Source organism: Cyprinodon tularosa, unplaced genomic scaffold (genome assembly GCF_016077235.1).
Source record: "Cyprinodon tularosa strain WSP-4 unplaced genomic scaffold, ASM1607723v1 ctg21, whole genome shotgun sequence".
NCBI lineage: Eukaryota > Metazoa > Chordata > Actinopteri > Cyprinodontiformes > Cyprinodontidae > Cyprinodon > Cyprinodon tularosa.
In genome coordinates this window covers 2,280,199-2,424,377 of record NW_024038778.1, presented here as the reverse complement: position 1 = coordinate 2,424,377, position 144,179 = coordinate 2,280,199, and the positions used below count along the sequence as shown (strand labels likewise).

The following is a 144,179-nucleotide window of genomic DNA, read 5'->3' as shown; positions in this document are numbered from 1 at the left end:
AAGGGGGGCGTCAGAGGCAAGCTGCAGGAAAAAACGAGCATGGAAAAGGTTGCCAGTGCCAGGGGAGAGGATTCTTAGAGCGATGAGGATTTCTGTTCTGGATCTGTTTTGGTTTTATGTTCTGCTGCAGTCGTGGAAGGCTGGACCAAATCAGATTTCTGGAAAGTGTGTTTGTTGCATTCTCCACTGTTGCTGAGATAATGATGGATAAATCACTTACATTCATTTACAATGTACATCAACACATGTACACCAATAAAGAACTCACCTGGTGCTCAGTCTCACTCACACGTAGAGCCACACATCTGGTTTCCAGACGGTGCCTCTTTTAATCCTGTGCCAGTTTGGTCAGTGGATCTCTGATGTCGACAGATTTTTACCAACACGAAGAGCCGAGTGAGGCTTAAGGCTGTAGTTGTTTGTTACCAAAGCCTTTAAATGGAACCTAATTAAGTTTAGGTGAAATGGTACAGATCAACATCTGTTACAAATCTGGATGGCAAACATTTCTGTCTGTAATAACTTTATTCTTTGAGTGCTTTTTTTGTTTGTTCAACTACTTTGGTGTCCATCATATTAACATATCGCTGACAAAATTCTTATTTAGGTGTTTTCAGTATTCCTTTGAGTATCTTTATTGTCAAGTATTTAATTCATTTCTTTGTGTTTATCATAGAGTGCATCCAGTAAGTATTGTAAATGGATTTCTTTTTAACTTCTACACACAATACCCCGTTTTTACATTATAAAAAAATGTCCTTTGGTTGTCACAAATTTATTACAAATAAAAAAACAGCCTTTGCCTTAAAGTGAAGAATTGAGCTGCAGGGTCATCCTGTTTTTCACTCATTACCTTGAGATGCTTCTGCAGGTTGAATTGAGTCCATTTGTGGGTTTGAATAAGAAAAGCAAACCCCTGTCATGAGGAATTCCCACAGTTCACAGTGTGTGAAACAGTGCAAACAACAAACATTATTTGTAAGGAATAGTCTGTAGACAGTTTAGATAGGATTGGGGGAGATTAAGAGGAGATTTCAACATTGCAGAAAGAAATTTGTACGTTTTCCACTTCACATTTCTAACTTTTCATCAGAGGTGTCAAAGTATTAATGTTTATAACTCAAGTAGAAGTATACATCCTACTGTTTAAAAACACTTTTGTAGAAGTTAAAGTATTACTCAAGTCAAAGTGTTAAAGTAAAATTTTTTAAACTACTTATATTATAAAAGTAAAAGTAATGCATCAGAAAATGTTACGGCCAGATGCTTTAAAACATACTGGTTACTGCACAATTGTATTATTGAAACAATTTTCTGCAATTCTGGATCAGGACCCACTTATTTTTTTTGTTTTATAACTAATGGTAACATTGTCAAATACAACATGGCATCATCTTGAACAACTACTCATTTTGGTGCAGTACCGAGTCCAACCACAAAGAAATTAATTGTCTGGATAAAACAAATAATTTTATTGATTTAATTTTTTTAAATACCAACAGCCCATAATGAAAATGAGCTTAAACCGTACTAAAAGGCGCAGTCTGAGTTATGTGTGCCATTTCTGTATTTAACACACACATAAGGCGCACCGGACTATAGGGCGCAGGTTTTATATACAGGTACATGTCCTCTAATACGTTTAAATACCTCTACTGCGTATTTAAAAATAGAGCGGGAGCAAAACTGAGTATGATTGTGCTTTATTCATGTATTTATTACAAAGTATTAATCAAACCCATCAAAGTCATCATCCTCTGTTTCTTAATTAAACAGCTGCGCTAAATCGGACATGCCAATTTCCCCTTCTTCGCTGTCAGAGTCACTTTCCGTGCCGTGCGGCTCCTCGGAAATGATGCCGGCTTTTGCGAAAGCTCGAACAACAGTGCCAGCAGACACGTTAGTCCAAGCATCTACAATCCAAAAAAATCAACCAGTGTATATTCTTATTAAATCTTATCTATTATCTTATTTTCCCGTAATAACAGAAACACACAACATGCTAATGTGCAAAATGAGTTTGGTCCTGTCAGTCACAATTATTTTTCTGTACAGTTATCTTAGACTTAGACATGTTTTATTATTTTATTGTTTTGTTTTGTACAGCTTTTAGACAGTGAATGAGCAGCAGTTTAGCAGTGAAATTGACATTTCCATTCCATAAAGTGCAGCACTTATACAATGTAAACAGTGTGAGAGAGAAAAAAAAAAAATATATATATATATCAGTACCAAGTTTTCTGCTCTAGTCCATCTATGTCTTGTTCCAGTAGCCAATTTGTCATCAAGTTGCCCTGGTTCCCTAGCAACTGACCAGACCTTGTTAACCCGGGCGACGTCCGAGCCGGTATGGCTCTTGTATTTGCGGTGTCACTCATGCCTGAGGTAGGCGACCTTGGCTAAGGGTCCACCTGGATGTCCATGCCGGGAATCAAACCCCGGTCACCTGTGCCGGAGTCAACGGTGTTACCTACCGAGCTATCCAGTTGCTGGAGCACAGGGGGCTGTGACCCCCAAACTGGGAGAGTGGCTACAGCAGATTCCAGGTAAAACATCAGAGGTCTCTGTCCAGAAGAGCGCAGTCCTAGGAACAGCTAAGATACTGCGCAGAACCCTCAAACTCCCAGGCCTCTGGTAGAGGACCCGAGCTTGAGGATGACACATACCACCCCACGAGGGGTGAGAAAACAGTTTTTTATATATATATATATATATATATATATATATATATATATATATATATATATATATATATATATATATATATATATATATATAATATGTATATATATGGTGCAAATATGCAGTATTTCGGTTTGGTGTTATCAGTGTGACGCAGAGTATGTGACATGATTTAGAGTTTTTTTCAACAGTTCAGAAGTCTGATGACAGTGTTGAAGAAGCTGTTGCAGAATCTGCTGGAGGATGATGACGCTAGGCTGGGGACACGCAGCGCTGGGATGAAATGTCTTTAATGGATAGAAGAGGAGCCCCGATGATCCTCTCTGTTGTTCCCACCACTCTTCTCACTTTCTTCCAGTCTGAGGCACTGCAGCCTCCACACCACACAGTGAGACAGCTGGTCAGAACGCTTTCTATGGTGATTCTGAAGATTGTGAGGATGGGTGGGGGCAGGTGGGGAGCCAGGGGGGACGGAGCAACCGAACCCGACCCGGTGACGTTAGCCTGGACACCGTCGGCCTTGTGCTTCCCCCCACCTGCCTTACTGGCTTCAAGCCCCCCCTTCTCTGGCTGGGGACGAGCGGCTCATGGCTCTCTGCTGAGGTCCGGTCCAGTCAGTGGCCCAGCAGTTGTAACGTCATACCACCACCTGCCCATCCCCAAAAAACAATAATACTTAGAGCTTGCATTTGTGATGGCCTGACGGTCAGAACAGCCCTTCATTTCAGTAAAAGAAGTTTAGCAGATCCTGCTTTAAACTTTGCAGGGATCTTCTGATACACAAACATAATGCATGCCTGTCGAGTCTTCGAATCCCTGGGAAGTGAAAATATTCCTCTTTCTCTGTACAGCCTGGAACACTGCATTTACGCCCGTGTTATTTTCAATAGAGAAAATGCCTTCTTTGTAATTCTTGTAGAAGTAAACCCAACTGTAGGCTAAACAGCTAAACTAGTGTCTTACATCTACCTCTATTCATGTTCTTGGGCCAGTGAACCAGTGGGCTGGTCTTTATGTAATTTTCAGGGCGTAACAAAAGTACATGTCAGAAACAAATAAGGCAACAACCCCAAGTTTACGTCAACTCTGGGCTTCGTTTGGATTTGCCTGTTTCATGGTGAAAGTTTAGAATTGTGAGATTTGCAGAGAAAGGAGGTGAGAATGCGGTTTGAACTTCTCTGTACATCCATTTCACCCACTGAACTATCGCTATTCATCTATGAAAATGTAAACTTGGTTATGCATTCTACAACCCCTTTAAGAGGCCAGAAACAACATTTTGTGACCGAAGCTCAAGCAGGCGCTGGTGGTCATAGATACAGGATCGATGCCCAATTCATAGCGTTTTAAATGGCGTATTTTTTATAGTTGTCGAGAGCTGTATAGTTGTCGAGCCGCTGCTTACAGGTGCAGCCATTGTGAAGGCCAATATTATTGTAATGGGTAGTGTCCTTACAGACTCAGATTTCGTTGATTTTTTGAAAGGAAAATCAGTGTGCCAACTTTTGTTTTAAAGATCAACAAGTGCAGCTCACTATGTTCCCTCCAGCACTGAAAAGATGCTCTGAAGGAGCACTTGTGGCAGGGATGCAGAGATACTTACAGGCGATATTGCACAGTCGTGGAAAGCTGATCTGTTGCACCAGGCCAAGGGGTCATTTTCTCCATCAATGGTAGGAGTCATAAGGTAACCGTTCAACTATGCTTCAGCGACATCTTCAAGTTGCATGGGTGAAGTAGAAGAGATTGCCATAGTTTTGAAGAAGCTGCTAAGAGACTTTTTCACCTTTTCACCAGAAGGCTTTGCACTTTGAGATCTCAGGGTGGTTTCAGTTAGAGATCTTTTCTCGTAGCAGATAAAAGCACCCAGATATTAGCATTGAAGCTAGATTACAAATAAATATAAAGTGTGTTTCTGATACCATAAATACATGATTATTACTAACCTAGTTATGTGCACACCTTGCTGATTTTAACATTTTGTTTTTGAGTTATACACTTGGTTTTAAACCTGGGGTCCAGGAAGGATGTTGCATCCTTCCTGGACCCCAGGTTTAAAACAAACGCAAGCATTGTTGCAAAAAAGCCTAACTCGCTCCAGTTCTTTTTCTAAATTTTTTGTATAGCTCAGGTATGGCATGTTGGCTAAAATAAGTTTGGGAGGGCATTCTTTAGCACTTACCTATTGTGCTTACCAAAGCTGTAAAACCAGGCTTGGTCACTATGCCACTGGGCATCATTTCACATGACTTTTACTTTCACTTACTTGAAGGTGAGGCACGAATGCATGTCATAAAAGTGTTGAAAAAGATTTGTAGTATTAGAAAGTAAATACAAAACTTTTTATATTTACTTTTGTAGTAAATCCATCCATTATACTTCACACCAACTGGGGACAAGGGGTGCTGGTGCCTATCTCCAGCTGTCAATGGGCGAGAGGGGGGGTATACCCTGGACAGGTCGCCAGTCCACCGCAGGGCAACACAGAGACAAACAGGACATACAACCATTCACACACACACTGGACTGCAGGAGGAAACCGGAGTACCTGGAGAGAACCAACGCATGCTCAGGGAGAACAAGCAAACTCCATGCAAGAATCAAACCCGCAACCTTCTTGCTGCAAGGCAGCAGTGCTAGCCACTGCACCACTGAGCAGCCTATATCCCATTTTTAGACCAGGAATATGTATATTTTAACAAATGAAGCACAGAAAATATATGCATTTTAGAACATGCATCTCAACCGTGTTAGTTCATGTTTCCTTTTTTTTCTTTTTATTACCGCAGGTATATATTTGCATTTATGTATAAACGTGTCATCCACTCCCAGCCAGAAAATCTGTACTTTTTTGTTCTAAAGACAAGACATTTCTTCAACATTTAGTTGAAGCCCACAACATACTCTGCATGTGTACGCATGTTGATCATAATCTCCTTACACAGCAGTTCATAGCCTCAGGACAAGAGCAGCATCTTTAAAAAAAACTTCTTATGCGAATGAACAAAACATACAGGTACATTTACATGTAAGTGTTATGTGGATATTGCTGTCTGAATATAAAGCAGCAAGATAAAATAAGGGGTCTAAAATTTTTATTGTTACAAGTGAAGAAAAAAGTGTAATGTCTCGTCTTATTGTTATAAGTGAAGAAAAAAGGTGTCATGTCTAGTCTTGTCTTCTGGTGTATTCAGATGTCGGTGCAGCAGTTCACATTGCGGTATGTATGAGTGAAGAACTGAGGAAATTTGATGCAGTGTTTCTGGCATGTGTGCATGACAGGATCTACTGTTAAGACAAGTTATAGCTTTTTCAAAAGTGTAAGGGCATCTAAGAAAAATTAAGGATTTTATGCAATAAAGGAGAGCAAAATCTGGATATGAGAAAAATGATTTAGGAATTGTTTGCAAACAGAAGTCTGAAATGTTTGATTCCTTATATAAAATTTAAATATTGATTTACCATGAATAAATAGGCTACTTTGTTGAATCACCTTTCATTTCAAGCACTGGTTCTAGTTCATATTAGTATGTTTATACAAGGTTTTTATGAACAGAGACAGATTTTTTTTAACTGCTCAAGCAGTAAGTTTTGATAGCGAGTATATTTGAAAAGCACTTTTACATCATTTTAATTTGATGAAATGGTGTAGGCTTTAAATAGAGTTGTTGTCCTGCTGCTCAAGTCTAGTTTATTTTGCAGGATCAAACCTTTTTTTTAGAACAATTTTATCCGTTCTCTCTTTTTTTTTGCAAAGGCTATATTCTTTCTTTGCATTTTATTTCCTGTAGTAGATATTTTCCAGAAATTAATATTAAATTAAAATGTAAGTTCATATTTTTTTAGCTCTAAATGAGTTGTATTTTATTTATGGCAAAATGTTCGTAAATGGTGCAAACCTCTGATTTAGGAGGATAGATTTAGGTGAATAGCTTGGAAGTTGCTTATTTGGACCATACTGTCATGATCTTCTGCCCCAGTTTTTTTTGGTTCTGTTCAAATTACTTCTTAGTTTAATTATTCTTTTTGGTGGTTATTCAGTTATTTCCAATTCAGCCTTTTTCTTTCCTCTAGTTTCATTTTGCCATTAATTGTTTACAGTTGTCTTTAGATTATCTTTCCCATGGCATCATCGTTATTTTAAGTTATCTGCAGTCCCTTCCCCTATCCTCTATTTTCCCCTTGCACTGCATGAAAAGTGAGATTTTCGTCCCCATAAACTCCCGTAAACTCCCGCAGATCTCCCTGATTTTCGTCAGTTTCCGACAATTTGCAACCCGTGCTTGTCCGCGTTTGTCGTGCCACAAATTGTCGGAAACGGACTCTGACGTATGTGGAGAGCGATCAGCTGTACTAATGGCCCTAATTAGCATATGAACGCAGCAAACCCGCGCGGCTGGCCAGGTCTGGCTTGAATAACCTACTCAGTATTGGCTGAAACCACTATTCTCAAACAAGTGAAATCGCTCGTGATTGGCAGCAAAACCACACGTGGCCACGCCACGCTTTAATTTTCTTACTGAGTATTGGACGGAACCACTTCTTTTAAACAAGTAAAGTCGCTCGTGATTGGTTGGCATATATATATATTTACATATAAATTTACATATATATATATAGCCTATATATATATATTTATTCATTCATATATATTTATTCATTCATATATTTATTCATTCATATGCTGTGTATTTATGTTATCCTACACTACTACACAATTATTAGGCTACCATCAAGGACATGAATGAATTTATACAGGAAATGAACATTTGCCAGGAAGCTGTTTATGCAAAGAAAGAGCTTTATTAAAACACACACAACTATATATAACGCGTATCCAAACACATGCGTATCTAAAAATTACAAGTCCGTGAACGGTCCGTTTGCCTCCTCGGGGTTGGAGGTAACTGGCAGCATTCCCTCCGAGGCAGGTCCGATGTGCAGACGCCTACTGTGCGTGGCCCTGTACTTCGGCATCGCTTCTAACCGGGACTGCAGCTTAACTGAGTTCAGTGAGATCCGGCCTACGAAATGGCGGCGACCGTACAATCCACCCAGAGACACCGCCAACGACGCCATCTTCTTCGTCAGACATGAGGCCGACGGTGGCGGACTTCCAGAGTTCCACTTCCTCATCTGCTAGCACACTCTGCCTCGCTTTCAGCAGCTGAAAAAAAAAACAATGAATCAGCGCACTGCGTATGGACACAACACATCTATCAATGCACCTGAAAAATAGTCACCAAATAAAGTCTTACCCTCTTTCTTCTGGCCCGACTCCGAGCAGATTGCTTGGCAGCCTCCGCACGCAACGTGTTGGCTTGCTGCGTATATCTGAAGCTCCTGCGTACCGTCTCAAAATACGTCTTACAGGCAGCTGGAAAACAATTAAATGAGAGTGGTATGAATAAAAAATCAAACGCAAGTCACAGTAACAAGGAAGGAGAAAACATTAAAACAAGTCACTTACACACAATGTCGTCTTTATCAACATCGTGCAAATCTGGACTTGCTGATATGGCTCCGAGCAAATAGGAGGTCTGTGAAAACAAAATGTACAGCTATGATCGGTATCCATCCGTATCCATTGCCTTTTACCGCAGAATGAAAGCATATTCTTTAAATCTTACCCTTGCTCCGGTTCATAGCGCCTGCAATTATTCTCCGAGTTGTGAAGACGGCGTACTGCTTCCTGTGAATCACAAAAAATACACTTTAATAAAGCTTGTTCTTGCAAGGCTACTATTAGCCGTAGCTTTAGGCTAGGCTGTTATTAGCCGTAGCTTTAGGCTAGGCTGCTATTAGCCGTAGCTTTAGGCTAGGCTGCTATTAGCCGTAGCTTTAGGCTAGGCTGCTATTAGCCGTAGCTTAGGCTAGGCTGCTTTTAGCTTAGCAGGCAGTAATCGAACATATATTTACCGCTAGCTTCTCTTCTTTGAGTTCGTCTTGTTCGATGCAGAGTCGCCATCGCGTCAAAGAGGAGTTTTACCCCGAAATCCCACATACTCTGCTCCAGACCGCCTGCACAAAGCAAAGCATACATCCTTCTTCTTCTTCCTTCTTCTTCTTCTTCTGTAGTTTTATGGCGGATTGGCAGGCCAAAGTAAAAGGTGCATTTCCGCCACCTACTGATCTGGAGTGTGGAGTGCACAATTTTGGAAGACTGCACTATACCCAAAAAAAAAAAAAAAAAAAAAGAATCCTATAAATAAATCCTATTAATTGTTCCTGTATCTTTTAGATATTTGAATAATATTTCATTAACTCTTGTTTGTCTTATCTCGTTTCCTAACAATGCTTTTATTGAATTCCCATTAATCCCTATTTTTCTCAACTCTTGCATGAACTTCATTCTCTCCCTTACATACGCAGTACACTCAAAAATAATATGTTGTACTGTTTCTGGATCTCCGCATTTGTCACAATTTCCTGTTTCATGTTTCCCTATTTTAAAAAGACTGTAGTTTAATGCTGTGTGACCTATTCTTAGCCTTGAAATAATTATATCTTTTTTCCTATTTCCATATCTTTTCCTCTCCTTTCCAATAAACTTTTGAATCTGATACAAATGTCTTCCTTTTGACTCATTATTCCATATTGTTTGCCATTTCTTTCGAGTTTCAATTGTAAACAATGTTTTCATTTCTGATTTACTTAAAAATACATTCATTTCTATTTGCTGATGATTTAATGCTTTCTTTGCTAGCTTGTCCGCTTTCTCATTTCCATCTACACCCACATGTGCTGGCACCCAGAGAAAGTATACTAGTATTTTTAACTGCCTTATTCTAAATAGACTTCGCAATACTTCAAATATTAAATCTTGCCTAGTTTCAGATTTTCCACTTAGAAGACTATTTAGCGTAGCCATTGAGTCGGTACATATTACAGTTCTTAGTGGTTGAACGTCTTCGATCCACTGTAGTGCTAATATGATAGCTAATACTTCAGTTGTAAATACTGACACATGATTAGATATTCTTTTTGCAATTTTTATTTTGAATGTCGGAATGTATACTGCTGCTGCTGTTCTTCCAGACTCTGGCTCCTTAGACCCATCTGTATATACCTGTAGAACTGAATAATATTCTTTACTTAAATGTTGTTGTACTATGATATCAGTTGGTGTATTTTTCCCCCGTTTATTCATTATTTTTTGTATTTGTAAATCGATCACTGGTGTAGAAAACATCCAAGGGGGAATTGCCAGTATTGGAACAGTTGGGGTTATTACATAATCTTTCAAATTATTATTTCGTTATATTCATATTCCCAACAATCTTTCAGAAGAAGTCTGCCTGGATGATTTTCTTTATGTCCTTTTACACTAGCCCAATATCTCATTCTCAGTTGAGTCCTTCGTTGTTCAAGTGGCATTTCTCCCAATTCAACTAGTAATGATACTACTGGAGATGATCTAAATGTTCTAAATGCTAAATACGTAAAGCCTGATTTTGTATAACTTCTATCTTATTAAGTAAGGTTTTATTCACAGAGCTATAAACTATACTACCATAATCTATGTTTGACCTAATCACTGCATAATAAATTATCTTCAAAGACTGACAGCTTGCTCCCCAATCAGCTCCTGACAAGCATCTTAACACATTTATTCCTTTTTTGCATTTTTCTATTAATTTCTGAATATGAACTCCAAAACTTAATTTATAGTCCATCCACACACCTAAATATCTCACTACTTTCACTTGTTCCAGCAGGTAACCGTACATTTTGATATTTAAAGTAGGATTTTGTTTTTTATTTGAAAAGCATATTGCATACATCCTCCGCTGTAGAGAGCATGCGCGAGATTAACCAGGGTTTCCGCGGATCAATAAAAATAATACAAAATTCATTCATTTTTTTTTTTAAATCAAGGCCTTAATTGGCACTAAAATTATTTAAATATGTTTATCGAAGTATTTATAATTCTTTAATAAAAAATGCTTATAAAAACAATTTCGTCAGATATATTATATCGCTCCAGGCGGAGAAAAAGCTAGAGGATATATATATATACGTATATATTTGTGTGTGTGTGTTTACATACATACAGGAGTCATGGAACTGTGCTTCCAGCTCCTTCATATTTCATGTACACTAATAACTTGTGTACATGGTTCTTGTTGATGGCATTAAAATCATTTCTAATAACATTAAAATAGCATTAAATTAGAGTCACTCATTCCTGTATGAACCCTGTGAGCGCTTAATTTAATATGACATATTAAAAAAATCCCACCATCATCCAGCATATGTTCAGTTTCTGCCCAAATATATATATATATATTTGTAGATTTTTGTAACGGGGATAAGGATAATTCAAAACTGCTTTTTTTGAATGAACTTGTTCGCTACTCCCAAACTCAGCATCTCTTTTCATTCCTGTAATAAGAAGTTTCTTTTGAATGGATTTGATTAAAGTTTAAGTCCCTCAGTATAAAATAAATATTTTGATGGAGATGAGAAATCTGCTTCCTGGTTGGTGAATAACCAATAGTTTGGATCCAATCATTTAAATAAACGGTGTTAGTTTTTTTTTTTTTTTATATAAAAATTGTGCTATAATTTCTCGTCACCGATCTGTTGCTGCTATATTTTAATTTGACGAACCGGAATTTGTCGATGTTCTTTTTCCTGTTTGGTGCGATTGCAATTGCGGATCTTGACCTAGCCGGACCTTATGACCACAGTGTACCAATCATCTGATGGCTACTTCCAACAGGATAATGCGCCATGTTATAAAGTGAATCATCTCAGACTCATTTCTTGAAACCTTTTCACTTAAGTAATTGTGAATTGAGCATATTGACAGACAACATTTTATTTTTTTATCTTAAATGCAATTTTTTTTTTAATAATTACTGCTCTAAATGTATTGCTCTGTCAGCTAAAGATCTGTTTTGGTCTTTATACTTTAAATAAATCAATTCAAGCTAAAATGTAAGAGGCTATACTGAGCCTGATCTCTTTGTATCAGAGATTTTCTTACCTTTTAGAAAAATGTCCCTTGGAGTAAAACCCCCCCTGCAACCCTGATTTGCATTTGTATAGCTCACAGCATGTTCATTTACATGTTAAAGCCTCCCCTAGAATTCCATGGGGGGGAGGCATGAGGGGAACACTGCCTAAGAAAGTCCACGTCAATTTCTGACAATTTACGGGAGTTTTCGGCAAAGCCTGCAAATTGCCGTAAACTGCCGCTAACCTGAAGTTCCAAGACAATCTACAGTGCCGCATATTGACGAAAATCCCACTTTTCATGCAGTGTTGGTTATTCTGTATTTTCTAGTCATTAGTTTAACTCCCCTTTAGCTTTATTTGAGTTCTTTCCGTTCCTTATATTTAAGCACTGTTGTATTCCCTGGTTACTCTCTGTTCCTCCTAGCCCCTCTCTCCTTTACACTTTGCTCCCTTCTAGCTTCTTCTGTCCACACCTGCTCCTAATTAGTAAATTACTCCATTCGTTGTTCTGTTTGGGATATATACTCCACCCCTGCAGTTAGTCTTTGCTGGATCATCTTCATTTCCTCCTTAAACTTTGTGTTACCTTTGTTCTGGTGCCTCTGTTACCTGGTTGGTTATTTCTATGCTTCTGTTGCCACCACCCTGATCAAATCTGCAAGACCCCACCTCTGCCTCCATATTTGATTGCGGGTCCTCTACAAACTTCAACATAACTTGACACATACTCTTTCAATTCTTTGGACCATGGACTTAACAGAACTCCAGAGTAATTTGAAATCCTGGGATATTGCTAAAAGTAGTACAATTTAAGTCAAACTTTCTGATTTCTTACATTGAACCTTTTTTCACTTCAGTTATGCAGTTCTTTTTGTTAGTCTCTCATCTCAGAGTCATGCAAATACATTGAATTGCGTAGGTGTATTATTACCAAATGTGTAAAAGATGAAGGATTTGTCAGGCACTTTATGTTCTGTTGATTCAAAACAAGGAAAAATTGAGGTGCAATTCACAAGGCAGTGCTTTTCCAGCTTTTCAACAAAGAGAATTAGGTCAGATATAATTAGATTTTCAGATCAATTTGGGTTATTTTTTTTCTATTACATGTCAAGCAACGCCTGCATATAAAAACACTTAAACAGGTATAAATACATTATTGATTACAATGTATGTTGTAGGAAATAATAACAATAAAAACTCTTAATGTGGCAGTTAAAGTAATCAAAGGAAGCAGAAACATGTAAAAACATATCTGGGCAAATAATTAAAAGAGTAACATATATTTGTCCATATCGGTGCATGAATCAGAGCCAAAATGTGATTGCGTTAATCATATGTGCTAATGACCTGATGCCAGGCCGATGATAGACACAGTTACAAGCTGACAGACAAGCAGACACATGGATGAACAGACCGATAAACTTAATTGGCAATGACTGCATCTGGCATGAAGATCTTGACAACTTTCCAGCTTGAGGTGTGCCTACACATGCACAGGAGTCTATGTGTTTCTAAAGGTGTGCAGCATATGGAAATGGAGGGATTACGTAAGTCTCTAAAGAAGAAGCCGCTCCAGTAGAGGCATGTCCTCTTAACTCATGGTATCTATTATTTCTTCTATCTCCCCTCTCCATTCCAATCTCTCTACACTTTGAATATATCGTAGAACCCCCCCCCCCCTCCTTTCAAAGCCTTTTTTCATGCCTCATCTTTACTTTGTTAAGCCTACCTAAGCAGAGTTCATATTTGAATATTTGCACATGTTGTGGATTTGTGGTCAAATTTAGACTAAAGAAGGCACACTGTTATACACATCTGTTTTTTATATATATATTTTATATGTCCTTGTTCATATTTTACTTAGTTTAACCACGAGTCTCTGTTAAAATGTATTTATTCTGGTGAATTAGTACAGTCACTTTTGGAAGTTTTCAACAGTAAGTGTTTGGGAATCAAGTGCTTTGGGAATCATTTAAACATTTTCAGCAAGGTGTTGTCAGTTCTGTTTTAAAGTGCCAATTCACAACATGTCATCTCAAGACACACGATTGAGAGAGTTTCATTAAGACATGCAGACAGATTGGATAAAAGTTTTCTATTTAAATAAAACCACTAATTACATTGAGCCACTGAGTATGCAGGATTCGCACCTCCTGGATGTGTATGTAGTGATAGTAGACATTTGTTTGCATTGTGTAGTTGATTGCAGGAATCCGTTACCAGTGTTGGGCACGTTACTTTGAAAAAGTAATTAGTTATAGTTACTAGTTACTTCTCCCAAAAAGTAACTGAGTTACTAACTGAGTTACTCCACAATAAAAGTAACTAGTTACTAGTAAAAGTAACTATTGCGTTACTTTTGCGTTTCTCGCCCCCGTAACCCTCACCACCCAGCCCCCACCTTCTCGCGGTGTGTTTCCAAAGCCAGCTGAATAGAGTGGATGACAAAGACAAGAACCTGCAGAGAGTTTAGCATTTAGACTTAGACTTAGACTTAGACTTCTTTATTTGTCATTTTGTATGCACAGGGTGCATACAGAACGAAATTGCGTTACATACAGCTTATGAACGTTGCATTGATATTTCACAATGGCACGAGTTATAGAAAAATACAAAAAGTGCAGCAGTGGTCAAAGTGTGAACAGTGCAGAGGATAAGAGACAGTGTGCAAGTTGCAGTGGTTCAGTGCAAAATGGCATTTGTGCAAAAAATGCGTTATTGAAAAATACAATGAGATGAACAATTTAAAGGGCTAAAAGTTAAAAGTTCAGCAGCATTTGATGCCCGATAATGTGCAATAGGTGCAGAGTTCGGATTGTGGATCAAAGGTTCAACAGTCTGATGGCAGTGGGGAAGAAGCTGTTGCACAACCTGGTGGATCTGCAGCGGATGCTGCGGAACCTCTTTCCAGAGGGCAGCAGGGAGAACAGTCCATGGTGGGGGTGTGAGGGGTCTTTGATGATATTACGGGCTCGGGACACACAGCGCTGTGATGAAATGTCCTTAATGGAGGGAAGAGGAGCCCCAATGATTCCTTCCGCTGTCCTCACCACCCTCCTCACATTCTTCCATTTATTGCAACTCAACGTAAATTACATCTTGTGAAATTAATAACTGGGGATGTCTAATTCTGAAATCCTGTGTGTTTGGGTTGTTATATATACTGCAACATCTATCTATCCATCTATCTATCTAGATGTATACTCTGCGTGTGACATAAAATATGGATCTCCATCCCTGCCACAAAGGCCATCAAATAATGTTTAAAATAAAAAATACAGTAGGTTGAAAAGGCAGAGTATCCATCCATCCATCCATCCATCCATCCATCCATCCATCCATCCATCCATCCATCCATCCATCCATCCATCCATCCATCCATCCATCCATCCATCCATCCATCCATCCATCCATCCATCCATCCATCCATCCATCCATCCATCCATATTTCTCCCTTTCATTTGATCGTTCACGCTCTCCATAGTTCTCCTGTGGCGCGAGCACAGGGCGACTGTTGCGCGCCTTTAGCAAGCATGCGCATTTCCTGTCGCTTGCGCGGTGAATCGTGCCGCCTGCACTGTGCGGAGATGCAGAGGAAACCGTATGTGATGGGGAAACGCAGCTCGACGTGACACCGGTATTTCCATGTGGAAAACGCTGTTTGCTGCTGGATCCTCCTCACTCTCCATCTCTCTGAGTGTGCTGTACGTTAACACCCGCCAGCAGAAACACCCACCTACCCAACTGACAGACGGAATCTCCCTATACATCAGCCATTCTCATCCTCCCCTCTCTCATGACAAGGCGCACACCTCTGGATGACCTAAAAAATAATCTTTAATATCTCTTAAACAAAAGTTGCACAAACAATAGTTTTTTTCTGCACAAATCTGCACTAACGTTGCACTAACCATTCAGTCTATTTGCACAGTTTTTTGACGTGGGTGGGGTGTCAGCTTCACGCAGCTGCGCACGAGTCCCATCATGAAAAAAGGTTCATTGTGCGACCTGAGTAACGCGCAGTAACGGGGTGTCTGCAATGGTAACTGCGTTATAGTTATAGTCAAAGTAATTAGTTAGATTACTCGTTAATAAAACAAGGTAACGGCGTTAGTAACGGCGTTACTTTCAACGCCGTTAGTCCCATCACTGTCCGTTACACTGAACATGTATTCAACAACTGTAGAGAAGAAAAACTCAGTTTCGATAGCAGAAACCTCTAGCAGAGCCAAGCTCAGTTGAAGCATCCTTTTGCTCACGGGGGCCTACAGGGGGGTAAACGCAACAAGTAGACAAAACGAACATAGAAAAGCTGAACCTACTTTTAAAAATTCTAAGAACCACTAGTAAAACTGATAATTGACATTGAGGTGCTGTGTTAGAAGCGAAAAATGAACTATCAAATCTTGTATGTAAGCTTGACGTGATTATTAAGGTGATTATAAAAATGAAAAAACCTGATAAAAGCAGGTAATAAAGCAAATAAAACAGTTGGATCACAACCTTAAATTAATTATACCTTAGTTCCCATTTTACCTTCAACACTCAAAGTTGGTTCTAAACAAATGGGTTTTTAACTTAAGGAACTCAGGCTTTCGGGACTTTTAAAGTCTTATTTGAATTTGTTCCACATAATTGGAGCATAGGAACTTAATGTTGCTTCTCCATGTTTGGTTTTAGTTCTAGGTGTACTAGTATGCTTGAACTAGAAGACCTAAGTGATCTGGGAAGTTGATAGACTGGTAACAAATCTGTTATGTACTGAGGTTCTGATCCATTCAGTGATTTATAGAATAACAGAAGGAATTTAAAGTCAATTATCTGAGCTACAGGTAGCCAGTGTAAGGACTTCAGAACTGGGCGGATGTTAGTTCTAGTGAGAACACCGGCAGCTTCCTTTTGGATCAGCTGCAGCTGCCTGTTGGACCTTTTTCGAGGATGCTGTTTCAGAAATGGATTCTACTAACGAACAATGATCAATCAAATACATTTTTCCATCATTGTGTATTCAGTTGGAGACAATTATGGCACATTCACATATTAATCTGTTCCAAGCATCTAACCAATGCTCCAATGGTTTTGCATTTAATGGTGATATTAAGATCAAAGCTGCTTGTCATTTGCATAGTTATGCTAACTGATCTTGTTGTTCGCTATAATCTCAACTAAGGTGAACATATAGATGTTGAATAGGAGGGGCCCCAGAATGGAGCCTTGAGGAACCCCGCATGTGTTTTTTCTGGTCTCTGATTTACAGTTCCCTACTGACACATAGAAATCTCTGTTCTTCAGGTAGTATTTAAACCAATCCAGCGTGGCACCACATAGGCCAAACCAGTTTTCCAGATGCTCTAATAGAATCAATTGATAAACAGTATCAAACGCTGCACTGAGGTCCAGTAATACCAGCACTGCTGTTCTTCCACAGTCTGCATTTATACGTATGTCATTGAACACCTTAACCAGGGCAGTCTCTGTACTGTGGTTGGCACGGAAACCTGATTGATAGACATCAAAGCAGCTGCTGATTTTTATGAAGGCATTTAACTGTTGAAACCAACTTTTTCAATAATCTTGGTTTGAGGTGGGCCTGTAGTTTTGCAGGACCAATTTGTCCAAGCCTCTCTTTTGGTTTGATTATTGCTGTTTTTAACAACTGGGGGAAAACTAGTGTTAGGCTATTTTTGTCTTCTTAATTCCCACATCACCTCTGAGCCTTTCTGTAAGAGTATTGTGATAAACTGCATCAAATGCAGCAGTGAGATCTAACAAGACAGGCACAGACAAAAGTGAGATTAAGTTGTCAAGAAGCTGAGGCCATGGCTAAGTTACAAGTTAAAATTTTTAGAGGAAGCTAATTATATTGATAACTGATTTTTTTATTTTAATAATATCTATTTTTTATAATATAATCAAATTTTTTTTTATTAAATTATTTTTCATTCATTTTTATGTAATCTATTGTTAAAAAATGACTAAAAAAACTAATTAAACCTAAATGCTTTCAGTGACTAAAGTTATTGTTTAACAAGAAAATTGATATACCACGTACATTTCTATATTACGTACCCTTCAGTATATTAAATGAAACCTGTGCTAAACTCGCTCTCTCCTGTGAATTTGAGTGCTTAAACATCCTAAGCAATAGCACAACTGACTGATGTTGATACATTACCATTAAAGTGTCTGTGGAAAACTTGAAGTTTTGTTAGTTTCCTCTGTCACAGTGGGTATTTTTTTTTATACCAATGTGTTCTTTAAACAATAGCAACACCATGAAACCCAGACAATAAGTTCCTTTTGGAACAACAGAAGTATTTTCATTTGAGTTACTTGTGTGTATTCTTGTTTTTGGTTGCTATCTTTGGACATTGCTTGGCATAAGAACCACTGACACTGTAGTGCTGATTATTTTCTATATAATCAAAAACTGAAGCAGTGTTTGTTATAGATACAAAACTGACTCCAGAATAAGCTCCCAAAGTCATGCACATGGCAGATTTAGATGTTTTGCTAAAAGCAGTTTTAATTTTATGCCTCCTCAGGTTTGATTAATCTTAAAATAAGGTTATAATAAAACCTGCAAATGCCATTGCATTACAGTAATGTTGTGTTACCTATCCTTGTAGCTAATCCTATTGACCTCATAAAGACTCTGGAGTTTTCGGAGAACATGGAGGGCGTGTCCTTGGAAGCAGGACTGTGCACCAGCAGGAAAGGACGAGAGGAGACCGACCTCTCGTTTAAGATCAATAAGAAGATCCAGCTGAGCGCTCCCACCAAGCAACTCTTTCCAGGTTTAGTTTTGATAAAACTCCATGTGGTTTATTTAGTGTTGAAAAAGTTAAACCAGTTTCATAATTGCTTTTTTTTCCTTTTCTCTCACCCACCCATCCTCCAGATTTAGCCTTTCCTGTAAATTTCTCACTCATGACGACAGTTAAAGCTGTAAAAGGATCACAAGTCTTTCTTCTCTCCTTGTATGACACCCAGGTATATACTGGAAAATACATATGCTCAATTCACACTGTAGTATAGTTAGTTTTAAAGATTTTAGTTTGAATTGGTGGAGTTTTTACAATAATGATTTAGTGTATTAGATATAAAGAACAACTTTTATAAACAATTCAATGTAAAAAGAAAAAGAGCAGCTTTTCCGTGCCCATGCAAAGTATTAATCTGGTATGACAAAAAAAAAAAAATGTATTTCCTTGAACCTTTCTGTTTCTGGTATTCCTCAGGGAACACAGCAGTTGGGTTTAGAGCTTGCTCGCTCTCCTGTTTTCCTGTATGAAGATCATGAGGGTCAGCCGACTCCAGAACTTTACCCCACCTTCAGAAAGATTAATGTGGCTGATGGCAAGTGGGTAACTACACGGGCATCTACAAGCACACTTTTTGTTGCATTTCTTTGTTCAACACAGAGCTTTTTAACTAATTAAAAAAAACAATACATACAATATTTTTTGCATGCAAAATGTAAGACAGATGGAGTTCCTTTTCTCCTTTGCTCCCAGGTGGCACAGAATCGCATACAGCGTGGAGGGCCAGTCAGTAACCCTCTACCTAGACTGTGAGAAAGTGGAGACTCTGGACCTGCTCAGAGGTCCTGATCCCCATGTCAGCACTGATGGAGTTACTGTGTTTGGAACCCGTCTGCTGGATGAGGAGGTTTTTGAGGTGAGCCTTACCATTAATTAATAAATCAAATAGTTTACAATTATAGATATATGTTAAAATATAAAAAGACAATGTTGCAAAACTACTTGTTCTTTTGAATCATCCCATGTATTTGTAATGTTTTACTTGATTGTATATAATATGTGGTGCATAATTGTGTAGTAAGAGGAAAATGATGCACAACTTTTAAAGTTCTGTTGCAAATAATAATCTTGACAGTAAAGATGGGCTAATTAGCCAGTCTTTCTATGTATCTTTTGGTACGTCACACTACGGGCTACATGGATATGGGTTACAAATATTTGGGGTAACAGTTTTGCACTTTCAGAAGATTGAGTTCTGAAGTGATCTTGTACAGTGCAACTATGAAGAATTCAGACTGGAGGGAGAGTATCTCTGAACAAGATATAGACCTTTGAAATGCGATTTAGGACTAGACTTTGACTAAGCCATTCTACCACATTTAAAACACGTATTTGTAGACGTTGCTGTACGTTTAGGGTTGCTATACTGCTAAAGGTGAACTCCCTCTATACCATAAGGATTTTGCATTGTCTAACCTTTTTCTTCCTGTATTGATCCATGTCCTTATCCATGTCCCTGTCAATAGTGAGCAGGTTAACTATCCCTGCAACATGATGTTAGCATCAGCATGTTTAATTGTAGTATTCAAGGTGACATGTATTTAGCCAAAAGCTACATTCTAGTTTCATATGACCAGAACACCTTGTGGTAAACTTCAACTGCTTGTGGTCAATAAATCATGATCTTAGTCCCACATAAAAGTTGACCATTACTTCGCCATTCTATCGTCTTTGGTTTGTAACAGGATCCAAATTCAGACGATAATAGGAAGAGGTGAGGTGAATACATAAAGAAGTTGATAATAAAAAAGGGTTTCAGTTAAATAGAAGGTACTGGGCATTGGGCATAGACAAAATAAATGGTAATGACAAAGATAGAGACAGACTAAACCATCAATGAAAAGAGAAAACCAGGCAGCTTATACACAGTGAAGAGTGAGGAGAGGAGGCATGGAGAGCAGGTGTGAATAATCATATACGTATGAGAAACAGATGAGCAGAAGGTTAAGGCAGGGAGCTGAGGATGAGAGAGCTTTATAAAAACAGGAGCTGTTCTGAGAAACACAGAAACACTGGAAAGCATCTTACAAAGACATAAAGGTTGAATACAAGGGTAAATTACTAAGTAAATCTTAGATTGAACTTTAATCAGAAAAAGTCAGAAAAAAAAGGATAACTGAAAATAAAAATGGTAACAGTGAAAGATCATGAACCATTCTAAGCATTTATCTAATTTAACTGAATTATGTATGTGTACTCAGCATGCTATCCTGCAGTTTGTTTGAATCCAGTTGATGCTGAGGTTAGCAGTTTTCTTCTACTTTTAGAGGACTAAATTAGACCTCACTTTTGACCAATCTGACTCACATATTGTGGAAATGTATCTTGATAATGGCACATTTCAGCTAATTCCAGGAAATCCCAAGGTATTCCCAGACCAGAAGAAATATATAGTTGATCCAGCTAGATCTAATCTAGGCTCTGGCTGCCTTCCAGGGAAATCTGCCAAAAAAACTCCCAAATATGGACCCTGGAGGCATTCTAGTAGGGTCCCTAAACCACATTAGACTTTGAGTTTGCTGTGTTCATTGAGGTGCATCATTGCAGATGTGGCTTCCTACGGCTAGGAACTGCTCCAAGTGATGGAACTCTTAACTATTTCTTCTGTTTTTAATGTAATCTTGATTTAATCTGCATGTCTGCATCACACTGACAGACCAAAACACTTCAAAATTGCACCATTTGTATTTAATGCTCTGAACTTCCATATCGATGTGTTTTTTGCACCATGTTTTTTCTCTAACACTGTTTACATTTGATCTATGCTGCACTTTATGGAATGGAAATGTTATGAAAAGCTTTACAAGACGAAATTTCGTTTTGTATATACTCTGTGTATACAAAATGACCATAAAAGTTGTCTAAGTCTCTAAGTAAGTCATAATATTTTGTACTTTATTAATAATAATAATAAAAAAACACTATTTCACACTATCCCATGAGACTAAGCCATGAGACTTATTAACACTGATATTGTTTGAAGTTATTTCAAATTGATTGTTTTTCCAAGGACCCAGACCTTCTTTTTATGTTTTCATAATTCTTTAGGTTTATTCTTTAGGTTTTTTGTTTGTTACATCACATAACACTAACTTCAATATTATTAAGGCATTAAAGGGCTGATACAGTCTGTGGATAAACTATTTTTCAATCTGTACATAACAGACAACTTTGCAAATGTTATTGGCCTGCTATCACAATGGAACTTTGTTCCTTTGATTTTAGTTGAATCTATGAAAATGACAAAATACCAAACAGTCAGATGTACATCTAACAGTGTTAAAGAACTCTTTACTGACGAAGTGGCAAATAATATAGTAGAAGATGATCGTCTAAATAAGTAGGTCTATGTATCTGCTTATCTTATTCTTTAAAACGTACTTTGTGATACAAATCATTTAGTAGAGAAAGTTATTCTTAGGGCTCCTTTTGGCCGTTTGAATATTTTATGTGAATATGAATATTTTATATTTTATCTTTGTCCTCTATGAAGATAAGCATTCAAAGGGTCCCTAGAAAGTATCTCTAGTTGCAACTGCATTATTAATTGATTTGTCATATAAAAAAGGATTATCCCTCTATAACACCCTCCAGTGGTTATAAGAATGAAATGCAACTTTCTTAGCTTCCACAACCTTTACATGCCAGAGTTCTGGAGTAACATCTCAATGTGAATATTTACTTTTTTAGCTCATCTCTAAGTACCTCATGAACACAGCCCAACCTGCAAGAACACTTTGCTGCTTACATCCCTCTGGATGTTTATGAGTTGGTTCTGGCTTGTTGATTGCACCCTGAGGTTATTTTGACAGACATCAGGTGCAGACTGTGACCTTGAATCGTGTGGAATGGGACATCTGGTCATCCATGCAGCTCCTTGCTGCATTTTGTTCGGACTGCTTATGTATATGCACATGTAAAACAGACAGAGGAATAGATTGTTTTGTGGAAGAAATGCACTGGGACCTCCAGAGACTGAAGCTCTGGAGACGATTAACTGCAGAGCAACAATAAAAGCAGCATGTTGAGCCACTTTGATCTGACTATTTGAACACATTTAAAGATAAAGACATGACAGACATCTGTGTGTGCTTGGTCATTTATTTTATTAATACCATGCTGTTAAATGAGGAATATTTGTGACACCTGCAGGCAATAGTTTGTCTGCATTCCTGATTGTTTAGGGTTTTCTTATGTGTCTTTTTGCTTTTGAATAGGGACAAATCCAGCAACTGCTTCTAGTCGATGATCCCCGAGCAGCAGAAACCTACTGCCAAGACTACATCCCAGACTGTGATTCAGCTTTACCCTATGAAAGCATTTCAATAGAGACTGAAGAGGTATGTTTCCTTCATTCAAATGGTAGAATTAAGATGCTACTGGTGTACTTTGCAAATAGCCGGGTGCATCTCAGAGATTACATTTTCTAAAATATCTTTTATTTTTTATACTACTGGCTTTGACTATAATCAAAGAAAGATGATGTGGCTTCAGTGTTTCGTTGCTGTGGATCAATGCTCCCGCTTCTATGAAAAGTTTGAGATCACTTCCTTCTGTTGCTGTTTTATTCCCCATCTGGCTTACAACTCCACACACACTTTTAATTTGGCTTAGCTTTTTCTCTGAGGCCTTGCCAGAACTGTATTTTACAAAAGGAATCAATGGTCAAATTTAAGAGAACAGTGATTTAACGGCATATTTAATTATTTTTACAACATTATTTTGTCTATACTTTTGACATATAGCTCAAAATGGTTAAATTCAAATTAACACTGTGTAACTCTTGACCTAAGTATATTAAATTATGATATTTCAGGGCAACATGAGCATGCTATGTGCAGGCTTGACTCCTTTAAGATGCGCCTATGTAACTTGAGAGGGTCGGATCCATCTGTGAATGATTCATGTGACCCAGAACACTGCTTTACGACTGTCTGGGCTCCCCTTAAATATAAGAGCTACCTATGCTTAAGATGCTGATAGTCAACAAAACAGATATGAAATGTACGTGATCAGGCATATTTATGGTTCTTAGATGTAGGATTTAACGTGGCCTCATTTTTAAAAATAACTCCATGACTACTCAATAGTGGTCTTCTATTGGATTATAAAACATGGAGGGAAAGTTTTGCAGCAATGCAGTTACTAGTTGCTTTTAGGGCAGCTAACCCTGAAGGTCAAAGGTCTAGCTCCCCTAGTGGCTGAAAGTTATACAGTGTTTTTTATGTTCTGTCCAAAAAAAAACAAAAAACAAAATGTCGGCTATCAAAAGTTGCAAGAGAGTGTCATGTATTGTCTGGAATGCTTAGCTTTGGTATCAGTGCATAACACCATGGTAATATGGTAATCTCAAAATCATTTACATAAAGTTCATATCATTAGATGAAGACATAAAAGGTGATTTAACCACTGTGAGGAGAGTGTGGAGAAATGTTTTTAAGAGCAGGGGAGAATGGAGACTGGGATAAAATAAGTATTCAAGATGCCTCGGCTCTTAAAAATAATTTTTTTAATCTATTGTTCTGTTTCAAAACTAGCTTTGGTATGTCAAGACTATCTTAATAAGTCATGCTGTCTTTGTTAATTTTGGGTGTTTGGAGTATTTGAGAGAAAATTTAAAAAAATGTTGCAAACCAGTTTTCCCTAATTACAGTATGAAATGGCCTGTACGGGCTTAACCTGACAGAGACCTGACAGACGTGCATCAAATGGTGAGATTTAAAAGCACTATGTGACAAACCTGGCGTGTGGGGCATTGACCTGCGTGGTAAATGGATGCATATGACTGAAAATTGTTCAACAACAAAACTCCCCAATTTTCTATAGGTATCCATTCAATGTGCAATTTCTGCTCTAGATCTAAACAACATTGTCCCCCTGATGCACATAGCGCTCTATTTTTCCCGCCAACCTTATCAATCCTTGCAGTAATCACGATGTTTTTACTTTCTTTCATAGCATTATTTGTACTTCACTTAGGAATTCAAAAGCTGCATTACTGTATAGCAGCAGCTAAAACCCTTTCTAAAGTAACATTTTGCATGACATTTCATTTGGCCCTTTAAGCTCTTTTCAAGCTAAAGCTTGTGAAGGATCATAATAAGATGGCAACTTTAGCTAAACCTATCTTGACTTAAATACTAAAATATGTCCCTACTGCAGCCATTTATCATGGGTAAAAGTGCAGAACAATTATTTGAAGACTTTTCTAATTTAATGACAAAGAACCATTTGTGAAACATCTACAGATGTTTTGTTTTTTGGAGCAATAATTCTTAACATGCATACACTGCAAAAAATGTATATCTAAGTAAGACATTTTTTCTTAAATTAAGTGCATTTTTACTTGAATTGAGCAGGTTAGTGAGAAACTTTTACATTTAAAATAAGAAAACACAACTGCGGTCTCTTATTTCAAGTGCATATCATCTAATGTTTTTATTTCAAGGGTAAAAATGCTCATTCCATTGGCAGATTACCTTATTTTCCTACTCAAATGAAGGTTAAATATACTTATTTGAAGAATATTTTTTTCTCATTTTCAGAATGTTTTTGCAGTGTATGCTTTGATGTCATGCTTATTAACATACTTGCCTTTCCTGTTAACAGTTTGACAGATTATTAATTCATTCAGGTTTTTTGTCCCCTGTTTTTATCCTTTTTTTCTGGTCTTTAGGAAGAAGGAACACCTAAGAAACGCATAGTGGAAGAGTTTGACTACAGCGTTTTCTATGATGACATATCAGTGTCCACTGTGACTTCAGGTCCTAATGTAACTGAGTATGAGGTGAGACTTAGTGGGAGGAAACAATGACCAATCAATTTAGTTTCTGTCCCTTTACATAATCCCTCTACTTTTCTTTGCCCTTCATGATTTAAAAGCCTGTAAATGTGTGTTATTCAGTTTATAGAGTACGAGGACTATGACAACACAACAAACTACTACCATGTAAATGAGTATGAGGAGTATGATGAAGAATACGACGATCGCTACGGACCTGCGGAGAGAGAACGGGAGTACTTGCTTAACACTCAGGTGGTGTGAAAGGTTTCATTTATTTAGATTTAAATGATGTCAAAAGCAATTCTAAACAATAATGATCTCTGGAATATATTTTACATCAGAACTTACCAGAGAAAGGACAGAAGGGAGAGCCGGGTTATTTGGGTCTGGTAAGGAGTCACACACACACATAATGGGATTTACAACAACACTAAACATAATGTCTATAAACTAAATTAGGCTTGTAAATGTCAGATACATTTTTAGACATTTTACATACATTTGCCACAAACCCATTAATTAAACCATCAGACTGTATTCTAATGATGTATACGTTTGTACCTTGCTATTACCCGACCTCAGTATTCCAGTAGTGTAACAATAATAATTTCTTTGAGCTGATAACAACCGAAAAGAAGCACTTTTTTATACTTTTAACAAGTCCTATGTTTTGTTCACATAGTTTACCAGTGGATATACACTATATTGCCAAAAGTATTTGCTCACCTGCCTTGACTCACATATGAGCTTAAGTGACATCCCGTTCCTAATCCATAGGGTTCAATATGACGTCGGTCCACCCTTTGCAGCTAGAACAGCTTCAACTCTTCTGGGAAGGCTGTCCACAAGGTTTAGGAGTGTGTTTATGGGAATTTTTGACCATTCTTCCAGAAGCGCATTTGTGAGGTCGCACACTGATGTTGGACGAGAAGGCCTGGCTCTCAGTCTCCGCTCTAATTCATCCCAAAGGTGTTCTATCGGGTTGAGGTCAGGACTCTGTGCAGGCCAGTCAAGTTCATCCACACCAGACTCTGTCATCCATGTCTTTATGGACCTTGCTTTGTGCACTGGTGCACAGTCATGTTGGAAGAGGAAGGGGCCAGCTCCAAACTGTTCCCACAAAGTTGGGAGCATGGAATTGTCCAAAATGTCTTGGTATGCTGAAGCATTCAGAGTTCCTTTCACTGGAACTAAGGGGCCAAGCCCAGCTCCTGAAAAACAACCCCACACCATAATCCCCCCTCCACCAAACTTTACACTTGGCACAATGCAGTCAGACAAGTACCGTTCTCCTGGCAACCGCCAAACCCAGACCCGTCCATCAGATTGCCAGATGGAGAAGCGCGATTCGTCACTCCAGAGAACGCGTCTCCACTGCTCTAGAGTCCAGTGGCGGCGTGCTTTACACCACCGCATCCGACGCTTTGCATTGCACTTGGTGATGTATGGCTTGGATGCAGCTGCTCGACCATGGAAACCCATTCCATGAAGCTCTCTGCGCACTGTTCTTGAGCTAATCTGAAGGCCACATGAAGTTTGGAGGTCTGTAGTGATTGACTCTGCAGAAAGTTGGCGACCTCTTCGCACTATGCGCGTCAGCATCCGCTGACCCCGCTCCGTCAGTTTACGTGGCCTACCACTTCGTGGCTGAGTTGCTGTCGTTCCCAAACACTTCCATTTTCTTATAATACAGCTGACAGTTGACTGTGGAATATTTAGGAGCGAGGAAATTTCACGACTGGATTTGTTGCACAGGTGGCATCCTATCACAGTTCCACGCTGGAATTCACTGAGCTCCTGAGAGCGACCCATTCTTTCACAAATGTTTGTAAAAACAGTCTGCATGCCTAGGTGCTTGAATTTATACACCTGTGGCCATGGAAGTGATTGGAACACCTGATTCCAATAATTTGGATGGGTGAGCAAATACTTTTGGCAATATAGTGTATATACGATTTCCTCCTCGGCTGTAGATAAAAGCAGGTTTAAATGAATAGCTATTTTGATTTTAGCTATTTGCCAACACAACTGCTTCAACTAGATGGAAGCTTGTCCTTTGCATTTTGAGGAGCATTAAAGGGGGGGGGGGGGGGGGGGGGGGGGGGAGAGCTCTCTAGGATGTTAAGGATAATTATTTTAAACAAAAATAATTTTTTTTCCTAAATGTTACTTTTTAAATAAATATTACATTGGTTTGCAAATATGGAGGAATGATACAGCTAAATTGTATCACTGATCAAAAGGAATGCTATTGGTATTTGCACATTTTGTTTTTTGCATAAGTGTAAAAAATAATTTTCTTTTGGGTGTTGATCATTTGCTCCGGAGCCTCTACTCTTTTCACTAAATTAAGCCAAGAAAACATGTATCAGCTATTTAAAATCTCTCAATCAACCATAAAATATTTCTCTCAATGCATTTTAACCATATTTGTTAAGTTCCCAAATAAAAGTGATCCTATTCTAAAATGTGCTTGTTTTATACTCTCATATTACTGTTTAAACCTAGAACAATAATTTTACCTATCCTATCCTAAAAAGGCTTCTTGTTAGATTTTATGGTACTTAAAAAATATATTTTCTCTTACAAATATAAGTTTGCACTTCAGCGCACATAAATATTTCAGAAAGAGAGCAAATTTTGATGGCAGACAGGAGTAAACAGCAAATCCAAAATATCATTTTAAAATAATTATTATAGTGGTGGACAAAGTACTCAACAGTAGTACTTGAGTGAAAGTATTGATATTCATAGTCAAATCTTACTCAAGCACAAGTAAATGTTACTCAGTCAAACATCTACTAAGGTTAAAGTATTGAAGTACTCATTTTTGAAAATATATATTCAAAAGTAAATGCTTCTAAAAGTCATTCAATTACATATCAAATGTTCTAATATCAGTACAAAGAAAATTTCTGTATAATTCTCAGAGTAATTTTACAGAACCTTGTAACTTTGAGAAACCAACTGATGTATTGATGTGTACAACCATTCTCCTACACCACCTGTGAAGAACTTCAGTCTAAAAATGGTACAAAAAATTAGGACAGCTATTTTGATTATTAGTTCTTATGTAAAAACAAACCAAAAAGAAAACAGAAGTTTCTTGATTCTCCTCACAATTTCACTATGAGATAGAAGTTTAAGATGGGATAGAAGTTTAACAATCTATTACCAAAAAGGAACCGAAACTCTGATTCTGAGAACTCATCCTACTAAACAACTTGGCCACATGGCAGCAACTAATGCCGTAATACAATTTATAAACTATAAAGAATATCTACCCTGAGTGTCTCACGTCTGTGGAATGTTATGCAAATCTCCGAGACTGTGGTCTCCAAGTTCAGTCCATCTCTTGCATGTTGAAATAGCATTTCAAGAAAGATAAACATCAACAGCTAATTACAAAGCTAAGCCGAGAAAAAAAGGAACAAGTAACCTGCAGCCTAATGGAAATGTAGTGGAGTAGAAAGTTATAAGTCCCTCCCCCAAAAATGATTTAAGTAAAGTAAATATACTCAAAAAAAGTATTTAAGTAGAGTAATCAAGTAAATGTACTTTGTTACTTTCCACCACTGGATCAGAGGCAAAGCTATTCAAATCAGCCTGACAGAAAAAAATGTCACTCCTAGCAGACAACACATTACGTAACATAACATATAAATTGATTAGATTATCAGTCAATAACAGATTAATTGATATCTTTCAGTCTGGGAGAGGTTACAAAGTCATTTTAAGGACATTAGTGAACCATACATAAAGATCCAGACTCCAAAAGAAAATTCCCCAAAAACACTGTTGGCCTATTTTTTTTAAAAGGATTCTGATGATCCACAACATATAGGAAATATATTGTCAGGACTGTCAAAAAAAATAGTAGATTTTTTAAATTAAGCCATGTTTTATACCAGGTGTAAAACGGATGAGGCATTTCAGGAAAGGAGTTATTGTGATCCAATTTACAAGGTCAAAATAGCATATATGTGGGAGGAAATCTTTTTTTTTTTTTTTTTTTTTTTTTTTTTTACAGCAAAGTATGTGTAAATGGAACTGTTAACTTTTAAAACAATTATAGTCCTTTGTTTTGGTGTTTGTTTTACAGGGAACTCAGATTACAGGACCATATGGACCTCCAGGACCAGAGGTTAGTGACGTTAACTGTGATACTTAAAGTAGAAACACATTTTTCTTCAGGTATAGCATGTGTTTTTTTTTCAGGTTCAGACTTTACAACAACATAGGAACATGTAGGATAGGTTTGCGAGGATAAACAACAATTTTTCTCTACACCGAATGTTTGATCCGCAGGGAGAACCAGGCCCTCCAGGAATCACAGGACCGGTGGGCCCTCGAGGAGACCCTGGAGAGCTGGTTGGTGCTGTAGCCTGTTTGCTCAATGAATGACTGAACATACCATTGTGTCTGTGTAATTGCCCTTATCTCTGTCTTTGCTTTAAGGGCCCTCCTGGGCGGCCGGGCCTTAATGGTGCTGATGGGATCCCAGGTCCTCCAGGAAACATAATGCTGATACCGGTAACAGACAGATATTACTGTGCTCCTATAGGCTCTGCAAGGTGCAGCTGAGCCGCTGTGGCTGCAGTGCTATTACATAATAAAGAAGTCCCTCAGGGTGAATGGAAAAGTTTCAGCATTTTTTCTGAAACATGAGACTGTTAGCGTAATGTAGATGTTCCTCTTAAAGGCAGTAACTATGATTCACTATTTAACCAGATTTAATGGTGTATAATATTTTATTATACTAATTAAATTAAACTACCCTTTACCAAGATTTCCAAGTTTAGTAGCTCTGGATGTACTTAAATCTAACTGTTGCAATCCTGTGTTGAGACAACTTCTTCTCTTTTTTTCCCATTTTATCTCATATTTCTTGTTTCATGTACTTCCACTGTGGGCAGTGTCTTCTTATGGAAATCTTAGCTGCCAGTAGAAAATAATGACCACTAGGAGGAGTGTTGAGTAATACTTTTCTCTGCTATTTAGTTCCAGTCTGGTGGGGACCCAAAGACAGGTGCTATTGTTTCTGCACAGGAGGCTCAGGCTCAGGCCATCCTGCAACAGACAAAGGTAGACAAGCATATTATTATGCTCTGATAATCTCAGATGATTTAAATCAGGCATTTATGAGGATTCATTAAAGGTTAACTTTTTTTCCCTAGCTGGCAATGAAGGGCCCTCCAGGGCCACTGGGTCTCAGAGGAAGACCTGGACCACTGGTGAGTCATCCTGAATGTATTTTAACTTTTATTGCAGTAGCTTACATCCATCATACAAATATATAAGACCACATGTGACTGTATGGATTTACATTGTTAGAAAAAAATAATTTCAAATCTAAAAATACTGTTTTAATGTCATTCTTAATTTTTTTTATATTTTCTCTCCCTTTTCTATTTAAGAAGCTGCATTTATGATTTTTACATGTAGTCTGATCCAATGATTCTTAAACTTGGGGGCCCCTTAGTTGGGGTAGCAAAGGAACATGCAAAATGATCACAGAAAAAGGTTATGTGTGGTATACATTTTAATCTGAAAAGCCCACATGAAGAGAAAAGACAATTAGAAGAAATTTATTGATACAATTACTTGGTCTTGGTGCTCAGACCTCAGCAGGAAACATAGCGCTGAATTTTGATAGATATGCATGAACAGGAGCAATAAACAGGACTGTTTCCCCCCTGGTCTGAAACTGGTGGTGGAGTGGAGATAGATGAAGTTGGTCAGTCTGTAGACTGCTGGTTAGCGAGATGGTATGCTGAGCTTTATGGGGAGATCCAGTGGACTGCGTGAGCTGATACTAGAGCTTCACTCAGGGACCTGTAAGATGAAGCCCAGTTGGATAACACAGTTTGAGAGAACCTGTCCATGATGAGCAAGCATGAAGTGACAGTGGAAGGAAAACTCCCTATGGGGAAGGAACATCTGGCAGACAAGGCTCAACATGGCGGTCTTCCACCAGACCGGTTGGAATGAGACGCGGAATGCAGTAAGGAGGAATGACACTCTGATGAAGTTTTAGCTACGATGGTGGAGGAGGGGCTGGAGGTGGGTTGAAATGGGGTCATCTGAATAAAGTCACAGCGCATCCGCCGCCTGCGCAAAGGAGCAGACAAGTGCTCATCAGAGGCCTTTTAAGATGAGCTTTGGATGCTGATTGGCTTTCGTGGAGGTGTGGTTTAAAGCTGATTGACTGTGTCGTAGGTGGATGTAGGAGAGTAATTAGGTTCTTCAGTTGAACTTCCGTCTAGGCTCCATGTTAAAAAAGACATATAAAATGACTCGCATATAGATAAAATCCATAGTTGAATTGCTGTTGCGATTTAGGATGAAGCCTTTACCAAATTTAAATGACGTATTGGAAATATTTGTATAATCTATTGATTATCAGGATCATAAATCTCTTCCACTGTTATTCTGTGGGTCAGAAGCTGAAAGTTTGGGAACAGCTTGTCTGGGCAAACAATTCCTCAGGCTGTTTAAAGTTTTACTGCTGCTTTCTTTTCCTCAGCTACAGCACATTATTCCTATGCAGTCAGATAACTGCTTTGTTTGTTTGCTTGTTTTAAAATCAACTTGGCTTTGACTTCTGTTATCTCTTTTATGCATAAAAGGCACCCAAACTCAAGGGATCACATACCAGTGAACTATGAATAAATAAATAAATAAATGCATATATACGATCTTTTGGGTCTATGATTGAGTCTTTAACAAGAATAAAAACACTCTCAAAATATGAAAATAATAGAAGACGTAAAGGTAACAAACAGTATCCTAAAAGTAACAAGGGGATTTTCAAAAACCTAATTGATAAAATGTTTTCATGAGACGATCAACCAAACGATGATTCACGGATGATTTTCAGCTCTTGGATTTTTATTTAGGTTTTCCGCATTGATTCAGTATACTCGGCATAATCTGTTGTAATGTAGCTACATTCCTATAAAAGCTTTGAAATACCTTCAGAAATCTTTAGGAACTGTAATAAATTAGAAGCTCAAATTCTAAAACAAATATAAAATCATATAAAACACAATACTGTATTATTTTTCCGTAAAATCATATGAATAAATGTAAAAATAAAATTTTAGGGTTTAACCTTAGAGAAAACAGTGTTGTCAACATGGATAGTTTTGATAATACTGAAATGTTTTGTGTTCTTTTAAAATGTATACATGCAAAGAAATATGTAAGTTTCTATATAGTTTGTAATTATTGTGAAAGTATACAATCATGGGAAGAAATCAGGAGACCATACAATAGCATGTGTACTTTTTTGTTTTTAAATATTTTGTTAAATTAAGCTTAAGCAAAAATTCAATCTGGAATACTCTTATCAGCTTCCCCTGAACCACCTGCAATTTCCCTTGTTCAGCTTCAGCCAATCAAGTCAGAGCTACACCTTCTCCAAGGCCAATCATCTTTCATGTTTCTCTTCATTTAGCTCCTGGCTTAGTTTTTCTCTCCTAGACGGAAGCAAACTTTCACCCATCTCCTCCCTTAGTCTCAGACTATCCAGTCCCAGTCATCCTCTGGGTTGTTCCACCGTCACTGTCCGGGCCTCAGGGGAAGACTACTCTAATCCTTTTCCTAGGTTACTCATCGAAGTAGAACCACAGCATCAAAGTATACTGCCAGGGCCTGAGTGTTAAAGAATTTATTTCATTAATGTCATTTTTTGCCTCTGTCCCCTTGAACCCCAGTCGGCCTTGGCAGATGGCCACTCACACTGAGCCTGGTGCTGCAGAAGGTTTCTGCCTGATAAAAGGAAGTTTTCCTCTCCACTGTCACCACATGCACGCTTGGTATGAGGGATTGGAAATAGTCAATGAGTCGATGCAGTCAGCTGGTTTCCCTTAGATAGAAATAATTTTTTTACCTGAATAAAGGTGAAATGATAATTTGCCAAGGCCTGGCCGATTTCACTCATTTTCTAATGGATGTCTAGTTCCAGTCTTTCCTGCGAAAGGAATAAATATATAAATAAATAAATAAAGAAAGAAAGAAAGAACAAAGAAAGAAAGAAAGAAAGAAAGAAAGAAAAAAGGAAAAAACAAAGAAAAAAAGAAAGAAAGAAAGAAAAAAGGAAAAAACAAAGAAAAAAGAAAGAAAAAAGGAAAAAACTAAGAAAAAAAGAAAGAAAAAAGGAAAAAACAAAGAAAGGAACAAAGAAAAAAAGATGAGTGTTGCCTGATTGTGTTGCCATTGGCTGTGAACATTGGTTTTATGGGAACAGTGGTGGTTCAGGACCAAGTGATGTTACCTCAATATGCCTGAAGCTAAAAATGCCACAGCCCATTCCTGAGTAGTGACACAGTGACTAGAGCAGAGCACTGGAGACCTGAGAGGGCTGCAAGTATGCAAGTTATACACCACAGTTGACTACTGTGGGTCCCTGAACAAGACCATTAGTCCCAGGTGCTTTAGGCTACCCACTGCTCCATAAAGGATCTACATATGGAGTGGCCAATATTCCTTATGCCATCATCATGAGTATTGATTTAGAATCATGTCTTATTAACACGAGCCATGACAAATTCTACAGGGGCACTGGCCCATGTTAGCCTTTGTCCAGAACCATCCATGTTTGGGATGCAGACAGTACCTAACTTTGGATTAAATGTAGAAGAGAATTGTCTCTTGGTAGCAAGTCAGGCATTCAGTAGTGTCCGCCTTGGGCAGACTGGTGTGGTCACGGGATGAACAGAGCTGGTGTTTCTAGAGGATTGCTTTGATATGTGGACAATCAGGGGGTAACAGAATGTTCCTTTATTGGGGAGTTCTAAACAGTGACTCTGACTATAGTCTGAAAACAGGGTTTTATCAGTCTAACATTACTCTATTGTTTATGTTTCATATTCTATTCCATGTTCATATGTATCTTATAGCTCTGAGACACAACATGTCTAGCATAGCTGTGATAGTTTAATCTAATTTATTTATTTGTGTTTTTATTTATTTCTCTCAGGGTGCATCAGGTCCCCCGGGGCTGAAAGGCAGCAGTGGTGAAATGGGAGCGATGGTGAGATGAGCTTTGAAGCCTTTAGTGTTTTATCTCATGTTATGCACTCACCTTTCTCTCTCTCAGGGTCCTCCAGGACTGCCGGGTATTCCAGGTCAGAATGGAAGACCGGGAAAACGGGTGAGGATATTTAACTTGTTGCCAATTTTGTTCTTATCATTGCAATCGTCTTCCACTGAGTTAGACACTAAAACATTTGACACTAATTCCACTGAATTAGTGTCAAATGTTTTATCATCTGCTGTCATATTTTTATTACTCGATTATGTGTTTATTATCAGGGTCGGGGAGGTTCAGATGGGGCTCGTGGTGCGATAGGAGAAACAGGAGCAAAGGTAAACTAATGCCGCAGACACACGTTTCTTTTCCTGCCTGTTCAGCTTTCACGAATTATGGTCTGACTCCTGTTGTTGTGCATTTTTTACTAGGGAGATCGGGGCTTTGATGGCTTACCTGGTCTCCCAGGAAATAAAGGACACAAGGTACAGAAATAACCAGGAATGAATGAGGGATGTCAAGCCTGCAATTCAATCATCTACCCGTAATATCTTTTTAGGGAGATAGGGGGAAGCCAGGACCTGTAGGCCCCCCAGGAGAGCTGGGAGAAAAGGTAAGGTATCATGGCATAGGTATTTATAACAATGGAAAGGATTTTATGTGAGGACTTATTTGATTTTGTTCATCTGTGTATTTATAGGGCTCCCAGGGGCCACCGGGGCCAAGAGGACAACCAGGTGATCCTGTGAGTGTTTAAAGAGAAACATATTTATGTTTATATCAACAACTTAAGAGTTTATACTTTCAGCTAGTACATTTTTTTCTCTTATTATTAAATGAATTAAACAATTAAATGAAAATTCCAGCTTAAGAAAACAACAGCAGTTCTGTTGCAGGTTCCTCATTGAAAGATTATAAAATATAGGAATCAGGATGGTTACGCCATTACTTTGTACATTTTAATGTAGTCAAAATCTTTGACCGTGATGCAGACGGATCATAAACTAAGCTGCATCAGGAATGGCATCTGGTGTGAAGACTTTGAAAAAGTTTTTGATCAAGTGATAGTGACTGGCTGTGGCGAATGTGCAAGCAACCAAAAGGATTCAAAAAGGATTGTTTTTTGGACACTTTTTCTTAGTACCAGGAACAACTGTTGGTCTATTCCTCAAGAAAATAAAAACAATGTAACTGAGTCCAGTTGGTAGACTAGCATGATTCTTTTTAGTTATGGCTTTAGATTTTGAATAGGATTCAGATCATAACATCCCCTCATATTAAAATGTATCTACACATCGTAATGCTGCCTCTCCCATACATCAGAGCCGGGATAGATTTATCAGGATTCCAAAGTTCTACTTCATCCAAAGTAATAATGGTCAATATAAACACTTAAGGTTCATCAAATAACAGGACAATCAACATCTTCTGGCTTTGCTAAGAAAAAGCTTCTTCATGGTTGAGTGGCCTTTCAGCCCATGTCATTACAGGGCTAATTTTACTCTGGATGATTAGACAGTCTCACCATCTACAGTCAGACTTTTCAAAAGTTCTGTTGCTATGGTTTTGGGATTGAATCTAACATTTCACCAAAAATGCATTTGGAACACATATGCTTTATTTACAGTTTAATAATGGAATATTTCGAAATATTCCTTGAAATTACCTATGACCCAGATGCACCACAGAGCGCCACAGGAAATCAGTCCTGCCTGTGTTTATCAATCTCTACAACGCCTCACTCAGTGAATCAGACACCCCCCTCTGTAATTGACATTTATTCATTCTGTGCACTGTTTTTTCCCAACGTCACTATCACTTTATTTGGATATATAGTTATACATATGTATATATATATATATACATATATGTATATATACAGTTATATATGTATTTATTTATTTATATTTATACTATTTTGTTTGGATTGTGTATATATGTAAAAAAAATTTTGTATATCTGGAGCGTGTAACAAATGTCATTTCCCTCTAGGATTATTAAAGTGTGTTTCATTCTGATTCTGATTCTTTCCTCAAGGATTAACAGGTCCACAATTCTCTCCCTAGGTTATCTTCTGTCAGGAAGCTTTGTGTTAGAGGCCAGGTGCCCAGTAACGTACACCAAAAACCATATGCTCAGGTTACTAAAGCAATATGCTCCAAGGGTTCATCCTCATACCATTTAATTAGTCTTTATTTGAGTCTCAAGTGAGTTTTTGAATAAAGCGTGATCAGCAGACATTACTATTGCTGTACACCATCACCATCTGCTGGTAGTACTTTAGCATGCATCCATTAACTTACCAGCTTCTGATGCTGAAGCACCTGGTTCAGTAAACACCAACATTCAGCTGTTGCAGCACAGAGCTTGTAATGTCACAAAAACACAGAGAAAGATTCAGCAGCAAGTAAAGTCTCATTTAGTTGGATATTTAATATATTATATTATTTTGTATATCATAAAATAAGGGAAATCAGAGTTTTTTTTTAATAAGCATAATAATAAACATCACATATTCAGTTTTACAAGCTGTGCAAAGGCTCAAATGTTAAATACACTAAATGTTGACCACAAGCGACAAAAAAATTATAAGATATATTTTTTAAAGACTTCAACTTCATGTTGAATACATTATATGTGTGATTTGGATTTAACCTTTGGTCCTTCCAGTACTTGGGATTGATCAAGAAATAATTTATAATACGCAAAATAAAATACCTCTGGGTGCTTTATAAATTAGGAAATATATATAGAAATATATATTGCACGTTTGACCCAATATGTGCACGCACACTGTTCACATCAACAGGGTTTAAAGATACATTTGGATTTTGTTTTATTCAGCTATGTAAAAGGCAAGTTTATTGCTTCCATTCCAAAAACCCCACCAACATTTATCTGTAACTGCTCTGAAAACAAAGACATAAATTGTCATAAATCATTAAGCCAAAGTCTTGACTATTTCAACTGCATTTTAAATAAACCTGGTGGAAAAAGATTAGGTTTAGATGAAGAATTTGATAGTTCTACATTCTGTATCTTACACATAAAAGTGACCCACAGAGACAAATGGAAAAAGCCCAAATAAGCAGATTATTTTCTCACTTATTAGGTTTCTCACTTAAATTATGTCTCCTTAATGGACTTCCCTTTAACTTATCCACATTTATGTCTATTTCAAGGGTTCCAGAGGTCTGAATGGCCCCAGAGGTCGCCCTGGAAACCAAGGGTTGCCGGTAAGTGTAAACTATTTCTATACCAACTGAGTTAGAGCTACACAAGCCATTCACACACTCTGAACTACATTGACTTTGTTGTTGGAATTGCATATGTAGCTACAATTCACGCATTTATTCATTTTAAAGTCTTACTCCTTTCTGTGTGTTTTTATGTACAGCACATTGAAAACATTTTCTTGTTAAATGTGCTACATAAATAAAGTAGATTGGATTGGATTAGATACAATGATTCTCTGCTGACAGGAGTATTCATTTCTGGTGTCAACCTTCTAATCACAGTTATTGAACAGTGAATTATGCATTTCTTATCTTATCTGAGAAAATGACTGACTCGCCTGAAGCGCTCTCCTTAGCAGTTTGTAACATGCTTGTACAGACATGAATAAACACTGCTCAGCATCAGAGACACGGGTTTCCTTTGTGTATTTTACACAGTCGTTCTGGATGCTGGTTGATTGAGCCATAAATGGCTTAAGATCTTCTTATTTTAATTCAGTTCCTAGCATAGCTTTAAAATGATTTAATAAAAAAATAATAGGCGATGCAACAAAACTGTTGCATTTAAGCCCAATTATCAGAAAATATGCCATATGCAATTTTGGATACAGAAAAAAATGTCAGTTTGTGTTTAAATGTCAACCTGTCTCTGCTCATAGGGCATTCGTGGAATTGACGGGATGCAAGGTTCAAAGGGCAACATAGTGAGTATGATAAAGATACCCTGAGGGTGCTTGATAAGTTCACTGCCTGACATATTTTTTTTTTCCTGTAACAGGGACCACCAGGTGAAATTGGAGCACCTGGACAGCAAGGCAACCCTGGAATCATTGTATGAGCCCAAAGGAAAACATGCTTAAAGTAGATTACAGAAAATCGATCTAAAATTTAATCAGATTGCATTTGCAGGGTTTTCCTGGCCCTCAGGGGTTAGTAGGACTGCCAGGAGAAAAGGTAAGTGAGTCTTAGCTGGTGATTTCTTTAGGATTGGATTTCTTGGTGGATTAATTCATCGCTTTCTCTTGCAGGGACCCCAAGGGAAGAAAGGGATGCAGGGCTTACCTGGAAACGACGGGCCTCCAGTATGTACATGTTTCAGGTTCTATACTTCATCAGATCATAGATGCATTCCTGAAGCTCTACTCCCACCATAATAAATATGCTTGTCTACAGGGTCATCCTGGCAGAGAGGGCTCCCCGGGTGAAAAGGGATTGCCAGTAAGGCTCTGTATACTTGTTTGTAGTTTTATGTTATAGCTGTTTGGAGTGTAGATTTTTTTAAAATTTGTGTGATTGATGCTAGGGTCCTCCAGGAGTGCAAGGACCTGTTGGATACCCTGGACAACGTGGAGTAAAGGTAGGAATTGTAAAATGGAAAATGTTCTACTTTTTTCTTTACAGACAGGTTTACAGGGATTTGCAGAAGCATTAAAATATCTTAAATTCTTTTTCATATTTCATCATTCTTACAAATAAAAATCAGAAAAGCAGACATGCATTTCTTTTTACATCCCAAATAAAATGCACTAACTGATAAATAGAGTCAGCCACTCTGGAATTAAAACTTTCTGTATAATATCCGCTGTTCTATCAAAGTCTCAAGAGTTTCTCAGAAAAGTACTGAACAAACAGCATCGCTATAGGATCAAGAATCACAAATAATAGTTGTGGAAAAAATCTTTAACAGGACTTCCAAACAGTGCCATAATCTTTAAACAACTCAGAGATCCATCACCCATAAACGAAAAAAGAATGACATGACTGTAAATCTACCTAGACATAATTGTACGCATAATATGACAGATCAGACAAAAAAATACAAGGAGGTATTTATTTCATGACTTTGAAATAAATACCTCCTCTAGAATAGAGTCACCGCCTTTTGGCAAAACTGTTATGAATGCAGGACTTCAAAATCCAGGCTCAACTTTATTGTAAAAGTCTTATTTTCCAACGCCAGTCTGCAGATACTCAAGCCAAAATGTACTTGAGGTCTGACCAAGTGTAAACTAGAGGGGATGATAGTTTTGCACACTGAACAGTGACTTCTTTGGTTTTTACATTGGCAGCTGAAGACATTCTTTTCCAACTGTGCTTTTTCTTAAGATCTTTGCAGATAATTTCTTTTAGTTGCTTTTATTTAGCTAGGTATATGTGTATTTGGTTATCTTCAGTTTTTGTTGTTTCTATTTCTAAACAACTTTATAGCTTCACTTTACAATCTATGGTGTTTAGATAACATTTCATTTAGTTCAACTTAATCAGTTTTGCAGTGAGACATAGAGACAAAATGCTAATCCTCAATGAGTCATGATGCAAAGAACAAAATATTTCCCATAAATACTAAAAGAAAGTAAATTTACTGAAATAACACAATGCAATGATGTAGATAAATACAGTGAATTAATTAACCATTTTAATGAGGCTCAGTGCTGTCCCAGTACCACACAGTGATGCTGCGTAACACAATGCTCTTGATGCCCCCGAAAGAGGAGATGCCCATGGTGTTAGGTGCCACTCTCCCTCTTTTTACTTTAATCACTTACCTGCCAAGACTTGCTAGAGGAAACCATTTTTAAAACACAACTCTTAAAGGTATTTATGGCAGTTTGTCACAGAAATGTCACAGCAAACATACATGTATGAATGATGTTCCTCTGATGAGATAAGAACAAAGATGATACCCTGAACTATAACTAAAAAAACACTGGAATTATGTGGTGGGACATGAATGACAGCAGCAATACCTTGTGAATATTCCTTTTTTGTTTTCAGCAGGGAATGGAACAATCCTTTAACTTTAAACTTTCAGCCATTTGTGTTGATTAATCATATTAAATCCTAATAAAACCCATCAAAGTCTTGGGTTATTATGTGAGAAACATTGAAAAACATTCAGGGTTTTGCAAATAAAGATCTAAGCCAAACGTGTGATAGTATTCAGCACATTTAAGTTTTGTATTTTTTCTCCCCAGATGATCCTGTGCAAACCAGCCACTGATGTTATTCTATGTTTTCTAAATCCTTTTCATTTTCCCCATTTAATAGGGAGCAGATGGAGTCAGGGGATTAAAGGGAAGCAAAGGAGAGAAGGTAAACATCTTTACACCTGCAGCACAGAACTTCAATTCAGTTCATTGATATAGCACTAATTCATAACAAATGTTTTCTTAAGGGAATTTGCAAAGATGATTTAATCAAATCATACATCCAAAGTTTTTGATCTAAGAAAACACAGCAGCTCGCATCAAGTCGTTGACTTTGCGGGATTCGCTCCTCATGGATGAGTATTATTTTGTTGACTCTGCAGCAATCCCTCATATTGGGTATGCATGCATCAACAGTGGAGAGGAAAAATCATGATTTACTCCTCCGGATTATATACTAATGTATTTGATTTTGGCCACAAGGCACCGTCTAAGTGGGGTGATGGGTGGGTAGCAGTACAAGTTGCATAGAGGTGTTTAATCTCTGCCTCCCCTGTCAGAGTTATGGAGGTCTGACAAATTTGTCCAGATTCCTGAAATAAGAAGAGCTGTGCTATCCAAAGTAGGATGGATGCACTTTTTCAAAATCCCCCAAAACCATCCAGCTAACATCATTTTGAGGACACCATTCAGACAACCAGCAGTCAAATGACAGCATGTAGCAAAACATGTCATTAATTATGAAATCAACATTTCAAACTATTGATGACCTCTTGTATGGATGCATTCTTTTCAGTTTTGCTGTTTTCCTCTGACTTTTCTCACAGGGAGAAGATGGTTTTCCAGGAGCAAAGGGGGAAATGGGGGCAAAGGGGGACATTGGAGACAATGGACCAACAGGGTCTCGGGGTGAAGATGGACCTGAAGGTCCTAAAGGTCAGGTGGGTCCTCAGGGAGAAGCTGGTCCGGCTGGTATTCCAGGAGAGAAGGTAAATAATGTATAAAGGATGATAGAAATAGGAAAACAGTAGATATTTGAAGTCATTTAACCAGTGTTGAATTTTAGGGGAAACTAGGGGTTCCTGGTTTACCTGGATATCCAGGACGACAGGGACCCAAGGTAAAATCAACTAAGAATAAGGCATAACTTGATGATAGAGATGTGTCAGATGGCATTTAGATGTTTTCTTTCTTTTCAGGGCTCTGAGGGGTTTCCTGGTGCTCAAGGAGCTCTTGGAGAGAAAGGGAAGAAAGTAAGTGGAGCATTTAGAACATATAATTATTTTAAATGCTGGGAATTCTTTACTTTATTTAACAATTCACTGCTTCTTACACATTTACCAGGGTCCCGCAGGTCAAGCAGGAGGTGCAGGTCAGAGAGGTCCAAATGTAAGTGTGAAAAGTGAAAACTGCAAATCTGATCATTATGATACAATGGGTAAAAAGATTTATTCTTAGAAGTCAGTTACAGCTGCTGATTTGTTTACATTAACTGAAAATACCAGAACTTCATAGAACATCCCAGTTAAACAGATTGGGATTATTCTTGAAGACTGTTGAGGCTTTTTTGTGTATCAGTACAGATTTAAAACTGCACTGCTCATTTTATGTCAAAGTGTTTTTTCTTGTGTGTTTTATCGCTCAAAGGGTGCCCGAGGAGCCAGAGGGGTGAAAGGTCCAACAGGGAAACCTGGAGAAAAGGTTCGCTGACTCTGGACTCAGCCAGCAATAACATGTTCCTGTGTGTCTGCACTGCTATCTGTCACCGCCTGCATGTTGTTCTTCCCTCTTGTATCTCAGGGTGCCTCAGGACATGACGGCCCACCGGGATCTCCTGGAGAGATGGTAAAATATAGGGCCTTAAAAATTTTTTTATTTTTTTTGTTTGTTTGTTTATTCACAAAAAACTAGCTTCACAGTGTTTTATTTGGATTTTAAGTGATATACCAATAGAGAAAATTATTTAGATGCAAAAGGAATATAGTAGGGCTGCAACTACCGATTATTTTGCGAACTGATTGATTACTTGATTAATAGTCTGATAGCAAAAGGATCTTTAAAGAAGATTTTTTTGCAGAAATAAACCAAGTGAAACTAAAACTTTTCCACTTCAGGAGTTCTGGGTAGAGCATGTTAACAAACAATTAAAACAAATTAAATACAAAATATTTATGTATTTTTTTGCAATTTTGATATAATTGCTGCTCTAAGTGGGTTTTTCTGTCAGCTAGAGGCATGTTTCAGATCCTCTTTACTCCAGCTTCAATAATTGATTAATCACCAATAATAGGATTAATTGTTTCAGCTCTAGAATATAGTAGCTAGTTGTGTAACTTCTTTTTGAATAAAACGCATAAAAGTATGTGATTTCAACGCTTAAACTCTGGCATTCCCTAAATTATAACCAGTGCAGCCAAAAATTCCTAGAAGTTATTTCATAATTGTAGTCAAAGGGTGTGTAATTTAATCTCAGTATAAAAACAGCTCTTCTGTTATAGTCTCAGGATCAGAAAACAAATAACTGGCTTACAATAGGTTATTCATGTTTGGAAAACAGCTTTCACAGAAAAGCTAACAATTGCCCTTTTTTTTTTTTTTTTTTTTATAAAAGTAGCAAGAATAAAGCAAATAGTTTATTTTGAAGTATATGTGGTGGAATAGTCCAGTCAAAGTCCAGACCTGAATCAGATTAGAATCCATTCCATAACCGATGATTATAGACAGTCTGTTGTTTTCAATCAGAGTAGGCTTAAGCTACTTTGCAGACAAAAATCTAACTGTACATTTGCAAATCCAAAGTACTGGTATTTGTAATTTGGTTAGATGTGTTACTACAAAGCACTGGCTTAGAAGAAAATAAAACAATTTACTGTCAAACTATTGATATTCTTATTAGTAAAGAGTTTCGAAAGACATATAGTATATAATCTTTATATTTCACAAACAGTGTCCATAAAAATCCCTTTTTAGTTGCATTGGGACTGAAACACTGCTCTGTTTTATAAAAAAAATGACTGGATTTATTAACCTTTTCTCTTTTTCTTATTTCTGTGTTTTTTTATAGGGACCTCAAGGGCCACAAGGAATGAACGGAGAGCCAGGACCCAAAGGGTCGACCGTAAGCGATTAAAACAGACTATTTCAGTTTTACAAAAGATAAAGAGATGCACAAATTTCAAGCTGATTTAAAGAATATAAAATTACAGGGGAGCGGGAGATCGACAGGCGGATTGGCGCAGCGTCTGCCGTGAAGCGGGCGCTGTACCGGTCCGTCGTGGTGAAGAGAGAGCTGAGTCAAAAAGCGAAGCTCTCGATTTACCGGTCGATCTACGTTCCTACCCTCATCTATGATCATGAACTCTAGGTCATGACCGAAAGAACGAGATCTCGGATACAAGCGGCCGAAATGGGTTTCCTCCGTAGGGTGGCTGGGCTCTCCCTTAGAGATAGGGTGAAAAGCTTGGTCATCCGGGAGGGACTCGGAGTAGAGCTGCTGCTCCTCCACGTCGAGGAGCCAGTTGAGGTGGCTTGGGCATCTGGTTAGGATGCCTCCTAGACGCCTCCCTGGTGAGGTGTTCCGGGCACGTCCCACCGGGAGGAGGCCCCGGGCAAGACCCAGGACACGCTGGAGAGACTATGTTTCTCGGCTGGCCTGGGAACGCCTTGGGGTTCCTCCTGAGGGGCTAGAAGGAGTGGCTGGGGAGAGGGAAGTCTGGGCCTCCCTTCTTAAGCTGCTGCCCCCACGACCTGACCCCGGATAAGCGGAGGAAGATGGATGGATGGATGGATGAAAATTACAAAGTTAAATCTTCAATTCTGATTTTATTTGACAGAATTTTGATTTTGTTGGCTTTTAGTAGATTAGTCAGTTTCAGATCTGACACAAAAACCAGTGTTAAAATTATGTTTATTTTCATCCATACCACACAATATTTTAACAATTTTTTACTTTGCTAACTGACCTTCAAGTTCTAACCAGATCTATAAACATGTTATTCTAATCAAACCTTCTTTTAACCTAGAACTAGGAATCATATCAGAAATAACAATTCAGATGAAGATTTGAATAAATCTACTAGATTTTTATGTGTTTTTTTGTAAAAGTTACTTCCTTTTTAACTCTATAAATGATTCACATAGTGGTTCCTGGTTAATATAATCCTCCCAGCATTATAATGCTCAACATAAAAGTCACCTACAGTATTCATTTAGTCAGCAGTTGTTTTTTTCACTTTTGTATTTTATTGGTGTGTCCAGCAGCTGTTTGGTTTTAATGCCATTTTGTCTCTTCCTATTTGGGTTTGTGTTCACAGGGTCCAGCTGGGAAGGATGGACTTCCAGGTCATCCGGGTCAAAGAGGAGAGCCAGTGAGTAACAATAGGAAAAATATGCATTTATAAAATGCTTCTTAACGTACACATTAACTCAACAACACTTAAGGAGTGTCCCTAATAAGGACAAATCCTTAACCAAATCACTTTTTCTATCTACATAGGTCACACTTTAAACAGTAACCCTGACAAGTGCTTTAATGAGCATTAATGAGCTAGTCTAAAAGGATGTCTGTCATCTTACCAGCATTAAATATCCACCTTTTTTTCCCAGGGCTTTCAAGGAAAAACAGGACCTCCAGGACCTTCTGGTGTGGTTGGACCTCAAGTAGGTGCTTCTGATTGAATAATGACATTTAAAGTATCATCCATTGATGTGCTTCCATTTAATTTCTTTCAATGAAATTAAATTTAGTCCGAATCAGTTGAATCTAACTCCTTTTAACTAATTTCATTCTCATCACCTACGCTGTTATTTAATTTTACTCGTTTAAACTGACTGCATTTCAGCTAGATTTAACACATTTTACAGTCAGTTTGCCCAAATTTTGCTTGTGTTGTTTTACTCTGAATTTAAATCTAAGACACTTCAGTCCATTTCTTTTCACCACAGACTGATTCAATTAATATCATTTTAGTAATATTTATGTAAAAACTGCATGAACTAAATTTAAATCAAAAGTTTCTGTATTAATGTTTTGGATCCGATTAAATTCTTTTTTTCCTTGTCTAGCAGTGTAGCTCTTGGTTTAACTAGAAACTATTTTTTTAGTACCAGGAGAAGCCCAGCAGATTTACTTTCCCAAGTGGAGCATTATGGCTTTTTTTTTTTTGGATGATGCTGCATGATGATTATATATATAAAAAAGTTAGTAGACATGTTTTTGGATTAATTAAAGTGCAATGGACACACAGATGGAGATGAAAGGAAAATAGATAAAAAAGAGAGCATGAGAGGTGGGACAAAAGGTTAAATGCAAAAAATGGAGATAGGATTAGAGGAGAGAAAGAACGGTAAAGAAAATACAAGGTGACACCCTAGGAGGCTGCTTTCAGATCTGCAAAGAGAGTGAAAATGAAGAAGTATCACAGGCACAAAAAACCACCTATGCATATACTTATAAGATCGCTGTAAGTACACAGTGTTGTTTAATACAAGCTGTGTTTAGTAGCAGTTGTCACTGAATATAAAGTTCATCTGTATATCAGGTTTTTCTATTGCGAGTCGCCTGTATTGATGAACAACTTCTGGATAGGTTTCAAATTGTTTCAGAAAAACTAAACAAAAGCTTTTTTGCTTTTGATTTAACCTTGTCTTTTGGTTGCCATGCCCTAGATAACTGGTCATTTGCAGAGGCAAATATGTATGAAAGTGTGAGTGCATTTCTACGTGTAAGGTTTCTACATAAAAATACTCAACAGTGGTCATCAGGAACCAAAGATCAGCCCAACCAGGGCCTGAAATAGGCATAGAGGATATCAGAGCCCCAGACATCCAAATGCCTCCAGAGCACAGGAGACCCCAGAGGACCAACAATGGGATTGAGTTTATTTAGTTCAGCCTTTATACAAAAAAATAACTAGAAAAGCACTTGGAGAGCACACCTATAGCTTAAACTCACACATCATATGGATCATTACCAAATTTTAATGAATTGTTCTTGGCAAGAGGCACACCTGGTTAAAAAAAAAAAACCCTAACCCATAAAATCTGTTCAGAACTTTTCAATTGATACTAAAAAAAAACAACCATGTTCCCTTTACTTGTATTTTTGTTTTCAGTAAAATACCTCCAGACTTTTTGAGTCTAATGCTGCGTTCACACCGGGGGCAGCTGGCGCGACAGAAGCAGCGAGTTTACATGCAAAGTCAATGGTTGACGCGCGTCAAGGCGCAGCAAAAGGTCCTGCGGCGCGTTTCGAGCAGCAAGCGCAACGCGTCTGAGCAGCTGAAGCAGCGCGTCGGACGCGTTTTGGCATCTGACGCGCGTGACGCGCCGCAAACGCGTTGCTGCTCGAGATGGAAAAATTGAATTTTTGCTGCTCGACGCGCCGCGTCAACCAATCAGAGAAGCTGATCTGGGAGCTGGCTGGGAGAGAGACACAGCGCTGATGACACAGACCGCTCTGATTACTCCTCTTAAACAGTTTATTAACGCATAATTAACTTAAAATATATACATCTGCCGGCAGAATATGTTCGCTTTTATTATTGTGGTGCCTGCAGATCGGATTATTTAGATGAAAAACACCTACCAGCCGCCGCGGTAAACCGCGAGGAGGCGACCCGCCAGAGGCTGCTGATGAATGGATTCCTTCTGTCGGCGCACCGCCGGTATGTGGGGGTCTGAGCGGCTCCGACAGAAATAATATTGGGAGGCAGGATCGTAATCTGGATGAACTGACTGCACTGATGAAGTTTTCAGGTGTATTTTCTCACTTAAAAACATATTAAAACTACTTTATTCCCACTGATCACAGCAAATATAGCTGCAAGGCAGAGAAAGGATAGTGAAGCTCCGCCCAACGCGCGTCAGTGCCACTTTTGGACCGCGCAGGCAGAGCAGCAAAGCTGCTTCAGCCGCGCGTCAGAACTAACTGGTACAAGCAGCAAAAATGAAGCAGCAGACGCGATTTTGCTGCTTTTGCTGCCCCCGGTGTGAACGCAGCATTATGCTGAGGCTGTCAATAGTCACTGCTGCCACCCTCTGGTTAAGTGGGGACCTGCTTGTTCTGTCAAATAGCCCAATTGGTCAATGTGTGAGAATCTTTAAAAAATATTTCTGTATCCAGATTATGATCTGTATCATCATCAAAATGTAATGGATGTTCCTTCACACGAGGGACACCTCTGATGAAATGTTTCATTAAAATCTGTTCATAGCCTTTCAAGTTATCCTGTACACATAACCTACCTCTTCACTATTACGTTATTATTTTCTAAAGTCCACATTTGAGTGACCATTTTTTGTCTATAATCTTTTTGTTGCTGTAAACACCATAATTTCCCCATTGTGGGACAATAAAGGGATTTTCTATTTTATTATTTTATACCTGGTAGAGTAATAAAACAATCCCAGATCAATTTATAAGTCATAAAGGTTAAACTAATACCGAGTCATATGGAATGTACCTTCAGTGCAAAAAAAATGATTTCACTCTGGTTATATAAATACAATTAATTTCCAAACAGTCATTTTTGGTACAAAAAATCCAATTGGAAAAGAAGAGGTCGAACTTCAGTTTAATCAAATTATCCTATGAGCAATTTTCCCTCTTCATTTTAATGTCTCTGGACAAATACCCAAGCCCTCTGAGTACACTGAGGACCACTGTAAACAACATCACTGAGGGCTGACACCAATATTCAACTTTTATAAACCCTGAATTATTATAAATTACATTGTTTATTAAAGAATAAGAGATTACAGCAGCAGTTTCCATTAGTTTACTTTTAATTAAAGTACTTTGGCCCAAACAGAAAAAAATAATAACTTCTTGAGATGTGTAGTATGTTGTATGTAAGAGTCCGGCTTTGGTCGGGATGATGGTCCTGCTCTAGAAGAAATTAGATGTTACAACTTTCAGACATAACGTTATGTTCACATTAAAACATTCACAATTTGTATAATGAAATGTGTGCTGAAGCTTGTGATACAGTATCAATTCCTGTAACTCTTTTAATAGCATATTTTATTCTTTTCTACTATAAATTATATCACACTATAAGCATTGCATAATTAGTATGCATAAAGAAAAAAACTTACCCACTAGAGTATGAACAATTCTGACTTCAACCTCTCTATTTTTCACGTTTGTACTTTTCGCTTCTCCAATGGCTGTCCATATATGCCTCTATAAAAGCTTTCTGAATGAGTTTAGGTATTATTCACTAAACTAAATCAGCTGTATGATTGAACTGTTGCACAAATATCCACAAGCTGTGACATCTCCTTTAGCTCCTAACATCTAAGTGCTGCAGTCACCGTATGTGAGAATATGCTCATTGACCCATGTTTATGCTTTTGCTTCATCATGTACTAAAAGCTAAATAAACAAAAAAGGACACTGCTATTTATTAAACATCTTCATCCAAACGCAACTCTTAAATGTATTCATAGTTACGGTATTATAAAACTGATTTGATGGTGATATTTTTAACTGGAATTGAAGAGTTGATTCTGCACCAGATGGAGGCACATCCAGCGGCCAGCAGGCTGAGGTGATTGCTGATAGCGCTCAGTAAAACATGATGCCAAAGAGCAAAAAAGAGAAATAAATTGTAATAATTATAATGTAATAAAAAAAGTAATTATAATATATATATATATATATATATATATATATATATATATATATATATATATATATATATATATATATATATATATATATATATATATATATATATATATATATTTTTTTTTTTTTTTTTTTCAGTTATTATTGCAGTTATTACTGGTTCAAATTTTATTTTATGTGCTGCTTAGGATTTTTTGTGTGCTGACAACGCATGAGCAGTACCAGATACACGCAGGTTACAAGGTGCATTTCATTGAGAACCACTGAAATAATAAATAATTTTGGATTTCAGGGTAAATCAGGGGAGCCTGGCCCAACAGGAGACCGAGGTCACCCGGGTGCACCAGGTGTGCCTGGAGAGCACGGTTTACCTGGAGCTGCTGGGAAAGAGGGTGGAAAGGTGAGTTGCAGTTTCAATACAAATATTATCGTCTAACAAACTAAATATTTTTGTTTCAATTATTCCTTTTACACTGCTGGTAATATATCTATACCCCTACTTCTCTTTGTATTAGGGGGATCCTGGTTTACCTGGGACATCTGGAAAAAGTGGTCCAACAGGACTGAAAGGGTTCAGAGGGAGCAGAGGAGTCCCTGGAGTAATGGTATGACATACATATATAACCACTAACAGACAGTATATCCGTGTTCATATTTTAGTGAACATCTTTCTGTAAATGGCCATTTTTTGTTAGATAAAATGCTTGGTTTGCATTTGCAGGGACCCCCTGGTCTGAAAGGAGCAACAGGACCTGGTGGATCCGCCGGATCTGTGGTGAGTTTGGGCACTGCAGTTCTTAGTTACAGTTGCATTAACTTTAACTCTGCCATCAGGATTTCTATTCCTGTTCACCAATAGATAGATAGACCATTTTCCCTCAGTATAGACCATTTTCCCTCAGTATGTGTGTACACATAGACTTTTTTAAGGGCTATAATGTTGGCTGCAGGGGCCATCAGGAGAAAGGGGCCCTCCAGGACCAGCTGGTGCAATTGGACAGCCCGGCCGTGCCGGAGCCATTGGAGGACCAGGACCAATGGGAGAGAAGGGGGAGCCTGTAATTATTAGCACGATTTCTCTAATGCTGCAGTTGTTTTTTTTAAGATAACATTTTTTCTGGTGACGTTGAATTTGATTTTAGATACCAACTTGAAATAATTTTCAAATGTAAAAAAACTAATGCTTGCACATATTCATTCATGGAAAACACATTGCTCCTTGCTTCTGTCTGCGTCGCTTGTATTCTTATTGATCATTTTAAAAATTTGCACATTATTTGTCTCAGGGAGAGAAGGGCCCAATTGGACCAGCAGGTCAGGATGGGGATCAGGGTCCAGTAGGAATGCCAGGAGCTACAGGGCCGGCAGGACCTTCAGGCGATGATGGGGATAAGGTAAAGCATGAATAATGGGTTACAGCTGGAAAAAGACCAGTTAAGTTTTTTCATTTCAATATCCAATTAGGTGTTTTTTTTTCTAAATATCTCATGTCTTCCTGTAATTAGTCTCAGAGTTACTATTAGAGGTGCTCAAAATTGATTTGTATTTAATCTTCCGACAGTAAAGGAGAAATAAAAAGAAACCTCCTCTGTGAAACAAGCTTTCACTTCTACTTTAAAATGAGGTGAAAGGAATTACACAACTGACATTAAAGCTGTTTATTTTTGTTTAGCTTTGCATGTTAGCAATTAGCATGGCATTTATGGTCAGCATTGTCTCCTGTAAACAGCAGTAGTCAGTCAGTTTCAGCTGTACACCACTTTTAGCTTCAACCCTCCGATAAATATAAATAGAACAAAAAACTTAAATTAATTCAGGCTTTCTGCTGAAGCAACTGCTGAAAATTGGTATTAGCAGATTGATCAGTCAACATGGTGTGAAATATAGCTTTCTTTTCATTCAATTCTTACCACTCAAACATTGTCTGATCGTATTCAGATACTTTGATATTACTCAGGTTAATTTGTAAATTTAAGTCTTCCTCCGACAGTAACCATTTCCATCCTGCAAATTGATCTTGTTGCTGAAAATGCTACTCCTTGGTAAGATTGCACTTTTGAGTTTGTAACCGTCTTAATTTGGTCTGACTCTGAACATCTACTTGGTTTGTGTCTACTGTTACCATGGCGGCACTCCAAGTCAGCGGCCAAGAGCAGCTCCTCTCGACAAATTTCACAAAATGTGCCACTTAAAACAACACAAACTAGACATCAAACCCGCATCAATGATTGCCAACGTCTGCTGGAGCTACGGTCAGAAAATGTTTTAAATGCTGACATTTTTGACCATTTAAAAGCTGCAGAGTGCTATGGACGGATAACAGCAACACAACAGCGGAAAATAAGGGACAGAGGAGGCGATGCGTGAGACGGAGAAAGCGAGGCTGCAGAAGGGGGCTAACTGCGAAGCTAAAGAGAGATTCCCACAAGGGGATGATGCTGTACCGCACCAATAAAAAAAAAAAGAGCTCTGCGTGAATGTAAACTCCTCTGAAACTGTTCCCAGGCAATCTTCGGTATCTAAGGGGAAGCCTAGCCCTCTGCAGGTGAAAATGAGGAGAGCACTCTAGATGTTTCCCTGCAAAATGCTGAAACATCCCCAGCTGGCTCCTCCCTGCCCCCTCCAGCTTCCACACCTTCTCCAGCATCATCCGTCGCTGCTAAACCTGCCAATGGCTCCACTGCTGCTTCAACCACGGCAGCCTCTTCAACCCAGGGGGCTACCACCCTCACAGCATCATCTTCTTCCACCCCTGAGAAGCGAGTGCTTCAGGAGCTGCAGGCAGTAGTAGCAGCTCAACAACAACAACAACTGCTGCTTACCTTATCAAGGCTGCACTTTAGGAAATGAAATGATCTAGAGAGCTGTTCTAAACGAAATTTATTTTTGTTTACACTTGTGTATACAAAATGACAAAATAAATCGTTCTAAGTCTACTGTCTAGTTTGGTCACCATTCAGCAATATGATGTGTGTTTGTGTCAACAGGGCGAGCAGGGAGGACCTGGACAGAAAGGCAGCAAAGGAGACAAAGGGGAATCAGTGAGTATCTAGATAAAGACATACTTCAGTGTAAACTGTTATTGTCAGCTGATCAAAATATGTCTGCTTCTTTAACAGGGCCCCCCAGGTTCTACTGGCATTCAGGGGCCTGTTGGTCAGCCAGGACTTCCAGTGAGTCGTCACCTCTCCTCTTTTCTTTACAATAGTTTAGCAGCCCAGTACATTAAAGACTATCTATCATCATATCAACCTTTCAGAGCACTCAGGTCTTCTGGTGCTAGTCTACTTTGTACGCCCAGGACCAATCACGGAGAAGCAGCTTTCAGTTATTTATGCACCTCTAATCTGGAACAAACTCCCAAAAAGAGCCAAGAAACTAAATTCATTTAAATCAAGGCTAAACATCCACTGGTTTAGATGTTTTTTAGTAGTCTGCAAAAAAAAAAAAAATCCAGTTGAAAAGTTGCTCTAAAAGGAATATCTTATTATAAATTGGCAATCTCCTTATTATTATCATGTGTATCTGGTTGACATTTTTTTCTTGTGATTTTGTATGATGATAGTGATGTTTTATTGATTTGCTGTGTACTTGATTGATGGTTTTAAATGATTTTATTGCACATTTGTTCTGATTTTTTTAATGGTAGGTATAAAGTAGGACTGAAACAATTTATTGGAAGTATAGTGATTAATCCATTATTGAAATAATAGGGAAATAATTCAGTAATCAATTAATCGTTAACTGGAGTGTAGAGACTCTAGAAAATGCCTTAAGTTGAGAGAGCAACTATATCAAAACTGTAAAAAAAAAAATATATATTTTGCATTTAAGATTTAAAAAATAGTGTTTGTCTATCAACATGCTCTATCCAGAACTGCTCAAGTGGAAACACTTTTGTTTCACCTGGTTTATTTCGTAAAAAATCTTCTTTAAGCAACCTTTCGCTATCCGATTTTTAAACGGTTTTTGGAAATATTATCGACAGATTAATTGATTAGCCAAATAATCGTTAGTTGCAGCCCTAGACTAAAGCTCTTTGGATTGCCTTGCCGCTGGAATGTAATATACAAATACATTTTACGTACTCTCCTATCCTGTAAGTCATGGTTAATAGAGCGAATGCATTTTTTTGTAACATATTTCACAGCATGAAGCAATTTGTTAAGTGATGTTACTACATGATAAAAATTGTATTATTCCTCACATATAATTAGTGGAAAGTAAAGCACTATTGCAAATGCAGTCCTCAGTATAAATTAGAAGTTGTTCACTTCCCTATTTATTAACGCATTGTCCCTAATGCCACTTTAAATGTCACCTGTAACTGTCGTCTTCGGCTTATCAAGCACTGGATCACTGAAGCAGCGGTGTCAGCAGAGACTCCCAGAGTCCCTGGAATGTATGCTGCGTATTGCTCAGCATAAATGTGTTCATAACAAGTTTTGTGTGTGTGACAGGGTGTGGATGGACTGCCGGGTCCCCGAGGCCAGCAGGGCATGTACGGTCCCAAAGGAGATGAGGGATCACGTGGGTTTAAGGGTACCAGAGGGCCGAGGGGATTACAGGTTAGATCTGTAATTTTCAGGCATCCTCAAGGGCTCCATTTGTTTTTTTTGTTTTTTTTATTAATCATTTTTTGTATCATCCAAGGGCATGCCTGGCTTACCCGGAGAAAAGGGAGAGAGTGGACATGTTGGTCTGATGGTGAGCCTTTTCTTTTATTGTATCTGTTTCTAATTTCAACTTGTTTTTATTTATTTATGAATAACTGGAAAAAATGTGCTTCAGGGTCCACCTGGACTACAAGGCCCTAATGGTGCACAAGGACCTATTGGGGGTTTGGTAATTACTTGTGTTATTTTGAATCTTCAGTCCTTATGGAACTTAATTATAGGATTATAACCATAATCTATGTGGCACAGGGACAAACTGGTAGACCTGGGATGATCGGACAGCCTGGTGTTGTTGGGGAAAAGGTAAATATTGGAACAACTCCTGTTTTCACATGAATATCATCCTGGTATTGTCATACTGTTCATACACTCTTTCCTCTTAGGGCGAGGATGGTGAATCAGGTGACCCTGGACCAGTTGGTATTCCAGGAAGGCTTGTGAGTTTGTTTATTGCTTTTGGTCAATACACCTTTGGCTTAAAAACGTTTTTGTTTTACATTTAGATTATATCCCTTTAGTGAACACTCTTCTCTTTGTCCTCTCCCACACTTTACACCTTCTCACTCTTCATAAATATCATAAAGGGTGACAAAGGAGATCAAGGGGAAAAAGGAGATACAGGCCTTCCAGGAGCAGCTGGTCCTCCAGGGGCCAGGGGCATTCCAGGAGAGGATGGAGCAAAGGGCAATGCTGTAAGAGACACCCCCACCATGTGTTCTATGTTGGTATAAAAAAGAAACATATTGTAAGATACACAGCAACATTAGTTGTAAATATATAATTATTATATATAAATTAAGAAACAAACAAAGAATATTCAGCAAATCACTGGATTTAAATGTAGCTCTTTATAATAATACAGTTGACATAAATAAATTTATGAGCCCTATGTAATTTGTTTTTTAATAAACTGAATAATTCTTTTGATGCACTAAACACTGCTGTTAAAAATGTTTATCCCCTCTTACTGGATGACGGCATCCAGTAAGAGGATGAAGACATCCAGGGACTAATTAACCCTATAAAGGGTTAATTATTAACCCTTTATAGGGCACTCAGTGAAATACTTTGAAAATCAAAATTTCAAAAAAATACTGTTATGGGAATCCAGGACAAGGCATTATTACCTTTGTAACATTCAAAAAACATGTAATGTAAAAACAAGACATGCCAACTTGCCCGAAAATATTAAGAAAAATACCAAAGTTGTTTCTATAAGAAATGCCAAAATATAGATCTTGTGCCCGCCCCTTGTGTTGGAGTCCCACTCCCACAGACTGCCACTCTGGGTCTTTGGGCAAAGAGCCTTAACCCTACACTGCTCCACGGGCGCCCGACGGCGGTATAGCCTACTGCTCCCCGAGGGGATGGGTTAAAGGCAGAGGTACATTTCTCTGTGAGATCAATAAAGTTTAATTGTTTTTATTTATTTCATTGAAGAAAGTCCCAATTTTACACCTGAGGGAACAAATCTGATCTATAAGCAAATAGAATTCATAGCCCAGAGGAATGAGGTTTAAACACCATAACTGGGTTGTATTAGGAGATCCTCTCAGCCACTCTCAGCAAGAGGTGATACATACTACAGACCAGTCCAGATCCCTGGTCCTCTGTTGATAAACATAAAGTACACTCACACCTAATCACAATGCATATTTGCCATTTAACACGCACATCACAAGACTGTCTACAATCAACCCTCCAGCAGAGGACAGCAATGACTACTTGGTTTTCCCGACGCAATTCAAAACATCAAATAAAAATAAATGAAATGCTTTAACTCAATCAGTCCAACATAATCTGGGTGCATTGGGACTTTTCCTTGTATTTCTGATCAACTTAAGGTCATTCATTTAGAGTGTCTACCCGCACTCAAATGGCATTGGACCTTATCGATATATTTCGGCTTTATTTTAGATAAATGAAAAACATTTAGAATCAGTAAAAATACGCAAGATAAACGAGAGGACACCAAAAAAAAAAAGAAAAAAAAAGAAAAAAGTCTTTAATAAAAAAATAAATAAAACAGACATAATCAAGCAGTGGGAACTGGGAAACCTCCACCACCTCTGAGTTTAAATCTCGTCTTTTATAAAGGCCAGAAGCAACTGCTACGCTAACCTTAGAGATTGTCAAGAAGAGAACTAAGCTAAACCAAAAAAATGATGGAGGCATGTCAATGTGACATTTAAAACATGAAAAAAAATATATATATTGTAAGTCAATAATGCAATGCTTTGGTGTTTTAACATTTATTCCTTCTGAGTTTAAGGCATAAACCTGTTAAGTGACACTGTATGTATGATGTTTCTATTACATACATTGGCGTACATAAGCTCACTTGGTCCAATTGCAGCGCTGGATCCAGGATAAGAAACAAATAGATTTGTTTTATTGATAACTCCTAATGGACTGGATCTTTACACTCCTGGTTAAACCAATTTGTCATTATCCTTTGCAAATATAGATTTAAAGAGATTCTGTGATATAACCAATGTTTTTTTTTTTCCTTTTGTTGGGAAGTAGTATTAATGTTGTTGAGAACCAGGCAGAATTTTGAAAGGGAATTCAAAAATAATCTTAGGAAATGGGACCCTACAACCATTAAAACTTGGAGCTCATCACTGAAGATAATTATTCAAAACATGAGTAGAAACACCTGGTAAGCAAGTATAGGAAAGGTTTGTTTAAAAATAAATAAGTTCTATGAATATTTTTACACGCTAATTTAAAAACAATGTACATAAATACAGATATTTCTTTATTTTCAAAATTGATACTCTATTTGAATTTAAATTTCTTTTGAGAAATTTCTACTTTCTATTCAAAAAGTGTCATAGTTTGTAGAAATTTTGGGATTATCTCGACTTGGCAACTGCAATATTAACACTGTAGAATAAGCAGAGCAAGTTTTTATATTAACAACTGTCTTGTATAGTATTTTGAAAGATTTTTCTTTCCTCAGGGTCCTATTGGTCTGACTGGTGACCTCGGACAACAGGGAGAAGCTGGACCAAATGTGAGTTTTTGCTGTAAAAAAAAGAAATCCCATTTTAAATTGTGTCCATCTTCCTGTATGACTGGAAAGTGCTTATTGTTCAAACGTTAATGGTATTCATATCATTCTGAAAAATTTTGCAAAACCTAAATCAATTTTTTTTAAATACTTCAAAAGAGGTGCAACAGACAGAAGACTAATCACTACATTTATCACATTCATATAACAAACATGCTGTATTATGCATTTCTGAGAGGCATGTTTGGGAATATTTTACATTTTAGTAAAAAATCCTAATTTATTTTTCAGGATTTTTTTTTTTTTTTTACTAAATATTGTAATTAAGGATGAACTATAAATCTTTGATATAAAACAACTGTTTTAATTCCTAGTTATATGTGCTGACAATGATATAAAATATTACATATAATGACCATTTTTGGCAGAATGGATTTTTCCATTTCAAAAACAACAGTAAAATAAAAAGACAAACTCAATGGCAACCCAACTGTTAAATGTGCGTATTTTTTTTTTCTTTGTTTTGTTTAATCTGCTTGTTTACTGTTTGTATGTGATACAAAATGCATTTCCTTGAAAACTCTTTGTTCCTTGTCATTTTATATCCTGCTGTTTTTCTCTTCATTAGGGTGTTGATGGCCTCCCTGGATCTAAAGGAGACAATGGAGAACCTGGGAAATCTGTAAGTCTCTCCTTGTGAATATGAAATGTCACATCCTTAGAGGCTTTCCATTTGGCTTTCATAGAAGATTTTATCACACAATGGGACGTGATTCTTTTTCCAGGGTCCTCCAGGTCCAACAGGGGAACCTGGACCACCTGGTCCTCCTGGACGGAGGGTTTGTGCCTCTTTTTGTAGCCTGATTGCTCTTTTCTATATTGTTTTGTTAGTTTCATCATTTAACTGTACCACTGAAAATGTGTAGGGACACTTGGGGAAACCTGGGAAGGAAGGCAAAGCAGGCTTGAAGGGATCAAAGGTAAACATTTGAAATCATCTCTTATAAGAACACCTTAACACGGTGTCTGAGAGTCTCCCTTGTGTTTGTCATTTTAGGGCACCCGTGGACTGGAAGGTCCCATTGGGAAGACGGGACCCAGAGGTTCTCAGGGGCATCCAGGAAATCCTGGGCCACAGGGCCTGAGAGGAATCCCTGGCCCTGCAGTAAGTCTTTGTTTCTGTTTTGGAAAGGAAGGAAGAAAGGAAAAAAGGACTGTTTATTATAATTTTTTTTTTGTTTCGCGTATTTCAGGGTGAACAGGGCTTAAATGGGCCACCGGGTCAAGCAGGACCACCTGGTCCCATGGTAAGATCAATTAATTATGGGATTTAGATCAATATTAAAAAGCTTAATGATAATATGCACCTTGACAAAATACTTTCCTTTGGACAGAAGACAACAGTTGTGACCAAAATTTGTATTATTTCTATTGTAATTTGAAAACAAATGAGGGTTTTTAGTTAATTGTCTCAGAGTAAATTATCTGCGTATTTGGAAATCAGGCAAGCTTGTAATAAAAGTGTTTCAAAAGGTTGCATCACACTTTGAAATCAGAACACTGCGAGACAGGGTGCACCAGTCAAAAGTCACAGAACTGCATAGAAGTTCCTGTAGTGTAAAACGAGATAAAGTGTTTGGGATCATTTAAAGCAGAGTTCTCTAACTCCAGCCTTTGAAGGCCAATTTCCTGTAACTTAAGTTGTTTTTATTTAAACCTATATCAAATAATTAGGTTGTTGGGTAGAATCTAGCAAGTTTTACTGAATGCTAATGTAGTAATTTAGCCTTTTATGTTGGATCAGAAACACATTTAATGGCTGAAGGACATCAGTCCCATTGGACTTGGGGTTAAGACCTATATTTTTAAGACTTATGCAAAAGATTGTTTATCAACTTAGTTTAAAATAAAATACATTAATAATAATAAGTTATAACATTTAAAATACATTTAAATAACTTTTGACAGTATTTGGATCTATTTTTAAAGGGAATATTTACATTTATCCACAAAATGACATAAATATGAACATTCTCCCACCTTTCTGCTCAGGTTAATTAAACAACACATTTAATCAGTTTTATCTATGTTTTTGACTCCTAAACCTTTAACTCTTTAGGGTCCACCAGGTCTACCGGGACTGAAGGGAGACCCCGGCAGGAAAGGAGAAAAGGTAAATTTATCACCATGCATACATTCTTTCAATGTGAGCTTTTCATTTTTGTTGTATTAAAACCTAATTCATGATTTCAACAAAGGGACATGGTGGACTTATTGGACTGATAGGACCTCCAGGAGACATTGGAGAGAAGGGTGACAGAGGATTACCAGGAAACCAAGGCCTTCAAGGTCCAAAAGGAGATGAGGTGCAGACAATACTCTCACTTGCACACAAACTTAGAGTCTCAAAATGGAATCTAAATCAGAAAAATGATTTATGTTTTACTGAACTTTCAAAAAAACAGCCAGAATTGTAGAAACACAATACAATAACATACTGTACTGACAAATATAAGGGATAGAAATCCCAAGTCTGGCTTTCTAACTGATATAGAGTCATGTCTTTAGAGATAAGTCACTTGATACTCGAGTCCTAGTCCAGGTAAAAACTCGATGGCTTATAGCTGCATAATCAAACACTACTTTCCTCACTAGCTATGTTTCCATGCTCAAATTTTCCTAAATAGATTGACATGTTTTTGGATTTAAAAAATAATAATAATACCTGAAGAATAAATAATCTGATCCTGACATGTGTTTACTTGCACCAGACTTTGTTCTGGTTAATAAAGCTCTGACATGACCAGAGTTGTCATATTTTACTAAATCAACCACATAAAAACAGTATTGTCCATGTGGAAAGACCAAATAAATCACCAAAGTGGGTTAGTTCAGATTGTTCTGATTATCCAAAATAGACAACAATGAATTTAATGAACTGAAACAATGATTAACATGTATCATTGACATGTCCTTATTACCTATTAAATGTTCTCCTCAGTTAAATTAAAAAAGTGTTTGATTAAATGTAAAATCCAAAAACTAGACACACAAAAAATATTTTCCTACGCTTTTGAATTGTGTAAGCGAAGCAATCTTTGTTACATTTTAGTTACAATATTACATTTTAATCCATTGTTTTAATTAAATGGAATACATTTACATGTATTCCAATTAATTAAAAAGTACGTATTTAGATTGTAGTCACTTTCTGTATAAGCTGCTCATGCTGCACCTCATGTTGAAGTTTTTCTTGGCTGTATAAATAAGTCCATATATAATGATTTTCCTGAGCTTCTCAATGGTAAATCAAGAATCTTACAGATTTGTGACAGCAATTCTATTTTTATGTTTTTTTTTTTTTTTAAGCTTTAGAAGCTTTTATTAAAGAAGCTTTTATTAAAGCTTCTCTGATCTGTATTTATTGTTTTTGTGTATAAAAACAGGGTCCAGTTGGCCCTCCAGGCCCGCCTGGACCTCCTGGCCCCACAGGGTTATCTGTGAGTAAACTAGACAATTACAAAGCTTGTAAACATTTTCAGATTTTCAGATTCTCATTCTGTTTTTTGCATGTCTTTAAACCCCCTGATTTTGTCTAATAGGGTGCTATTGGTCAGAAGGGCTCTAAAGGAAACCTGGTACAGTTGATGTTCATTGTTTTTTTTTATGATTCAACACTTCTTATTTATTGTCAACAGTCTTAGCTACCCTATGTTATGTGTTATGTTGTTTATCATTTAGGGTCCGATTGGTCCTAGAGGAGATACCGGCCCTGCAGGGCCTCCAGGACCACCGGTGAGTTCTGCTAAAAAAATAAATAAATCACCTCGCCTAGGTTTATTTTAACTTACACAAATATATGTATACCATTACCTCTATTCATTTTCTGTTTGTATTCATTAAGGCTCTGACTAAACCTCTTCTGTTTTTCCTCTCATTAGGGACGAGCTGCTGTCGGTTTTTCACCTCAACCAGAGAGAGGACGAAGAAGAAGAACTCAGACTGTGGTAGATGGAGCCACGCTTGAGGAAGAGGAGGACACCATAGATGGAGAAGAGGAGGAAGGCTGGGTGCAGGGTGACCAAGCCGTGCAGGATGGGTTGGAGAAGAATAAAGAAGGTCAAGGCATGGAAGAAGTGTTTGCTTCGCTTTCCTCCATGAAAGTTGAGGTTGAAGGACTGCGTAACCCACAGGGGACATTCCACAGCCCTGCTCGTACCTGCAAAGAGCTCTGGCTCCTCCATCCAGAGCTCCCCAGTGGTACATTATTATTACAAGGTCTTTACTCTTTGACCTTTTCTGTTTAAATATCAATAACCTTTAAGTCTTTGTTATGAACTATGGCTCTGCAGGGGAGTACTGGATAGACCCCAACCAGGGCTGCCACAGAGACGCTTTCAAAGCTTTCTGTAACTTTACTGCTCAGGGTGAAACCTGTTTGTATCCTGACAAAAAGTTTCAGTCGGTTAGTTTTTACACCTTTTTGTTAGAGTCAATGAAATCATCCCGTTTTATAGCATTACAAGCTAATAATGTCTTTTTCCCAACAGGTGAAACTAGCAGGCTGGAAAGGGGAAAAACCCGGAACCTGGTACAGTAAATTCAGGAAAGGAAAACAGGTAAAACATGATACATAATTATAAATCAATGCATTTTTCTTATTTTTTTGTTTCGTTTCTTGTTAATTTAAAGAGAATATTTCATTTCTTTGTAATTTTTATGATTTTTGTACTAGAGAGTTTATGAGGATAAGAAAATAATCTAAACATCTGTACTTTCCCTGACAAAGAAAAGTCAGTCCAGTTTTTTAGCAGTCATGATTCCCTGAAAAGCTTGACCCTTTTTCTAGTATTAATTCCAAGCTTTTGTACAAGTTCTTTTACCAAATGCATCATATGGTGCATGTAATGGTGCTATTTTCCATTACAGCAGGGAGGAAATGGAAATTGTCTGCTTAGATTGGTTGTTGGAGAATATTGGTAAGTAAATAAGTAGGAAGTCAGGACTGATTGATATGCTCGTTGCAGCCCTATTTTAGCATTTTAGTTAGGAAAACAAACACAGGATGCCAGTTTACATAATTAGAGGCAATGGATTATTTTGAAAGTTTGAGTATTTGAAGTTTGAGGAGAGAAACATGCGCTCTGATGGATATATCCTCCACTAAACAAATAAAATCCCACATGAAAGCTTTGTACTACTGGACTGTCCTCATCATTTGTATTGCAGCCCTCCAATCACGGTTTACATTCTATGCTCTCTCTGCATCAGGACTGGGTATTTAAACATGCTTTTATGCTTGCAGAATTCCTAATAGACAATTGTTCCAATTTTTTCATTCTTTGCGACCAAAATTCAAATATTGGACTTGTGTGACCCGGAATAGTACCTTTCTTAAGCCATTCGTACCTCTTGGAATTCTCAAAAAAAACAGGGGTGGAGCAACAGTTCCAATTGGTCAGGGTTGGCAAATATAAACATCTAAAGACATAATTTGGCCCATGATATCACTACATGCTACAGACTGTTAAAAATTGGAAATAAATGACTGTCACTCTTGGCTGGGAGGAAAAAGCTTGGTAAATGTTGGAAACAAATGTGTTTTCTATGTGTAGTGTTGCAAGCTTGCCGTTGTTCTGTCACTTCAGCATACGCGTAGCACAAATTTAAGAGAATAACATACAGCAAGTCTTCTAGGCTACTTTATTTATGTGTGATATAATTAACAAAAGTAGTAGTTGAAGATAAACACATATACTTACCAGAATAGAACACCAAAAGTCAACGAGGGTTGTTTATTTATGTGTGATTTAATAAACAAAGAGTTGTAGTCGGAGGTACACCCTGACATAGCAGCTAACCAGTTAGATTGTCATACACTTATTTATGGCTGTATGACACCCTGATGTAGCAGTTAACCTTAATTACTTACTTTTTGTTGTGTATGGTGAACTGACAGCTCCTTACGTATTAACTATATGTAGGCCACTCTGACGACGTATACATAACTGACAGAACATAATCTGTGCCCTGAATCATCCAGGTATGGGGAGAAAAGCTGCACAGTATAAAAAATGCAAACAATTTTTACATTTTTATGTCAACCAACAGCTGCATAATGATGTGGTATGTTATGACAAGGAAGATGAAAACAGGGAAGCTGTTTAAGTCTTAGGGAAGTCATATTTAAATGTCAAATCATTCTGGCCTAAACATGTATATAAATGTTTATCAGACTATATTGTCCCAAAAGTTGGAACATTTCTATTTTTAAAAAATCCTGTCTTAAAATCAGTGTTTTTGTTTTCGTTATCTTATGCAGGCCAGTTAGTTATACGTCACCTTGGACACCTAAATTTGGCCAACCATATATCAGTGGTCATCTGTCAGTCAAATATTTTCAGTCATAGCATCTTGATTCATATGTCGCAGCTAATATACGCAACAGTTGAAATAAGAAATAAGAATCATTTACTTTCCCATTGAGTTACGTCCCAGTTTTCATGGGGATGGACGTCTTTGGCAGGCGTAGAGCTAACAGAACTGGCAGCGTTGCGAGGCAAGGTCTCAAACATGTACGGCTGTAAGCCTTCTACACCAAATGAAGCTTCTGCCGCCCTGGCGTCCTTTTCCAAAACATCTTTGTCCCCGCTTTCCCCCCTTCTAAATGAAAAACGTATGACGGAGGAGTCTCATCCATGACCTCTGAAACAAAAATCTCCTCCTTTTGCATGTTTCCACTGTCCATAGCGTTCCTTCACAGTGTTGTTTCTAAGTGCTACTTGGTCCCAATGTACTTTCCCATTGGGAACCTACTAGCACTAAGTTGTTAACTGGTTAGCAAGATGCTTCCGACAAACAGGCCACAACCAAACTTGCTTGCGAACCTTCTGCCACAACAATCCTACCCCTTTGTTAAACGACCAATCACATTCACTTTATTGACTCGTGTAAAGTCGGGCGCCACTCGGGAGAATTCGGGAACGCAACGGTTGGAACAGCCGTTTCCCTACGACTTCAAAAGGTAAAATGGAGGATGTTCTTTTTCCTGGTTGGATCATCAAAATTAGTGGTCCTCCTAATTGTCAATCATTCTGGTGATATGTTAACGTAAGGCTGTCCTACGTGCGACCCCATTTTCACTTACCGGTGGTTAGTCTGACATTGTGGAAAAATTGCAAATCTTCTTCAGGAAAGTAAGTTTTTATGAGTGATGCAAACAGCCACTTTTTAAGCAGAGTGTGCATAAGGAGAAATGGACTTGTGCATGCTCTAACACGTGGTTAATAGGGGTTCCCTCTCCGGCACGGGTACAGGGTTGTACATGTGCATTTCTTTTTAAAGTGGAAAGGGTAGGTCTTTTCAGAAATTTGCAAAAATCTTCTTAGAAGATTGATGGAGGCTGCTAAAGACCCAAGCCTTGGGCCAGTGTTCACCCTGAAATTCAAAGTCTAGCTGTGGCAGGGTTAATGTTAAATGTGGCTACCAGATATGGAAAGTCATACTGTGAAAGATGTTTCTACAAAGTATAGACCCAGGGGCCAGAGTACATCAGTAGGTTGCACATTTCCTGGTTTTATTTGTAAAACATTTTAAAAATGATGAATAATGTTACTTCTACTTCAGAACTATGCTCCACATTTTGTTTGCGAATCATGTGACAAAACTCATAGAAATTTGTGGTCATAGCGTAAAAACCTTGGTCAACGTTTAAGAAATATGAACAATGCTGATAGTATTGTGATCAAACATTAATATGTTCAGAAATAATTTCTGTTTTCATTGTTTCTCTATTGTCTTTGAGAATGATAAATTCTTCATTTTCTTTCTCTCTCCCAGTTTTCATACTCTGGATCAGATGGCGTCTCGATCCACATTGTTCAGTTGACCTTCCTGAAGCTTCTCAGTGCAACAGCCAGGCAGACGTTCACCTACCACTGCCTGAACTCTGCTGCCTGGCTTCACACCAACACCTACAGCTACGAACATGCACTGCGCTTCAGAGGCAGCAACGGTGAAGAGCTGACTCATGAAAATACACATTACATCAGTGCAGTGTATGATGGCTGCCAGGTAAGTAATGTTGTGATATAGAAAGCAAATATGCATAAAGGTGTTTGGATTTTAATTGTCAACTATTCTGCAGACACGCTCGGGACAGGAGAGGACCGTTTTGGAATTTGATTCTCCGATGTCTCAAACTCTCCCCATTATCGACGTAGCCGTGTCTGATTTTGGAAAGGGGAACCAGAAATTTGGTTTCCAAGTTGGCCCAGTTTGCTTCAATGGTTAATGATTGTGGAAATGCCAAGAACAGGATTAATTATTTAAAAAAGAGCCATTGACATTTTTTACATGCAGGGAGAACACAACTTTAAAGGCCATTAAATCAGTACAATAAAGAGTGTTTTCTGGTGCATTCATGCATTCACTTCGTCTGTGCTTTACACAGCTGCCGTTAAAGGATGCTGCAGTGATTCAGCCAACTCTGGACTCGCACTCATTGTTATAAATAGAAGGACACACCTTTTTTAACATCCTTACTCTCAATTTTCTTTTGTTTTTGAAGGAGCGTGTTCTGCTCTGTCTTCTCTGGCTCCGTTTTGATAAGGACTTTTTAAAAGAAAAAATATTTTTGCAGCACCAATCTATCTCCTATTATTTGTAAGAGAATAAAGGTGCAAGACTAAAAAGACAGGTGCTAATGGTGATGTTTAATCCACTAAAGAAAACTGAAACTGTCAGCTTTTACAAATCAGTTTTGAGTTATTTCTTGTATACAATTACTCAGGACATGAGAAATTGTCTGGTTACTAAAATTGAGCAATTCCAGCTTAAATGGTGATCAGCCAGTTGGAAACAAAATATTGTTCTTTTATCTTACCACTTAATGCACTGTACCAGAAAGAAGAAATAATAACACTTTTCTGTGTGGACACTGATACCAAGAGAAAAAGGGCCATTGTTGGCTACTTTACCTTTGAATGAGATGTTTAGATTTAAGCCAAAGGAAGAACAGAAATTTTAGGAGCTATTTAGAAATAAACTAGCGTATCTGCTGTTGATTTAGTCTATTTCATTAGAGCGAAAGAGTGATAGACTTTCAGTCGATAAGTAAAGAGGTTAACATTTTACAGCAAACCTCCATTTTATCATTTTGTTCTTACAACCTGGGCCTGAAAGTACAAATACAGCAGAAAAGGTTTACATTTATAGCTTTCATGAACTTTATTTAATTAATTTTCAAAACAGATTTGTTCCTGTTGACAGTTTCAGATATTTTATTGTTCTCATCAAACCTCAATTTGTTGTTTTGTTTTTTGTAATTATGCTGTTATTAATATTATTATTAGTTAAATTCATTGCATGGATAAGCCACAACATTTAAATCACTTTCCTTGGAATTATAGAAACATTTTGCCCTCTTTTTGCAATAATCCTCTTTGATGTCATAGCAACTTTGTATCTGGTATGTCCTAATCAAGGCATTATTAACTAATCAGTCTAGACTAAACTCATCTATAAGTCAGCAGACTTAGATTCATCACCAGACTGTGATTTTAGGCCAACCCCATCCATAGCTTTTAAAGCTACACTGTACATTTCAAACATCATATAGCTTAATTTGAGATATATCAAGTATTCTTTAAGTTGTAGACTGCCCCACCCATCACTGAATGAGTCATGTGCTCCAGAGCGCAACCTTATGGCAGGTTGAGCACGATAACTAGCTACTGTATGCTTAAAGTTGTTAGCCAACAAAACCGATATGAGACGTATATAAACAGACACATTTTTGGTTCTCTGATTTATGATTGAATTAGCCTGGCCAGCCGGACTAATTTATCCCATGTACATAGGTACATAGGGTATTAGTTTGGAGATTAGGATATAGAGCCTAATATCTAAGGTGGGACTAATTGACTCAGTGGAAACAGTTAAGAACCAATCAGATAACTACGGATATGATGTAAAATGTTTTGGTTTTTTTTAAAGAAAAGCACTTACAGCAGCTAGTTGTTGAATTTTTAATGATATACTGTAACCAACTATTTCAGGGCAAAATAGAGAGCATCAATAAATAATTGATCCATCACTGCTGAAATTTTGACTGTTAAGGGCTTTTGCATTGTTGGCCCACCTTCTAAATTGGTCCTATTTGTTTTAAATCAGAGAGTATTGAGCATTAGCTGATTTATGCCCTGTGTTGGTAGTCTGAGTGGGCAGGCTAGGATTTAATCTACAGGGGTGAATGTTCTCAATCTGGTAGCCCAAACTGGTCAACCAAATGGAGGTTGGAGGTTGACAGTGCAGTTAAAGGGTTAAGGAAATTCCTTGGAGAAAGGAAGAACTGCAGGGAAACCTCTTTCTGAACTTAACAAGCCAACATAGCAGGGCCTGTGCCAAAACCATACATGTCCCCTATTATTTGCTTTAAAAATGCTGCACATAGACTCCTGGCTTGCCATTGGAAATAGAACATTGCAAAATCTCATTGACTGAACTACTTTGGACAGATTAACTTTGAAACTGTAAACAACGCACTCCTGAACAGAACCACAGTACTCAGGATCTCTATTTTAGTTTTCATCAGTTTCTGTGGGGTGTCATTTCTGTCTAATGAGAGCAATGGTCATTACACATGAAGCTTTATCTATGTGTTATAGTTAATAAACAAAATGTAAAAAATGAAACCAAAATGTACATATTTAATTCAAAATCAAAATACAGGGCATCTGGTTTTCCACATGGGCCACCTGTTACTTGCAAGAACTGAAGGATGGGCTGTTATCATCTCAAGGTCAGGCACAACGTAAATTTCTCACAAAAGTGGCTTTCAAGTTGTGGCTGATTCATGAAATTGAGTGTAATACATGGTGCTATTATGTAAGTCCTCCTGGAGTACGATTTTTTTGTAAAAGGGATCTGGGGCATAGATTTTTCTATATATATATTGTGAAACATTGTTTGATATTTTATCAATAAATCAACAAGCTGTTATGTTGTAACATCATTTGCTCCAAGTTGATATTATCATACTTGTTTGGGAAAGTGATTCATGTGTTTTAATAAAAGTACACAATGTACATTTAAATTATTATGATCACATTACTTGGCTCTGTCTACTTTAGTAACTGTAGATGTGACAACGCATTACCTAAACTGAGTGACCTCTGTTTTTTCTCTCTCTTCACAGTAGCTACATCTGACCTGGCATTTGGTTTAGCTGTGATGCTGCCCTGTTAATGGGTTGATCAGCTTGGCTGCTGTTGTAAAGTCCTGTCTTTTAGTGGTTAACTTGTCTCTCCTAGACATACGTAGCTATTGGCTAAGGTACCTGTGAAGATCCTCATTCATCTTGGTCATGGTCAAACTTGAAAAAGTTCAGTTTAGGCAACTGGACATGAAGTTTCTAGAAGACGTTCCACCTCTCATCCAAGAGGCTTCTTCAGTTCGTTAACCACTCTAACGAGGGAGTTAACGACCTATCAGAACCCCTGACGACCATTAATACCCCATGGGTAACCTCCTTGGCCACCTGCGGAGGGATCAGAAACCCCCCCCCCCCAATTCTTTGTTATACGTACAGTATATTAATCTCAGTGCTCCCCACCTCTAGTGAAAACTGAAGAGCCTGTTAGATGGGAGGCAAACCGTCTTCAAAGAAACTTCCCGTCCAGTTGCCTATACTGAACTTGTTCAAGCTATTTGCACAGCTTTAACTGAAAACACTGTATGTGCTCTCTTAAGCCCGCATCACACATTGACGAATTAGCCAGTGTATGCCTGACGTACGAAAAAAGCTGCCATACGTTGGATATGTTATGGGTACGTTTTGTATAAATTATGAGAGCGCTGAAGCACGCTGGCACATGCTGGCTCACGTCGACATACAGCAAGTACGTATTCCAGCATATGCTCATGTGTGGGCCATAAGTTACAGGTAAGTTATCTGATCGTTGACATACGTTAAGTGTAAGTTACTCATAAGTCGTGGCGTCGATGTAACCAGGACAATTTGTTTCCATTTTTGTTGACTTCAGTTTTATTTTTTATTGAAAAATGTATCTTTAAAAAAAATCCTCTTCTCCTTAATTTCTTTACCACAACAAAAAAAGCCGTATGAGATAATTCTGTTCTCACACGGTTGTATGGTCACATGACCAGCTGCATGTCAGCATCCTAAATTGACAGCTGCAGCTTATAAGGCTGATGAGTGGCAGCCCAGGTAGGAGACGGTGTCTGACGCTGATACAGATTCATCATTGTGGATTAAAACCTTCATCAGATCACAAAGTTTGACAAGTGGGGACTGGCAGGTTTCCATTTCAGAATTTTGTTCCAGGATCCTGTTCTAGGATCTCATTTCATAATCCGTCTCCAGGACTCTGAATGTCTGTTGGATCAGACTGGCGAGCTAGACCCATCCTAACTAGGACTGGTTGGATTCCTTGGATAAAGGAACACACCTTGGACTTCATGAATTGTCATGTATGATTTTTCTGTAAATATTGTAAATATTAATACAGATCCCTAATTTTGCACCATTCTGTTGTCTCTGTGTTTATACAAAGTTACCACTTCCTCCAGCAGTCGAACTTAAGAATTCTTTTTGATGTAATTTGTTTTTCTTCAGTCATGCTAACATTCATATAAGTAATATAGGTTACATCTAGCTTATCCAAAACCTATAAGTGACTTGTGAATAACTTATCCGTAACTTATCTCCAACGCATATTAACGTATTTGACGTGTTCCAGACGACCACAGAACGTGTTTCTAACTTACAGCTACTGTATAATGGAGTATTGACAGTGTTTTGGTATAAAAGGGGGTTCACAGGAGGAAACCCGCCGTACTCCTCCAGACTTGATCCCCATCATAGGGTGAGTGTGATGGATCCTCCCTTCGTTCACACTCATGGCCACAATCAACAAACTTCCTAGCAGACATGACGCTGAATCTGCTTCGACAGATATATATATATATATATGAAACAGCAACTAGATTAATACTGTGATCAAAATCATACTCAAAGTGTTACTTTAACACTGCAACATTTACTGTATACCCATAAATGATGCACTCATTTAATGGGCATTACGCTACCATGCATTATGCATAAGTTAGGCAATTGTTGGACATAAGTTCTGGACTCATTATGAATACGTTATAAATATGCCCAAAATTTAAAAAATACTTAGAAGGTTCAGTGTATGCCAGCGGTTTAGAAGTCTGGAATACGCTGGCTAAATCGTCAAGGTTTGACAGAGGCTTTACCTCTACTAGGCTTAGTATAAACTGCCTTCTGCTATGACCCACTGGGGCAGGTCTGTTGAGCAGACAGAGTATCCACAGAAAACAGACATGGAAGCGCTGATGTATGTAGGAGTACTTTTTTTGTGAGAAAAAAGCAAAAGCTCTTTCACAATTAGCTACTATAGTGGCCTCAACAGGGAGAGAAATACACTAAGCAGATGAACTCTGAGCCTCAAAGCGAAAGAGAGCGAATAAATATATTATATTAATGATAATAACGTCACTTTATTGATCTCACATTGGAGAAATTTACCCCTGCATTTAACCCATTCCCTTGGGGCGCAGTGGGCTGCTATTGTGCAGTGCCAGGAGAGCAGTGTGGGGTTAAGGGTCTTGCTCAGAGACCCAGAGTGGCAGTCTGTGGGCCTGGGGCTTGAACTCAAATCCTCAGGATTGCAAGCTCTATGCCCTAACTACTAGGTCAACACTCCCCTAACATACAGTTAACATCAATACAGTTGCGAGAGAGCATTAAATCTCTTGTAGTAACCCCACCTCAGACCAAGTCACAGCTGAACAGAACGCCAGGCCAAATGGAGCTACTATCAAGGGAAAAAAGTTCATGCAAATAACCCTAAATAACCAACGTTAGAACAAAGATTTGATTCCTTGAAGACAGCCAGACATTACATTTCAGAGAATTACATGTTTATGTTAATTCATTCTAAACTCCTCTCCACTAAGTACTTCAATGAATGTGAAAGTTCAAGTATAAATTTAAATGTTGTTGCTTTTGTATCTACTTTTACCTTATGCTTTTGTTTATCATTTCTTTGCAAGATACATCATTACCCAAACTTCAAAGTCCTGGCTACTGTGTTAAGACATTGCTGTAATTTTGCACCTTTAAAACATTGTTTCAGAATACATAATATACCATTCAGGATTTGAATGGCCTACACATTTAGAAAATCTAAACTTTTCGTATAGATAAAAAAAGAAAACTAATTTCAGTAAATAAGATCAACTGTGAGATGCGAGAAGCGCTATTAGATACAGTATATGAAACTTTTACCACGTAGGGGGTAGAGTAAATACTTAAAAAAATTAATAGCTATTCAATAAATCGGTGCTTTAAAACATTTATTTCCTAAAATCATGAAACTATTGTTGATATTATTATATGGACTAAGGACCTGTCCAGGGTGTACCCTGTATTTCACTGAGAGATTGCTGGAGATATACTGTAGGCACCAGCCTCCTGTGACTGATGGATAAATGGCAGAGGATGAATGGATAGTTAGTTCCTTAAACTACCTGAATCTCCTCAAAAAATGTATAGTTTCCTAGCTGATCAGACTAGTTTAATTTAACAGCTTAGTGCTAGTTGGAAATGCATTCTTAGTAATAACTGATGCAGTTTTCTGTCTTTTAAACTCTGTTATCCTGAGCAGAAATGAACATATATTTGTTTGTTTGTAAATGATTTCCAAGATTGCTTTGCAAAAAAGGCTTTCAGTCCTTGAAGGCAGCAAAGCCCTATTGTACATAACAAGGAATAAGATGTTTGTGATGAGTAATGCATAAAGCTAGGACAATAACATGTTGCCAATCTAGCAGGAGATGCAAGACCAGATGCATTTAGTTTTTAGGCCTCCAAATGTGTTCGTTTTGCACTGATAACACCAATCTGAATCTACCTAAGGTAAAGACAAAAAAACAGGCTAAAAGAAAAGGCAGGCAGTAAAGAGAACTTGGATATTACATAACAAAAAATTCTAAGGGCAAAAAAAAACAAAACAAAAACAAGATTAAAGAGAAAACACAAAAGAACTGGACCATTTTCAAACAGCATTCATGATAGGGAACATACAAAGGAACCCAGTTAAAAGTGAAATGAAATCACTGCAGAAAAGTTAATCTATCCCATTTCCTGTCCAACTAAACAATACCAAGTAAGGTTTTAGATGCTACAGAAGTTTCTGAGTTTCTTGCGTGCATCTTTTGGTTTTAGGTGATTATTTCAGCGACAATGCAGATCTAAGGTTTGTTATGGATTCTGTGTTTTCTCCAGTTCAGCATACATCATTCAAACCTAATCTTTTCGTGGTCTTGTTTTCTCTGCCAGATCTGCTTAAGAAACAGCTGTGGTGAAATTTTAATTAATTGAAACAGAACAATTTATAGGCTATTTTCTAGAGGTAAGATATTGTTGTTTTATATTGGGGGTCAGTCTCAGCATGCTTAACTGGCAGAGCATCAGCTCTATTTACTCCACAAATTAATCTTGTGTCCATTAACTTTTTATATCTTGTACAATATATGTAAAAGTTTTCATCTTTTTTTGTTGGTCTATTTAAATATCATCTTGGTTCTATGAATAAAACCTATATAATTTGGTTGAAAGCCCTTTCAGTTTCCAGTGTTTGCTTCCCACTGTGAAAAAGCAAGGTTCAGTATTCTGTATTTAATGTATTTGTTTTTTTCCAGGGTTTAAGTCCTTAACTGAGAAATCAAGCGCAAAGGCTACTATAATTATTTATGAATTCTTTGGTGGTTTGTGGTTCATGATGTCACAGATACATGTTTCTCCAATACACTCAATGAAGGTATGAGGGAGAAAACCACCTAGTAAGAAATTAACAAAGAATTTATAAATATGTCAGACTGCAGATGTGATTTTTTATTTTTTTTTCACTGCACAAAATGAAACAAAGCACTGACCTTCTCTGATCGCAGCAATTTCTTCAATCCCCTAGATGATGTCCTGCTACTTTGCATTAAAAGCGATTTATCTCCTCTCTGAATCTAATCTGGGATGATTGCTTATTTAATAATTTACAGAAAATAGAGGGGGCAGTTAAAATGGCTACTGAAAAAGCCATATACATGCTGTAGATGTAGATGTGTAGAGCCCGAAGTGATGTAATCAGTGCATAGGGTTTTTTTCTTTGCTTTCGAGAGGAGTCTTACAACTGAAGGCTGTGATAAAAGAAAAAGAGAAGAGTAGAAGACTTGGAACCGTATACAAGGGCCAACTGAATTTCACACATTTTATTTTCTCCCGACCTTGCGATTCCTGATTGGGAGGTGGTCGTGAGAGGCTGAAGATTCCTCGTTACCTCAAATACACTATACGATGCACGACGCACGATGAGACTCAAAGTTGGCCTGATCCAGAACATTCATGCATGACTGAAGAATTTGCCCGGAAAGGCCAAAAACTCATACAGTGTATGTTTAGCTTTAAGCACAACCTATATCACTAAAATGAGAGAAAATCCCAGCCAGCGATACAGGTGCTGGTCATAAAATTAGAATATCATGAAAAAGTAGATTGATTTCAGTAATTCCATTTAAAAAGTGAAACTTGTATATTATATTCATACATTACATACAAACTCATATATTTCAGATGTTTATTTTGTTTAATTTTGATGATTACAAATGACAACAAATGAAAATCTCAAATTCATCATATCAGAAAATTAGAATATTGTGAAAAGGTTCAAAATTGATGGCCCCTGGTGCCACACTCTAATCAGCTAATTAACTCAAACCACCTGCAAAAGCCTTTAAATGGTCTTTCAGTCTAGTTCTATAGGCTACACAATCATGGGGAAGACTGCTGACTTGACAGTTGTCCAAAAGACGACCATCGACACCTTGCACAAGGAGGGCAAGACACAAAAGGTCATCGCTAAAGAGGCTGGCTGTTCACAGAGCTCAGTGTCCAAGCACATTAATAGAGAGGCGAAGGGAAGGAAAAGATGTGGTCGAAAAAGTGTACAAGCAAGAGAGATAACCGCACCCTGGAGAGGATTGTGAAACAAAACCCATTCAAAAATGTGGGGGAGATTCACAAAGAGTGGACTGCAGCTGGAGTGAGTGCTTCAAGAACCACCACACACAGACGTATGAAAGACATGGGTTTCTGCTGTCGCATTCCTTGTGTCAAGCCACTCTTGAACCACAGACAGCGTCAGAAGCGTCTTGCCTGGGCTAAAGAGAAACAGGACTGGACTGCTGGTGAGTGGTCCAAAGTCATGTTCTCTGATGAAAGTAAATTTTGCATTTCCTTTGGAAATCAAGGTCCCAGAGTCTGGAGGAAAAGAAGAGAGGCACTTCATCCACGTTGCTTGAAGTCCAGTGTAAAGTTTCCACAGTCAGTGATGGTTTGGGGTGCCATGTCATCTGCTGGTGTTGGTCCATTGTGTTTTCTGAGGTCCAGGGTCAACGCAGCCACATACCAGGAAGTTTTAGAGCACTTCATGCTTCCTGCAGCTGACCAACTTTTTGGAGATGCAGATTTCATTTTCCAACAGGACTTGGCACCTGCACACAGTGCCAAAGCTACCAGTACCTGGTTGAAGGACCATGGTATCCCTGTTCTTAATTGGCCAGCAAACTCTCCTGACCTTAACCCCATAGAAAATCTATGGGGTATTGTGAAGAAGAAGATGCAATACACCAGACCCAACAATTCAGAAGAGCTAAAAGCCACTATTAGAGCAACCTGGGCTATCATAACACCTGAGCAGTGCCACAGACTGATCGACTCCATGCCACGCCGCATTGCTGCAGTAATACAGGCCAAAGGAGGCCCAACTAAATACTGAGTGCTGTACATGCTCATACTTTTCATGTTCATACTTTTCAGTTGGCCAACATTTCTATAAATCCTTTGTTTTTATTGGTCTTCAGTAATATTCTAATTTTCTGATATGATGAATTTGAGATTTTCATTTGTTGTCATTTGTAATCATCAAAATTAAACAAAATAAACATCTGAAATATATGAGTTTGTATGTAATGTATGAATATAATATACAAGTTTCACTTTTTAAATGGAATTACTGAAATCAATCTACTTTTTCATGATATTCTAATTTTATGACCAGCACCTGTATATGATTTTTTTACACACAGAAGACGTAGAGAATTATTTTACTACACAAATGTGATAATCATAGGATAAATTAATTTTTTATTACTTGTCAAAGCTAATTTCTAAGGGTCTTAAAGGAAAAAAAAATTGAGGCATGCATTACTGACTGGGGGTTTTCACTCTACCAGTACATGATATCTGTTGGGATCTGGAGCTGTACCACCTTCCTCCAGCAGAGTGCGCCGTGGGTCCTCCTGAGCTGAGCCTCCTACACACCTGTGGCCCATCTCATCATCAGAGGATCCTCCTGTATATAACCTGCCTTCAGACCTTGCCTCAACGCCGCAGTGTTGATCTAGTTTGGTTAGCACCTGAGCCTAGTAAACCTGAGAATCTTTGCTATCTCCAGTTGAGATAAGATTCTAACTCTTCCTTGTTTTTTGCCTCACAGGAATCCTGTCTCTTCGTGAAGCTCTGGATGAGCTTAACCTGCCTAGCCTGCCCTCCTGAGCCAAACCTGAAGACTCTTCTCTGGATTCCTTTGCAGCTCTTGGCTAAGAGCTGGAAAACCAAATCAAGGTCTGCCCTCAAAGTCAGAAGTAAGACGCTGAAGCAGTTATTGGACTCTGCTGAACAAACAGTCTCTGGACCCAACAGTTTCCTCTCTCAAAGAGAAAACCGGACTCCTTCAAGGTATTCATCAGCAAACTCTAAGACTCATAACTCATCAGTCCACGTGCTAACTGAACTGTCATCCCTGCAGACTCCAGTGAACCTGCCCCCAGGCCCGAACCAGTTCCTGTGCAATATTCTTGTGCTTGTGTTAACAATAAACCTTGTTAAACTTTTCATCAGCCTCTGTGTGTGTTCTGCATATTGGGTTTACTCTGTAACCAATCATGACAGTATCATGTGCAAATAAGAGTTTTGAGCAAGGGACCGCCTGACACTCCTATGCACTGCTAGGACCTCTATAGTGAAAGATGAAGGGAAAGAAGCTAGGAACTACAATTTGAGGTAACGAAAGGTGCCAAAGACCCAATGACAAACAGGCAACCGCAGGCTTACCTGTATAAATAGCTGAGAACACGTGCAAGGGCTGCGTCCGAACATCCACCCTAACTCCAATATACAGTAGAGCACTATATAGGAGCTATGCAATTTTATATGTGTCAGAATGTCTCACAATGCACTAGGAAAAGTAGTGTGCATCCATGGTCACTAACTAGAAGATATATCCCAGAATGCTTTGCAAGAGAGAACTGTGTAAGGAGGCGGAGTCACATCACCAACAGGGAGCGATAGGTAGTGATCATCTGTCCGAACGGTCAGTCAACTGAGTTAAATAAAGTCTACTATATACATTAGTCCCTGCTCTACAGTATATAGTGATTGATGGATTAGGAGTTATGGTGTTTTTTCCAACTCAGCAAAGGAGACATGGGTAAAAGGGATTAACTGTATTCTCCGATAGCTCAGGCTGAGGGAGATCAGACTGGGCAGGCTAGTTGGAACTGGGCAGAATTCAACAAAATGACACCAAAAAAATAAATCAGAAGCTAAGGACACAAAAGCATTAAATTAAACACACAAAACACCAACGGAACATAAAACCAAAAACAGTGAGAGTTGTTTGAGTGTCTGCAGAAAACAAATTTTTACTAATAATCCAGATATATCTTTAAGCTTCAGAATGAAAGATAGCTGCAAAACTTTAATAGTGTTATAGGATTATTATACAATGTTGGTTATATTTGTATGAGATGGAAATTAGACGCGACCATTCATATCCATTGTGATTTATGTTTTGCATTATGTGGCCACATGGTTCTACAAGGACTGCACTGTGGAGAAGCTGAGAGCATGGTTACCTTCCAGACGGATTCCCCTAATTCAGATTTTCTTCTCATGCATGAGTTACTTTTCTCTTGGTACCCAAACTTTGCCCCATGGTCATTAAAACTTAATTCCTATGTTCTTTGCTGACCATTAATTATCCTTAGGTATGAGCAAATGTGCCCTTGGTTGGTTGTTCTCTTTTTCTCTATGTTGCCCTTGATTGTTGCATTGGACTGTTTTTATAGTCAAACCCTTCCTCTTGCATGATGTGTGACATTCAACATCCCATCACCCGCCCTAGTAATAATATGGCCTTTTAAGCAGAGTGGTGGAAGTATTTTTTTGAAAGTACATCAGTCTAGTCTAGTGTCTTGTAATGGAGAACAGGGAATAAAGGAGGTGGTTGAAGTTAAGGAAGTGGAAGAGTTCTGCAAAAAGCCAACTGCTTTATGAAGAGGAAACCAAATTAGAAATATCTGGTCATATGCAAAATGCAGAATGGCAAGAAAACCTGATTTGGATCACCTCATGTAAGCTATACTTATTGTGTAACATGGTGGTGGGATCATCATGCATTGAGAAGCTTTTCTTCAGTGGGCACAAGGAAGTTGACCAGATGATGTGAGAAGGTGGAGGGAGGTATATGCAGTGTAACCTGTCAGAGACAGGGGTGGAGGTTCATCTCCCAACAGCACAACAATCAATAACACGCAACAAATCTTTCACTGGAAGGGTTTGGATCACAGCACCTTCAAGTGTTAGAAAGGCCCTTTTAAAGTTTTTAAATTTGGAATCCGTGACACAAAAAACTGATGGATAATTGCATTACCTAACTGGCTGACACATTCTAACAATTTGCAATAGAAAAATATTGAGTCAGGAAAATATTAATTACTGAATTAATGCTAAATAATCTTGAGGGCTTGTAACCTTATATTTATGATAGAAATGGAATTGTTTGAAGATTCTGCGGCACTGGAATATATGTCATTTTAGCATAAAAGATTTCATTCTGTAGTGAATTTTGAACAGCATATACAAGTGGTTTGAGACCAAAAAAAGCACCCTGTCACAATTATTGTATCTAAACCTGATCTGACCATGTTGCAAAAACAAATAGCAAAATCCCTCCTCTCAGTAACTCTCTGTACATTCTTTGAGTCGCCATCTGTCTCCAGTCAATGCTTGAGTGACTTCCAAGTCCAGGACTCAGCCTCAGGCAAAACACAGTTAGACTAAAACCCCAGAGCTAAGAAAAAGGAAAAAAGTGCAGTCTGAAAACAAGAACAGAAAATTTACAGTGACGTGTCCATATGACACCGTGTGGGTCGTTCATCTGCTGATCACTGGCGAGCTTCAGCTAAAATAAACCAAGACTATTTTTTTATTCATACATTTATCAACACAGGAAAATATCAGCATTAGGGAGAACAACAATAACATAAAAGATGAAAAAAAATAGGAAAACACTATTTTTCAATTTGGTTTTCCTGTAAAGAAGAGGAAGCCGTTCATGCTAATACACAAGACTTGTGTTGCAACCGTCTCACAGTAAAGCTCTCTTACTTATGTGAAATATAAAATTCCCGTGTTGCCAAAATGATTATCTATAAGGTTACTTTTTGTATTCATATATATTTTGTAGTAATAAATACAGCTAAAATCAACATTGTACTACTAGAAGATTAAAACCTTCATTTTATGGATTTTTTGCTAAAGAAATTAAATTCTTTCTTTTAAGATTAAGTACAGCTGTAAGAATTCACCTTCCTTTAGAAGTTTTCAGATTTTATTTTATATGTAATTTACACCTGTACTCAGAACCACAACTAATATATTATGAAGCAACAGTTGGAAAAGAAATGGTTCCTGATTTTTCTTTTTGGTCAAATAGGTATTTATCTATCTACATTTTTTAGCTGACCCATGAAACTATTCCTGACTTAAATTTTGATCAATTGTTCAGAAAGTATTTAGGTTGGTATGAATCCTTTAGTCACCTGCCATATATTTTTATATCATCAATTAATATTGATATAGAACAAACTTTTAGAAAGGTGTAAAAGACCTGAAACCCTAACTTTGTCATCACCTTGGTGCTGTTGACTGGATTAATTACTGATTACACTCACCTGTGTACCTCTGCCCATTTTCTCATTCTCATTACTGCTCAACTGCTCCTGCTTTTATCTAAGCTAGCTGCTACCAGTCATCAGTGTAAGATTATTCTGGTTGAGCCTGTGGGGAGAGCGTTCAGAGCGTCTAGCGTTACTTAAGTGTTTTGTGTTTGATTTCCTGTTCTGCCTATCCACTGAGCCCTCCTGTTCCCATCGGATCCGTTTTTACCTGCCTGCTTCCAGTTGTCAGGCGAGATTATTCTCGAGTCATTGGTGAGAGCGTTTCAGCCTTAACTTAGAGTTTCTGATTACCTGATCCTGTTCTGCCTCTCAACCACTGAGCCTGCCAGTTCCAGTCTGATCTGTTTACCTGACCTGTCTTTGGACTCCTGTGGGATTCTCTCTGTTGCTGAGCTTGGAGCTGTTTCCTGTCACTGACTTGGATTTCCCTTGGAACCTCTTGTGACTTCTGATCTCCTGGTTCTGAATCCTGAGCATGTCCTCGACCCCGGCTTTGGCTTCGCCCTCTGGATTTTCCTGCCCCCCTTCATCGGCTCAGATCTAGTCTCCTCCTTGTTTTCCATTCTCCGAGGCTGCAATGTCTGAGACACTCTGGGCGGCGCCCGCCGCACCTTGTTTGCATCGCACTGACTGGATCCTACCTCATTCCCTGGGCATGGATTGAACTGTTAAATAGTGTTGCGCCGATGCCATTTTTTGGCCCCGACACCGATACCCGATAACTGGCTGTGCAGTATCGGCCGATACCGATACCATAATAATGTAAAATAATTGCCATCATGGCTTTGTCAAGCTGCTGCCTACCTTTGTGAAGCAGGAAAAAATCTAATACAAAGTGAATCCAGTTGAACTTTTTATTGCCTACCAGAAATGGGTGACAATAGTTGAATAAACTTATGGCTCTCAAAATGATATCGGTGCCCTATTAGTTGGTACTCGCCGATACCGATACCACCATTTTAGGGCAGTATCGGGGCCCCATCCGATACTGGTATCGGTGCAACACTACTGTTAAACCAGGTTTGTGATTCATGTGTATAATCATCGTCCATCAGTTTATTTTGGTCACTACCCTGTGTTTTTCTCCTGCAGGCGCTCCTGCCTTATAAACTCTAGCTGCTGCTGCCGCAGATCTGTTTTGATAATAAACACTTTCTGAACAATCCCACTGCCTGTATTGCCTTAAATACTGGGTCCTCTTTTCCGAGCCCTGCAAACCTGCTTTAATTCAAAATTAAGAACTACATTAATAGTTTAGGTTTGTAGTCCAATTATCTTTAATTTTACTATCAATGATTTGAATTTCTCATTTTTATACTTATCTCATAATTTTATTTATACATTTTTATTCTCTTGAATTATTAATATTGATCAATTATTAAATTACCTCTATTCCACAGCAATGTTCATTTCTGTTTCTTTTAATGTTCCGTTTTTTTTTTTTTATATACAGGACTTGAAATTGTTGAGCTGCTGCAATGTGCTATATCAATAAACTTGTCTTGCCTTAATCGGGGAATACAAAATCCATTCAAAATAAAAGCATTCTTTACCAGAATATTTCAGCTTCAAATCAAACATTTTGGAGAGAAACTCTTAACTAACCAAGTGAAACTCAAGTAAACTAAGCTACTATGAACAAAAAGAAAATAATAATCAATAAAATGACATGGATTTTATGTTTGAGAACCCAAAGTTTATCTTAAAAATATTGGAATGACAGACAAAAAGATATATAATCTGACTTTTTACCTTGCTTTTAAAAAAATAAGATCTCTATATTTTTAATTTGAGGTTGTTTTATGTCTTTTTGGCTTTATTCAAGTTTATCGGTCTTTCTTCTTTTTTATTTTTTAGCATCTCTGCCATCCTGCTCATTAAGTTTACTTGCTTCTTTTCATCTACACGCTCACCTTTTCCCTCTGTTCCTGAGACCCCTGTTGGTAATTTTTCTGTCCACTGGGTTGTGAGCAAGTCCTCCCAGTATAAACAGTTTAGCAGGTCCTGCATGTCACAGTGCTTTAAGAGCTCAAGCAATTTTAGCATAAACTTTTTTGGCTCTTTCTATGCAAGAAATAAATTCCCTAAAATGTAGAAACTGAGCAACAAGAATCACTGACCCCAGATTCTAAAGGTGTTCTGACCACCTAAGCAGTCTTGGCAACACGTTTAGTCTATCCACCTCTTGATGACAGGGTTGCTTCTAAAAAGAGTTGCTTGCAAAATATAGATGTTGATTCTAGGCATTTGTTGAGTCGCAATACATTTATAATTGTGGTGAATCTTGCAGGGTATTAAGTGAGATGGCAAGACATGGCAATCTTGTTTCTGCTGAAGAGAACAAAGCCATGATAAAGTACCTACAGTGGGTTAGTTAAAATGTGGAAAGGGAAAAAATGGCCATGGGCATATATAGTAACCTAGAGCAGGTTATTTAGTTGCAATCATAAGCTGGTTAAAATGTACATAGTATCTATAGTCAGGTTTGAAAACACTGATCAAAGATCTGCTTCACACCTAATACTATGGCTGGTCTATGCCTGCATCAAATTAAGTCACCATCTATTCATTAACTGTATGCGTCTGATAACCCTGCATCAAATAATTTCATTCCATTCTCAGCAGCCAGGGACCTGCTAATTACCCATTAAAGTCAGGTGTGTGGAGGCAGGGGAATACTTAAAACATGCCAGTCAGTGGGTCCTGAGGGCCGGGTAGCAGACACTACTGCCCTACTAGCAGTTCGTCCCTGATACAGAAGATATTTAAGATGATGATGTTTTCTTTATTTTTTCAAGATGTTATTTTATGTTTTCCTCTTATCTTCTTTTTCCCTAAGCACATTCACTTTGTAAGAGAGAATTTTATCCTAACAAAAAAAAAAATGTTTTGTTTAAAAAAAAGTTTTCTACTCAGAAAAAAAGTTAAAAGAGTGGTGTTACCTAAAACATAACGTAATAATGTGAAAAAACAATATTTTGAGTAAGAGTGTACATTTAAGTGAGACTCCGGAAGTCAAGCACTTTATTTGAATAAGGTTTGTCTACTTTAAATATAGAATACACACACAGAAAAAAAAAGATTTCAGAAATTCCAGTTGGTAATATATCATGAGGTAATCTGACTTAATGAAACATAAATCACTCTTAATTTAGAAGTTTCAGATTAAAACCAGTCCTTATAAAAAGTTATTATTGTTAGTATTTGGTGCATAGTATTGTTATTAATATTATTGCTACAAAGAACAATTTTGTTGTCTATGGAAGCTCTGGAGAGCCACAGTGTTTCACACATTTGTATACCAAAATGACCACATGGTGGCAGGATTGGATCAGCTTGTGAAGCTCTGCTAAAACCATCAAATACTCAGACAAGAGACAAGTCAATCCAGAACACTGTGGATTCATACAGAATAAGAAGAAAAACAAGAACTATCAGCAAAAAGGAAAAGATAACGTATTAAAAACTGCATCTGGATGAGAAATCAATATATCAGTTCAAAGAAGTCATAAAGACATACAAATTACCCATACAAAGAATATTGAAATGGTAGAAAAAGAAAGTGCTATATGGATGAGAGCTATTTATCTATTTAAGGCGTCCAGTGAGATTCTTTTGTGCATCATATTTTTAAATAAAGATAATTTTGCAGTTGAGATGAACAAGTTAAGAGAACCAGAGGGAGTCTGTGTAAAGGATAGAGGGGTGTGACCAGAGTGAGATGGAGAGAGGGAAGCAGAGAGTTAGTGGATAAAACCACAGAGCAGCTTGGGCTCAGTCACAACTCCTTAATTTCAGACAAAGGAGGCAGCCAAAAAGAAGAAAAACACATGCACGCTTTAAAAGACAAAACATCTGTTTTGGAGAGCATTGGACACCTTACCTTTGGAGCTTGTTTGTTAGGATTTATTCTCTAACTTGGGACCTTGTTGGAGCTGAGCTGTGGAGAAATTCTCTATTGGATTTCATTTTTCTGGTTTGCAGTTTTGCACAATGTTTCTTTTACCTGTAACATCGTGAGGAGTACTGTAGCTTCTTGCTGATTTTGGGATGTCTGCTATCAACACTTTGGTGCAGCAGAGTTTCTTCTAATTGTGTTAATGTGTGTGCGTCAGAATGAGTGTGCCCATGCTGAAGATCGGTGCTGTGCTCAGCACCATGGCTATGGTAACAAACTGGATGTCCCAGACTTTGCCTTCACTGGTTGGACTCAATGGAACCATCATTTCCCCTGATGGCACACATGAACGGATCATTAGTGTATGTATCCCCTTTTTATTATGAAAATTTTTTTTAAAGACCAAAGAGCAGAAATCTTACAACTAAGTATTTACTTCTAACTTGCCACATGTGCATGAGCATTTGCATGATCTGCTTTGCTGATAAAACATTTATTTATTTTGTTTCTTCATGCAAATACTTGCATAAGCTTGATGGCATACTTTATTTTTAATGAAACAAATGAATGCCTTTCATATGACAATATAAAATCAGACAAATCTAGTTTCAGACTGTACAGAATTTACTGTGCATGCAGGTTCCAAAAGGATTTTCAGAAAAAAAAAGCTTTCCTTGTTGTTAGTTAAATAACTGGTGAGAATGAATCGATATATAACTAAATAAATCCATGTAAATAAATACATGCACAGAATGCAGGCACTGACACAGATAGAAAACCAAACACCTAATAGGATTGCTCTGTCTCTGACTTGCTGGAGTGATATTTCTCCTCCGGGGGAGGAAATGGGGAGGGGGTGACTCACCCATGGGACAACCAGCGATTGGTTGCCCTAGCAACACCCTGGCAGCCCCTGATGTGTAGATGCTGGTCCAGTGCACAATGGGAGTTTTAACTTCACATGAATAAGATGTGCATGCATAGCTATTTCTCTGTTTGTCAACATCTTTGCCATCTAAGACAGGAAACATCAAGTGTGGCTCAAGATTGTTTGTGTGTGCATGTGTCTTCATAAATGCTTAGATAAATAAGATGTCTTTTGAAGTGAAGAATACACACAGAGTGTGTTGTTTTGTGTTTGGGCTTTGCACGACTTGGCTCCAGGAGCTCTTCCTCATCTGCTGCGTGGCGGCACTTTGCAAGTTCAGCAAAATACAAGCGGTCTTGCGAAAGCAAGCGCCCACACACAAAGATGCGGGATGAGAACAGATGGAGCTATCAGGATGGTAGCAGGGCTGGTAGAGGGCTGTGTTTGTTCACAGTTTACTGACAGAACCAAAAGCTGTTGTGTGCTTTATAAACCTAAGTTTATTTATTTATTTATTTTTTTACCTCGACTTTAAAAGCAGAGCTCTTCATCAATACGAGTTACACACCAGTTGCATGCATATGCGACAAACAATTTTTAAGTTTGATGTGAATTGAATGCAATGATTATGCATCATCAGAAATATAAAGATTGGCTAGGTTTTCGTCGCATTGCAAAAGATCAATAATGTTTCCACTGTTATTATTTTCACTTTCTTTACCCATATCTATTTTTGCATTGGTGCAATTGTAGTCCAAATCTATTATTTGTACTGCCTGCTTTGACAATTTAATCATGTATGTTTAAAATGAAATTTGCTGCTTTAACATGCATGTGTATCTTAACAAATTGTAAAAGGCTAATGTCTTCATGGATCCTTTCTTTAAAATCAGGGGACTCCAAATCTTTTTACACAACATTTATCTATTCACACTATTCATCACATTCTGATGATGGCAGGCTACACTGCCCTACTTGACCTCATTATGGTAAGCTACAGGATGCTGTACACAGCATTGTTGTTTTCTTCAATGTTAACTATGACAAAAAGAAGCTTTATTTAAATAATGATAGCGAGATAGTGACGAGAAAAAATTGGCTCTTAGATGATTCAAATATGATGAGACACGCTTTCATTGTTTAAGCGAACACTAGACAAACATGTTGGTGCATAATTTTTCACACAAACAGAGTGAATGATATTTCTGCCCATTATAAATTTTTGTCAGTCAGAAGCTGAAGGATCAACAAAGCTATGCCCCATCCAGCGCTTATTTGCTCCCTGCTGTCACCACCTGAGAGTGGCAGCTGCATGTTGAGCTAGTTGTTAGAAACAATGGATATTCCTATGGATTATATTAATTAATGTTGTTATTTCAAAGAGTTATTGAAGAAAATTGGTAATTTGAACATAAACAAGGAGGCACCCTTAAGTGCCTGTGACATCCTTATGTGTGTGTGTTATAATAACACTGATAAAATACAAAAATACTGAAACATCTGCCCAAGAAAAAGAACTGTCAGACCACTAACTGGAGATTTTGTTGTGCTTTTTCATGAGGTAAAAGGGAAACCTCAGGTTTCTTTCAGACACTATCATAGAGCCAAAACAGAATTACAAGAAAAATGTAATTAGAAAGCAGAGTAAAAGTTTAGGGAGCAGTTCTCTATGTTGGAGCCATTAGCAGAGCCAACAGTGCCTCAAACAGTAAAAAACAACAACACATAGTTGAAGCAGAGCGGTGTTGGGTAGCAAAGGCACAATGATTTTGTAACTTGAAAACACTACCTGATTTGTAAGTGATTTCATCCTTAGAAACTGTATGTCCTATGTATGAACATTTCACCTACAATATGTTTTTATTAATTTTAATTTAATAATAATATATATATAATACGTAAAAGACAACAGGTCAAATAAACTCTTGGAAGTGTGCTAAAGCAAACCTTTTATCCTAATAAAAAAAAAAAATCTTAATGCTTACATATGTTCATCTTATACTATGTTTAATTCAATTGTCAATTTCAATTCAGTTTATTGATATAGCGCCTATTCACAACACATGTCATCTCAAGGCACTTTACAGTTCACCAGATCATACAGTAAAACTGATTCAAAGTTTTCTATCTAACGAAAACCAGTTGATTGCATCGACTCATTGACTCGAATGCAATCCCTCACACTAAACATGCTTGTAGTGACAGTGGAGAGGAAAAACTCCCTATTAACTGGAAGAAAACTTCAGCACAACCAGGCTCAGTGTGAGCGGCCATCTGCCGAGGCCGACTGGAGTTCAAGGAGAATATTATTTTCATTTGATACTCCATTTTGCACCATAATTATGTTGCACTGCACTGAATTTTTCCATTTATTGCTCTTTTGCACCATTATTATTCCTTTTTAAAAATATTTTCCTTTTCTCCAATACTATTTATATGATGATCACTGCTGCACTTAAAATGGTAATGTCAGCAATGGGTGGTGAGGTTGCTCGAGGACCCAGATGCAGAGACGAGTGAAGCAGAGATGAGTTCTGAGAGGTTTAATTGCAGACCAAAGGTAGCAGAGACAGAAATACAAAAATCCAACTTAAAATATTAAACAAACCAAAACCATGGAGACATCAGGGGAAAAAACGAGTCTGAGGAGCCGGGGAGAGACGAGCAGAGTAGACAATACAGCAACGAGAAGGAACCAGCACTGAGTGACTGCAAAGGAGGAGTATTTAAGGAGAACAAAACAAAGGATGGACTAACGAGCTGAATGAGGAGCAGGTGTGGGTGGAACTGGCAAGAGGGAATCCAAGGGGAAAGAAAACAATCACAAGGGGGCAACAGAGAGTAAACAAAGAATGCTAGAATATCATGGAAAATAAAAACAACTGACAACAGAAAACTGAAAACTCAGAGTCACAACAAATGAGAACCATAGCAGGTAATGTTCATTTCCCTGTTGTAAGCTGCTCATTTCACTATTGGAAGCTGTAAGCAATGTAATTTAATTTTTATACACTCTGTGTATACAAAATGACAATGAAGTGTATCTAAGTCTAAACCATAACCTATAATAGCATTAATCAGTAAAATAAGTAATGACATCTATATAAAACAGACTACGGGAAGAACTTCTTTCCTGTTAAGGTTCAATGGTTTTCTGGGAATAAAATGAACATGATATGATAAGTGTTTTGTCTGTCTACTTTATGTCTATGATCAATACACTTTATTTTTGTTTAAACTTTCCACTTTACTTTGCTTTTGTAGATGAACACCGTTTGCAAAATCATTACAAAAAATTGGTGTGATTTGCGCATAACTTCCTAAGACACTTCAGCCTGCCCATTCTATCATTACTGTTTTCTCTTTTGGGTCTACAGAAAACAATATTGCCCATATAACGAAAAACAACAAAGAAAAATAAACAACTCCTGGTTGCATGAGATCCATGGCGTTTTATATCTTATGCAGGCAGAATTATATTGTAAACTTTACATGATGTAATAAATTCAGATCACTCTGAAAAATCACATCTAAACTCGCCATTCCCAAGAATGTGCTCTCCTTTTAAAACGTCATCTCTTCTTTGAATGCTTTGCCATTAGCTTTTCCTGCTAACCCATGAAAGCACACTCTAGTCATATTCTCTTCACGGCTGTCATTAAATTCTGCTCATTAGATTTATCTGGTCCTTGTCTTACTTATCACCTTCCCATACTAATGAGTCTGTTAGTTTCCTTCACTTCTTGTCAGATCTGTCCAATTTCCTGCCATGCCAGTTACTATGCTTGAATTATTCTTGGCTCCATCTGTCTGTTTTTTTGTGTAGCCTTATTAGGTTTATGAACTTTTATCAAAATACATTTTAACACCATTCATTAGACTGTTTTCCAGTCTGATTTTTAACCCTTTAAAAATCACAATGCACGTTATCTGTTCCTCTCTGCTTTTCCATATTTTAACACAGGTACTTTTATTCCAAAATAAAAAGCAGATTTACTTAAAACTTACAAATAACAGTCCAACAATTTTGCTCTTTAACCAAAGTAAAATAATTATTATCCTGTCCCTGGTTGAGGAGTGACCTAAAACAGGAAGAGTTACAGTTTAAGCCCAGGCCCTGTGTATGTTGGTCTTTGGTTGCTCCTTAAGCACAGACTCTAGCCAGAGTCCTCTTCTTGTGAATAATCACCCTCCACTGTCAAGGCTCAGAATGTTGGATCCAGAATTCAGGCAGACAGAATGAAGTGATTTATTTAATTTCTCAGGGATCTGTGGCTCGTTAGTATGGACCAGATGACTAGAATCTCTGTAGATGTAAAAACACAGGTAAGTGACCCTGTAACTCTGACAGGGAACCATAGCAAGCATGTGAGTCACTAACCTGGTTTTTTAATTCAATCCGTGCCCAGAGGAAGGAATAGAATCCAGCTTGATGATTTTCCACAGCATGCAGCAGAAGCCTCCCAGTAAGTTCCAGGATTAGACCGATGAGCAGAAGCCAATTGACGAGAAAAAGCATGAGTATCCGGAAGGAAAATCCAAAGCTGGTGTCAACGAGGAAGCAGAAGTCCAGGCCAGAAGATAAGAGAAGGGAAATCCAAGCTGGGGTCTGGGGACAGATCTAAGGTCATTAGCAGGCAGAGTCCAAATAGCAGTCTAAAGACAGGTCAGGCAAAACAGATCAGAACAGGGATAGGAAAACTCAGAAGTCCAGGAGCAGAAATTAGTAAGGATCAGCCAATCACAATAGACACACTGGGTAAAGCTAAAAAAAACTCTCTCCTATGGCTCATATAATCTCGAACTGGTGGCTGGGCCCAAGCAGTTTGAATAGGAACTGGAACAGTTGGAATTGATGAGTGAAAATGAAAACAGGGCAGAGCTAGGCAGGTGGATAAACTTAACCAATAATCAAGTCATTAGTGCCAAGATCATGACATCCCCACAATAAACATCTCTGCAAATTGGGATTTTCATCAGCTCTAAGCTATAATCATTGTAATTAAGTGAAATTAATTAACAAGATATCTCAGTAAGCGAAGAACAGCAAGGCCCGCTCTCTTGTGGAAATTCCTCTAGAACCTCTGGAAAGGATTTAACAAAGAACATTTAACAAAGAATTCTTTATAAAATGAGGAACATTATGGACAAGAGTGAACATCCTCTTCAGAAGAGTGTTATACGATAACATAGTTCAGTCTAAAGCTTCTCCAAATCTGGTATACAGTAAGACAAGCCACTACCGAAAATCCTTCCTGCCTTGTTATCATCATACAATTGAAAAAACTGATTCACTACAACATTAAGTTTCCTTTGGAATGAATAAAATTTTTTTTTTCATTAATTTGAACTGTATTATTAAGCTGTGCTGTTTTTGAATTAAGTATATAATTTTTTCAGCATATGTAAAATAAAAATCTCATTATAAGCAGATGAACTGGATATAGGATACATCAAATAAATTGCTTAAGATGGAAACAATTTTGAGTTATATATTTTTCATTGAGTTAAAATAAGGCTGAAGCTTTTAACAGAATTAACGGGACAGATTCAAGTCAGACAAAAAGGGAAGGGTAATTGTAGGTCTTTTGGCCAAGCTCTCTGTGTGTACTGAGGGAACACTAAAAGTAATGAAGGACTGGACCGTGAACTCTAGATGCTTTGTTTATGTGACATATAAGAAGATAAATATGCTGGTTGAAAGCCAAGGATGGATTTGTAAATTAAATTATGCCAATGCAAAAGTCTGCTTGTAGAACAATAATGGCTGGTTAAACCAGGGAGCACAGAGTGCGGCAGTGAGAGAGGTCTGTGTCCTGGAATGAGTATTAGATATCCTAGAAGATAAAAGTCAGTGACCATAATCAGAGAGGTAGAGTCACACAAAGATGGGCAACTATTTATACAGTAGGACGTACAAACATTAAAAGAAAACCACAATTTGCAGAGGACTAACAATATAAACTTTATCACTCCTGCAAAAGATCTGTTTAAAGCAGCATATTTTTAAAATAGTGGTGTCCTTAAGATGTTTCTTTTTTCCCCGTAGAAATTTGTGTTATATGAAAATATGCTTCAAAAGCTGCCTCATCTGACTGAAATATTTGCTTGTCTTTCTGTTTTCAAAGTGAGTTTGATTGATGAACCTCTTTTTACTTCATATTAATACCCCATGGTGTACAAGGTAACTACAAACAAAAATTACAGGTTCTTCTAAATATTTAATCAAATTAAAGTTTATAAAAGTTACAGATGGGGGAAAAAAAATCATGCTGTTTATTTACGGTGCCTGGCAGTGAGCACAGGGCCCACTAGAGGACGTCGGGCCCTCAGGCCACCCTCGGAGATTAGGGCTGCATCTAACTATTATTCAAATAATGATTAATATATATTTCTAAAAATCAGATTAAAAAGGAAAATTTCACTTTCTGTCTATTTTTTCCCAAATAGAACATTTGGATAGCTAGAGCAAATAAGCATATAAAAACGTGTTCTGTTACAATAGCATTAATTCTAAAATGGGTGTTTCCTATTCTCAAATGTGACTGGTGTTCCATCGCTCTTATAAAATACAGTGTTAGATCCAGTATGACTGCAGCACACAATATGCCTATGCATGACGCTACCAAGAACATCTTCAGAATTTGCGGCTGAGAAAAACAGCACAAAAACTCCCCAGTGCTGTTCTATTCATCACAAAAATCTGTATCTGCTGATCACTGATTTAAACATAGAATCCATAAATCCTTTGAAATTATCATCTCATGAACATTGACATTGCATTATTAGATATAAAATTAGGGTGTTGAGAAAGTATCATGATCAAAACTGAAGGTAGAGAAAATAATGTTGACAAAGGATGAAATAAGGAACGCTCTCAAGAGATCTGAGAGGCTTTGAAAAAAGAGCAGAACCTTGAACCATGAGCAGAACCTTCAGCGTTCTGTCTGCCCATCTAACTTATACTGTACATCTACTGCTGTGCCCTGGAGCCTCTACTGCTGTGGTTCCTTTGCTCCAGATGGAGGCATGGCTGTCCAGCAAGCGAAGGAGAAAGATGTGTGACAGCTGAGAGAGAAACTCTCCAAAAGCACAAAAAACGGCGCTTCATATTGTTCATCTTCATTACGAGCAGCCAGTTGCTGGTTGTGCCTGATCACATGAAAATTGGCCAATTCCCGAGAATTGTCGGTTAGTCCGTGCAAGCCTTAGAGTCAACATTAGTGAGGGCAGATAGCCTTCATGGCAAAGAACCTTAGTTGGTAACCTTGCTGTTCACTCAGTTTTGGGAAAAAATAGTTCTCGGTTGTATTGTTTCATTATTACCGACAAATTGTTTATTTTTGTGCTTGTGGGTATTCTTTTTTTTCTTTCATTCCATGGGTAATATGTAGATAATTGCTTTATTACAAGGATTTTACACTAGCAGAACACAACGCAAAGCAGATCTATCAGTAATATTTCCTCCCTGAGTGTAGACCGCCCAAAAGCTCCTGATTGGCCCCTTGCTTTTCTTGCGTGATTGGCTGTCACTGCTCTCAGTACTGCAAAGCTCGCTTTACAAACATCTGATGCGCCACTGAATCGGGTATGTGATTGGATGGTCAAACATCCTGAAGTTATATTAAAAAATAATTTGGTCCCTCCACTTCTGAAATCAAAAATTTGTCTATGATTTCCTAATCTATCTCTATTAAAGATAAATGAAGAACATGTTAGCTGTGTAATCTGCTGAATGAAAGATGCTTTGTGTATTTCTGTTACTTTATAGTGATACTCTGTTCCGGGGAGTAAATACAGGAAGCTTCAGCTTCAGACTTTGCTAGAGACAGATAGACTTTCAGAAGAAGTAGCTTTAGGATAAATATGAGAAAACACGGAACTTTTGGTCCACTCTCATCTGCCTAATGAGATGGACCAAGTCAGAGGTGAAGAAATTGATTCACTGTATGGTTTGCTTATTAAATAAATATTTTTGCCTTACTTAATTGGAATAAATACTGTTAAAACTAAAAAATGCCTTTTTCTACTTGCATTTAATGGAGATTACTCCCTCACGAATAAAGGACTGGGCTCAAACACAACCCACAGCTTCTCGGGTTCATATCTAGTTGATACTGAATAATATCCATACAATAAACATTATGGTGATAAAAAGTAACAACAAAAATGTTCCTGCAACATTGCTACATCAAATGTGTTCTTGGTGAACCTCACTTTTGATTTGCTGCACCCAATGAAAACAATTGTCCACAAAAGTGCAAAAAGAGCAAAACAACCCCTCCTGAAAATCAAGTAAATCATAATCCCCAGTTGCACTTTATTTACATACTACAGGCCATATTTCCATTTTCAAATTTTTCTTCCAGTGATGTATATATCTTCTAATTTATATTGCAAGAGTTGAAAAGGAAGTTTAATATTAATGTCTTGTATTTATCTTCTGAGGGATATACTCCTATAAGGATGCCTATTTAAAATTTTTATAAATGCGTTTTTATTTCATGTTTGCATATAATTTGTGCAATCTGAGCTGGAGTATCAACAACATGTGTTTATGATTACATAATGAAATTAGTCTGGAGTTTTGAAGTTAGTTTAGAGCCTTTGCTTCTATACAGTGCAGTGTCTTCCTCCAGAATATCTCAGCAAGTTTAAAAAGCTTAAACATAAACTTTTAACATTAACAAATCTGAATTAGATGCTATTCTGATGAAGGTGTTTTATGCTAATCCATAATCTCATTTACATCTATCCAGACACTTGTTTTGATCATGTCATGTTTATTGGGGAACACTGACCTCACAGTGCATGCAAATTAGCGTAGGTCCATTCTTGGCATTCAGAACTTTCAGAACCAACAACCCTTTATGTCTGTTATAGGAATTAAAAAATATCTGTGGTTGTATTATGAATGTATGACAACTCTGCCAATGCCAAGCTTCTGTTATGTCCAATAAGGGCGACAGTGGTGTTGGATGTAGGAGTTTGCCCAGAAATCGAAGGATTGACTGTTCAAGCCCCGGCTCCGGCTTTCAGTGTCGTCTTGTCCTTGGGCAAGACACTTCACCTGCATTGTCTACTGATGGTGGTCAGAGGGCCCAGTGGCGCCAGTGTACGGCAGCCCCGCTTCTGTCAGCTGAGCCCCTTGGCAGCTGTGGCTACAATGTAGCTTGCCACCATCAGTGTGTGCGTGAATGGGTGAATAACTGAATGTAATGTAATGTAAAGCGCTTTGGTCAAGTCTCCTGACTTGAAAAAGCGCTATATAAGTACAGGCCATTTACTATTTACCATAGAGATGGGTGCATGTAAACAGATATTAAGCTCATATAAACTATGCATTATTAGTACTTTTCTTGCTTTTAATCTGAGCAAATTACATTAATGTGGGGATTTTGTGCATGTGGAGATTTTGTGCAAACTTGGACAAAAGGTGTCCAAAGCTATTGCATTTCTGAACATCAAAAAGCAACAAGCATTCGAAACTGCTGTGGCCATGGGTGCTTTCAGGGTCTATCAGCATTGGGGTCTTTATTCCAGGCCACGCAGAAAGTTACACTGTCATATAAAATCGCACTGTCTCTAAGTACTTTGAAATTAAGATAACATTAGGACTTATTGTTCCATTGTGTGCCTTGGCTGGGTTTGTTTCAGTGTATATTTTTGTAAACCAACAAATGTTTTTAATCACATTTTTTATTTGGTTCAAATATTGTATTAGTAATTGAGGTGAAGGATGAAGACAAACAGATTAGGAGTTGGGATTGAAGTACAAATATTTTTGGCAAAGTACACAATTAAATGCATTTATTTATATTTATAGTTAAGCTAATCAAATCTTTTGCCTCTTTAGTCTGAGAAAAGTTGTTTTTAACTCAGAGAAATTATATTCATTGTGTGTCAAATAAGTGTATATTGGTGAGATAAAAAAAACAAGTCTGTTTATTTTCAATATGCTAAAAGATTTCCAACCATTTGATTAAATACATTTTTCATAGTTTTTAATTTTTACGGCCATGTTAAGTATCACAGCCACCTTTTATTCCTTCAGTCCACTTTTAAAGAAACCATTTTCATTTAGCTGGTCAACATAAAAGAAAAATAATTTCTGTTGTTCTCCATTGAGCATTTAAGTCATTGGTCCAGTTTTTACTACGAAACACTTTTGGTAGAGAAAACAAGGTTCAATAATGGTATTTAAAATGTAACATGGGGTTTAAACTTGGACTGCTATTTTCCTGTCATCACTTTCGATAATACCATAATTAATGACTGTATACATCTTAGCTTGACTCTATAATATAGTATTTAATGTATTTTCAGAAAAATAAGAGTTAACTAATTAATGGTGCTCCGAAACGGATTTACCTTATGTAGATTTGCTTAAAATCAGCACCTATGTTATCCAGGAGGGAGGCTAACTTTGTTTCTATGTTAAGCTGACACAAGTAGATTCCTATTTATTGAGTGATACTGTACCTTTCTCTGTTTGAACAGAGAATTGGATTAGCTGCTGCTGTGAGGTGCAATTTGGTGATCTGAAGGACCACTTAAAATATTTAGCAATCATTTAAAAAAATGGTTAGATTTTTCATAGAACTAAAGGCCCTGATACGTTTTACATAATGACAAAAATCCAGCAAGAAGCTCACAGAGACAATTCTTAAGGTTTATATCAGCAAGGATGAAACTTAGGCAAAGGTTAATCAACCCTTACCTGGTGATGTACAATAGACTAAATATCCCTTTATGTCTTGCTGGGTAAATAAGTGGTTACCAGTAACTTGCAATAGTTCACTGATAGTCATCATTTAGGTTTTACCCCTATTTTCAGCCTACTGCATGGTGTGCATGTTTATACAGTATGTGCACCATGCCATTTTAAGTGCACCATATTTATATTGCTTACCCTGTCTTGTTGACTGCAGCTGTTCCTGCTGTGTTCCCTGTACACGTGTTCAGCATCTAACTAGGTATAACTGAAGCAGGCTCATCAGTAGGGTTGTGAATTGACAAGATTTTCACGATTCTGATCCCCTTACCGATTCTGTGAAAGATTAGATTCCTTTTTGATTCTCATCGATTCTGTGAAACAATGAACTTGTAAGTGCGCTGTGATATTCGTCTACCTTCGCCTGGGACATTCTATTTCTGTGTGCAGTGAACGGGAGCTGCAGCCTCTGAGCCAGCCAGGCTACCTGTTCGTCACAGTCATCTAAATCTAATGGAGAAGGCATCTGTTTAATAAAAAAGCATTACTTTACAATTTCGGGAAATAAACTCATTTCGCCCTGATTTATATAAACGAGTGTCACCTTTCTCTCGCTTCCTAGCATGTTTAATAACAATAACAAAGAGAGGAAGGAAATTGGTTTATTTCCAGAAATTGCATATGATTTACTAGGAACCACATTAAGCACAGCAGTGATATAAAATTAGCTACTTACCACCAGAGTTGCCTTCCATGCTGGTTGTAACTCGTAAAAACACGGCATTTAAAAAAAGCACATAAAAATTTAAAAACACGTTAAAATGTATGCCATGTTGTGTTAGGTGTTTCTGCATGTAGGAGGTATTTCTCCCACGGATGTTATTGCCTCTTTGCAATGATTGCAAAGTGCCTTGTTGCCATCTCTCTCTTCCTTAAAATGAGGCCAAACTTTCGATCGTTTTGAGCGCTTTTGTTTTACTTTTGTAGACTTACGCCTGGTCATGTCGTACTTGATTACTGAATGCTGTGTGTGTAACTTGCGTAAAAAACGTGACCGAAGTCGTGCTGCCCAGCGCTAGGCTCTGGTGCTGCCTGGAATCGTTAAGAGAATCTTTAAGCGAGCTGCCAAACGGTGCCATGGAATTGGAACACACAGAACCAGTTCTGAACAGGAATCCCTACTCATCACCCCCTACTGAACGACAGCTTTGGGCTTCTAGAGACATGTGTGAACAAATGATAATTTTAACATTGTCTTCTTTTTTGTTCTGACTGCCTGTCAGGTTAGGCGAAGTGAGAATTGAGTAGCCTTTATACAGAACAATGGTACAGTTTTTAAACTAAAACATAATAGATGGGTGGTGCTGGTGATTGCCCCTGATTACGCTAATTCAGGTATCCACCAGTATCTGGGCGACTTGAGTTTGTCTGCCAAACCAAGCCTTAGACACCTAGGCATTATTTTTGACAAAACATTGTCCTTAGAGCACCACTCAAAAGTGTTGACAAGGAACTGTTATTACCAACTGAGGAAAATCTCTAAACTTGGAACGATTGTGTCCATAGATTATCTTGAAATGATTATCCATGCCTTTGTGTCTTCCCGTTTAGACTACTGTAACAGTCTATTCTCATGGCTAAACAAAAAGGACTTGTCTGATCTTCAACAGGTTCAGAATTCTGCCGATTCTAAATGCTCTTCATTGGCTCCCAGTCTCTTTTCGGTTCCAGTTTAAAATCCTGTTGCTGACCTTCAGAGCCCTCACCGTCAGCTTCCCTCCTACATTAGAAACTTGTTGTGTCCCTATACCCCCCTCTCAGAGGCTGAGGTCTCAGGACCTGAACCTGCTCATGGTCCCTCTAACACGTTACAGGACCAAGGGAGATTGCTCCTTTCAGGCGGTCATGCCGGCGCTCTGGAACGATCTTCCGCTTTCCTTGCACTTACTTGATTCTATTGTTGGCTACAACAGAGCAGATCTAGCTATTTACCCACTGACTTGAGATCCAGAGGCACACAACCCCCTGAAAGGGTTCAACAGAGTTAGGGGCTCCAGGCCATGCTAAAACACACCATGGCAAAAATGTATTGGCCCAGTGCAATGCCGCAATCACACAGGAACCCCCAACTCTACACCAAATTACCCACCAAGCAGTACCTGGCAGGCTCCACCATGCCTGTGGAAACACGCGGAAACATACAACAATCACTGCCACTGCAACTTCAGCTCAAGAGTAACCACCAACCAGCCCAAATCACACAACTAATCCAAATCTATATAAATCAATATTATAAAAAACTTAAGTAAAGAGCGCTGGGCAAGCCACTGCACCAGAATGAGAAAAACCCATCAGCAACCCAGAATCAAATAAACTTCTTTATGAGCAACAACAACAACAACAAAAAAAAAGAAAAAGTTGTGTTTCCTGTGAAAATGCAAAGTGAATGCTGTATGCTAAACTGTAAACTGTAAAGTACCTGCTCAAATTAAGGCTAAATATAATTAATTTAAGCCATTTTTTACTTATTTCTGGATTGTTTTTGCAGTGTAAAGTAAAAATGGGAGAAAAAAGCTGAAATTTAAACCCAAAACTGCTGAAATGGTATGAAATGAAATGAAATACCTAATTACATTCTAAAAAATAGCTGAAGCCAACAGCAGAAAATGAATATAGATAGCAGAATCAAGCCAAAAATAAAATAAAATATATATATATATATATATATATATATATATATATATATATATATATATATATATATATATATATATATATATATATATATATATATATATATATATATATATATATATAAAAACTGTTTTCTCACCCCTCATGGGGTGGTATGTGTCATCCTCAAGCTCGGGTCCTCTACCTGAGGCCTGGGAGTTTGAGGGTTCTGCGCAGTATCTTAGCTGTTCCTAGGACTGCGCTCTTCTGGACAGAGACCTCTGATGTTTTACCTGGAATCTGCTGTAACCACTCTCCCAGTTTGGGGGTCACAGCCCCTAGTGCTCCAATTACCACTGGCACCACTGCTGCTCTTACTTTCCACATCTTTTCTAGCTCCTCCTTCAGTCCTTGGTATTTCTCAAACTTCTCGTGTTCTTTCTTCTTGATGTTGTTGTCGCTTGGGATTGCCACTTCTATCACTACTGCCTTCTTCTGCTGTTTGTCGATCAACACGATGTCTGGTTGGTTAGCCATCACCTGTTTGTCAGTCTGGATCGTGAAGTCCCATAGGATTTTAGCTCGGTCATTCTCAACTACCTTAGGAGGTGTCTTCCATTTTGACCTTGGGACTTCCAGCCCATACTCATGGCAGATGTTCCTGTACACTATGACAGCTACCTGGTTGTGGCGTACCATGTATGCACTTCCTGCCTGCATTTTACACCCCCGCTGTTATGTGCTGTATTGTTTCAGAGGCATCTTTGCACAGTCTGCATCGGGGGTCCTGCCTGGTGTGGTAGACCCTGGCCTCTATTGATCTTGTACTGAGTGCCTGTTCTTGTGCTGCCATGATTATTGCCTCTGTGCTGTCCTTCAGTCCAGCCTTTTCCAGCCACTGGTAGGATTTTTTGATATCAGCCACTTCTTCTATTTGTCTGTGGTATACGCCGTGCAGCGGCTTGTCCCTCCATGATGGTTCTCCTTTCTCTTTCTTGTCCTCACTTCATATATATATATATATATATATATATATATATATATATATATATATATATATATATATATATATATATATATATATATATATTTTGGATTTAATAAATTAATACATTTAAGTGGATGTTAGGTTGACATTTTCTTAAATTGCACATACAAAATTATAGGATAGATAGCATGGGCCTTAGCTCTGCTTAGCTTTCGATTACCACATGCATACCCTGAATGTAATTATTAAGATTTAGATATTTAATAATTTGAAATGTGAAAACTAATTCATGCAATTTATTGCAAAAGCTACAGAGACAAAGCTCTGATTGTTTTATTCTCTTGTTGTTTTTGGACTGATCATAATCAACTGAGCTTGATTATTATCATTTCCTCCATGTTTGAAATGAGCGCTAAGGTTCTTTATGTCATTTGATTTTTAATTCTCTTAAGCAGTAAGCTCAAACAATCCTTAAATTCTTGTCTTGTCCATATCTTTTACAACAATCCCCCCCCCCCCTCCTTTGTCAGGCTCATTGTGAGAGGGACATCAAGGTTGTCATACGAAGCCCAGCACATCGATTAATCTGATGTTTCTCGCAAGGCTCCTTCATGTCACTATCAGGCCTCCTTTCTCCCCAACTTCCTCCTCTGTCATTATTCTCTCTTCAGGGTTTGTAGAGCAGCTTTGCAGCCAAATCACTGTGACAGTCTGGCAAGCGTCAGATAGAGCTCAGTGGCTCCTTTACATTGTTCTAAAACATTAACAATAAGTAGGTCAAATGGAGACTGGTGAAATCTCAACAAGAGAACTCAGAATCTTTCATTTTTCGACTCTGTGCTTGCAAAACCTCTTAATGGGTCTAAAAATAGATAAAAAGGGTACACCTTACTTTTAAAAGACATTATATAAGGTGTCTTACATTTGCAAAAACAAAATCTGTCTCTCTCTGTGAGCTAAACCTTTGAAATTCACCTTAGCTAATGTATTTGTGCTTAAAATCATACCTATTTCCTTAAAATATCGCCAAAATATTTACCTTTAGAGGAAATAAAGCCATTTGGTCTTGAAGACATTGCTATTGGTCTTATGGTCCAGGAGCATAAAAGCATTATAATATATGTGGTTTTAAACAAGTAGAAAAATGTTTAACATATCAGACAGCTTTACAGTATATCTACTAGCTCAGTCAAATATATTTATGACATGGGTTTACCTCTTTAAAGTCCTATATTTAGAGCTAGGTATTTAATCCGTATATTATGCAGAACCATAAATTATTAAAATAGACAGCATAAATGTATTAATATGTGCATATATTTATTAGCAAAGGCTCAATTAAAGTACAGTCTGTCTTCAGTGATTTGTTTGGAAAATACAGAAGTTGCCCTAATTCATTTTCTTGAACCGTTTCAGTTTTTGGCGGAGTTTTGCTCAATGGTTTCATCTTTGCCAACCTTGCAAACATTTTCTGGCTTTACCACTGACTAGGCCACAGCAAATTTTACAGACCTACCCACTTACGTTTCTTTAATGCACCCAGAATAAAATAAATTACACCTGAATACACATCTATATCAAAGTTCTTTTGAGGCCTGTCAACACCACAATACAGTTTTAGCTTCATGATATTTTATTTCGTTTTTTCTTATTAAACTTTAGAAAAACACAGCCACTTTCAGAAATGTCTTCATTTATAAAAAAAAAAATACAGAAACACACAAAAAAGGAGGTGTTGATATTGGATTACGGTCTCCTGTTGAGTACATCAGATGTGTTTCAGGTAAAAATTAAGGTAAGGATATGGCGTAATCATGTTTTATATAGTTATGCATTGGGCATCTACTTGACAACTCAAAAAGTTAAAGCACTTTAGTGATTTGGTCTCATGCATTCTGTTTAGAATGCAGCTAATATTTGAAGAACTATAACTGTGCATCCTCTTACTGGTAGTATTTACTGCAATCACAAACCCACTTTTACTTACGGCACACTGTCCGCTAGATTATAGAAATTTGCTTTCAATAATCACTTATGAAAGCAGGCACAACACATAGACGGCTATTACAAAATGTACTGTTACAGGCAGTTCCATTTTCATGTATCAAACAACTAAAGCCGAAAAACATAAGAGGCAAAATGACCAGCATCAATGATGGCTAAAACAAACATAACAACATAAATAAAGATTTCAGAAAAAAGATTACTGCATTTGCCGAATAAACACCACTTATTTTGTTTGGCAAAATGAAAAAATGTTGTAGACGCGGTTATGTGTTTTCACAATTATGGTAATTTGATTAGCAATTACAGATTCTAGCTTTCCATCTTTACATAAAATGTAATATGTTATGCTGGAAGCATTTTGAGAAAGGATGCTGTTTTGGGTGAAATAATTGATTTCCCTTAATGAGGTTTTATGTGCCTGCTCTTATAAAAGGTATATGAGAGCACACTGCATCATTCTTTGTATCTGGGTCAAAATAAGAGGAGACAGTCTTTTATAACTTTGCTGCCCCCTGTTCCCAATATAAGAGGAAATAATGTGAAACTTTAAACCTAACTTCAGTCCGATGTGATGTTTAAGTACAAGTCAATTTATCTGTAACCAGCATATCATATTTTTTTAATACATTTTTTACTCATCTGTCATTTTAAAACAACATAAACCTATCAGTGGTAGATACACACTTAATGGACACAAACCTTTTGACTAGGACAGATTTCCTGTTTGAAAAGTGTTCTTTATTTGTTATATAAAAGCCACTTAAGGGGATTTTTGATAGACAAAAGGAAATAGCAGAAAAATAAGAGAAACAGAAGTAAACAGGAGCTTACTTGATGGTAGGAACATGGAATCCATCTACAGGTGCTGGTCATAAAATTAGAATATCATGAAAAAATAGATTGATTTCAGTAATTCCATTTAAAAAGTGAAACTTGTATATTATATTCATACATTACATACAAACTCATATATTTCAGATGTTTATTTTGTTTAATTTTGATGATTACAAATGACAACAAATGAAAATCTCAAATTCATCATATCAGAAAATTAGAATATTACTGAAGACCAATAAAAACAAAGGATTTATAGAAATGTTGGCCAACTGAAAAGTATGAACATGAAAAGTATGAGCATGTACAGCACTCAGTATTTAGTTGGGCCTCCTTTGGCCTGTATTACTGCAGCAATGCGGCGTGGCATGGAGTCGATCAGGTGTGGCACTGCTCAGGTGTTATGATAGCCCAGGTTGCTCTAATAGTGGCTTTTAGCTCTTCTGAATTGTTGGGTCTGGTGTATTGCATCTTCTTCTTCACAATACCCCATAGATTTTCTATGGGGTTAAGGTCAGGAGAGTTTGCTGGCCAATTAAGAACAGGGATACCATGGTCCTTCAACCAGGTACTGGTAGCTTTGGCACTGTGTGCAGGTGCCAAGTCCTGTTGGAAAATGAAATCTGCATCTCCAAAAAGTTGGTCAGCTGCAGGAAGCATGAAGTGCTCTAAAACTTCCTGGTATGTGGCTGCGTTGACCCTGGACCTCAGAAAACACAATGGACCAACACCAGCAGATGACATGGCACCCCAAACCATCACTGACTGTGGAAACTTTACACTGGACTTCAAGCAACGTGGATGAAGTGCCTCTCTTCTTTTCCTCCAGACTCTGGGACCTTGATTTCCAAAGGAAATGCAAAATTTACTTTCATCAGAGAACATGACTTTGGACCACTCACCAGCAGTCCAGTCCTGTTTCTCTTTAGCCCAGGCAAGACGCTTCTGACGCTGTCTGTGGTTCAAGAGTGGCTTGACACAAGGAATGCGACAGCAGAAACCCATGTCTTTCATGCGTCTGTGTGTGGTGGTTCTTGAAGCACTCACTCCAGCTGCAGTCCACTCTTTGTGAATCTCCCCCACATTTTTGAATGGGTTTTGTTTCACAATCCTCTCCAGGGTGCGGTTATCTCTCTTGCTTGTACACTTTTTTTCGACCACATCTTTTCCTTCCCTTCGCCTCTCTATTAATGTGCTTGGACACTGAGCTCTGTGAACAGCCAGCCTCTTTAGCGATGACCTTTTGTGTCTTGCCCTCCTTGTGCAAGGTGTCGATGGTCGTCTTTTGGACAACTGTCAAGTCAGCAGTCTTCCCCATGATTGTGTAGCCTATAGAACTAGACTGAAAGACCATTTAAAGGCTTTTGCAGGTGGTTTGAGTTAATTAGCTGATTAGAGTGTGGCACCAGGGGCCATCAATTTTGAACCTTTTCACAATATTCTAATTTTCTGATATGATGAATTTGAGATTTTCATTTGTTGTCATTTGTAATCATCAAAATTAAACAAAATAAACATCTGAAATATATGAGTTTGTATGTAATGTATGAATATAATATACAAGTTTCACTTTTTAAATGGAATTACTGAAATCAATCTACTTTTTCATGATATTCTAATTTTATGACCAGCACCTGTATTTTAAACAAATGCTACATAACCAAGCTTAAAAAGAAGCATCCCACTTTGGGTTCATGGTAAAAGACTATATAATTTCTGTGTAAAATTATTTTAACCTTTATTTGTGATAGAAAGAATTTAAGTCAGTGTAAGTTTAGTCCAGTATTACATTGGGTTTGTTGAGTTTTCATTTGTCTGATTATTAAGTTATAAAATTTATAAATGCTCAAATTACTCATATGGTTGATTATTCATAATCCCAGAACTACTCTCCCAATAGTGGAGACATTATTAGGCACCGCATGTACATTGATAAGATCAAGCTTTATGGTAAGATCGAACAAGACAATGACTCAGGCTTGAAAAATGTGAATAAATGGTTTCAAGGAAAGGGAAGGTTATCCACACAGAATGAATTGCATTCCCAGAAGTGCAAATAGCAGATATAAAAGAGAGAGTTTCATGTACTTTGGAATATCGCAGGCATATGGAAACAATGAAGTAGCTACAAGGAACAGCAACAGCAAATATTCCTGGAGCTTGGATGTTTTATCTTCAGTGGTGTCTCTGATGCTCTCTAGCCCTCCGCTTACTTCAATGCACTTAGTGTTTGGCCTTTGTATAGTGTATTTGGGGTATAGTAGCCACATGGTGACTAGCTCTTATTTTTTAACATTGGTGGCCTGAATATCCTCCCTAGGCCAACTTATTACCCTGGGATATGTGATTACTGGTAAGGCATAGCTTTTGATTACCCAGACCTTGTTCTTTCCATTGAGCGGACCTCCTAGCAGACTTTCCTTACTCCTTACTGGTATTTGGCTGTTGCTGCTTTTCTTTTGCCCTTAATAATTGCCATTTATCTTTGGTATGCCAAGGCACTTGTAGCTCTCTTCTACCTCTGCTTTACGGGTTACAATTCTCTATGTGTACCACATTTCTCCAGCCTGAATGACATGCAAATATCCCTGCTACAGATCGTGGTGGTTTGGATCAGTGAGTCAATGTCTCGCTCACTTTTAGCATACAGCTACCTCCTGTACATGTAATACATGTTCAGGATGTGGCTGATAGTGGCCCCTTTTCTGAGTTTGTATTCATAGCCAATGTTGTTAATTATTTGGCCAAGGGGTTTGGACCTATGTTAAACAGCAGAGGAGACAGATTATCTCTTTGTTATATTTCACATTTGATTTACACTTGTACAATTGGTTTGAAATTTGCCTCAAGGGTGGTCTCCCACAGTCTCATGTAGTTTGCAATGACGGTTCTCAGAGAGTTGTTGAACTTGTACAGCTTCACGCATTCCAGGATCCATGTGTTTGGTGCTGAGTCCTAGGCTCTCTTCTACTAAACCTAGGCAGTGCACATATTTTTTTGTTGGGCAACTGTTCTGTCAACCAGTAGTTGGAGTTTTCTGTGTTTTTACCAATGCCTTTCTAAACCTTTGTCAAATAGTATAGCCATATGCCCACTTATATTAGCAACTATGACAGGAGCTCTCATGTTATGGAGAGAGAGGCTATTTGCCCATACCTGGTTATGTTTCTTCTATTGTCTTTCATTATCAGGACTCAGCCCTTGGTTAGCCATTCGCTGCGGGGTCCCATTCTCCATTTGTGCCGTTCATAGAGATAGGTCAGCTTCTTCAGCCAGTAGGTTTGGATCTATTCTGGGCCTGGTGCTTTCTAGTTCTTCATACAACTGAAGAAAAAAATAATGCAACTATGGTACTCCAGTTAAAAAATAGGAGATCGGTGGTAATTATTCAGCCGGCACTATTTGTCTCTACAAAGACGAGAACAAGGCAAACATAACAGCCCTTGTAGCTAAAGTGCTCAGTCCTGTTCTGACCTTGACAATGGTTTCAAACTATCTTAAACTCATGAAAAAAATCCGGGAAGGTCTTCATCAAAACAAGCTCCTTCGTCTAGGTATTGCTGTTAGTTTAGACTGTGAGTACAGACACTATCGAAGCAGTCACGGTTCCCCAATGTCTTTAATATGTCCACATAAAGTAATAACAAAGATCTTGGCCTTTTACAGATTTATATCAAAGTTTGTTTGAACTTTTTATATTGTCCCTGATCACTGATTTGAATTTGACCACTTTTTTAGTTCTTTTTATTTTTTAATCTTTAGAGTCTGGATGGGAAATTTTAACTTAATATGTAAGTTAGCAAAAGGAAAGTAATTTTTGTCCTAATCATACACACTAAACAAGTACTTTAAACAAGTATTTCAGCTAGTAACTTTGAATGAGAGGGGAAACTAGACCATCTCACTGACTGAAGTATATTAAAACCATGATCTCCTCCCAAAGCCAAACTGTTTCTGGACTTTAGACAAGCAGATGCTGTGTGAATAAAGGAACATGTTCAATATCCTGTGCCCCTTAGAAACGATAATGAATGCTGTTAGCAATACATGGAAGAAAGAGCTTTAAACTCAACACCTGTTGAAGTTTTACATAGATTTAAATAATTAAAGCTCTTAAATCAGGGATGGGGGAAAATGCTTGAACACATATAAAGTATGTATCAGACCGAACTAAAGTGACTTTTGAATTCAGAGCCACGGTTTATTTTGAGTTTACTCTGGGTATACCTTACACTTTTGAAAACATAGCTGATATGCATACCTACTCTATAGTGACTTCATTAACACTCAGCTGTGTGTGTGTTTGTTTGCACAGGGTTTATACCCTGGCTCAGAGGAAGGCTGGCAGGTGTACAGCACAGCCTCAGATCCGGACGGCAGGTGTGTTTGCACGGTTGTCGCCCCTGCTCGAAACCTGTGCAAAAGAGACCCCCGGAACCGCCAGCTACGCCAGCTAACTGAACAGGTGAGGACCTGTGGTTTGCGCTTCAGTTTGTGGTCAACTTTGCAGAGCAGCACTGGTGTGGAGGCGGAGGCAGTGCACTGAAATTAAATATTAATTGGACTATTTCTTTGTTAAGACACATGCTGAAAGATGAACACACACATGCACAGATGCTGACGAGCCTCACTGACAGATACATCAGTGTCTGAATCCTCTACAGACTGTCAGTCACTCAGTAAGCCAGCAGACTTTCAACTTAAATAAACTCTGGTGGATATATGGGAAATAAACCATCTGTTTAGCTCTGCAGAGTAAGATTTTAAGAATGTACTCACAAATACACTCCACTTTGGATAAGTATTAGAAATCCTTTTCAGCTAGCCTGAATCAGTTACAAACACACACATGCATGTGTTTTATGAAAGAGACCAAAATATAGAGACTGCTGAACAAAGAAAAAAAAAAAAATGCATAAAAACCTTCCAGAACCGCAAAAGCATTACCAAATGTATTTTCTGCCTCATTTATTTTGAGATATCCAAATAAAAACCTCTACCCAAATTTCACATTGAGAAGTCACATAATCCATACTACATTAAATTAATTTATTCATGATTTAATCTCCATATATGAGTGTTCTGCGAAGGCGTTTAGAAACAGCATCAGGAAGACCAGGTCAGTTCAGAGATGAAGTTATGTAGGAGTTTCAAACAGAGTTCAGTCGCAAAAGAATATCCCAAGGTTTTAACATTATAAAGCACTGTTCAATCAAAGGATAAAAGGAGTAAACATTATGGCACAACTACATAACTACTGGAAGCCCATTGTAACACCAGATGAGCTAAAAGAACTATCAATTGACTCCACTAATCTGGCCTTTACAGGAAAGCAATAAATAGAAATCCCTTTACCAAAAGCATAATAAACCCTACATGTCTTCTTATAGCCATGTAGGGGAAACAGTAATTATTTAGAAGAAGGTGCTGTGCACCAATGCTGTGAGCTCTGAGGAGATCAAAACTGAATTTTTTGACCTGCATGTAACACTTCATTTGTGGCAGAAAACTCGGTGCATATAGTTATTAACATAACATTCCCACAGGGAAACATGCCTTGGGTTACATCATGCTGTGAACATACTGTAGTTCTTCAGAGAGGGATGCAGAAGATCAGATAGGAGGATGAATGTAGCTAAATACAGAGCTATCCTGCATGAAAACCTGTTGAACGTTTGATTGGGGCCGAGATAAGCCCTCTCACAGACTGTCGGTCACTTGGCACAATTTTATATATAAAAAAAAACAAAAGTATTAAGTGCTGTGAGCAAATCACAGTAATTACCCATTTATACGCTTCTTTGTAAATATGTATTCACTTATATGTGAAACTATGCATCACACTGTGTAAGTATATCTTTATCAATACACCCCGAGAGTGAAATAAAAATTATTTGTGACTAGGGACAATGAATTATTAAATACCGTCAGCCTAGCTAACATTGCTCACAGCATTCACTGCTGTGAGGATGTAACATCAGGATTTAGTTGTGCTGTATTTCCCCTTCAGCTAAAGTGAACCAAGGCATTAGTTACATCAAAACAACAATAACTCTTTTACCCATTTGCTGCATGATGTTATATTGCGGACAGCCAGAATGGGTGGGAAATGAGAGACGGCAGAGGATGAGCACAATCAGGGACAGCTTCCCCTCTTCCCTCCCAACACTGTTGCTGTCAGGAAGCTTGTGTGTTTATGAATCTTAATTAGCTCAGCATGTCTCTGGAAGTGACACCTACATCCTGCTGTGAGTGGGAATATCTGCATGTGTGTTTGTTTTGCACTCTCTTGTGTGTGTGCTCTCTCCTGGCCTCTCTAGCTCTCAGTTACAGCGAGATGAGTGGGTGGGTTTGTTTATTTGTTTATCACTTCTGCATTCACAGTTCACAATCTGGGTCATGGCATAGTAGTTTCTCACACATTTTCTTTTCCTCTTTCCTAATGTTTGGTATCAAAAGAGGTTTGCTGCAACTGTTAGTAGCTCAGGACTGTTAATGAGCAGTAACATGGGAGTCCTTGTTTTGTGTGAAAAGAGAACACTCTTAATGAGAATCTCCTGTTAAAAAGGATGTTAAGACATACTCCTGTAGAAACTTTTGTTCTCATCTCATTAAGAAAACACAATAGGAATTTGAAACTGCAAACTTTAAATGCTTTGAATGTAGAAAAAGTGTAAGGCCATTAAATCCATTTATGTTTTTTTTTTAATTAATTGAATGTTTTTCTGCTCATTTTATTTTAACTGATAAAATAAAAAAATAAAAAACATTTCCTTATCCAGCTTAAAAAAAATAAATACCTTAAAAAACTGTGGCAGCATGTTCGGTTATGAATCAACATTGCAGTAACACTATAATGGCTCTAAGCAAATGCGACTACTGGCAAGACTCTCTGAGAACCTGCTGTTGCGTGTATTTCGCATACAGAAAGGCATATCAATATGCAGAGGTTAATTTAATTTAAACAGATCATTTAAATTAGACAAACTGCTTTCATCGACAGAGGTGCTGTGTGCTTGGTCATGCCTTTTAGGAGCAAATCTTCTTGGCAAAGGACTTTTAAAATAAAGGAGCAGAGAAAAGTTTATTTTCCCTGCATTCTGCTGGCTCACTAATCTGTGGATATTCTTTCACTGCGTTAGCTCTTTAGGTATACATAACATATATAACTCAAGTTTCACAGTTAAATCATGGTGTTTTTTTCACAAATCTAAGGATCACCTTGAACAACCATAAATCATTTCAAGCATGAGGTTACAGGTACATGAATTCAAAGGACATTTTAATATATCAAAATATATCAACTCCATGTTTTTTTCTGTCAGGTGCAGAATGTGAGTCAGTCCATGGAGGTGGTGGACCTGCGAACATCAAGAGACCTCCAGTACGTCCGAGACTCTGAGCCTCTGCTGAGGGGAGTTGACGGTCGTTTGCACACTTATGTGGCCAGTCCCCGCACTCTGACTTCCAAGGGCCTCCAGGTATTCCAAAGACACACGCTCCAATATTTACAGATGCACAGCACGTAGAGAGTCAGGTTCTTAGACACATGTACAAAGTAAAACAGTCACTGCAGGGAATACATAACCTTTGGTGTGAAAAACATTGATTTCACGCACGCCAAGCCCAAGTTTCCTGCCTGTGCTCATAAACTGGTGCATCTTTCACCAACAAGGAAAATTTGTTATGAAGCTGTCAAAATGTCTTGCTTCATGCCATGTGTGTTAAAGGAGAATTGTTGTGAAAGGTGCCAGCAGGACTGCGAAGGAGGGGGTGGGGGGGCAATCTGAAAACTTTAAATATTATTTAAGAAAATTTACATGACAGTGATCACAATATAGCATAAACACTTAACGGGGCAACCTTATTATGTATGCAATCTTCTTGACAGAAATCTAAACATAAATGTATCTTAATTTGGGAGTGCTAATCGGATTGGTTATGCGGCTTTTGCTATGATATCTCTGGCAGGCGCCTGTGCCATCAGAAGAACTGGGGAAAGATAATCATGTGAGAATGAGAGCTTTTGGATCTGAATTATTTAGGATGAATTATCAGAACACTGATATCTGCAGTAAAAGGGCTTCTTTAGAATAAAATAAACCCAACAAGCAAAAAGAAACATGGTGTAGCTTTTAAGTAAGGCTACAGCATATTGTCAAGGGAATTTAGATGAAAAAAAGCCTTTTGACTAGTGTGGCGTAATGTATTTGCTGCAATACTGTTAAAGAACAATCACTATTTCTATTCTATTCTATGGCTGAGGAAAGTCAAATTTTTTAAATCTGAAATTTAAGACTTTTAAGTGATTTCTAAGAGAATTCTAACTGAATGTTAGTTGGTTTGTTAGTCTACTGATATATAACTGGAGTCTGCTGGACTTAGCTTTTCACAAAGACCTAAGACATTGAATTCCTTAAAGGTATAGCGGAGGATGTTCGAGAATCCTCTTTAATAAAAAAAAAAATGCTTGTACACAGCCATGTAACCCAACGCCACTCAAACGCCTAATCCCTCAATCGCTAAATAGAGTGGGAACTATATAGTGGACTTAATAGTGAACTCAGTTAATTTACCGTTCAGACAGATGATCACTTCTCTCTGCTCTCCATTGGTGCTTTGCGAGGAGAGCTCTCCGCACAAAGCATTCCGGGATATCGTAGACACTTTGTCTCTTACGGCCCTCGGCCATTTTCAAAGAACCACGGTGAGAAAGGTGAGATTCATAGACTGTCTGAAACAGTAGCTAATCACAGATATACACCTGAAAGTGCGCCTGCACGGAAAAAGTTAGCTGGCACACAGGGCAACCTTACAGAAACATATCACTAGAATGACTGACAATTAGGAGGACTACTTACTTATTTAGATGATCCAATTGGAAATAAACGATCACATCTCTATACCTTTAAGTGTTTATTTCTGTTAATTAAGAAACAATTCTGCTTAGAGCTAATGAAGAGACAATATTTGAGATTGGGATATTACACATATGGGATTAATGAACAGGATATTTGATACCTGTTAATAGGGTATTATTTTCAAAAGTTATTTTTAATCTGAGAAAGAACACATAATGGAATTGATAAATTTGTCCTTTAATCTGTGGGAAATATTGTATAGTTAAAATAAAACCCTATTCATACCTTCTGATGTACAGTATTAAGTGCTAAATGTACTTTCTCTCAGCTAAGATGTTTATTTTTAAAACTTATTTTGGAAAATAGACAAAAATTATGTAAAGCATTATATTTTTTGAAATAAATATATTTTGACATTTCTGTTTATATATTATTGTCAAGTAGCATGTTATTAATATCATTTTAATCAACAAGTAATAAATCCTAATCTGCATTACAGTGATTTTCCTCTATTTTATAATGGTGGATCGGCTTTTTACATGTTTGTTTTTACTGGTGGTGATGAGCTCCAAACTTGTGAGGCAGGAAGTCTCTTTAAAATTATTCTAATCTTTAGCTCCTTCCATTTGGGTAATATGCAAAGTTTGAAAAATTTAATTTAGGGTAGGAATACTTTCATACTTAATTGTATGTAAATCTGCGTATTTATGTGGCCAATGTGGCTCTGTGGGGAAACTGCTATTTTAATTGACATAAACAGGTTTGGTTGCAGCACCCTCCTAACACATGCTGATGAACTACTATGAAAGGCAAATAATTACAAGTGTCCTACTGATCTGTGTGTTGATGTATGAATGTGTGTATGTTTGCAGTTGAAGTGTAAAAACACAACACAAAATATTGCCCCCGGGATCTCTGTTTTATCAAGCTACTGTGTCATGCACAATTCCATATCTTGCAAAGCCAGATTGCAATCCTTTCTATTTTTGGACACATGCAAAGTGTGAGACCACATAAACTAAATATAGTTAACTCAATAGGGTCTAGTGTGAGCCAACACAACCATCACAGATCCCTGGAAAGGTGTCAAAACATTCTGAGAAAAACTGAGCAAAGGCCTGATAGCCTCTGATTTAAGCCTGCGTTTTGGCTAAGTTGCTAACTATTTATATCTGGCACATTTAGGTTAAAAATGGACCTTAAATTTAGCAAAGGTACATCTTAAAAAAAAAAAAAAAGGTATACTGACGTTTTGGATCAGCGTAGACAGAGTCTTGATTTTAATCCAATGGAAGAAGCTAAAGATCAGAATGATCGGGAAAAAGGACAGATTTTATGATGCTGATCACACCTAATACCTAACAGTATTTTAAACACTTACAGTAAGATGCTGCAAAGGAATGGAGAGAAATATGCACATGCACATAATCCCATTGTCAAACATCCTTATATATGCCCAGTACTGCTAATTGTTTTTGACAAATATATGCCTTAATGTTGGTTTGTCTTTCTCTAGCTCTTACTGCAACACTGGAGCATGTTTATCTTCCAAAATTAGCATTACCAATCTTTAGATTTCTCTCCAAACGGGAGGCAAAACCTACAAAGTGATTATGTAAACACAGTTATAAGTCCCCACAATAGGACACATCAACACACACACACAGACTAAACCTTAATTCCCCAAATAAAGCTTATTACTGCCTTCTTCTAAATCAATTTTGCCCTTCATCTCTAGCCAAACGTGTTTCCAGATACTTTATGCAGCATGTGTGTGCATCTGTGTTTGCGTACACATGCACATGTGATTGTTGCTCCTTGGGGGGGTTTCACAGTCATAAGCCTTTTGCCTTCGCAGCATGAGGCAGAAGTCCTGAATATTTATGCACAACTACAGAGAGTCTATCAATAACTAAACAGAATTTCTATACCACAGAGGAAGCGAATGAAAGAGATGAAGAGCTGGAGGTCAGAACGTTAAACAAACAGAAAAGGAAAGTTGGGAAATATAAGGTAAAGGAATGAACATTGTATGTTAATTCTGAAGATGTAGAGTTTGACACAGGGAGGAGATGCAGAGTAAAAAAATATTGAGGAATTATGAGTGAAGATAAAGAATTATTAGCTGATGTGGTTGCATTTATCAAACCATATAGTTTACAGAATTTTCTTAAGGATAATTTTAATGAATATTTAATGAACATACAGTGATATGCAAATAATGGCGCTGACAACCAGGGACTCTGATTATATAGACCAATCTGGGAGTTTAATTTCAAATTCTCTTTGTTTTCTCTCTATGCTCAAACAGAGCCTTGAATAAATCTTTGAACTTCTACACATCTGGCTGCATCCACAAGTATCAAAAAAAGGGGTGCTCGATTGACAGATGGCCTGAAAAGAAGTCATTATTCTCCATATAAACTGATTTTAATCAAATAGGACCTGTTTGTTGACTGGATTCTGTTCATGATCCGTTAAAACAAGCTAACTGATTAAGGATTCATTAGCATTTTCAATTCTATCGCTATTCCTTTCAGTGTGTATATATGCCATGATGGCTAGCTCCTCTCCCAGACTGACATCACACTTCTGGCTTTGGTATGGAAAAGAAAACTACATATTGTAAAATCTAGCAATTTAAAATTTGGAGAAAGCCATTACGTGTCTCATTTGTTGTTTCTTAAAAGCTATAAGGAAAAACAACAATCATCTCTCCAGCTGTGCTGTTGGAGACATACACAAAAGACAGCAATAAGTGTTTCCACAAAGTAACTCGGTATTAATATACAAATGCAGGCCATACTCTTTAGATGCTTTATTGTGAAAAGAAACAGGTCACATTGAGATACTTCTTCATTTGGCATCTAAAGAAATCTTTTGGTATGGTGTTTTTATGCATTTGAATGCCAATGTTTCCTGGAAAGAAATTGTGCTGAAGATGTTTTGGAGTACTAAAACTGTGCGCACTGCTGCCTTGCAGCAAGGAAGTTCCGGGTGCAATTCCCCTGTGCATATGTGGGTTCTCTCCAGGTACTCCAGCTTCCTTCAACAGTCTAAAAACATAACTTTTAAGTTAACTGGCTTCTCAAAATTTCTCCTTATGTGTGAGTGTGTGCATGAATGGTTCTATGGAGTGGCGACCTCTCCAGGGTTTACTCTAACTTTCACCCAACGACACCTGGAGATAGGCACCAGCACCCCTCATGAACCCAGCTGGGATAATGCGTGACCAAAAATTTATGGATGGATGTATGTTTTGGAGGCTTTGCAGTGCCCCTAAAAAAAGAGTGTATGACCAATATAGCTCTTACAAAAGCAGTGTAGGACTGCTACGTTCACACCGGACGCAGCAGGCGCGGCAGAAGCAAACGCGCTGCTGCTCGAGATGGAAAAATTTAACTTTTGCTGCTCGACGTGCCGCGTCAACCAATCAGGGAAGCTGATCTGGGGGCTGACAGGCAGACGGACACATCGCTGATGATACAAAGCGCTGTGATCACTCCTCTGAAACAGTTTATTGATGCATAAATTAACTTAAAATGCAGAGATCTGCCGGCAGAATATGTTCGCTTTTATTATCCTGGTGCCTGCAGTTCGGATTATTTAGATGAAAAACACCTACCAGCTGCCGCGGTGAACCTCGAGGAGGCGACCCGGCCAGAGGCTGCTGTTGAATGGGATTCCTACTGTCGGCGCACCTCCGGTATGTGGGGGTCTGAGCGGCTCCGACAGAAATAATATTGGGAGGCAGGATGATAATCTGAATGAACTGACTGCACTGATTAAGTGTTCAGGTGTATTTTCTCACTTAAAAACATATTAAAACTACTTTATTCCCACTGATCACAGCAAATATAGCTGCAAGGCGGAGAAAGGATAGTGAAGCTCCGCCCAACGCGCGTCAGACCCACTTTTGCACCGCGCAGCCAGAGCAGCAAAGCTGCTTCAGCCGCGCGTCAGAACTAAACTGGTACAAGCAGGAAAAATGAAGCAGCAGATGCGCCTGCTGCGTTTGGTGTGAACGTAGCATAAGACTGATTGGTAAACCTGTTTCTTTGATATGATGTTGTGTTAATGTGTTTTTGGGTGTCTTCGCTGTGAAATGTTTTTCAAGCCATCTTTTGTTTTGAATAGGAAATCAGAATCCTTTCTCTATACAGGTAAATATAAATCTAGATAATATAACTAGCACATAATAAAACTCTTCTATTTGTTCTTACTGTATAACAGTTATTTCCGAGATATAATCCATACTGATCTTCGTTGGGCTGTTTGTAGAGTTATTTCATAACCCATTCAAATTCTGATTCATTTGATTAAAGTTATAAAACTCAAATCATACATTGGCTTTTGGCTCTTTATCTGGGTCAGAGCAAACCGGAGCCCAGCCCCCGCATACTCTCCTCCGGTACATCTCCCATCCCTTTCTGGTGGATTTTGAAGTGTTCTTGGGCCAGATGGAATGTGTATTCCCTCCAGCAGCTGCTGGGGGTGCTTTCCATTTGGTTAATGTGATTTTGTTTATCTTCCTGGCTCACATTTTCTTCCTTATAGTCTCAGCCCATCTCTAAGGAGAGGTAAGAGGTGTGAGCATGGAGGCAGCCATAAACCCAGACTTACAGCAAATCAGTAGCTAAATGTGTTCAAATCAAAGTCCTCAATAATAGAAGAGGGCCAATGTAACTCAAGTTTATAAAATATGAGAAGAGTTTGTTTAAGACACCTCATCTGAGAAAGACAGATTTGAGCAAAATTACAAAGAAATAATAGTAACCGTAACTATTCGGTCTGATCTCACATGCATTTGCAGAAATAATATTTATTTTTATAAACCAATCCAATATTTCTTTGTACTTTTTCCGCACTCCATCTTAAGGTACATTAAGTAAATTACTTGTTGCATGTCTAGCCTAAACCACTATCATCCCACTGTGACTAATTTACAAAATGGAAGAAATGCCAACAGTTGAGGTATGGGTTTCAAAGAGATTCCAAGAGATTTGTATTTGTTAATGACAGAGTTTATCAGTGCTTTAACCGTAAATCAGAAAACTAGCAGCATTTAATGTTACCTTTTAATGCCCAAGTACCAGGCTTATTTTAATAAGCAGTCAAACCTAAAAGCAACAATTGATAAATCTTTTTAAACATCCTTGATTGCCTAGCAGAGTTGATGCAGTAAGACAATGCTAGTTAGATTTAATTTGTACAGCATTATTCAAAGGACAGCCAAACAAAATGCTTTACAAGAGAACTTAGTAGCAAAAGAAAAACTGGAATAGTTTTTATGCAACAGTTTGATTGGATACAGTCAGACAGGGCAAAGTGCAAAAATAGTTTACCAATGTTGCCATCTTCAGTGTCTATGCCCATTACAACCTTATTGGATTTTATTTCTGGGTCTGGTGAGAGACCTTTGACCGTGATCTGTTACTGTGGATTCACTCAGAAACTTATTTACTATTTGTGAACATGATACATTTGTCTGTTGAGCCCAAGAAATATTCACATTTACATTGTATGCACCTGGAAAATTGTAAAACAAACAGTTCTAAGATTTATTAAAATGTTGTACCCTACCAAAATTCTAATAAAGTTTTCTGAATAATATTTGGAATTTCTAATTCTAGTTGTACTGAGATAAGGACCAGAAGCGGCAATAAACTATAATATCAAAAGCGCAATCCCTGTAAACCAAATGTTTCCCAATTTTTATACAGATATTACACAAGTAGCGTTTGACCTTTTAAAATGCTAGATTTTGCTAACGGTAAATACTAGCCTCCATGTGTTCTCTATAGATTTTTTTTCTATGTCTGCTTCTGTCTCCTTGAACCCCAGTCGGCCTATGCATATGGTCACTCACACTGAGACCGGTTCTGCTGGAGGTTTCTCCAACTTTTAAAGGAAGTTTTTCCTCTCCACTGTCGCTACATGCATGCTTGGTGTGAGGGATTGCCTTCGTGTCAATGAGTCGATGCATTCTAAAGGTTTTCCTTAGAAACTTTGAATCGATTTGACTGTATGATCTGTTTGAATAGTATCTGTAAAGTGCCTTGAGATGATGTGTTGTGAATTGGGGCTAAATATACATATAAACTGAATAGAAATTGATTTTAGATGGCAATTTTACCTTAACGGAGATTTTCAAGAGCTATCACAATGTTAAAACTCAGTAGGTTATGTATGAGATGGAGGAGAAAGGCCAGTCCTCCTGGCATCTTTTGCCCAATTTGATGAAATGTCAGAAAGGCTGGTTAGATTCTACATCCTAAAGCAAATCATTTCTTTTTCATAACTGAAGACGTGTTTAAGAACTGATGGAGAGATTAAATGACCAGAATCATCTTTATTAACAGGCTGAATCAGCCGTAGCCAATTCAAGTTTTAGATATGCCTTTGGTTCAACATACCTGAATCAAGTAATTAGTTGATTGAGCGGACTCTAGAGGAACTGACTGCATACTGATGAGGTAACTCAGCCATGTGATTCTTGGTGTGTCACACCGAGGATGGATCTAAACGTTGCAGGACACCAGCCCCCAGGAACTGGAATTACCCAACACTGGTCTGAATGAACAAGCTCTGCAGATAACAGAAGTTTCAAGTACATTTAAATAGTTTTTTGCACATTTGATACTGATTTTGCACACATATAGTTACATTTTCCTCCACACTGTTTTTCCAGTTGTCTTTTTTTTTCTTTAACTGTTGAACGGTACTGTACTGACTATTCAGCAATATGTAAACAAGAAAAATACAAATGACAATAACAATGCCACAACAATTACTGAACTTCATATTTGCTTATATTAAGCTGAACCGACAGTGAGGATCTGGGCATTGCTAGATTTCCATGAAATCACCCTCTGTAAGTAAATTGATGTGCATTATTAGGTCAGCAGGTTTCCTCATTAGGAAGATAAAGTTTAAAAGATGGCAGTACCAGGCAGCTAATTACTGTTTGCATAATCTGAGCCTTAAGGAGATGATTGCTAAACAGAGAGACAGTGATTGGGAAAATGAAACCACTCCATTCATCTAACTGTGCAATCACATTACATTCAAGAAGCATGAAAAAAAGCTGTTTAAGATGCTGTTTCAATTAGTTTTAGGAGAGGCTGTACTCTTTCACATATATGTATACAGGAAAATGTATTTTATTTTACTAATATTACAAAGAATTGTGCCAATGTGATTCAAAATGTGTATTCCCTCCTTTTTTATTTGCATTAATTGATATAATTTTCAAAAACTCTATGAATAAATATCTGTTGTAAAAATTCTCATTAATTTAGACATCTTGAGGTACTATGATGGTAGTAGTTTGTAGTAGTAAGTGTGGGAATAGTGGTAAAGAGGTACATTTGCTTACTTGCATTAAAAAAAATTATTATGTTGACCTTTTCGTTTTTAGTTTTGCTGATCAAATTAAAGTACCTTGAAAGAGGAATGCTTTTGGGTTCAATAGATAGGGAGTTCACTGATACAAATGAAGAATTAGAAGAAACAAATAATGACCATTTGTGTAAGAAAACAAACAAACAAAACACCATAGATGTTGAAGTTTTGCTAAATATATTCCCTATTACGATTTACCAAAGAAGGAAAACATAAGCCCAAACAGTTATTTATGTCTTCCTATTCTAAATTGCTGGTGATTGTCACAAAAGTTACAGGATAAAAAATACAAATATTACAGAAACCTACAGCTTGAATTTCTGCTTTTATGTAAAGTTCTAGATATCTACATCTTGATCTAGACATGTTGATCTAGAGTTTCAAACCAACACACAGGGCAATTTAAATATCAACCTTTCACTCTAGATTCTCCTATATTTTATGCTTAACAGGCTTCAGAATTGAAGGGTTAAAAACAAGGAGAAGTGTGTCAGCTGAATGGAAAAACTCTGTCCACCTCACATTTCCGGTTTTAATTGTCCATTTCAGACCTGGTTACTGTCGGTCAGTTTCCTAAATTATGCTCCTCTGCTGCTGACTTTCTCTAACCTGCCCCACCCTAAAACATTCTCTGCACCTCCAGGAGTTAAAGGGCCAGATGTCCCAGCTAAGGCCGCTCTTGTCAGTGGTGGAGCAGTACAGATTGGACCTGCAGACGCTGGCCACCTTACGAATTGAGCTGCTCAACCTATCGATCATCCTGACAGCTATCCAGGAGGAGGTGGGAGCCTACGACTATGAGGAACTTCAGCAAAGGGTCTTAATGCTGGAGACAAGGCTGCACAGCTGCATGAACAAACTGGGTATGTAATAGAGCAATGTAGAGAAAATCTCTTGCCATAGGCTGCCCATAAAAAGAAAAGAAGCTCTGAATTTGTATTTTTCAATTGGGGAGAAGAATAATGGCTGACTGTATTTGTATTGACTGCATGAGAATTTTCTGATGCTTAATTTAACAATAAAAATAAAAGAGTGAAAAAGAGCCAAGGAAGCTGACTATAACAGATGATCTAAGTGCTTTAAGGAAAAATATAAGTAGGTATTAAAGAAAATGGATACTGTAACCTTTATCCCCTCAATTAAGAGCTCTTTTTTTTAGATTTTCACAACAGCTCATGCAAACCAAACACACGAAGGCCACAGCCGACCAGTATATTTAATCCCAGAGCTAACATGATGTGAGACGACATTACAAATCACTGCTCTGCTGTGATGCCCTTTGTTGGTGTGGCTTAACTTCATATAATTGCATCACATTGATTATGGCAGCATCATTAAATTCAAACTAGTAATTAGACACAACACTGGATATTGTGTTAAAAGATTGTTTTGACATTTTGGTATGTACAGTTTGCCCATTTACTTTCTTGCCCTCTAGGCAGTATTTTAAATATGAATTTAAAGTAAAGTTAACTGCATTAGTTTTTTTTTTTTAACAATTTGTCCTGCATTCACTTAGCTCACGTACGTCTGAAGGTTGTCCCTTTCTTCCTATTTACCCTGAGAAATTCTGTTAGCTCTAGACACCAAATTAATAAAAAAAAAGAGAGACAGCTGTTTTAGATGCCTGAAGAAGCAAAACTCTTATAAGGTCATACAGAGGCACACAGAAATATTTCAAACCCTTTATATTTTGTTGCAACTGCAAACCTTGATGTATTTAATTGGGATTTTAATCAGTAAACCAGTACAAAGTAGCACATAACTGCAAAGTGAAAGGGACATTATACATTGTTCTCTGAAATTCATACATATACAATTTTAAAGATGTGATAAACACTTGTTTTCACTCAGTTCAGTGGATATTAATGTGCACAAAGCTTACCGTAATAATAATAATACATGCAAAAATTAGACACTGCAAACAGATGTAAAAAAAATATATAAAATGTACAAATTAAGCTGTTTAACTTTAAATTGAAATTATATTAGTAGATGATTGATATGTGAAGTTATTTTCCAGCCATGTATGGTGATATTGTATCCTAATATAAAATAAATCAGAAGATTTGAAGGAGCCTAAAATAAAGCTCATGTAAAGAATTTATTTCTGAAATTTTCAATATCTTTAATTTACTAAAGAGCCCATAAATGATCTAACCTCAGTCTGGATCCTTGAACATAAATAGCTTTTAATTATAATCATGATATAGGGTATATTATTAAGCCCAAAAGTGTTCATAGATTTTTGTCCTTTTAGTTTAAGTTGTAAGAAAAAATTTTTATATTAACTGTTTCTGCAGACTTGAAGTAATGTTGTGCTGTATTGAGTAATGGACATTGTAATTTTTCTTTGGCATCATTTTACATGCCTGTCAGAAATTTTATTTTGTTCAGTCCAGAGTAAAGCAGTTGTAAAGCAGTTTAAACTGTTTTTTTTAACCATAGCTTTCTTCTCACTGTTCTCATATAAAGACCTGATATTTGGACAGTATCACTAGCAAATGTTTTTAACCCAAACTTGACCATTCATACACTCATATGGACTTAATCTACTAATTCAGTCTACTAGATTTAAGCTAAGGATTTAAACTTTGTCTACTTTTTAGTCCTTACATAGAATCCCATTGAAATACAATTTTAGTTGGAGGTTGCAGCACTAGGTTACATTATAAAAGTTATTTAGGTATTAGTTCTGGGAAAGAGGAAAGTTTGGACCAACTTAGACCCTGAACAGAAAGCAGAAAAAATACATTAAGCTGCAGGAGTGCATTTAGATATTTATGTAGACATTTCAGTCCTGCTTTCACAGTCACAAAACTGTTTTTAGAAATCCATTACAAGGGATGTGGATCCAAGCTGAAAGCCTTTCAAAATTCTCAAGTAAACTAGAAAATACTTTTTTTATTGCACCACTTTAAACCTACAGATTTTGACACAATACTGAGTTTTGTGTTGTTTTAAGGCCATAGTTTTGTTTAGAGGGGAAAACTCTACAGTAAAATTATGCAGCAGATGCAGGAATAAGAATCCTCAGAAAAGTTACCTTTCTGAAGGAAATTTGATTAGTTTTTGATAAACAAGGTGTGAATTTTCTGTGAATCAGCTGGAGTATTTTATTAAACTGACTCCTCCATCTTTTGACAAAACTGACTAGCTACGTTTCCCGGGATATTTTAGGTTGTGGTCGCCTGACTGCAGTTAGCAACCCAATCACCGTGAGGGCCTCGGGATCCCGCTTTGGCTCCTGGATGACTGATGCCATGATTCCCAGCTCCGAAAGCAGGGTAGGTGTATAAAGCTTAAAGATGGATTATTAAAAAAAGGAAAGTAAATCTGCCTTATTAGATCTCAGACCTGAAGTTTGAGATGTGGTGCTATGGTTTCATGGATTTGGATTAGGGTTTGGGATTTAATATGATGGACACAGGAAGTGTAGGATGGAAGAAAAAGACCTATTGTAATCACTGAATCTGTTATTTCAGTGATTACAATACTTTTTTTCCCCCAAAGTGTCTCTTCTTCCTAATAATAATCGATTATCTTATAAAATAAAATAAACCCAGTTAAGACAAAGGTTGATATCATTAGATCTATTGGTTTCTAAATTTATTTTTTTCTTTTGTAAAATGCAATGATTCAAAGCCAAGCAATAATAATAATAATATTTTTTGTTACTGTTATCACTTAGCTGCTACCCCTTGCTTTAGCAAGGTAAGCAAAAATAAATAAATAAATAAAAAGAATCAAATATTTGAATGAAAAAGGAAAAGTAAAGAGTTTACTAATGAGTATTAGGTAGAGAAAGTTACATTCATTTCATTTATTAATTTGAGGATTTTTTATCATGTTTCACATTTTATTTTGACATTAATAGGATCACTTGTCTTGGATTGGTCTCACCCTTGGTCTTGGTCTCGTCTGGGTCTCTGCCCCTAAAAGTCTTGGTCTTGTCTGCTGTATGCAGATTTTATGTCTGCATACAGCAGACATAAAATCTTGGATGTCCTAATACTGTATTTTGGAGAGACTATGATGAAGCACTTTTGATCAACATCTAGAAGGTAGGGGAATTAAGAAGGGAAAATGGGGAACCATTCCAGGCGGTGTGGGGGGTGCGATACTGGAAGCTCAGGAGATTTTTAAAGGATACTGGGTTTATGTATTACCAAAGCAAAAAAAAAAAAAATGTCTGAATTCTCGGTTCAAAGAGAAGGTTTGTGTTGAACTGACTCCTCTAACACTGAGCTTGTTTCTGCTGGAGGTTTCTTCCTGTTAAAAGGGATTTTTTCCTCTCCACTGTCGCTACAAGCATGCTTAGTGTGAGGGATTGCATACGAGTCAATGAGTTGATGCAATCAACTGGTTTTCCTTAGATAGAAAACTGAATCGATTTGACTATATGATCTGGTGAATTATAAAGTGCCTTGAGATGACGTGTTGTGAATTGGTGCTATATAAATAAACTGAACTAAATTGAATTAAGAAAGGATCTTAAGGTATATTTGTGGATATTGATCTATTTCTATTTAAATCTCACAAATTTATATTAGATATTTGAAACTGAAATTAAAGGTTTTGTGGAGGATTATCTTTTTTTGGGTGGATCAGCAAAATAAGTGGTTCTCCATACTGTCAATCATCGTGATGATATGTTATGTAAATCTGTCCTACGTACTTTTCCCCAGTTAGCTGTCTTTTTCTGTGTATTCACACTTTCAGGCGTAGATGTGTGGTGAGCTATAGTTTCAGTCAGTCATTGAAGCTTGCCTTTTTCACCACGGTTCTTTGAAAATGGCAGAAGGTCGTAAGAGGAAGAGAGAAACAAGAGTGTTTTTGGGAGATTCTTTCACGCAATAGCATACACTGAGATCACAGGTAAGGCTTCCCACTGAGGCCTGAGTTCCAAAGTTTCTTCTCGACAGGTAAAGTTTGGCATGCTATTTGGAGAAATACATTTCACATCACTCCTAGTTAACGTTATTTACCTCAATATTGTAACTTTCCCGGGAAGATAAGTGTATTAATTTGGTAATTTTTCCCAGAGGCGTAGCCATACATTTTTTATAAGAGTGACTAGGCATTAACCAGTGTAAACTGAGGGGTGGCCGAAAGTTGATAGGCACCAGAACCTCAGGGTCAAAATTAATGGGCACAACATCCATATGTTCTAAATATACTTTTCTACAACCTTTGCTGATGAATAGACACATAAATATTTAAATATATTCAAACAACAAGGTATAGTGGATACAATGGTTTGAGTTTTGGGCGAACATCTTTTCCATTGTCATTACTTACCTACTTTTATCAGTAATTATTCTGCATAAAATTCATATTTACAAATACTAATATCTACATAAATTGATTTTCTAATACACTTTATTAAAATAGCTATTTATCAATAATTTTACTGAAGACTCTTAGATGACTTGCAGAGACACATAATTTTCTCTTTACCTCATATAACACAAAATCTATTTCTGAAAAAAAGCATGAATTCTGTACCTATAATCTTTAATGTTAGTATATTGATGTGCATAATTTACCACAGTGTTTTTGTTGTCAGGTAATTTTTAATATATGACAAATTTAAAGGTTTTAAATATTCCACTTGAGAGTATTACTGTTGCCACCATCTGAGGGGAAATGGTAGGGGTGGCCACAGGGTGGCCAGTGATTGGCTAAGGGTGGGCATTACCACCCCTGGGCCCCCATCTAGCTCCGCCCCTGACTTTTCATCAGTGGTAGTTATACGGTGACCACAGATCCTTATTTTTTTTTTATATATAAATATGGGCGAGATAAGATCCATCTGAGTGATGGTCTTATCATTTCAACCCTGCATATCCTCAAGGAGAAATGGGCTTATGCATGCTCTCGCACGAGTTTAAATGGCCTTCCCTCTCAGGTGCAGTTACAGGGTTGTGCATATGTATTTTTTTTTTTAAGTGGTGAGGATGGCAAAAATTCACAAAAATCCTCCACAATACCTTTAAATAACTTAATTTTGACCTTAATCTTCCAGTGAATACGTAATAGTAGGCATGCGGACCAGGTTCTCCTGGTCTTATTGCCATGGTTCTTTAATGTAAAAAACTGAATCCATACTTTTATGTGGGTTGTTTGTGTTTGGCTCAAGGTGTGGATTTCAGGTGTCTTTGTGTGTTGTTCATTAGTGAAGGTATGATGCAACAGGAGATCGATAAATTAATAGGCATTATCTGCAGAGGCTGATCTAGTGTGAATAAATTGCTAACCCAAAAAGCTGAATTGTCTGCCGCTCCAACCCTATGATTATCACCTACCTTAATGAGTTATGACAAGTGATAGAGAATATTAGATTTAAAATATGGCTAAAAAAAAAAAAAAAAAAGCTAAACCTCTTGTGTGGCCACATCAAAGCTTATTGCCCACATGAAAAGCTCTGTCACCCAGGGGGAGCTTATCTACATCAAAAACAGTCAGTTAAGAGGTTTAAGTCTTATTAGGGTTTCTCCTTGGCTTCTCCATCTGTGGATAAAACTAAATATTTACACACTCAAAAGCAGGAAAAAAATCTGAATAAAGATTTGCAGTTTTAGGTCAGTTAGAATAACACCTTTATACACTATATTGCCAAAAGTATTTGCTCACCTGCCTTGACTCACATATGAGCTTAAGTGACATCCCGTTCCTAATCCATAGGGTTCAATATGACGTCGGTCCACCCTTTGCAGCTAGAACAGCTTCAACTCTTCTGGGAAGGCTGTCCACAAGGTTTAGGAGTGTGTTTATGGGAATTTTTGACCATTCTTCCAGAAGCGCATTTGTGAGGTCGCACACTGATGTTGGACGAGAAGGCCTGGCTCTCAGTCTCCGCTCTAATTCATCCCAAAGGTGTTCTATCGGGTTGAGGTCAGGACTCTGTGCAGGCCAGTCAAGTTCATCCACACCAGACTCTGTCATCCATGTCTTTATGGACCTTGCTTTGTGCACTGGTGCACAGTCATGTTGGAAGAGGAAGGGGCCAGCTCCAAACTGTTCCCACAAAGTTGGGAGCATGGAATTGTCCAAAATGTCTTGGTATGCTGAAGCATTCAGAGTTCCTTTCACTGGAACTAAGGGGCCAAGCCCAGCTCCTGAAAAACAACCCCACACCATAATCCCCCCTCCACCAAACTTTACACTTGGCACAATGCAGTCAGACAAGTACCGTTCTCCTGGCAACCGCCAAACCCAGACCCGTCCATCAGATTGCCAGATGGAGAAGCGCGATTCGTCACTCCAGAGAACGCGTCTCCACTGCTCTAGAGTCCAGTGGCGGCGTGCTTTACACCACCGCATCCGACGCTTTGCATTGCACTTGGTGATGTATGGCTTGGATGCAGCTGCTCGACCATGGAAACCCATTCCATGAAGCTCTCTGCGCACTGTTCTTGAGCTAATCTGAAGGCCACATGAAGTTTGGAGGTCTGTAGTGATTGACTCTGCAGAAAGTTGGCGACCTCTTCGCACTATGCGCGTCAGCATCCGCTGACCCCGCTCCGTCAGTTTACGTGGCCTACCACTTCGTGGCTGAGTTGCTGTCGTTCCCAAACACTTCCATTTTCTTATAATACAGCTGACAGTTGACTGTGGAATATTTAGGAGCGAGGAAATTTCACGACTGGATTTGTTGCACAGGTGGCATCCTATCACAGTTCCACGCTGGAATTCACTGAGCTCCTGAGAGCGACCCATTCTTTCACAAATGTTTGTAAAAACAGTCTGCATGCCTAGGTGCTTGAATTTATACACCTGTGGCCATGGAAGTGATTGGAACACCTGATTCCAATAATTTGGATGGGTGAGCAAATACTTTTGGCAATATAGTGTATATGAGCTATATGTGTATATATTTTATGTTTTTTTATTTTTATCTTTATTATCTTAGTAGTTGGATGTATATATATATATATATATATATATATATATATATATATATATATATATATATATATATAAATGTAACTGGAGCGTGTAACAAAAGTAATTTCCCTCTGGGATTATTAAAGTATTTCTGATTATGATTCTTATATATATGTTTGTTAAAAGCTAGATCAATAAAAAATATTTTATTACACTCCGGAATGTTTGATGTTTGAAAGATTGCTCTGCCTTAAACAGTTTTAGAAAGCCTAAATCTTCAAATAGGTTAATTTATACCTTTAAAAGGTGATGTGATAAATAAGAAATTGCTTGTACAAACATAGACTCTAGACTGAATAAATAATAAGTAAACATCTAAAAGTGTCATCAGGGAGAGGTCTGTCTAGATTAACCTCAGTGACCTGAACTCAAGGTTTTTATGGAATAATAGAAACTAAAGACAAAAAGAAAACAGTCGGTCATCTTAAAACTATAATTGGTTATTAATACAACTGATGTTCTGGTTAATGATTTTTTGTCAGGTCATTATTAAGGTAAAGCTTCAAGAACTCAGTGCATATACAGACATAATTGGGAACAAACAAGGCTGTGTGCAATAAACATTCTTCTTAATGTATTTTCTCTGTCTTATTTCCAACATGACTTTGTTTTGCACTCAGTCTTGACTCTCTACAGGCTTCATTCATTTCTAACGCAGACACAATATAGTCTGTTCAAGGAGTGCATATTAAGCTAGTTGTCAAGGCCCCTGTCTCCCAGTTGCCAGGTGTGATTTATATCCCCACAATGACCTGTGCTATTTGAGCTTTCCCAGTAATGGGAGGGAACAATACACAGCATCGCTATTCCAGTTGCATGACCAGTTTATTTCCAGTTGGGGAAAAATCTTTCACACTCTTGATGTCTTTTTGCATTTTCTCTCCTCATCTTCTGTCTTGATTATTGATATATAATGTATGTTCTCCATTTGGGTTGTGACATTCTGTTAACAAAACAAGCAGAGGTTGCAGGATTTGCTTCTTTTTCATGTCTCAACTTCTTATTTCTCAATAATTATTCTTAGCTTTCTGTTACACTGTATAAGTTTATATATATATATATATATATATATATATATATATATATATATATATATATATATATATATATAGGCTATAGGGTTCTGCACAGTATCTTTGCTGTTCCTACAACTGCACTTTTCTGCAGATTTCTGATGTATTTCCAGGGATCTGCTCTAACCACTCCTCAAGTTTGGGGGTCATTGCCCCAAGTGCCCCAATGACCACGGGCACCGCTTATGCTTTGACCTTCCAGGTTTTCTCCAGCTCTTCTCTGAGCCCCTGGTATTTCTCTAGTTTCTTATGTTCCCTTTTCCTGATGTTGCAGCCACTTGGTATTGCCATGTTAAGCAATACGGCTTTACTCTGTTTTTTGTCCACCACCACAATGTCCAGTTGGTTTGCCATTACCATTCCGTCTGTATCTGGAAATCCCACAGATTCTTGGCTCAGTCATTCTTTACAAGCTTTGGAGGTATTTCCATTTTCACCTTGGGGTTTCCAGTTCATACTCTGCACAGATGTTCCTGTACACTATCTTAGCCACTTGGTAATGGCGCTCCATGTAAGCTTTCCCTGTCAGCATCTTAAACCCTGCAGTTATGTGCTGGGTTGTCTCTGGGGCCTCTTTGCGCAGTCTACACCTGGGGTCCTGTCTGGTGTGGTAGATCTGGTATGGTAGATCAGCCATAATGAGTGCCTCTGTGGTGTCCTTCAGTCCGGCTTTGTCTAGTCCTTGGTAAGATTTCCTAATATCCGCCACTTTGATTATGTTTTGGTGGTACATCCGGTGTAGGGACTCCTCCCATGAAGGAACCTCCAGCACCTCATCTTTTGTTCCCTATTGTCTAAAGTATTCACTGAGCACGTTGTCTGTTGGAGCCTTGTACTTGATGTACTTATGGAGCTTGGATGTTTCATCCTGGATAGTGGCTCTCACGCTCATTAGTCCTCGGCCTCCTTCTTTATGGCCAGCGTACAGTCTCTGGGTGCTGGATTTAGGGTGGAACCTTCCGTGCATGGTTTGGAGCTTTCGTGTCTTAACATCTGTGGTTGTATCTCATCCTCTGGGCAGCTTATTATTCCTGCAGGGTATCTGATTACTGATGGAGTGTAGCTATTTATTGCCCAAGACTTCTTCTTGCCATTGAGCGTGCTTCTTATACCATTGAGGTATAAGGCCATAGCCACTTTCCTTGGTACCTCTTTGAGGTTGCCATTTGCTTGTGGGATCCGTAAGTAATTGTAACTGTCCTCAGTGTCTGCTATTGTTCCTTCTGGGAGTAAGACCCCCTCTGTGTGGACTACCTTCCCTCTCTTAGTCACCATCCAACCACACTTCTCTAGTCTCTTCTCTAGTCTAATGTATGTGCTGTAGATCAGGTTGTTTGGATCAGTGAGTTGATGTCTCGCTCATTCTTAGTGTACAGCTTGATGTCATCCATGTAGAGGACATGACTCATGGTAGCCCCGTTCCTGAGTTGGTATCCATAACCAATCTTGTTTATTATTTGGCTGAGGGGGTTCAGACTCATGCAGAGCAGCAGTGGGGAAAGCACATCTCCTTGGTATATGCCACATTTGATGGAGACTTGTACAAGTGTCCTGCCATTGTTCTCAAGGGTGGCTTTGCACAACGTCATTGAGTTTACAATGAAGGCTCTTAGAGTCCTGTTGATGTTGCATGATCCAAGTATGTGGCATTGAGTCATATGCTCTCAATCCAGGCAGTGCTCAGGTTAGTGTTTCGGGTTCTGCAGTCTTGAGCGACTGTTCTGTCCACCAGGAGCTGATGTTTGGTACCTCTGGTATTATTACAGATTCCCTTCTCAGCTGTGCTCATGTATTGATCCATATTCCTGCTTATCATAGCTGCTATGTTCCGAACATGAAGTTCCATGTTGGTGAGAGTCAGGTTATTGTCAGATACTTGGATGGAATTTTACCCTTTGACGGTCCTTCCTAAGGGTCAGGAATGTGTGCCCTTCGGTTAGCCATTCAGGGTGGTTCCAATCTCTCAGCAGCTGGTAAATTTGTGCTGCCAAGCATTCATGGAGTGCTCTAAGTTTCTTAAACCAGTAGGCATGTATCGTGTTGGGGCCTGGTGCTGTCCAATTCTATATAGCTGAGACTCTTTGTTGACTGTCTGCCACTGTGATGTTTACTGGATTCTGTTCAGGGAGGTTGCTTAGGTCCTCTATCAGAGCTACCAGCCACTGTACATGACTGTTTTGTGCTGCCTCCTTCTCCCATATGCCTTTCCAGTACTGTTCAGTTTCCAGCATTGGTGAGACTGTTCTGCTATTGCTCCCCTGCCACCGAGCGTACACTTTTGCTGATTGAGTTGCGAACAGCCGGTTTAACCGTATGGCTTCATTGTCTCTCGTGTCAATTTTTAGGCGGCTGGCCAAGGCATGTAGCCTTTGTTTGGCAGTTTCCAGTGCTTCAGCTACAGGCATCTGGCAGTACCTCTTAGGTACTTGCTTTTTTATTGCACCATTTAAGGCCTCCCTTAATTTCCTCTCTTCTCTCCATGTTTCCATGCTGGCTATTTAATCACATGGTTGTTCATACAGCCCAGCATCTCTAGGATCACTTCAGCTGTGCAGCATTGGTGTCAGTGAGGGTTGATGTAGAAATTGCTGGCAGTGCTGGATACAAGTCTTCTAGAAGCCTTTCTGATTGTACTTCACTTAGTCTCAGTAACTGGCTTTGGCCTTGCCTGGTGGACATTTTTGCCATGATCATATTTTTCAGGTCAGTCGCTGCCTCATTCAGCATGGTTGTGCTTATTGGGGTGTTGTACCCAATGGTGCGGGTGTTGCTGTTAACTCTCCTCTGACCTAAGGTCCTGGTTCCCCCTGAGTGTGGACTGTGGTTTTCGAAATGTATACCCCTCTGACTAGGGTTACTGGAGTAGTAACATTTTAACAGAGCCCTGTCTTCTCACCCATTTCCTTCTTGTTCCAGTAGCTAATTTTTCATCAAGGTGCTCTGGTTGGACACCACCTTGGAGTCACATAATTTTGTAATTGTTGAGGTTTATTGATTTAAAACTAAAATGAGTCCCTCTGCCAGTTGAAATGTTGACATTTTTATTTGAACTCCTAAAAATAATGCCTACACTTTAGGCATTTCATTTTATAAAGATCTGATAAAGTGTTTTTTATACTGTGCAGGGCTGATTTCTGTATTTTTTCTAGAGCCTTCCTGTCAGCTATGATAGCTATGATGTTTTCAACCAAACATTCATAAAACAAGCAAAAAAACAACAGGAGTTTCTGAGGCATTTTTTTCCTTAATGCTACAAAAGGTACAACACAAACATAAAGTTCTGGACCTAATAGATAATTTATAGACTGTCACAATGCACACCAGTGTGTGTGTGTTTTTTTAAGTTGACTGTCTTGTCTTGTTTATTGTCTCCTGATTTCATTTAATACTAATATAATTTAATTTAAACCTGTGTCTTCAGTTGCCTAGACCTTAAAATCTTATAATTGTGTTCATTCAGTTCCTGTTTCCTCATTAAACGTCCTTCCCCATCATTCGCCTCTTAATGTCTGCTTACCCTCCTAGTTATTCGCCCCCACAAACCCTGATAAAGGTGGATTTTCATTTCTTTTTTATACCTACCCACAAAGACCATAACAATTTTTTTCATATCAGAAGCCATGGGTAGACTACACAGTGTGGTCCCTGATGAAAGCGCAAGACCCCCCATAGAGATCAGAAGACAGACCGGCCTATAGCAAGGCCAATACATAATTAAAATAGACACAGGTACAAGCAGAGTATTTAGGAGCACTTCAACAATAACAGCCCCTGTTATAGCCCCTGGAGAGTTATCAGGACTATGACAGAACCACAGCAACCAGCAGCTCACTCACAATCTGGCACTGCCTTACTCCATAATGCTGAATCTACCTCAGCCAGAAGTATAGCATCAGCCTCTTGTCCTGTACCTGCACCAAGGACCTCCACCTAAAGGATTATTATCACCAACTTTGCTGAAGTTTACATGATGTCATGTTGGATCCCTGAAATAATTTGCTGACCAACCTCACAAGGTTTTTTACTCTACACATTCAACCTACCTCTGCTGCTCCCCATGAATCATGTCTGCCTTAACTCACCATCATTGTGACTGTTCCCAAAAAACAAGTATCACCTGCCTGAACAATTATCGTCCTGTTGCCCTTATCCAGCCATCATGAGAAGCTCCTCCTAAAGTACTGCTAATGGTCCACCCTGTGGAATAAACTGTCGGTACATCTTTGATGATGTTAACACAACACAACTTCTAATAACCTGCTTATGTAAAACAAAACAGTATTAGCCCATACATGTTTTTTTTCCCTCTCTCTCTCAGACCTTTGTCCAACTTTATACTTTACCCTATCAGCTGTACAAATGTTCTATGTTAACATTTTTATGCTCGTTTTTTCGACAGTAGGCTTACTGGTAAGGGGGTATGAGAGAGGGGGAGAGACATGTTGCAAAGGACTACACACTCAAACCCGGTGCGGCCGCGTTGCGGACTAAGCCCTTAATACATGGTTCGTGAACACTAACTACTGCGCCACCTGCCCAACCCATTTAAAGCATACTTAAGGTATATTTAGCTTGTGTGTTGGTTAATATTAGCCATCCAAATGAAATCAGGAAATTTTTTATTTTGATTTTATTTAACTATTTATATAGAGCACATACTAAGCTACTAGACTGCATACTAATGAGAATAATAGATATGTTGTGTCCTTTTGTGCATTTCCTGGTTCTCGATAAACCAAACCAGAGAGATTTCTAAATGCTATTTCTGAATTCTATAAAAGATTTTCTTAATTTTATCTCAACAAAAACAAACAAATATGTAAAGTGTTTGCCTTCCTTTTATCGTTAGCATCAGAGCCAGCACACACATACGTACACACATTATACAAAACACACACACTGTGTGAGTCAAAATGAGTTAAGTCTGTCTCACAGTTCTGTTGGTATCCATGACTACAGTGTCAGCGGCAGGGTCCCAGCTTGACATTTATGAAATCTTTATTAGCTCTTTATAGTATGAATCCATGTGTGTGTGTTTGTGTATCTGTGTGAATTACGCTCACACTCTGACGCAGGCCCACACCTGTCTCAGTATTTGAGAACATCTGCTGAAGTGAGGACATCTTCCGATCTATCAAGATTTCTCTGCCGATGGTGTGAGAAGAACACAACGAATGGAAAGGGCAAACAAGCTGGAGAGGATGAGGATTGTTCAGTGAAGAGGTGTCATGCTGGGAAAATAGACAGGAAAATTCACCCGATCTGGAGATATAATAAAAGAGGACTGATCAGAAGAGCAAGGTGGAGAAAAAAAAAGATTAAGCAAAGGCCAAGATGAAAAACTAAAGACATCAATGAAGACAAGAGGAGAAAAGAGGTCATTAAACTCTACTTCATTTTCCTTTGAATCTTTAAGACCCTGCTAAAAATAATGAGACTGTAACAATTCAAATCTCACAGTTAGAGAGGGCATGTTAAAGGGATCAGTGCTGTAAAAAGAAGATCCCTGATATGCATCTGTTAATTCTGGTTATCTTATAACATGGATATAGGCAAACAATTATGATACCCTGTACCTTACTTTGTGGTTTATGTGCTAATTCCCCTTGTTGTGGTGCTCCAAGATCTTAGTCACTTTAGGTTCAGGATAAAAACTAAATCCTAATAATTTTCTTATATTAATAGTAAATTGGACCAGTTGTCTTACAACATTTATAACATTTCTTGTTAACCCACTTTATATAAATGTTCACTCAAAACACAAAACTGTATTATACCACAAAGATGCATGCCAAAAACGACACTACCTGTCAATCCTTACAATTTTCTGAGCTGCTACTGTTGTATGGCTGTTTTTCTTTTTTCTTTTGTTGTGTTGTTTAATGCCAAGTCTTTAAAAACCTTTGTTCAAGTTCAACAATCTCTGTATCAATGTCTTTTATTTTCCTACAGTACACGGGAATGCTGTTCAATAAATGTAAAAATCAAATTGTGTGGCAACATTATTTTCCTGATGTTTTAGTAGGGAAATTTAGGCTTTAATAACCTTATTTTTCACAACTGAATTAAATTCATGACTGCTGACGGATCACTGCAGAAGTTTCTGAAAGATGTTAAGGTAACACATTTCTTTCAAACGTGCTTGCTGCATCTGTTTGTCTAATTTGTTCACATATCCAGTCTGAATTGAGCAGCATGCATACTGATATGCCTGGTTTTATACTCCACTAATTTAATTTATTTGGCCTGCTTTGAATTTGCAACACAATTGACTGAAAAGCTTCACCAACACAGAAAAAGGATCTGTTGTTCAAATAGTGCCTTTGGCAATCCAATTAAAGAGTGACATACACCTCAACTAAGTTCCTGTAACTCAAATAAAAGTGTCTAGAAAAATAGTTTTAGAGTTATTTTATCTATATAAGTAAGAATAATATTTTTTGCATTCTTTTTAAAAACAGCAACAAATATATGTGGTCCCTGTATCCCTGTAACCCATAGATTCAGGGGACTAATTAATTTTTATAAAAGCTACCTACATATTGTCCCACTCTCCCACTTAGTACTTCTCAGGGTCACAGTGGGGCGGGTGCCTCTCTCTGGCAGTCTATTAGCAAGAGGTGGGGTATACCCTGGACAGGTCACCAGTCTGTCACAAGGCAACACAGGGACACACTAAGACACAGAATCCAGGCATGCACAGGGAGAACATGCAAACTCAGGTGGTAACAGTACAACCCACTGGGTCACCGTGCAGCCCCAAAAAATCTGACCTCAAATTTATATTATTACACTTTATAGTGTTTACGTTGTTTGTATGGACCTTAAAGGGGTCATAGAATGCAAAACCGAGTTTCCCTTGTCATAGATGAATAACGATAGTTCAGTGGGTAAATGGACATACAGAGAAGTTCAAACCCCATCGACACCTCCTTTCTCTGCAAATCTCACAATTCTAAACTTTCATCATAAAACGGGCGGACCCAAACAAAGCCCCAAATTTATGTCAATTCGGGGATGTTGCCTTATTTGGATCTGGCCTGTACTTTTATCACACCCCAAAATTGACATACAGACCAGCCCACTGGTTCACTGACCCAAGAACATGAATAGAGGTAGATGTAAGACACTAGTTTAGCTGTTTAGCCTACATTTGGGTTTACTTCTGCAAGAACTACAAAGCAGGCAGTTTCTCTAGTGAAAATGAGCCAGAACCACTGTCGAATACAGTGCAGCAGAACTGGGAATCTCGGGGGACAGGGGCAAGGAGCCAGCCGGGGACGGTATGCTTCCCCCCACCGGCCACCATTGTCCAGGCTACCATGTCCGGGTTGACAGTGGTCCTGGCTTTTTTAGATATGAAAAGTAGAGCATGTCCAGGAAAAAGAGCACGTCTGGTCACCCTACCATATCAACAATTTGATGTTTCAGTGAGTGAGTGCTTTTTGTTATGAGCAAACCTTGCTCAGCAGGTTTGCTCGTTGTAAATCCACCAATCAGCGCACAGCTCATCTAAATATTTAAGAGCGTACCATAAAAGGAAGATAACCTGTCATTCAGGGGTATATAACCAGGCTTCGATTACAGCTCATAGAACAGCTAATATACCATTTTCAGCCCAACCAATGTTAGACACCGTATTCAGAGACCTTAAGGACCAGCACCAAACACCCTATGGTGCATTTAGATAAGAGATAATAACCAAAAACAAGGTGCTCTCATTGCAATTTTTGTTTTGTCTTAGATAGTATAGAGAGCTGGAAGAAGAAGAAGAAAAAGCTATCAAACCAAGTTTCAATTAAACATTGGGCTACTGAATGCTCCTAAAATGTCTGCAATCAATTCCCTTTGTCTGAGAGTCTGTAATCTGACTTGAATTTTGAATACTGACACTAAGATTAAGAATAGTTTTTCTTTCAGCTCTGCAGGGGAGAGAGCATAATTTATGAAATTCATCTGACTCCATTTTCCCTGTTCTCAGAACCTTTTCCTTTTTTGCAGCTGGAATAATGAGTGTCTGTTTCGCTTGCTATGATTTCTCCTCCCAGTGTTCTTTAGTCCTCTTTCATCTGTTTCACCTCTGGGTAATTAATCCTCCACACTGTCAACGGTCAATTTTTCTCACATCATGTTGCTTCTTCACACTCATCTCATATCGTTCCATCCCCCTTGTGGAAATCTTCACCGCATTTATGATTGCATTCAGATAATCCGGTTTTACTTTCCATCAGACCGTTACATAAATTTGGGTCAACCTAATTAGAGATATTAGATAAAGTGAAAGGCGATTTACCATGCCAGAGATAAGCCAGAAGTTGTTAGTTATCACAAGAATTTGTGAAGTGTTTTGCAAATGTATTTATTTTACTTTGGACTTTTCACATTTTGCCTCATTAAAACCACTCATTTTAATATATTTGATCAGAATTTTATGTAATTTACTACTGCGTAATATTGTCTAAATTGGAAATGAGCAAATTTTCTGTCAAGATCTGAAAATAATGGCAGGAATTTATGTTAATAATTGTTTGCTTCTCGTTTTGGTGCAACCACAGATACAAGTATTTTGTGTATATCTCTCTCAGCTTTGCACATTTATAGATAGATAGATAGATTTTTTTTGCCACATTCTTCATTGCTTAGATAATGTGGAGACTGTTTCTGAACATTAAGTTTGTACTTTGACTCAGGCATTCTCAAATGAATATGCTTTAATCTAAACCATTCCATTGTAGCAGCTTTAGTTTATACAATATCTTTTTCCAATTATCAGGTAAACATTTCCCCAAGCCTAAAGTCTAGTTTGGACATTTTAAAACATTTTCTACAGAGTTCCCTTATTAGCTCTATCCTAGTTCTTGCTAAAATAGTATGTTTCAACCCGGTTTTACTAAGATGATGCTTTCAGAGTGATGCACAATGTTAGTTTGGATGTTGTTTTGGATGCCCCGCTAAGTTAGCAATTGTGCCATATTTTGTATTTCCAGGAGAAGTATTTAACGCCGGGCTGTCCAAACTGCTTTTATATTCATTGATCCTATTTATCTGTTTTCTAAAGTTGTCTGACAAACCTTTGAGGCTTTCAGATAAACAACAAACAAAAAAAATTTTAATAACAAAAGGACTTTGACTGAGATTACATCAGGTTGGAAGTTAATTTTGAAAAACTGTTTTAATAAATTACATTCTAAAGGTTGCCCTGCTTTGGGGGTATCAACTTTAAGTTGTTAAATAAAAATACACACTGCAATTCAATTTTTTATAACCGTATGTCATTTCTCACACTTAACACAATACTTTACTTTCAATACTTTTTGTCTGTTGCATAAAATCCTGATAAACATTGAACATTCATTTGTGGTTGACATGTAACAAAATGTTAGCAAGTATGAGAGGAGTTTTAACTTTTGTAAATCTCTGTCTACAGTATATTACATGCTCTTCTGGGGCAAAACTCTAGCATTATCAAATGGATGAAAAAAAAAAAAAAACTTTACTTGAAGTGTATGATAATGGTTTTTCTTTTAAAGCCACACATCACTGAGATGAGTAGCATACGGCTGTGAAATGATCTCCATTAGCTTTTTCAGAGCATTATGGAAAAAAACCTTGCAATTACTCACCAGATGGAGATAAACAAACAAAAAAAAAAGTTTCCCCTTTACCACAGACAATCTTTAGTGTGATTTTTGATGGAGGATCATTTTCAGGCAACACATCTTTGATAATAGCAACTTTTCTGATGTATTTTAGATTTGTTTTCAACTTCCTGCAACCCAAAGAAAACTTTAATATGTGTTTCTACAATAAAATCTTTAGAGTTATTAATTGTGGTGGCTGGTGATGCCCGTCTGAAGGAAGTGCTTCTGTTTTTGAATGAATAAGAAAACAATTGTTACCATCCATTATTCTTCTCCACATTTTCAGAAAGCATCTCCATATGCAAAACTTTACATGCCTTTGAGGTGGAAATCGAGCCCCACATGTTGACTTTTACTGGACCTAGCCTGTACTTATCATGTCAGTCCGAGGGAGTAACAACTGGTTGTAAAGTTGTCATTGGTTGCCTTTTTTATGTACCTCTTGTTAATTCTGTAGTGCAGTGTTTGGGGTTTACATTGTGGGATTGTATAACCGAGGAACTGGTAAAAAAGGAGTGAAAATGATGGATGACTACTAATTTAAGAAGTTTTTTTTTTGTTCCATCAAAGATAATTAAACAGGAAACTGCAAGATCACTGCGTTGTCTTGGCTAGCCAGAGAAGGATCCAACTGTAGAACTAATCAAGGAAAAAGCTTTATGTGAGTAGCTGTTAAATATTTAACTGTGATGAGTAAAAAAAAACTTCAATGAAATGCTTTGCAAAGCTACAAAACAAAAGTTGAAAGCTGTGCTTAAAAAGATCAACCTCAAGTGAAAACCGACGACAAAATGAAAGGAAATAACAATTATCAGGCAAAAAAAATAATAGTAAACCAGCTTAAGTGCTGGAAATGAAAAGTAAAAGAAAAGCTGCAAGTGTGTTAACATTGACTGAATGAAGCAAACAATTAAACAACTTCAAAAAATCTAGAGTGTAGGAAGAAAACTACAAGAAAAAAAAGGTGCAAATTAAGTTTTTAGAGAATGTGTAATTCACCCAAAATCTCTAAATGCATGCCAGTTTAAATACCTCTTTTCTCTCCCTAAGGTGTGGTCAATGGATGGCTACTATAAGGGCAGGCGTGTGCTGGAGTACAGGACTATGGGGGACTTCACAAAAGGTCAAAACTTTGTGCAGCACCTATTGCCCCATCCCTGGGCAGGAACTGGCCATGTAGTCTACAATGGATCACTCTATTACAACAAGCACCAGAGCAACATTCTGGTAGGAGCATGTGGATGAGTGAGCATATGCAACCTGAGGATGCAATCAGCCAATTAATGATGTAATACTGCTTTAAAATGTTCTTTTATAACCATGGCTTTTCTTCAGTGACACTTTTCATTATGGACACTGTTGCTCTTCTTTCTAAAATATGCAAATGCAGCTATGATATCTGTATCTATGATATCAGTATCTGCGGCTGATTTGCAAAATACTTTTAGGCTTTTGTTTCAAAAAATAAAGTAAAATAGGGATAGAGTTCATCTTCCGTTCATTGACTTTACCCCAAAAATACAGCTCAACAGAGTATTTTTCTTCATTTTATCACACATACCAAGTTAAAGGTAAACTGTCAGTTTTGACACAAGCATTAGCTGAATTGGATATGTCTAAAATGATTTTTCAGCTAAACACACAGCACTTGGAATGTATTGCCCCCTCGTGCAGCCTGCCCTTCTAAAAAACTCGCCTATGTAACTTTAAAGCATTGCCGAATAAGCCATGTGACCCAGAGCACCACTTTACAGCAGTCTGAGTTTATTTTAAGATTTAAAAAAAATTCTAGCATGCTGTATAATGCTAGAAAGTATAATATTGATTAATTAAAAAAGAACAACAAACATGTTTTAGCTAAGTAAGATTCCAGTTCTCTATCTGTTAAAATTTTTTTCGGCCAAACACTGTGTAACAGAGATGTTCCTACAATCTTACACAGCGATTACAACAAAGACTGAGTAAGGACTGGCAAATAAAGGTACCAGTATCTAAATCATTGATAAAAGGTGCAAAATCAAGCACATCCTGAGAAAGTCTCTTTTTAAAGCAAATTACCTAAGACTTCAGACTTAACATCTCCAAATCCTAACAATCTGCTAGAAAAGGAGATTGAATGCTGAATCTGAATCTCAACTGAATCACAACTGCTTTAATGTAGCTTTAAAAAAAAAAAAAAAAATCTTACTTAAAAAAATGCTTTTCCCAAGGCATTCTTGTTAAATCTTTAAAGTCACAAGAAAATAACATTTTCTATTTCTGTATTACTTCTCGTGGCTGCTGCATTTACGGCAAAAAGGTCATGGTTATATCAAGCTGCTCTATAATATTAATATCAGCTGACCTGACACACAAAAAGAAGGATATTAGCTCTAGATGAGACAGAGTGGAACAGAACTTTATTATAAAACAAGAGTATTGTTTTATTTGTGAATCAGACCCTTTACTGTTGGTATTGACTATTATTGGCCCATACTGTATGTTATAAAAATCACATAGAAATACTGAAGGATCTGTTATTCATTCAGTAAAGTAAGATGATGTATTGTTTTATGGATGATTCTACATATTAGATCAAAAACCTAATTACTGACTGCTTTGTTGGTAAAACTGCAGTCATGTACTAGATGTATGTGATATGTTACATTTAATCTACTTTGCCAAGTCTCAAAGCCAATAAATATTATGTTGGAAAATGTTATGATTGAAAGTTGATGATGTAGGAATGATTCTGAAAGAAATACTGTGTGTTTTTAGGTTCAGTACCATTTCCGCTCCCGCAGTGTGTTGCTGCAGCGCAGTCTTAGCGGAGCTGGATACAACAACACCTTCCCCTACAGCTGGGGAGGATCATCAGACATAGACCTGATGGCTGATGAGACAGGACTATGGGCGGTCTACACCTCCATCCCAAATGCAGGAAACATCATGGTATGGTTTTTAAGATGACCTGATGTCAGCAGTTTTCTCTCAGTGTTCTCTGTAAATTCATTAAAGCATATTTTGTAAAAGATCAGCTCATTAAAACTTCTTTGCATTAGTTTGAAGAAAAGAAGGAAGAGTTTATGTATGCAGGTGTGACAACAGTCTTGGAATTGATGGATGGGATTCAATGCAATGCTGACAGACGGACGGGAAGAAAAATGTCCCTGAGTCTACAATACAATAAAAGAGAAAACCTTTTTTTATTTATTTTATCTAAATGAGAAGCAACATTATTTACAACCAAGAAAAGTCAAAGTACTGAAGAAACAGCTTCACTACAGCAAACTTTAAAATGGCAGAATGGAATAAAGCTTTTACTTTATAATCAGGGCTTTTCCTTTACCAAGATAATGCGCAAGGGTTGTAAAAAGATCCTCATATTACAATCAGTAGTCATGACACACTGAAAGTTTTCTTGTCAAAATAAAGCCTCTCTTGTAACCATCAGATAAGTGCTGTTTTTATCAAAGGTATCATGTGCCTCAGGAATTGTATGAAGGGGACTGCTTTCAATTTCAGACTCTTATTTTGAAATGACACAGGAAATACAGTACTTCTTGCTTATTAGGAGGTCAGAACTGCATTTGTGTACAAAACATTAAGTGCATTAAACTTGAAATGATATTTTTATACATTCTTTAAAACCCTTATATTTTTAAAGTTTATTTCTAGTTGCCATCACAAAAAGGTGGGAGTGGTGGCCTAGGTGTTACAGCATAGAGTGGAGCTTGAGTTGGAGCCCCACTCCCACAGACTGCCACTCTGGGTCCCTGGGCAAAGACCCTTAACCCTCATACTGCTCCCGAAGAGGGATGGGTTAAATGCAGAGAGTTCATTTCGTTGCTCTGTACTTGTGACAGTGTAATTACAATAAAAAAAATGCTGAAAAAAAGGTTTATTTATTTATTTATTTAGTGTACAATCAATGGGCTAAAGACTCTGTGGGTAAACTCTGACGGGATCAACAGAACGAAGGCTTTAATTGCATTTCTTATATTTTCTCTTGGGGTACATTACAAGGAGGTATCTTGAAGATCTGTGTTAGTGTTTCGGTGGATGGGTTCCTTGAATTTTAACAAGTTGCAGTCGTTTTTCAACAAGGCCCTGTCTCCATTACTATGGATATTTTTCAAAATTCATATTTTCTCCTGCATTCCCCTTTTCCATCCATACCTAAACAGGTTTTTGGACAGAGGTGCATTTTATGTCCAGAAAGTAAACCCCTTTTTACTTTATTCTGTTTGCTGAACAAGGTTATTAATCCCTGTCTATTGTAGACTTGATAATACAAATGGTTGAAAATAATATCTGTGCAGATTTTTTGCTTTCTGAACTTGGATTGTCCACCTCAGGTTTGGATAATGAAAAACAATCTTCTCTTTCCAAAGAGAGACTTTTAAAAGATATGTTTAGAGTATGTCCATGTGAATTAAATATCCAAAGATGTTAATCATCATATAGGGGGCCACTTTTTACATGCCAAGACTTATCTTTTTTCTAAAAATAAAACTAACCTGACTCCGCCAGATGGATTTGCTCCGCATATCCATCTGGAAACCTTCCGTTGAAGTAATTTTCGGAAGGGGCGAAAATACTGGTTAGCTGATTGGCCTATGTTGGTGATAGACGGGCCAAATAAACCAATCAGATCAACGAAGTATATGACGTACTAACAGAGCGACGACAAAAACACAACCACAAGCCAGGCTACTCTTGCCGAAACCAGTCGGGAGAAGAGCAAAAACATATTTTCCTCTGAGAAAAGCCTCCAGAGCAGTGTTTTGCTCTTCTTTAAGTGAAGAAATACTCTGTAATTCCGATAAAACCTGCTCTATAGCCACGCTAACGCTAGTTTCATTGGCTGAAGCCACCCATGTTCTTTAGACTGAACTGTCGCGCTTCTCGTTGCTGATGGTGAATTCTAATACCCAACTTTTAGGTCCAATCCAGTGCTGTTTAAGTCTAAGCCTGGGTATTTGTGGAGGTTTGTTTCAAAAACCTTTTTTTGTTTTTTTTGTTTTTAGCTGTGCCAGTAATTGAGTCATAACAAGTTGTTCTATCAGCCTGGGATTGGCCTTAGGATTAAACACAGTACTATTCTTTCAAATACAGAAACTTAGACATGTACATAGCACCAACTTTAGTTTAACATATAAGCAGCAAGCATATACCAAACAGAACACAACATAAAGTAAAATAACTTGTTGGATTAAGCAGAGTGTACTTCCACATTGGATGAGGAGGACTGTAAAAAAAAAAAAAAAAAAGTTTTATAGCTTTTTCACTTAGCAATACGTCCAATATGTCACCACTTTTTTTTTAAAAGAGCTTGTTTTCTGTAAATCCATAGTCCTACAAGGTCATTGCAAATTCCAAGCAAAAAGACTGCTTTGAGAGTAAAAGTTCACCTCTGAGATTGTGTAGTTTAATGAGGCATTGGATTTCTGGCTGTTGTTTATAAAGAACCCTCAGCCACTTTTTATTATGTTGTATGGTTTGAAAAGCATTACCTAATATTATGAAATTCCATTCGTTCACATACAAAAAAAATCATTGATAGTTCCACATTTTTTTAAATCAACCACTCTGTACTTCTGATGTTGTTTTTCTATCAGATATATTGACAGAAAGCTGCAGTAAAGCCAAAGCTAATAGCCTGTCCAGTTAAAACTACTGGAGTTCAGTAAATTGTCAAGTGCACTTAGTTTCTGTTTTTTACTAAGGAGGTAAAAGGCTTCCTTTCTTTCAGTGTAACAATTGCTGAGACCATAAAAACAGGCAACATCACCATAGCAACTCAGCACTTTCATCAGCTGCAGTGGTGCATATGAAACTGTTTGAGCTGACATAACTAAACTCTTCCATTCTTGTCTTCAGGTAAGTCGCCTGGATCCCCGTTCCTTGGAAGTCCTCCAGAGTTGGGATACAGGTTTTCCAAAGCGCAGTGCAGGGGAGGCTTTCATGATTTGTGGCACCCTGTACGTCACCAACTCTCACCTGGCTGGTGCCAAGGTCCACTTTGCCTACAACACCAACACCTCAACATACGAGTATACTGACATCCCCTTTCATAACCAGTATTCCCACATAAGCATGATGGACTACAATCCTAGGGAGAGGGCGCTTTACACCTGGAACAACGGGCACCAAGTGCTCTACAATGTCACTCTGTTCCACGTCATCCAGAGTGACGGATAATTGGACTCAATAGGAGACGTTAAAATGTAATTTGATACTACAAGTTCAAACATGCACAGAAACACATACACTGGTCATCACATGGTTAATGGAAATTTAAGCTGTATGTATTCAAATGTGAATAACTTACAGATGCAATACATTGTTATTGGACACTTGTCTGAAGGTCACAGAAGAGATTTCATCCGGGCACTAATGTTGTTAAGAAAAAATAAGAATGAATGTTTTTGAGCTCAGTCTTATTTAATTTCCTTTTGTTCCATTTATATATTAGGAGATTTTTTTGAAGATAAAAATACAGAGTAAACTGGATTTGAAGTCACTTGAGCATCAAGTTTTGACGATAAGCCTGCTGGAGGTATTAGGGGCTTGTAATGTGATTGTGGATATGTTCAGTCAGCATGGTTGTTCAATTAATAAACTTTACTGTCAAACCTTGCTAACATTTCTTTGTTATCTCTATTATGAAGCAGAATGAAATTCAACACCAATTGTCTGTTTCTGTGTGTATACAATATTGTATGCAATATAAAATTCAAACTCAAATCTAATTTTAAACAAATTATCAGAAAATATGCATGGCATGGAATCAGGTTTGTATTCGCACCACTTTTGATATTGGTTCCACTCATTAATAGCATGATATTAATAAAACTTATTTTTTTTATTCACTCTTTGCCTCCTGAAGGCCCTCAAGCCTCGGATCTTATTCCCATTTGTTGTGCTTATGGGCAATCATTATTTCAATAAAAGTGTAAAAAACACTTCTTATATTAAACTCAAACATGATTTTATATAAATTTGCAGAGCAGCAGTAGAGAATGCAGAGCTTATGTCTAGAAGTTGCTGTTGGCATAAAAAAAAAATGGAGACGAACCATGAAAGACAGTGTCAACAGAGTCATGACATCAGTGAACTATATTTTACTCCAAGTTGGTGCATATCCGTAGGGAGCGTTATTATTTAGTGTGCGGCCCTACGTTCTCAGTGGCCTGCTAACTTTTCAAGGCAAAGACAGACATGTTTCCGTTCATCAAATCTGCCCCTTGAGCTATAATGCTTTGATAGCTTGATTTGTGGTACTTTGTAAGGATAATATTTCACTGCGATGGACTGGCGACCTGTCCAGGGTCTACCCCGCCTCTCGCCCGTAGACAGCTGAAGATAGGTACCAGCAGTGACTCACTTGGGAAAAAGTGTGTCAGAAGATGGATGGATAATATTAATTTTTTTTCTAGTATTTTTGTGGAGTTTTATAAGCATTCAGTATCTCATCTTCAATAGTGTGCTGCCAACAATACCTCTACTATTGGAAAGAAGAATTAGATCTAATTAGGAATAACAGGATTGGTTGTTTGTAGAGACCTGTCCAAGGTGTACCCTGCCGCTCACCCATTGACTGCTGGAAATAGGCACCAGCACCCCTCGCGACCCCAATTGGGACAAGCGTGTCAGATAATGGATGGATGGATGGATGGTTGTTTGTAGAAACTCTTGACATGAGTTTGTACATTACTAGAACATGAGGAAGCAGCCATTTTAAATAAAATGTTTGGTTAAAATCTATAAAGGTGATAAATTCAACTTTTTAAAAGAACTGCAATATTTGTTCTAAATTAAAAGCTTAAGAGTTTTTATGACCTCATCATTATATTGCAGTTTCACATCAACCTGACCCTCTTCTTCAACTATTGTTTAAAGTAGTATTGGGAGAGGGTTAAAATGTGCTTTGTTATTAATAAATTACAATTAATCGAATTCTCATGAAATAAAGTACTTCAGTCGCAATATATTTATTAAGCACACAAAATAAGTGGAATATTTCAACTTCAGCACACTTTTCAGAAAATAAATCCATCCATCCCTTTTCTAATACACTTAATCCCAAGTGGGGTCGCGAGGGGTGCTGGTGCCTATCTCCAGGTGTCTACGGGCGAGAGGTGGGGTACATCCTGGACAGGTCGCCAGTCCATCGCAGGGCAACACAGAGAAAAACAGGGCAAACAACCATTCACACACACACTCATACCTAAAGAGGTGTTTAGAGATACCAATTAACCTAACAGTCATGTTTTCGGACTGTGGGAGGAAGCAAGAGTACCTGGAGGAAACCCACACATGCTCAAGGAGAACATGCAAACTCCATGAAGAAAGACCCCAGGCTGGGAATCGAACCCAGTACTTT

At 37.8% G+C, this 144,179-nt stretch overlaps 2 protein-coding genes across 2 annotated transcripts in view; both read left to right on the top strand.

Moving 5' to 3' along the window:
- Window positions 1–65,388, top strand: part of LOC119783684 (collagen alpha-1(XI) chain-like) — a 74,029-nt gene extending 8,641 nt beyond the window's left edge. The window contains exons 2-66 of the mRNA XM_038285313.1: window positions 18,276–18,443; window positions 18,548–18,639; window positions 18,888–19,009; window positions 19,164–19,326; window positions 22,688–22,810; window positions 25,147–25,257; window positions 25,375–25,506; window positions 25,596–25,643; window positions 29,357–29,398; window positions 29,563–29,625; window positions 29,713–29,787; window positions 30,256–30,339; window positions 30,432–30,488; window positions 34,238–34,291; window positions 34,358–34,411; window positions 34,573–34,626; window positions 34,720–34,773; window positions 34,848–34,901; window positions 34,989–35,033; window positions 37,471–37,524; window positions 38,184–38,228; window positions 38,303–38,356; window positions 38,434–38,478; window positions 38,553–38,606; window positions 38,698–38,742; window positions 38,828–38,881; window positions 40,573–40,617; window positions 41,279–41,440; window positions 41,518–41,571; window positions 41,651–41,704; window positions 41,796–41,840; window positions 42,099–42,152; window positions 42,252–42,296; window positions 43,516–43,569; window positions 44,765–44,818; window positions 45,057–45,110; window positions 49,376–49,483; window positions 49,599–49,688; window positions 49,805–49,858; window positions 50,034–50,141; window positions 50,370–50,477; window positions 52,071–52,124; window positions 52,203–52,256; window positions 53,544–53,651; window positions 53,737–53,790; window positions 53,875–53,928; window positions 54,009–54,062; window positions 54,143–54,196; window positions 54,344–54,451; window positions 56,725–56,778; window positions 57,404–57,457; window positions 57,561–57,614; window positions 57,702–57,755; window positions 57,833–57,940; window positions 58,029–58,082; window positions 58,895–58,948; window positions 59,034–59,141; window positions 60,222–60,275; window positions 60,378–60,413; window positions 60,517–60,570; window positions 60,717–61,035; window positions 61,128–61,240; window positions 61,326–61,394; window positions 64,615–64,848; window positions 64,922–65,388. Coding sequence (XP_038141241.1) covers window positions 18,276–18,443; window positions 18,548–18,639; window positions 18,888–19,009; window positions 19,164–19,326; window positions 22,688–22,810; window positions 25,147–25,257; window positions 25,375–25,506; window positions 25,596–25,643; window positions 29,357–29,398; window positions 29,563–29,625; window positions 29,713–29,787; window positions 30,256–30,339; window positions 30,432–30,488; window positions 34,238–34,291; window positions 34,358–34,411; window positions 34,573–34,626; window positions 34,720–34,773; window positions 34,848–34,901; window positions 34,989–35,033; window positions 37,471–37,524; window positions 38,184–38,228; window positions 38,303–38,356; window positions 38,434–38,478; window positions 38,553–38,606; window positions 38,698–38,742; window positions 38,828–38,881; window positions 40,573–40,617; window positions 41,279–41,440; window positions 41,518–41,571; window positions 41,651–41,704; window positions 41,796–41,840; window positions 42,099–42,152; window positions 42,252–42,296; window positions 43,516–43,569; window positions 44,765–44,818; window positions 45,057–45,110; window positions 49,376–49,483; window positions 49,599–49,688; window positions 49,805–49,858; window positions 50,034–50,141; window positions 50,370–50,477; window positions 52,071–52,124; window positions 52,203–52,256; window positions 53,544–53,651; window positions 53,737–53,790; window positions 53,875–53,928; window positions 54,009–54,062; window positions 54,143–54,196; window positions 54,344–54,451; window positions 56,725–56,778; window positions 57,404–57,457; window positions 57,561–57,614; window positions 57,702–57,755; window positions 57,833–57,940; window positions 58,029–58,082; window positions 58,895–58,948; window positions 59,034–59,141; window positions 60,222–60,275; window positions 60,378–60,413; window positions 60,517–60,570; window positions 60,717–61,035; window positions 61,128–61,240; window positions 61,326–61,394; window positions 64,615–64,848; window positions 64,922–65,068 — 5,141 coding nt within the window. The 3' untranslated portion in view covers window positions 65,069–65,388. The remainder of the gene's footprint in view (window positions 1–18,275; window positions 18,444–18,547; window positions 18,640–18,887; window positions 19,010–19,163; window positions 19,327–22,687; window positions 22,811–25,146; window positions 25,258–25,374; window positions 25,507–25,595; window positions 25,644–29,356; window positions 29,399–29,562; window positions 29,626–29,712; window positions 29,788–30,255; window positions 30,340–30,431; window positions 30,489–34,237; window positions 34,292–34,357; window positions 34,412–34,572; window positions 34,627–34,719; window positions 34,774–34,847; window positions 34,902–34,988; window positions 35,034–37,470; window positions 37,525–38,183; window positions 38,229–38,302; window positions 38,357–38,433; window positions 38,479–38,552; window positions 38,607–38,697; window positions 38,743–38,827; window positions 38,882–40,572; window positions 40,618–41,278; window positions 41,441–41,517; window positions 41,572–41,650; window positions 41,705–41,795; window positions 41,841–42,098; window positions 42,153–42,251; window positions 42,297–43,515; window positions 43,570–44,764; window positions 44,819–45,056; window positions 45,111–49,375; window positions 49,484–49,598; window positions 49,689–49,804; window positions 49,859–50,033; window positions 50,142–50,369; window positions 50,478–52,070; window positions 52,125–52,202; window positions 52,257–53,543; window positions 53,652–53,736; window positions 53,791–53,874; window positions 53,929–54,008; window positions 54,063–54,142; window positions 54,197–54,343; window positions 54,452–56,724; window positions 56,779–57,403; window positions 57,458–57,560; window positions 57,615–57,701; window positions 57,756–57,832; window positions 57,941–58,028; window positions 58,083–58,894; window positions 58,949–59,033; window positions 59,142–60,221; window positions 60,276–60,377; window positions 60,414–60,516; window positions 60,571–60,716; window positions 61,036–61,127; window positions 61,241–61,325; window positions 61,395–64,614; window positions 64,849–64,921) is intronic.
- A 17,256-nt stretch (window positions 65,389–82,644) lies between these two features.
- Window positions 82,645–142,665, top strand: LOC119783718 (noelin-2-like). Its single transcript, XM_038285361.1, has 8 exons — window positions 82,645–83,160; window positions 105,198–105,347; window positions 108,208–108,363; window positions 117,791–118,010; window positions 120,328–120,434; window positions 136,862–137,038; window positions 138,569–138,742; window positions 141,674–142,665. Exons 1-8 carry the CDS (start codon window positions 83,017–83,019, stop codon window positions 141,992–141,994), a joined length of 1,449 nt encoding a protein of 482 aa, XP_038141289.1. The 5' UTR covers window positions 82,645–83,016; the 3' UTR covers window positions 141,995–142,665.
- The last annotated feature ends 1,514 nt before the right edge of the window (window positions 142,666–144,179 follow it).

Excerpts from the sequence above, each read along its gene's own strand:
- LOC119783718 (XM_038285361.1), top strand. The coding sequence starts at position 83,017 with ATGAGTGTGCCCATGCTGAAGATCGGTGCTGTGCTCAGCACCATGGCT. Across the intron at positions 120,435-136,861 it reads TTCCCAGCTCCGAAAGCAGG|GTGTGGTCAATGGATGGCTA; the intron begins GTAGGTGTATAA and ends TCTCTCCCTAAG. Across the intron at positions 138,743-141,673 it reads CAAATGCAGGAAACATCATG|GTAAGTCGCCTGGATCCCCG; the intron begins GTATGGTTTTTA and ends TCTTGTCTTCAG.